The sequence below is a fragment of the Zootoca vivipara genome, chromosome 6, assembly GCF_965207765.1.
Source record: "Zootoca vivipara chromosome 6, rZooViv2.hap1.1, whole genome shotgun sequence".
NCBI classification, from domain to species: domain Eukaryota; kingdom Metazoa; phylum Chordata; class Lepidosauria; order Squamata; family Lacertidae; genus Zootoca; species Zootoca vivipara.
Window position 1 is genome coordinate 79,912,241 of NC_142589.1, and position 117,107 is coordinate 80,029,347.

Sequence of the window (117,107 nt, forward strand, 5' to 3'; positions counted from 1 at the left end):
TGAGATGGAGCTGACAGAGAATCATGTGATGGGTGGTGTGAGGCTCTTGGTCTGGAAAGTTGGGGAAAATGTAATTAACCAAATCTAATTATAACCCAGGAGGCAGCCAAATGAGGAGCAAGCCCTTCCCCTTGGCCTTATCTCGCATTGTTCAATTTGTCCCCTTGACACAGTTAGCGACTGACATGCAAAGTGATTTTTGTCAACCTGAGATCTGAATGCCAAAGCAAAAAACAACAACACCCCCAGCCCTTTTATTTTCTGAATCCTGGGCCTTTTGCTGTTTCTTGGCAATTTACAGTCACTCTTTCCTGTTTTTGTAACATATGTTTTTCGTAACAAAGGTCTTGGGGAGAAAAGGCAGAGAGGGAAACTTGACTCTTAACCTTATATATTTTTCCTCCTATGAAGCGAAAGCGCTTTTGGGTGAGCCAAATCAAGAGGGTTTCCCCGGCCCTGCTTGGAGTTTGAGGAAAGTATTGGTGTATTTTTTAAAACAACAACAACAACTAGTTGACAACATTGAAACTTTTTTTTAAAAAAAGGACTGAAATTTGAAGTCTTGCACCTTTTCTTTCTCTCTCCCCGAAACATTTTCACATTAGCTGGCAGCTCTTGCCCCCGGGTACAAAGCAAAAAGTTTCCCTTCCTGATGACGCTTTTTGAACTTTGGCACTTGCAGAATGAGTGTGCATGTGTGTGTGTTTGTGTGATCTTTTGCAGCAGCAGACTGGGGCCTTTCTCATTTAGGGGAGGGGGGGAGATTGGCGTCAGAGAGCATGGTTTCTCAAAGGATTGTTCAGAAACCTAGCTGGGATTTTGCGAATTTTTGAGAACTGCTCCTTTGACCACAGATCTCAGCTACCATAACAGAATAGGACCTGCATTGCCGGGGCTGGACTAGATGACCCCTGGGTCCCTTCCACCTCTGCACTTCTGTGAATCTATAGGTTGCTTTGTTGCAAGGCCAAAGATCTCTGGTTTCTCCTTCTTTTCGTAACGTAAAATCAAAAGATACAGACAAGCAAAAGGGGAAACATCAACAAAGTCACAAATGACAGAGGGTATATTTTCCAAATAGGCAGAGAAAAGTAAAAGCAGCAAAACAGATCCCAATATTTCGTGATTGGGGGGGGAGAGAATATTATATAGTGTATATGAGTCTGACACATCATAAATGAAATCCCACAAACCGGTGTAGAAACGTCCTGGTTCTTCCTTAGAAACACACAGTTTGTGGGTTCTTTCCTCTGCAATAGCCAGAGTCTTGCAATGAGAGATTTCAAGGTCTGCAGTGCCTTCCATTTCTGGGCCAAAGACATTCTTGCAGCGGACAGCATCCCTGGCAGAAGCTCCTTAGACGAAGTTACTGATCATCCCGAGAGGCTTGACTGGCTTAGAGTTAACACTGTTGACGTTCCTGACAGTGCCTCTGAGAATGTGCAGAGCGCATTTCTGCACCACCATGAAACCGCCACATGCGGTGGGGCAGGGTTCCTGGGTCACAATGTGGCCTCAGCGCGTCTTTCTGTGAGCAGCATCCGGGCAGAATTGTTCGCTCTGCAAAGGAGGTGTTCACTTCCTGCCGCACGAATTTCCAAAGGCAGCTCCAACCTGCCGGTGATTCACTCACGCTTCTGCTCTTTGCTGGCTCTGTGCTCAGAGGCACCGAAACCAGGCCTGGCGGGGCTGGATGCGGCCTGGAACTCCGAGATGCCAGTGGGCTGACTCACTCTGCAGGAGATGGCTCACCCGCAACTGGAGATACCTGTTTTCCCAAAAAGGTTGCTGCCTTTCTCCTGGCTCTGATGCTGCCCTTTTGTGGCTTGTTTGGGCAGGAGCTGCGGGGAATCGAGGGGGACTTTCTGCTTACGCTCATTCCCAGACTGGGCATTGCGTGGATCTGGGTCTCCCGAGACTGGCAGGTGCCAACTGAGTCCAGGAGCGCCTTTCAATTGCGCATTTAAGCGTGAAAAGGATCGCATTGTTTTGCTCTTGTTTGTTCCTGTGATGATGTTGCTTGGGGCACGAATACTACTACTATTATGATCATAGCTATTTATATCCCAACCCTTTTCCTGCACCAGGGACTCAAGGCAGCTCACACAAAATTAGAAACAACACGGTTAAAATGCAAAAAGCGAAAGACAGGTTTCATTCATTCATTTCATGAAACCTCTACGTCGCTTGATTGTAAAAACAGGCAAACCTCGAAGTGGTTTACAAAAAGAGAAAACTGTAAAATCAAGAAAAAACATACAATGCTTTAAAACGTGCAAAGAATTAAATTACAAAATAGATAAAAGGCAATCATTAAAAGGTAAGGAGACAGTAATAAAGTTAAAGCAATATAATAAACAAATCTATTTAAATATAATATAGCAAATAAAGCACCACAGCACTGTTAAAAGCCCTTTCCTCGAAAAATAGTCAGTCCTGTCAGAATAAAACTGTCCTCATGCTCTGGCAGTTATGGCTCATAATCCCTTCTTGTTCATAGATGGAAGCCACTGGCTGTCAGGGAGGCCCAAGGATGGATGTCTGAGTTCAGAGCAAGGCGAACTTTTGGAATTTACAACCATAAAACGCAGCAGCGACTGCAGCTCTTTTTAAAAAACCCAGAAGCATTTGACAGAATGAGGGCTGTCTTTTTGCAAATTCCTGTGGGTTCAGAGTTTCCTGTGCATGAAAATGAGGCTTCAAAGGCTCAAAGGGAAGAATTGAGGCAGGCTGAAGCCCTTGCGGAGGAGGAGAAACCGGGCGAAAGCTTTCATTTTCCCTCTTCTGACTCTTATGAGAATCTGGTGTTCTCTGAGCATGGGCTGGAAATAAACATCTCCTGTTCCATCTGCCCCCAACCTGAGATCTCACTCGGGGCAGCGAAAATATCGGCACGTCTGTGTCATTGGCAGGGCACGTGATTCTGGGAATGAGCTGGCCATGTGCGCTAGGGGGAGATCCATTCCCCTCCCCTGCCAGAAAGAGACTGTGATGCTGGGGGCGGGTTGGGGAATCCCTGTGGCCTCCGCTTGTATTCAGATCTAGACAGCTATGTTTTTCTAAACTGGCTGGGGCTGATGGGAGTTGTAGTCCAAAATGTCTGGAGGGCACCAGCTTGGCAAAGGCTGGAGCAGATATTCAAAATACAGTGTGCATTAGAAAGGTGGGTGGGGGGGAAATCCCTGTATTCAAGAACTAAAGTATTTACCTATTCTCAAAAGAATGGCCAAACTGGCCAGGCAATGCAATCAGTGACCATTATCAGGTGTTAAGACCCACGCCCAAATTTCTGTGATGTATGTATGCATGATGCTTTTGGGTGGTCTTTGGCTAAGGAGTTGGGCAAGTTCAAAAGTCTTCAAAGGTTCTTGCACGCCTTTGCTCTGGGTCCTCATCTCCTTGCTAGGGGAACTCGGTTGCAACAGGAAAATAAACACCTTCCTCGCATTCACTGGATCATGCCCCCACTCAGTTTTTGCTGATAACGGACTTAGGAGGACACTGAATCCCTTGATGGAGAGTTGGGCTGCAAGAGCCAACCCCAAATTTTGCTATAACAGCTGGCTTCTTGGGCTTAAGGACATAAGAGCCTGGTGGATCAAGCGCTCATGGTCCGTCTTGTCCAGCCTCCTGTCCTCACAGTGCCCAACCAGATCCCTCTATTGGAAAACCAGCAAGCGAGATCCGAGCACAAGAGGCAGAGCAGAACCATCCTGGATAGTAGCCATCAATAGTCCTCCTCCATGAATTTGCCTAATCCTCCTTTAAAGCCATTCACATTGGTGGGCATCCCTGCCTCTTGTGGGAGAGAGTTCCACAGTTTCCATAGGGAACCTTCATAAACTGCATCATCTTATAAACTTCCCTCATGTTGTCTCTTAACTCACCTTTTCTCTAAACGAATAAGTCCACTCCCCGTCGCTCTGTCACCAGTGGGGCAGGAGTTGGAACTGATGAACCTGCCAAGGCCTTATGCAGACATTGAGCTCAGTATTGCCCGCACAGGCGGGCTTTCCCAGATTTCAGACGGGGGACATTTCCTGGTCTACTTGACTGAACCTGGGGCTTCCTGCAGGAAAACAGATTATCTGCCACTGAGCTGTGGTCCTCCCCAAAGTGCCACCGGTGGATGATCTGGTTTGGGGGCCTGTGAGAGAGAAGAGGAGGGTTTGTGGGAGAGACCCACAGGGATTGATTACTTTCTCCAGCATCTGCCTTCAGGGGGACTTGGGTGGGCATGGAAATTGCAGGGTGCAAGCGGGATCTCTTTGGTTGCTGAAATGACTCGCAGGATCCTGGGATTCCCCCCTCAGGTGTGGATGTGAGCTACTGAAGCTAAAAATAGATCTTTCTGCCAGGTTGACCTGCTGCCTCCTGCTTTGAAAATGAAAGAAAGGAGTGTATAATGGGCTCTTGGCTCTCATGGTGACTCAGTGTGAGCTGTGCTTGCCTCCAGCCAGTGACTGGCTTGAGAATGTGATTCAGTTTGACAACCTGGTTTCTCTCTACCGACCCCCCCCCCTTGGAGCTCTGCCTTGGTTTGCAACAAACTCTGGCTCCTTGTGAAAATGATTAGCGTCCACCATAAGCTACAAATTGGGGGGAAGCTGTGGCGGCTTAAAGTGCTATGAGGATACTTTAAATGCCTGGTGCAGGCAGTTTCTCTGCCCCCATTTCCAACTCTTGTGTTCTGCAACTTCTAACATGTGGACTATAAGAAGGGCCTGTGCCGGATCAGGCCGAAGGGGACCCCATATAGCCCGGAAACCTGTTTCCACAGTGGCTGACTAGCTACCCGTTGTGGGAAGCCTGCAAGCAGGATCTGAGCACAGGATCTCCGTTCCAACTGGGGAGCTGGTGACTTTGGGTAGCCCTCTCCTCCATGAATGCATCCCATCCCACCCTCTTTTAAAGCACCCCAGGCTGGTGGTCCTCACTGCCTCCTGTGGGAGGGAGTTCCACATTTTAACTCTGCACTGCATGAAGAAGTCCTTTCCTTTTATCTGTCCTGAATCTTCCCCGCATTCAGCTTTACAAGGGAGGAAAACTTTTCTCCATCCGCTTTCTATTGTGCTGCCTTTCACCTGCATTTTCTTTAAAGCGTCCCAAACGCTGCCACCTTCCTTTCATAGGGGAGTTGTGACTTTCCCTTCATCTTTTCGGCTGCACTTTTCTGAACCTTTTCCAGCTCTGCAAGAGCCAGTCAACTGCAACCAACCAGCGTTCGAAACTCCCATTGTTCTAGGCGCATTTTGTGACAAGGAATTTCATTCGCTCAAGCAGTTTCTGAGCTCTGGGTGCAGTACTGAGCCTAAGATTTCAGATTAAAGCTGCCACTGCTGGAAGGAGGAAAGGAGGACCTTTTTTCTGCCTATCCCCTTCCAGCCTCTCTCTGAAGACTGGAGAAGAGACCCTCTTAAGAATATTAGGGGGGTGGGAAGGGGAAGGACTAGACCAGGCATCCCCAAACTTCGGCCCTCCAGATGTTTTGGACTACAATTCCCATCTTCCCCGACCACTGGTCCTGTTAGCTAGGGATCATGGGAGTTGTAGGCCAAAAGATCTGGAGGGCCGCAGTTTGGGGATGCCTGGACTAGACCATGTGAAAAAAGAACATAAGATTTTAGTTCATTCATTTTCAGCTTTGTATTCTTATTATAAAAAAGCACGCCTAGGCATTCCGTTGTTGCGCCAATCACCTCTGTTTATAAGGTGTCATTTGGCTCCTAGCTTTCATATCTCAGTTCCTAACACTGCAACCAACCACGCCTTGGGCCCTGTGAGCTCTCGCTACACCAGCAAAAATAAGACACCTATCCACGTGACAATGACAAAAAAAAAACTTCACTCATATACTATGTAAGGAATGAAAGTCTACTGTCTCCCTCACCTCCACCCTTCGGCCCTTTTCCCTTTCCTCCCTATTCTCCCCCCCCCACTTCTCCGTCCCCCTCACCCCCACATTGCCTCAAACTGACTGTAGGTGTCCCAAAAATGTCTTAAAATGGACTAGTTACAGTTGGTCTGCAGTAGTCAAAACAAAATAAAAAAATTCCTTCCAGTAGCACCTTAGAGACCAACTAAGTTTGCCATTGGTCTGAGCTTTCAGGTATCTGAAGAAGTATGCATGCACATGAAAGCTCATACCAATGACAAACTTAGTTGGTCTCTAAGGTGCTAATGGAATGATTTTTTTTTATTTTGTTTAAACGGACTGTAATTGACCTGCAGGAAGGATTCTACGATTTGAAAACAGAGACACTGAATGTACTTTTGTTACTTACGGATTTATTTATTTTTTTAAAAAAACATTAAAACAAAAAATACTTCTGGCAGTGCCATTCTGCTTGGGGGCAAGTTGCATCTTGGCTTGGAGTCTGGGAAAACCTGCTCTCTGCTCGGCCACCTGCCTTCTGAAGACCCTGGCTGACTCCATTTGCAAAAGCTGAGGCTGCTGAACATACTATTGAGCTGGGCTTTTGTTTAGGGAGTTTGAGTGAATATTGATATCCATGTTTGGTTTCTTTATTTTCGAACTTCTGAGGATTTATGTGGATTTCCCCCCCAACTGGATTGTGTACCTTTTGATGTTCATATTGTTTCCAACTGCTTTTGTCATGTTTGTGATGACATCACCTAGAATCCTGGAGTTGGAAGGGACTCCTAGAATCCTATGGTAGAATTAATGTAGAGTTGGAAGGGACCCCGGGACCCCAAGAGTCATCTAGCCCAACCCCCATGATGCAGGGATCTCAACTAAACCACCCATGACAGATGGCCATCCAAAAATTGTCAAAAAATTTTTTATGTTGCAAGCTGCCCTTGAGCATGGCTCTAGCTTTGGAAAGGCGGCACACAAATAAAACAACGGACGGATTGCGAGGCAAGTGGAGTGTGTGTTTGGGTGCAGCTCTGCCCCGGCTTCCCCTTTGCTCCCATCCAGGACAGGTTCCCTTGCGCAACCGCTGCCGCCTTGCGCACAGGACGCGCGCGCAACAGCTCTCTCTCTCTCTCTCTCTTCGCTTTCGCTGTCATGGAAAAATCGGCCGCAAGATTCCCCCGTTGCCAGGCAACGTGATGGGATCAGCATCATCAGCACCAAATGCCCCGCCCAGCGCGGGAGGGGAAGGGGCGGGGCGAGGAGGAGCGGAGAGCATAAAAGGGCCCCACGCGCCGCCTGAGCGCAGAGGACTATGCGGACGCTTCCTCTGGCGCACGAGCTGCGCGCACGTCTGGATGCGGCTGTGGGCCTCGCGGGGGCTATGAGAAAGCTGGACCGGAGCGCCTGCAGGGTGAGGCTTTTCCTCTGCAATATTGAGGTTCAGGTAGGGTGGGGGTTGGAAGCAAGGAGCTGGGCGCGGTGGAGCACGCTCTGCACGTGTCCAGGGGGCATGTTCATGCCCTGCGACTAGACGCCAGGACTGGGGGAGTCCTTTTTCCCGAAGCCATCGGTGACCCTTTTAAATGCGCGCGGGTTTTTCTGTTGCAAAGCGCCTTGGGATCTTCGGAGGGAGGCGGAATATCTGTTTGCAAGCGGTCTTAACCACGTTGCAGCCACGCTTAGCGGCTCAGCTGTGCTGCTGGCGAGGTCACCCGGTTCCAGCGAAGTCTTCCTCAGAGCTACGCGCAGGATTTTACCGGGGCCCGTTAAGTGCCAGGGATCTGGTTGGAGTCAGTCGTGCCGGTGCAATTGGAGGAGTCTACTCGGAGTAGGGCTCAGCGCCGTGCCTCCGGCCAGGCAGGGTGCTGGATGCAAGCCTTCAGGAAGGGGTGGAGCATCCAAGCCCCCCCCCCCATGTGAAGTGCAAGCGAAGAGTTTTGCCGCGGAGGGCGTCTAAAAAGTGTTGTGTGCCCCCCCCCCAGCCCCTCGACTTTCAGTGGTTCTCATTTGGGTCAGTCTCTCTAACCTTCCTCACCAGGTTGTTGTAAGGATAAAGTTGTTGTTAATTGGATTTGTACACCACAAGATCTCAGAGCGGCTCACAGAATAAAAACGGAGAGGGTGGGATAGCTTGTGTGCCCCTTTGAGCTCCTTGGAGAAAAGGCGGAATAAAAGTGTAAGGAGGACTTGTGAATCTGTCTGCAGAGCTTCTGCTGCCTTTGTTTTCCATCCTTTAATAGTCGATGATGTTTTGGGGTGAGCCAAAATGGGGCTGGGGGGGGACTGCGGGTGGGGCTTCTTCCTACTGGAGCATGAACCTAGCAGGCCTCTGAACCTGAAAATCGCTACTACCCTCCTGGCATGCCTCGGTTTCCCCTGTGAGAAATGCATTGCTGACATTTCGTCCACTGCAGGGGGCTGGACTAGATGTCCCTTGAGTTCCCTTCCCACTTTACAGTTGTGGGATTCTGTGGGGTGGGAGGGAGGGAGAGTACAGGCTCTACTCACACCGCTGACTGTTTACAAAAGGCAGGTGGAAAACTTGGCATCAGCCGCTCCGGGCGCTGCGCCCGCAGGCAGTGCCAACCAGCCCAACCTGTCAAGGCAGGTGGAACTGGTGAGGTTTCTGCTGTTGCCATTTCCCATGAAGATCTCTCCCGTGCTCTTTTTCCCATCCTGCCTGGGGGGCAGTTGGAAGCAGATCTTGGAAAGACAGAGAGAGAGAGAGAGAGAGAGAGAGAGAGAGAGAGAGAGAGAGGGCAAAAGGGCAGCCTGGGCGTGGAACAGGTTTAGGGGGAGTGGCGAGGGTGGCAGGCTATGGCTGCGTCACTTGCCTACCCAAGGTCACTTTGCAAGAAGGCACAAAGGCTTTGAACCCCTGGGCTGGGTATTATTAATACAATTATCATCATCATCATTATAGTATCCTGGAAGCTGGAAACTTTTCCCCAAGTCCCAGTTGCATGGGTTCTGACTGGATCCTTGGTGACAAACCAGAAAGCACTCTGTATGTGCTCAGAAGCACCCTGTCTGTATGCATCGGGATTTGAGCCCCGGCATGTACTGGAAAAGGAAGTTGCAGAGCTGGAAGAGGGTCAGCCCAAGGGCAACCAAAATGATAGAGAGAATGCAGCAACTGCCCTGTGAGGCAAGGTTGCCACATTTGGGGCTGTTTAGCTGAGAGAAAGAGCGAGTCAGAGGAGGAAAGAGAAGTGGAAAAATTATTCATGGCCCAGAGAAAGTGGACCGAGAGGAGTGTTTCTCCCTCCATCGTAACCAGGGGACTTGTGGGCATCCAGTGAATGCTGGAAGATTCAGGGCAGCTAAAAGGAAGGCGTTCCTAAGGCAGCACAGAGGTAAACTGTGTAACTCCCTCCCACAGGAGACCGTGATGGCCACCAGCCTTGTTGTTTAGTCGTTTAGTCGTGTCCGACTCTTCGTGACCCCATGGACCATAGCACGCCAGGCACTCCTGTCTTGCACTGCCTCCCGCAGTTTGGTCAAACTCATGTTCGTAGCTTCGAGAACACTGTCCAACCATCTCGTCCTCTGTCGTCCCCTTCTCCTAGTGCCCTCCATCTTTCCCAACATCAGGGTCTTTTCCAAGGATTCTTCTCTTCTCATGAGGTGGCCAAAGTATTGGAGCCTCAGCTTCACGATCTGTCCTTCCAGGGAGCACTCAGGGCTGATTTCCTTAAGAATGGATAGGTTTGATCTTCTAGCAGTCCATGGGACTCTCAAGAGTCTCCTCCAGCACCATAATTCAAAAGCATCAATTCTTCGACGATCAGCCTTCTTTATGGTCCAGCTCTCACTTCCATACATCACTACTGGGAGAACCATAGCTTTAACTATACGGACCTTTGTCGGCAAAGTGATGTCTCTGCTTTTTAAGATGCTGTCTAGGTTTGTCATTGCTTTTCTCCCAAGAAGCAGGCGTCTTTTAATTTCGTGACTGCTGTCACCATCTGCAGTGATCAAGGAGCCCAAGAAAGTAAAATCTCTCACTGCCTCCATTTCTTCCCCTTCTATTTGCCAGGAGGTGATGGGACCAGTGGCCATGATCTTGGTTTTTTTGATGTTGAGCTTCAGACCATATTTTGCGCTCTCCTCTTTCACCCTCATTAAAAGGTTCTTTAATTCCTCCTCGCTTTCTGCCATCAAGGTTGTGTCATCTGCATATCTGAGGTTGTTGATATTTCTTCCGGCAATCTTAATTCCTGCTTGGGATTCATCTAGTCCAGCCTTTCGCATGATGAATTCTGCATATAAGTTAAATAAGCAGGGAGACAATATACAACCTTGTCGTACTCCTTTCCCAATTTTGAACCAATCAGTTGTTCCATATCCGGTTCTAACTGTAGCTTCTTGTCCCACATAGAGATTTCTCACGAGACAGATGAGGTGATCAGGCACTCCCATTTCTTTAAGAACTTGCCATAGTTTGCTGTGGTCGACACAGTCAAAGGCTTTTGCATAGTCAATGAAGCAGAAGTAGACGTTTTTCTGGAACTCTCTAGCTTTCTCCATAATCCAGCGCATGTTTGCTATTTGGTCTCTGGTTCCTCTGCCCTTTCGAAATCCAGCTTGCACTTCTGGGAGTTCTCGGTCCACATGCTGCCTAAGCCTGCCTTGTAGAATTTTAAGCATAACCTTGCTAGCGTGTGAAATGAGTGCAATTGTGCGGTAGTTGGAGCATTCTTTGGCACTGCCCTTCTTTGGAATTGGGATGTAGACTGATCTTCTCCAATCCTCTGGCCATTGCTGAGTTTTCCAAACTTGCTGGCATATTGGGTGTAGCAGCCACCAGCCACCAGCCTAGATGGCTTTAAAAGGGGATTGGACAAATTCATGGATAATTATGGGACGCAGCTATCAGTTGCTACCAGCCACAATGGCTGTGTATGTCATCCACTGCCAGAGGCGGTAAATGCCTCAGATCGCCAATTGCTGGACAGCAGAAATGTTGTGCTCAGGTCCTGCTTCTCCCTGGGGCATCTGGGTGGCCACTGTGGGAACAGGAGGCTAGACTTGGATGAGCCCTTGGCCTGATCCAGCAGGCAGGCTCCTCTTAGGCTCCTGTGGAACCTCCAGGTCCAGAGGCAGTCTATCTAGATTCCTAGTTTATTTGGGGGTATTTGGCCCCTGTGGCAAGAAAGTTCTGGACTAGATGCGCCCCCGTTGGCCTCATCCAGCAGCCGGGCTCTTCTGATGTTCTTGCGCTTCCCTCTTTCTCTCTCTTGGGATTTGGGACCTTCAGATCCCCGAGGAAAACCAGCAAGCAGGATCGAAGCACAAGAACAACACTGTCCCTCTCTGCATTTTCCAGCATCTGGCCTTCAGAAGCATGGCTGCCTCCGACTGTGGAGGCAGAGCAGAGGCATCCTGGCTAGGAGCTTTCTCCAGCCGCCTTGTCCTCCATGAATTTGCCCAGTCCGAGTTCACACAGGATGGTAGAGTTGGAAGGGACCCTTGGGGGTCTCTAATCCAACCCCTTGCTTAAATACCTCTGGGAGTTTGAAGCCACCCAGGTTGGTAGCTCTCACTGCCCTCCTGAAGCAACGAGTTCCATAGCTGAACTGTATGCTCTAGGCCAGGCATCCCCAAACTGCGGCCCTCCAGATGTTTTGGCCTACAACTCCCATGATCCCTAGCTAACAGGACCATTGGTCAGGAATGATGGGAATTGTAGTCCAAAACATCTGGAGGGCCGAAGTTTGGGGATGCCTGCTCTAGGCGATTTGCACTACGGTTCCCATGGACGGGAATTGTAGTCCAAAGCATCTGGCAGGTGCCGGGTTGGAGAAGATGGCAGAAGGGCATGGATTGGTTTTGTATTTTCATTTTTTATTTTTCTGTTGTGAAACCACCCTGGTATCTTCAACAACAGCAGCAACAACAACAACAACAACAAATATAATAATAATAATAATAATAATAATAATAATAATCAGTGGTGGTGGGGACTAGTTCAGGAGTTGGAGCCAAGACCCCTGGCCCCCTCTCCCTTGGCCCCTTCTTATAAACTTGGCAGTGGCTCAGCCCTGCCAATTTCAAAGTGCGAAAAACCAAGGGTGCTTCTGAGCATATGCAGAGTGCCACTCACTACCATCCTGAGCAAGTCTTCCTTGTCTCACCTGGGCAATAAGGCTTGGCCTTTTGGCAGATGTCAAGTCATTTTTTTGCCGCCGCTGCCACCAGGCTGCTCTTTACTTTTCAGCTGTGGCAAATTGAGCAACCCCCCTTGTTGCCTCCTGCTCACAGTGGAAACTCTGTCGTGCTGCGGTTAGCGATGCGGGAGGAAGAGGGAGGTTTTTCCGCTGAGCTGAGGTGCAACTGGATAGAGTCAGAGCACAGTGGATCTCTGCTTGTGATTTGGGATGTGTGTGTGGAAGTAGGAGTGCTGTGGCCTGCCTGGGTTGGGGGCTGCGACTGAAGAAGGGGCTCCATATGCCTTCGTTTCATTTGTCAGGCTCTGCTCAAGGTTCCTTCAAGTGCAAGGCATGAGAGAGAGAGAGAGAGAGAGAGAGAGAGAGAGAGAGAGAGAGAGAGAGAGAGAGAGAGAGAGAGAACTAGGAGAGTCATAGAGTTGTTAGGACCCCTAGAGTCATCTAGTCCACCCCCTGCAAAAGCAGAATAAAGAGGCAGGGTTCCTTCAGTGGTGGCCTCCAGGCTTTGTGCAGGATGCCTATACCAGCCCCTTTTGGCTTTTTGCAGTTTCAATCAGGCCAGTGGTTCGCAGACTTCTTTGGGGGGGCACCCCACCCCCTCGGTTCCATAAACTCCTTCCATAAACCCCTTCCTGACCCTATGGAAAGCATTATTCAGAACAGCGATTTGCATGGCCTTCTTAGGAAGATAAGAATGCCATAAAATCCAAGACAAGACGGTTACAATTAATTGCGCATGTATTCAAAATTCAGTCAAAACTATTTGGTTCAATTACTTGGGTTGTTATGTATTTTGTGTTCTTTATGTCGTGAACTGCCCTGTGATCTTTGGATGTATGCAAATTTAATAAACAAAAACAAAAGCAAAACTGAGAGCCCCCAGGTAATGACTCCTCTGCAGGCTGTGGGGCTCTCCCCCCCCCCCCCGGTGAATTCCAGTTCTGCTTTTGGAAATATGGGGTCTGATTGGGTTTCACAAATAAACGGAGAACACAGGCAGGGAAGGCCGGCTGTGGGCTGCATTCCCCCCCCCCCCAAGCAGTCTGACCTGGCCTTTCTTCAGACAGCTTCCTCTGTGCCCACCACTGTCTTAGTTCTGAAGATTGTAGGCCCCTCAGGGCAGACCTCCACCTCAACTTTGTTTTGTACATTGCACACAGACGGTTGCTGGAGAAATAAATGCTGGTTTATTTGGTGGAGGTGTGGCGGCCGCATTTCTGCTTGCAGTTCAGTTCTGCTTATCTGGCTGCCCCAGCTGTCTCCATCTCAACCTGCCAGATCCACTGCTATCCCTCAAAGTGGGGGGGGGTTGGATTTGGGGATTTCTCTTTCTCTTTTTGCTTCTTATTATATATCTACAGGTGAAACTTGGAAAATTAGAATATTGTCGAAAAGTGCATTTATTTCAGTAATGCAACTTATTATTTTTTATTTTAATTTTTGCAAATGCTTTCTTTTGGAAATTCCACAGTAATAAAACAAATAGTTACAATAATACAAAAATAAACATCACTATTACATTTCATTAATTCATTAATTACATTACAGTACATTTATAATTACGGACCCAGGTGGCGCCACAGAGTCTGGGGCTTGCTGATCAGAAGGTCGGCGGTTCGAATCCCTGCAATGGGGTGAGCTCCTGTTGCTCGGTCCCAGCTCCTGCCCACCTAGCAGTTTGAAAGCCCTAACCCTAACCCTAATCTATACAGTCCATATTATTTTCACAATGCAAAAATACAGGAAGATACAGCAATAAGACAACCCCTGCTACCTGATGCAAGGAATAAAGAGCTTAATATACAGTAGCACCACAGGTCACACCCTAGTCAACCAAGGCTCTGTTCTGCAGAGTACACGCAAGTACTAGGTATGTTGTATGTTTGTTTTATTGTCTTATTGCTGTATCTTCCTGTATTTTTGCGTTGTGAAAATAATATGGACTGTATAGATTCGTGTCCATGCCGGCTATTGACCTGATTATAATGTATGATTTATAGTTGAAGAAGCATTAACCGAAACAGATGATTACCCTGGATCACTGTCTGATTTATGGTTAACTACAGATTAAAACAGTTATTTTTTGCCCAAGAACTGGTCGACGTGTTGCCTCCTTTTCTCAGCATTTTGACTTTAATTTGCAACACAGGGGTTGTTTTATTAGCAGTGGCATCTGCTTAAGCAGCACAGGGCGCAATGACAAGTGGAAAGGGTCACAGTTCTCCCCCCCCCCCCAGATTGCCCCCAAAGGGCCCTAATTCTCCTGTGTGTCCTGGGAGGCTCATGGTGCTTTTCCTCTGCTTTGCAGAACAAGCCCTGGAAGAAGCTGAGGAACATGGTGCAATGGTCGCCCTGTGTGGTCTCTTTCCGCAAGCGCTACCCCTGGGTCCAGCTGGCAGGCCATGCAGGTAACTCTGGGGTTGGAGGGGGGAGGCTGGTTTGGGTGGGAGGTCCTGTGGGGGAGCATGTGTACAATTGTGGCTGGGTCTCCAGGACAAATTCACGGAGGGAGATATTGATGGCTGCTATTGATTGGGGCAACTGGTCAGAGCCGGGTGATGGACTTGATGGGGTGAGGGCCTGATCCTGCAGGCTCTTACATCCTTACTGCTCAGATTATTCACTGGGCAAAGATTTAAGAGAGCAAGGAGAGTCGTGCTGGATCCGACCAAAGGGGAGCCATCCAGGCCAGCCTGTTTTGCTCACAGGGGCTTACCAGATGCCCACTATGGGGACCTCGCCAGCAGGATCAGAGCACAGGAGTAGATCTCCCCTCCCGGGGTTCCCAGCAACTGGTGCTCAGAAGCGCGGCTGCCTCTGGCTGTGGAGGCAGAGCTATTCTGGCTAGGAGCCATCCAAAGCCCTCTCCTCCTCCCTGAACTTGTCCAACCCTCTTTTTCAAAGCTATCCAAGTCACAGAATCGAGGGTCATCTAGTCCAGACCCCTGCAATGCAGGGAAAGGCAGCCATTCCTGCCTCTTGTGGCAGTGAGTTCCATAGCTCGCCTGCCTTTTCTCCAAACTAGAAAAGCCATTTTTCTTCTTTCTCCAGCCCCTCCATCATCTCAGTTGCCCTTTTCTGAATTCTGCACTTCTGGAGCAGAGGTGACCAGGACCGCACATTTGCATTGTGACACCAGCTTTCAATTTCTTTCCCAATGCTCTGTTGGTGGCGGCTGCAAGCATCTCCTGCCCCCTCCCCAACTCTTATTGATACCTCGTCTCTTCTCTCCCGCAGGCAACTTCAGGGCCGGGGATTTTGGCCGCATCCTGAAGAAGTACTGCCCCAGCGAGCAGCAATGCATGGAGCACCTGGTCTGTGACACGCTGCAGCCCTACGTCCCGGCTTATTATGGGGTGGTGGAGCGCGATGGAGAGACCTACATCCAGATGGAGGACCTGCTGTCTGGCTTCAACGCGCCCTCCATCATGGACTGCAAGATGGGAGTTAGGTGAGCCCTTCAAGCCACCTGGGGGGAGGGGGTACCAGGAGGTCATCCAGCCTGACCCCGATCTGGAGACGCTGCGTCAAGATGGGCGCCTGACCCTGTGCTTCTCTTCCCTCCCCGGTGCAGGACGTACCTCGAGGAGGAGCTGGAGAAGGCAAGGCAGCAGCCCTGTCCGCGCAGAGACATGTACGACAAGATGGTGGCCGTGGACCCGGCGGCTCCCACGGCGGAAGAGCATGCGCAGAGCGCCGTCCTGAAGCCCCGCTACATGCAGTGGAGGGAGACCCTCAGCTCCACCACCACGCTCGGCTTCCGCATCGAAGGCATCAAGGTGAGCGGCCGCAGGGAGGGGCACTCTTGGGGGCTACTAGCCACTGTAGGAAGGGAGAGCTGCTCTGGTGCACGGATCCTGCCCAGGGCATCTAGTTGGCCCCTTTGAGAAGAGGAGGCCGGACTAGATGTGCCACTTTTGGCCTCACCCAGCAGCCCAGGCTCTTTTTTATGGTCTTACAGAGCCTCCAGCTCTAGGAGCAGTCTATCACGATTCCTAGGTTCTTATGGGGATCTGGCCATTGTGAGGACGGGATGCAGGACTAGATGGGCCATTGGCCTCATCCAGCTGTCTCTTCTTACGCTCTTATGATTTTGATGGGGGGAGGGTCCCGTTTCTGAAGCTGCCAGGGCTATTCGTCATAATGCACCAACGTTTGCGTTTGAATCGATTCAGCCTCAAAACAAACCGACACAGCTTTGTCCTCGCAGCCTTTTAAAAATTAATTCTCCATAGCCACTGGGAAAGCACAGAGGTGGAGCCTCTAAGCCCCTTTGGCTCTGCTCATCGTTGGATCCTGCAGACGCAGCGCTGGTTTTTGAGGCTGCCTCATTTCCCGATAGTCTGAATTTGTGTGTCTTTCTCTTTCCAAGAAAGCAGACGGCACCTGCAACACCAGCTTCAAGAAGACCCGCCAGCCGGAGCAGGTGACACAGGCCTTCTGGGACTTTGTGGACGGAGACAGGAGAGTCCTGGTAAGGGTCCGGATTCTGCCCGAGGGCACTAAGCCCTTTGTAGGGAGGGGGCCCCATTTGACACTTTCCACACTTTTCCTTAACATGCTGCTTTTAAGATAACCGTGGCCCCCTGCCCACTTTTGGGAAAAGGCAGCCCATTTCCTCCTGGGTCTTCCTGGCACCTGCCCCAGTTATGGCTCCGGGAAGGCCATAGAATTTGGGAAGGGACCATCATATCTCCTTTCACGTCTTCCCTTTCTCTTTCCCCAGACCAGCTACCTGGAGCGGCTGCAGGAAGTCAGGCTGGCACTCGAACAGTCCGAGTTCTTCAAGACGCACGAGGTGGGTCTCCTTCCGTGGGACGGGGGGGGGGAACTTCTGGACCCATCTGGTGGGCTGCTTGCTGTAGGGAATTTGGGTGCTTGCCTTTGGGGCCCCTTCCTCTTATTCCTCCGCCAAGCAGGAGCTAGGGTGCTCTATCATCTCGTTTTCGCTTTCTGTTTGTATGCTGCCTTTCTAAGGTTAAAAAAAAGGTAAAGGTGGTTTGCAAGCTGAAGAAACGGCAGGATGCGCAAGGAAGATCGCACGTCAGTCTGATCCAATGCAAACAAGCCTTAATCTAAAAACAAAGGCTTAAAACAAACGACTTATATCGATAAATATTCTCCAATCCATTAGGACAGTATACAATAAAAGTAACTTTCAGGATCTTGGCACATAATTTGCTCACAACAATTGCAATAGGTAGATCACTGCCAGTTTTTTTTTTATAGTGGGAGTAGGTTGCCCTATCGCGTCCGCCAATAGGGCCAGACGGCCTGCCAGTCACCCCGGTGACTATAGTGGGAGTAGATTGCAGTCTCTTGCGAGTTGGATGTGCCTGCAATAGACCATCGCTAAGTTATAATCGATAAAAATAACAGCAAAGTTGCAATGCCAGGACACATAAGAAACCCTGTGTAAACCAAGCTTCTTTGCTTTACACATCCCCCTGCCAGCAAACCCACTTTGGAATCCCGGATCTGCGTTGACGAATATTATATTTATTTCATGAAACCTATACACCTCTTTGATTGTACCCCACAAAGAGTTTAAAAAAAGATTCAGATTCACACCAGCATTTCTCAGCGCCTGGGTAGCAGAGCTGGCCGATACCTGCTTTTCAACATTGCGATATATCACCAGCTAAACATCGTGATGTGCCCGATATCTGAAATAAGGATGGAGCTGTGTAGAGGCATTGGCTGGCTTCAGTTTTCCCCACATTGTTATTTTTGCATAGCAGACACACACATCATGATTCACAGTATATTGCCAGGTCACAAAAACTCTGAATCCGAGATCACGACTTGAACTTCACACTGGTTTTGGACAATATACATCGCCTAGCCTTACTGGGCTGAAGCAAGGATGCTTTTAGCAGGCACTGAAAGGCACGGTCATTCGTGTTCTCTTTTTCTCTCTCCCTTTCTCTCTCCCAGGTGGTGGGCAGCTCTCTTCTCTTTGTCCACGACCAGACGGGCCTGGCGCGGGTGTGGATGATCGACTTTGGCAAGACGGTGCCGCTGCCCGAGAAGCAGACTCTGACTCACCGCCTGCCCTGGCAGGAGGGCAACCGGGAGGATGGATACCTCTGGGGCCTGGACAACCTCATCGCCATCTTGGAGAGGATGCTGGGGGAGTGAGCCAGGAAGATGCAGCCGACACGTCGAGACGGGGGGCTGCCTTGTGCCCCCGGGACTCTGCCGTTTAATTTATTCAGCCAGATATGCTACTGCAACCAGGGGGATACAAGGCCTGGGGTAGAACTGGAAGAGCCCCAGGGGGCCTTTTGGAAGGGGCCGGCTGGTTTTTGCACCGCAAAGTTTATTTATTGGCGTGACGGATGTGGTGTAAACCACCACCCCCCCGCCCCGACTGCTGTCCTGCACGTGGTGGACAGTAAAGACTTCCGTGGGCCAAGACAGCTCACCAGAGGTGTTTGAACTGAGTTTGGGGGCGTGGGTTTATTGGAGTGCCTGGTTTAGGGTCAAGACTTTGAACCACAGTGCTGGTTGTGCCTGTTTCCCAGATGTCTGGAGAGACCAAGTTGGAGGCGGGGCTTGCATCTGCTCCTCCTCCCCAAAATAAGCTCCGCCCACACCTGAGCCACAGCCTGGGGGCATTGGTCAAGCGAAATACTTGTGTTTCTCTTCAGGGTTTGGGGAGTATAGAGAAAGTTGTGTCTTCCCTCTGCTTTGACCGTTAACTTTCCTGGCGTCCAGATAACTTAACTCTGCCAAGACAAACAGGAGCAGTTTGTTGCTTTTACAATCTGTTGCACCAAAGCGGTTGGGGGAGAACACCTTCCCCAATTGCTGCAGAAATGGTAGAGTTCCACTGCCCCCCAAATTGCCAGGCTGCCTATTTTTTTGGGTGCTGAATTTGGGTTAGTTTTAACAAGCAGAACCCAGAGGGTAGGATCTCCCTGGGTGTGTTTGTGTGTGTAGTTTTTTTTATAATGGTGGTTGGGAGGGGACAGTGGCTGTCCTTCGTCCCGCTAGAGAAGGGAGCCGCTCCTCTGTATTTGAATGTATGTGTTTCTGTAAATTTTTGTACGCAAAAAAGTTTTTCTTTTTTTAAGGGACATAAATAACTACAAGCAATGTGCTGTTGCGTCTTAACTTTCTTTCAAGGTTGGATAATGAGAGAGAGAATGAAATGAATCTTCAAAAGATTCTGGCTTAGCCTTTACCAAAGTGTTGATTGTTTAGGAGGGACCAGATTCCTCCCTCCCCAGCCCATGGTGAAAGAAGCCCACCTGTCCCCATGCACTTCTTAGAACCACAGAATTGGAAGGGGCCATCCAGCCCAGCCCCATTTGCTTTTGCTCCTGGCCCCCTATTTTTCATCTACACGTGCACAGATGAGAGTGCGGCTTTAGAGGCTGTGACCCACAGAGAAGAGGGCTGGAAGACTGCCCAGCAGAGACGGAGAGGCATGACAGGCAAGACCCCCACCCCAATTTGCATGAGGATCTACAAGGCTTTCCCCCAAAACCTGCACAGCGAGACAGCCTTCGTGACAGAGATCTGTTTGTGAGGGTTCAAAGGTCCCAGCAGGGAGGGACCGGCAGACGACTGTCACCCTGGAAATCCTAGCCTGCGTGCAACAAGGAAAGGGGAGCTATTTTGGGAGCAGGACACAAAGACTGCTCCATTTCCCGTTGCCACAACCAGAGACCCTCCCCAGGAAGGGGTGCGGAGCAGGAGAGGGAGATGGAAATAGCATGGGGTGGGGCAGGCTGTGCTTTGTGTCAAAGGACCCCATGGACCCTGAACACTGCTCCTTCTGGGCCCCAGAGCACCCCCAAAGCCAGCAGTCTGCTTGGAGTGTTTCACCCTCAAAAACGGGCAACCACTCTGCACCTTGGGGCAAATCCTTCCACGCAGAGATATCTCGAGGCACAAAACTACAATTCCGTTGCTGTTTTTCTTTTAATTTTCGAAAGCGCTTTCAAACAACCTCCAACTCGGAACAGGCATGCAGCCGTGGGGAGCAGGGAACCATTTGCAGAGGTGGGGAAACTGAGGCCGAGAGGGGTGACTCACCCAAGGGCTGGCCAGACACACACTCCCTAGCAGAGGCATGACTGGACCCAACATTTCCTCCCCTTCTCTCTGTTGGACGCACATTCCCTCAAAATCAGTTTTGGCAATGCAGCTAGATGTAGAATACACTCCCGGAGGGCAAATTTATCTTTCCCGTTTCCCCGATTAGCTTATTCTATTGTGTTCTTTTTTTAAAAAATGCACAAATGGTTATTATTGGCATTGGACTGGCTTGGCTTGGCTCCAAAAGGAAAGGAAATTCCAGGCTCCCCTTTTTTTTTGTCCTTGACAGCTCGCTATTCTGGGAAGGCAGCAGTGAAGAGATGGCCTCTTGCTCTTCCTGCCTGCCCCAGAAGCCTCAGCCAAGCCAGCCTCTCCTGAGGGCCCACCTGGACGGCTCGGCAGGTGAAGTGGGATTTGGTGTTCTTGGTTCTGTGGCAGAGAAGGCCAAGTCCTCCTGGGCACAAAAGAGCTGGCTGGAGTGCCTTTCTCCAAGAGAGTCTGCCACACTCCCATAAAAGCCAGACAGGACCTTTTGGTATTCCAAAAAGTGGGGGCCTGGGTCACTCTTTAACCCGAGATGCGACACCTTGGGGCGTATGCAAGGGCCTAAGTTGACCAACTTGCTGTTCTGTGTGTGGCAGCTACAAGGAGGGCAGGTGGCCCCAGGGACTCATGCAGAGATGCAACGGGCCGCCTCTTTCGTGGGTGGGGGGCTCTGGGCTCTCACAGCAGCAACCTGGTCAGCCTGGCCCACAGCCAGGGATTGAAATGGCCTCCTTGTTTTCAACTCCTCCAGAAGCCAAGGGCCTTGCCAGCTTTAGGTGACGGTCGGAGTGAGTTGCTGGGGTGTTCATGTGCTGGGGCAGGAAGCAGAAATAAACTCCGTGCTTGCAGTTGGATAGGAGTTTGGGCAGTGGGGCGTAGTGGTTTGAGTGTCAGCCCGGACCTGGGAGGCCAGTGTTCAAAAAACCTCTCGGCCATGAAGCTGGGGGCCCCTAGGGTCACTGCTTCTCTCAGCCCAGCCTACCTCACGGGTGGTTGTGAGGATAAAATGGGAAGGAAGGAAACGATGCATGCCACCTTGAATTCCTAAAAAGTAAAAAGCTGGGGTATAAATGCAATAAAAACACAGCCTGTTCCTGTTTCTTTCCCAGGCAGTTCAGCTGGCACAGGAGAGCTACCCATTGGTGGATGGGGTCTCTCACCCAAGACAAGGCCATTTCACAGAATTTAAGTTGGAAAGGGTCTCCAGGGTCATCTAGTCCAACCCCCTGCAATGAAAGAATTTGTCCCACAATTCTGTTTCCAGGCAGGCCAGGTGCCCCTGCGCCGCTCCTAAGGCATAAAGCAGGGATCCCCAAACTAACTAAGGCCCGGGGGCCGGATGCGGCCCAATCGCCTTCTAAATCCGGCCCGCGGATGGTCCGGGAATCAGCATGTTTTTAAATGAGTAGAATGTATCCTTTTATTTATAATGCATCTCTGGGTTATTTGTGGGGCCTGCCTGTTGTTTTTACATGAGTAGAATGTGTCCTTTTATTTAAAATGCATCTCTGGGTTATTTGTGGGGCATAGGAATTCATTCATATTTTTTTTTCAAAATATAGTCCGGCCCCCCACAAGGTCTGAGGGACAGTGGAGCGGGCCCCCTGCTGAAAAAGTTTGCTGACCCCTGGCATAAAGGCATGAGCCCGCCTCATGTCTGACCCCTGCAGCTGGTACTCAGGGGGGTATACTGCGCCTGCACAAAGAGGCTCCACAGCTATCGTGCCCAATGGCAGTTGCTAAAGGTCCCATCTGTATCCACAAGGTCTTCTGGCTCCTGGTCCGTTTGGTTCCGGTTGGAGCTTTGGAAAGCGGTTCCTCCTCCTGGCCAGCTCAGCGTGGCCGGAAGCACTCTGGCCCAGCCGGCCGCAGAAGCACTGCCTTCCCGCAAAGCCCCTCGCGCACCCCCCCAGCTGGCACAATGTAGACCTTTCCATCGGCTGCCCGCTTGGGGCTGAAGTCAGTCAACTGCCCGTTGCTGGCCTCCACCTGGGAATAGTGCCAGAGCTGGTAGCGGCCGCTCTTGCCCTGCTTGGAGAGCAAATAGGTCTCTGCTGCGGGAGAGTCCAGCGAGAGGGTTGAGGCCATGGCTGGGGTGGCATGGAAGAGGCCTCGGATCTCCTCGTCCTCCTGACAGGCGGCCAGCTGGACACTGCTGTCCTCCAGACCCAGCAGAGCTCCTGGGTAGAAGGAGGGAAAAGAGAGAGGTCTATGAAGGTGACCTGGGTGCAACTGTTTGGACAGCCCTGGTCCTGAACTGGCAGCCTTTGGATCGCAGGGAACCCATTGAGCTGGCACTTGGGTCTGCTTTGCACTCAAAGAACGGCCAAGGAAGGGGTGCCGAAATCCCAAGGGCGCAGAAAAGACTATTTATGTATGCGACCACAGCTGCTCAGATGCTATTGGCCCAGAGATGGAAAGTCCGTACCAAAGAAGAATGGCAGATTAAGTTGATGGTTTATGCCAAAATGGCAAAAATGACCGGAAGAATCAGAAATCAGGAAGACCAAAATTTTAATGAGGAGTGGGGGGATTTATAATTTGTCTTAAAAACCATTGTAAACAGCTAAAATCGTTAGTAGGATTGAAATAACACTTGTAGTTTAATGTTGAATTTTGGACATAATGAAGATGTAAAAGATCTGGATTATCATAAAAGATGCAGGAGGAAATGATTAACAATAGGACCCACAAAGGGGAGGAGGGAAGTCCAGGAGATTCTTTGGAAACTTGTTTTTATGTTGTATGTTGGGTAATTGACTGTAAAGCTTTAATGTGAAAAACCAAATAATTTTTTTTTTAAAAAAAAACCACCCCAAAAAGTACGGCCAAAGAACTCAAGATGGTGTACATCGTTCTCTCTGCTCCATTAATCCCCAACAATAAACTTGTGAGGTAGACCAGGCTGAGAGACTGTGACTGGCTCTCAAAGTCACACCCAGGGAGCTTCGTGGGCGGGATTTGAACCCTGGTCTCTCCCAGAGTCCTAGTCTGGCACTTCAAGCACTACTGGCTTCACCATGGTGGATTTTGCATCTATTTATGCCACAGAATGCCAGACTGTGCTTGTGTCAGAAAGTGATGCCCACCCCACCCCATGAAAAATGTAAGGAGTGCAAGAGAAAAAAGCTGGTTTTGAGCTATGAGTGCACAAGTAATTAGGTTATAATATTGTGGTTACAATCTGATAGACAGAAGACAGCACACAGCAGAAGGGGAGAAACAACAACTCCATGGAAAAAGGGGCGAGACGTCAACAACAAAAAGGAGAAAAGACGTATTTGTGTTTTGACTGTATATACGATAAAACTGTTGAAACTTAGAACTACAAAAAAAGAGGGCTGTGCTTGAAGCATTTGCTTTAAAGCTAGAGCAACATAAGGGTCCCAGGCAGGGGATGGTTTGAGAGGTTGCAGGAAAAAGTTGTTGGTGCAGATTGGGGAGTCATATGCCCTGGAATTGAGCATTGAGCAATTGAGTGCAAGCAGTGGCCTGGGAAGAGGGAGGCCCAAGGCACACAGCACCAGCCTGGGCACTGCTGCCCCCTCCTGGGCAGTGCCCTGCCTTGCCAGCAGAGCCATTTCCCTCCTCTGGAGCCTTGGAGGAGAGGGAGAAGCCAGGCACAGGCTGCCTTCCTGTGAGGAGTTACTGTGAACTGGAGAACGTACCCGAGGCAATGGCCCAGTGAGCCTTGTAGCCCCTCCGGAGGCAGGGCTCGTGGTTGGAGTCTTCGTCGTAGCTGCGCTGGATGTTAAGGTCTGGGTGAAGAGAGTCTTGTTCACCTGGGCAGAGCAGAGGAGGGCAAGCAGGGCTGCTCGGGGCACCTGTCTCGCCAGAGAAGCCTAGGCGGAAGAGGGCCTGGCAGAAGGGCAACCCCTGGGACAAGGCAGACCTAGCCTTGGACCAGCTCATCTGAGCCTAGAACAAGCTTGTTTTCTGCTGCTACACTCTAGTATCCAGATCAAGGGAAGGCATAGTCCTGCTCTCTTCTGCCTTGAACAGATCCCACCTGGAGTCCTGTGTCCAGTTCTGGGCACCAGTTTAAGGAGGTGATTGACAAGCTGGAATGAGATGATTAAGGGTCCAGAAGCCAAGCATTATGAGGAACGGTTGAAGGAGCTGGGTATGTTTAGCCCATACCTGCCAAGTTGCTGTCGAAGAAATAAGGGAGCGGGCGGAAGTAGCAGACCGGAAATAGTGCTGCCGCCATTTTGGAACTGGGCGGAGCATGCTCAAAAGTGACTTTTGATGCTGTTTTGCCCAGTTCCAAAATGGCCGCCGCGCCAGAATAAAGCGGGGAAAAACAAAAAAATCAGTTTTTTCAGCTAGGAACAGCTGGAAAAACGGGGATTTCCCGGGGAATATGGGAGACTTGGCAGCTATGGTTTAGCCTAGAAAAGAGGAGATGGAGAGGAGATATGAGAGCCATCTTCAAATACCTTAAGGGCTGTCGCATGGAAGATGGATCAAGCTTGTTTTCTCCTGCTCTGGAGGGTAGGAATTGAACCATTGGCTTCAAGTTACAAGAAAGGAGATTCCGACTAAACATCAGGAGGAACTTGACATCAGTAAGAGCTGTTTGACAGTGGAATGGACTCCCTTGGAAAGCAGTGGACTCTCCTTCCTTGGAAGTTTTTGAGCAAAGGTTGTGTGTCCATCTGTCATGGATTGCAGGGGGTTGGACTAAATGACCCCTTCAGATTTTACAATTCAGATTTTACAATTCTGCAGATAGAGAGGTTATTAAGCGGAGATCAGATGAGCCAATGTCAGGGATTCCTGTATTGTAGAGGGTTGGACTAGATGACCCTGGGGGGTCCCCTCCAACCCTACCATTCTGTGAAGAAAGCAAACATGAAACATTCTGTGAAGAAAGCTCCCCATATCCCTCCCCTTTTCCACCAGGAAGGATACGGTATCAACACAGGGAAGCCTTGGCTAAGGTGATTAAGAATCCTTCGGTAGTTTTCTCCCCCCAGGCCTCCAGAGAGCAGCTCCGCCTGGCAGGGGAACACCTCCTCAGCTAGCTTGGACATGTTGGCAGCTGGAGCAAGCAGACCAAAAGGGCAAGGGAGGAGTTGGTGGGGCTGGGGTGCTTCCAGAGCAGCATCTAGGCAGGCCCCCCCACCCCCACCCCCACCCTGCCACTCACGTCTCTGCCAGGCTCATGCAGGGGGATGAAACGGATCACAAGGCAAAATGTTTCCAGTTTGGGCAGCGGTGTCTGCCATTCCCCTTCTTGGCGACCCACCTGAGAACATTTCCCCCTGGGCTGTGTAGCCTCTCTCCAAAGCCACCTGAACAATTGTCTCCAGGGAAACAGCCTTGGGGGGAGAGAGCAGCGCCCCAGCCATCCACAAGGCCACCAGGCCACATCTGGAGGAGGAGGAGAAGAAGAAAGACCGCTGTACTAAAATCTGAGACCTACTTTTTTTAAAAGCCTTTTGCAATCTGAGAAATGTATACAAGCTGAAACTATTACTTAAGAACATATGAAGAGGCTGCTGGATCAGGCCAAGGGGGCTCCATCTAGTCCAGCAACCTCTTCTCACGTTGGTCAGCCATATGCCCCTTGTGGGAAGGAAGGCCACAAGCAGGATCTCAGCACAAGAGCAGCCCCCTCTCCTCCTGCAATTTCATAGAATCATAGAATCATAGAGTTGGAAGAGACCACAAGGGCCATCCAGTCCAACCCCCTGCCAAGCAGGAAACACCATCAAAGCATTCCTGACAGATGGCTGTCAAGCCTCTGCTTAAAGACCTCCAAAGAAGGAGACTCCACCACACTCCTTGGCAGCAAATTCCACTGCCGAACAGCTCTTACTGTCAGGAAGTTCTTCCTAATGTTTAGGTGGAATTTTCTTTCTTCCAGCAACTAGTATTCAGATTAATTGTTGCCTCCGACAGTGGAGGGCAGAGCAGAGCCAACCTGGCTAGGAACCATTGATTGCCATGAATTTGTCCAATTCTCTTTTAAAGCCATCCAAGTTGGGGGCCATCACTGCCTCCTGTGTGTTGCATGAAGAAATACTTTGTTTTATCTGACCTGAATCTTCCAACGCTCAACTTCATCAGATGTCCACAAATTTCAGTGTGATGAAAGAGGGAGAAAAACCATTTCTCTATCCACTTTCTGCATGCCTGCATTTCATAAACTTCTCTCGCGTTGCCTCCTGCTGGCCTTTTCCCTAAACTGAAAAGTTTATAGCACTTGCTTCTTGCTTTCCTAGCCCTGCCCGTGATGGTGAGAGGGGGAAGGAGCAAGGCAGTGCCTGAACACCCCACCCTCTTGACATCTGGGACCCTCAGGGTTCCTTACAACTCTACAGTTCTAAGAACTGGCTCAGTTAGCACTGCCCCCTGACTGGACCAGGCAAGGACTTGGACGCTTGCTTTCACACAAAGAAAACTGTACTTTCAGTGCAGCTATGAAATATACACAATCCTGAAACATACCATCAAAAAGCAGAGGGCTGGGACCCAGGTTCAAGCCGCTTCTCCAGTCTGAGAAGCTACAGAGCCCTCTACTTCACAGGGCTATTATGGGGATAAAACACCATTTTGTGCTCCTTGGAGGAAGGGTGAACTATTAACATAATTCAAGAATGCATGAAAAGGTATGGAGTAGCTGTGCAGCATAGTTCAAACTCCCACCTCCTCAGCAGGTTGCTACTTCACAGTTTCCTTTTGTAGTAAAGAATAAATCCCATACTCACTGGGGACCTTCTTGGATTAAGGAAGACACGGGGTGGTTGAAAAGGAGCCACTTCAAATGCATGCTGAAGCTGGAAAAGAGAGAGAGAGTCAGTCTCTTAAGAGCCACTTAGGGGCCGGCGCAACATTAGCAGCACTTTCGCCCCCTGCATAATTAACAAGGCTCTCCTCCCCAAACACTTAATAGGAGCAATCTAGGGAAGTTGCCTCTTGGGGGTGGTGGTGCTCCGTGGCTTACAGGAAATGGAAATGGCAGCAATGCGAAATTGGAGCCCTAATGAGACAAAATGGACCACATTAAAAGGCAAGCATCTTCTTTCCAAGCAGAGAGAACTTTTTGGAAGTAGAACATTTCAGTGGCACGTTGCAAATGAAACCATCACAGATGCACACCCCTAATCAAGCATTAAGAAAAATTGACTGGGGAAATGGCACAAGGTCACAAGAGCTTCTCTTTTGTCCAAGCTGCTCACACCAAATATAGATGCTGCAGGTTCAGGCTGATGGCTGCAAAGCCAATCTGCCATTTTTGAAGCCAAAAAACACAGGTAGTGGAAGAGGATACCGTGAACATGACACAGTACCAACTGCCCCTCTGAGCAATGAAGCTTGTAGGCATCATAGACATCACAACATCTCAACCAATAGTGCCAGGGTTATTAAGCCTACTGGAAATCCTTGCCAAGTGGATTCAGTATGAAGAAGCTTGACTAGATTCTACGAAATTCTACAATTCTGTGATTCTAGAAATCACACAATCCTAAGCTTTTAAGAAAGCATATGGTGCAATTTGCATTTCCGTATTTTCAATGAAACCTAGGAATGTAGACAAACTGCCTCTGGACCCAGACATTCCATAAGAACAGGCATCCCCAAACTCAGCCCTCCAGATGTTTTGGGACTTTATCATCTCTGACCACTGGTCCTGTTAGCTAGGGGTGACGGGAGTTGTAGCTGAGTTTGGGGGTGCCTGCATATGAACATAAGAGTCTGGCTGCTGGATCAGGCCAGCATCCTGTTCTCACAGTGGCCAACCAGATGACTCTTTGGGGAAGCCCCCAAGCAGGGCCTGAGCACCAGCGCAACTCTCCCCTCCTGCAGTTTCGGAAGCATTGCTGCCTGCAAGGAGCCATCTGCAGACAGCCTCTCCTCCTCCATGCATGTGTCTTATCTTACGTGAAACCACTGCCATCCAAGACGTTTTCACAAGGACTATGGCATGGGCAAGATTCTGATGATGATGATAATGATAATAGTACCCCACTCCTCTGACTGGGTGGCAGCTGCCCCCCTCCTTCCTCCGAGACAAGGAGAGAGAGAGCAGCACTCTGGGCAGCACCGCAGAGGCCTGAAAAGCGCCCCTCCTGACCCCCACTGAGAGGCAGGGATGCCCTCCCTCCCACAACCCCCCACAGGCGCTCCCCACCTGGTCCTCCGGCGCCTCAGGAGCTCCCGAACACCGTCCTGGTCCCCAGGGTCCACTTGCTCCAGCGCAGCCTTGAGGAGCTGAGCCCCACATAGCCTGGGAGGAGGCGGTGGGGGAGGAGGGGGTGGGGGAGGGGGCAAGGGTGCTGCTGCAGCCCCCTGGGGTGCTCTGGACATGCTTCTGCTTAACAGGGGCCTGAGAGGCCTTTAGCATTAGGAGGGTCCATGGATGAAACTTCCCCCAAGGAAAGAGGGGTCACAGGTCAACGCAGGTCAAAGGTCAGGCCGGTCTCTGAAGTTGAAATCTGGGCATGGGGGCAATGCGAGGGTCGCTCTCCGTGACGCCTATTCTCACCGCCGCCTCTTCCCTCGCCCGGCTTGTGTGCTATTACGTCATCAACAGGCGACAACGCCTCTCCGTCCCCCAAATGCCCGCCTTTTACTTCAACAAATCAGTGAATAAGGACTATGGGACCGGGGTGACTAGCAGGCTGTCTGGCCCTATCGGCGGACGTGGAAGGAGCGCCCAATCAGAACCTTCTGTATGGAAAGGGGCGGGGGCTGGAGCGAGACCGCCTCGTCGTTAGGGGGCGGGGAAGCCCTCAGGCAACCTCTGATTGGGTAGCGCGGCGCCCAAGAGACGAAACGCCGTTACGCGGCTTGCTGATTGGGGAGTCCGAACTGGGAGGCGTGGCTTGGTTCCGCGCGCCGGGGAGGACAAGGCGTCTTTCTTTCTCCTCGTCGGCTGCCGTCTGCGCTGGGCCTGCGTTGAATCGGTGAGGCATCGGGCGTCGGGGGGGCCATCGGGGCGGGAGGCGACGCGGAGCCGGGAATGGCGGGCCGGGCCTTCCTGGCGGCAGCGCGGTTTTTGTCCTGCCGCCCATTTTTCGATGCCGGCAGCGAGCGGAGGCGCCTCAACATCCGGGTATTTTCCCTGCTTGCTCCGCTTGCCTTAACATCCGGGGCTTTCGGCCTGTGCCTGATCCAGCAGCCAAGCTCTTCTTCGGTCAATGTGGAACCTCCAGGTCCAGCGGCAGTCCTATCTGGATTGCCAGGTTCTTTGGAGCATTTGGCCCCTGGGAGAAGAGGAGGCTGGGCTACATCATCACCACCATCATTTTATTTGTATGCTGCCTTTCCATAGTTAAAACAATGCTCAAGGCGGCTTACAATATGAAAAGATTTATATAATTACAAATATAGCAAAGTAGTCATAAAAATTTAAAAAAACCATTAAAAACTACATAACCAAACTGAACAATTTCCACATAAAAATAAAGATACAAAAAGTTAATACCGGTAATATAAGTTAATATCAGTAACAACGGCAAAAACTTACAACAAAACTTGTCCCACAATACCCCAATCCTTGCTGGGCAGCAGCCACAGGAGCAGTCCTTATGAAGGCTGTCAGGCCCCGCCCTGGGCAGCATGGCCCCCCTTGGCCTGATCCACCAATATATTCTTATGTTCTTATCTCCCTCTTTCCTGTGTATTGGAGCCAAATTTTCACTAATCCAGGCTTAGAGCCTGGATCCCTATAACTGCTGCCTCATCTGGAGTAGAAAGCTGTTTTGCCTTATTCAGGAGGGTCTGCATTAATGCTTTGTGAGAAAGTGTTCCAGCTTTTTTGGGTGGGGGCAGACTTTCCAGCAGCTGTGTCTACTTTTGCATAAGTGTCTCTATTGTTCAGAAATGTGTCCCATTTCTTCCTGTTCTGACAAGTTTCGTTTTGCCCCTCCAGAGTCTGCTGTTGATGTTGTGGTCACGATGGCTGTCCCCGAAACGCGGCCCAATCACACCATCTACATTAACAATCTCAACGAGAAAATCAAGAAAGATGGTGAGAGGCTGTTTATTCCTCCTTTGTTTCTTACCAGCTCACATCTCAGATACTGTCCCAATTTCCTTAATTTTGCGCAGAGAAGGTTGGAGTGCTTTTGGCTCCCAACGTCCCTCTGTAGCACAGGGCATATTTTGAGTGTTGTGAGTGCCCATTACAGTATGTAAATTGGCAGAGTGCGGGTTCCAGATGTTCGTTTTGGCCATTTTTAATTGCAATTCTGCTTGGACCTTATGACCACCGCAGCACCTCTGGTGCAGTTGTGCTATCTTCGAAGAATGTACAGTGGAGCCTCAGGTGACGTTGCCTCCGGTTTACGTCACCCTCGGCTTGCGACCGGCGCAAACCCGGAAGTGCAGGAATGGGTTACTTCCAGGTTTGCGCATGTGCAGATGCACTAAATCGCACATGCGCAGACGCAACACTTTGGATTGCGTCATTTTTGGATTGCAGCGGGGGCTCCGGAACAGATCCCCGCCATAAGCCGAGGTTCCACTGTAAAACAAAATAACGGAACTTATTTGCTGAATGCCCACTGCTGGTCCCATGCTGTGCAGACTTATATAAACCAAATCAGCACTTTGAACTTAGGCAGTCAGCAGCCAAAGTTGGCGCAGCTGCATCAGCCGCTTTGAATGAGCCGCACATAGAGGTAGCTGGTCTGAGGTCGCCAAGCTGCATTTGGTTGGCCTCCAAATTTGCCACAGGGCAAGTGAGGGTTGAGGCTCATATCAGACTTCCCTCAATTTATAAATGGCTGGTTCTACAATCACACCCTAGAGGTCTGGCCCCTCTGATTCTTCGAGACCAATTTCAGTCCGGCTGGCAGTTTGAGTTCCAGGCCACTCTCCGGAAACTGGGCTTCTCACCCCAAGCCCTATTGGCCATGGGCATAGACCCAAGCGAGATCCGAGGTCAGACAAAGAATTGTGGACACGGAGAGACAGCTGGACAGCATGAGGTCCCTGGATTTCAATATAGCTGAAAATGAGAAATACGTTGCTGCCCTAGCAGCGTATCTCTTTTACCTTGAATCCAGAAACTCAAGAAGAGCCTTCACGCTCGCCCGAAGCTCAGCATTGCCCTCGCCAGTGTTGTTAGGCTCCTTTGGAAAGATCCCATACGAGCAGAGACTCTGCTCCTGCCCATTGGGGGAAGTAGGCAGCCCCGAACATCTATTTTTTAGATGCCCTCTGTTCGATAAGGCACGCAGAGATACCATCGCCCCCACTCTGGAGAAGTAGAACATTTCAGTGGCACGTTGCATTTCTGTGTACCCGCCAGCAGAAGACTTTCCCCAAGGAGGCTTGCTTGGCACCGACTCTGCCCTCCTTCCAGCACCAAGGAAAGACTTTTATATTCTCCAGGGTGCTTGGACAGGTTTCCTGGGGTCAAAGTGTAACCATGTGTTCTCTCCCCCCCCCACTCTATGTCTGCTCCCCCCCCCTCTTTAGAGCTGAAGAAATCCCTCTATGCCATTTTCTCCCAGTTTGGCCAGATCCTCGACATCCTGGTCTCCCGCAGCCTGAAAATGCGGGGACAGGCCTTTGTCATCTTCAAGGAGGTCAGCAGCGCAACCAACGCCTTGCGCTCCATGCAGGGCTTCCCCTTTTACGACAAGCCCATGGTAAGTGGGGTGATGCCGCCTTCTTTGCTCCTTGGCGAAGCGGGAACGGCCCACCTAGGTTGAGACTTTAAAGGTTTTCTTGCAGCCTCCTTAGCATTTGGAGGTCCTCCTCCGTTTTGGGTTCTAGCAGGCCTGGTTACGGTGTCTGCAGCGTGCGTTTTTCTCCCTGGCAAACCAAGCGCTCCTCTTTCCACCCTCAGAGAATCCAGTATGCCAAATCTGACTCTGACATCATCGCCAAGATGAAGGGCACGTTTGTGGAGCGGGACCGCAAGCGAGAGAAACGGAAGCCCAAAGGCCAGGAGGTGCCAGCCGTCAAGAAGCAGATCCCTGGGGGAGCAGCACCGGTGGCCCCTGCCGTCCAAGGCGCTGTGCCGGTGAGTATCCGGACCCGGGTGCCCACAAGGCGCTCTCCCTCCTTCCCATCTGCTGGGCCTGGGGCGGGGCAGTAATATCTGTCTTGCATGATCTCTCTAGATCAGGGGTGCTCAAACTTCTTTCAAAGAGGGCCAGATTTGATTAATGTGTGAGGGCCGGCCAAAGTTGTTGAGCATTTTTTAGGATTGAATTGAAGTTATTGAGCTTTTTAGGATTTGACCCCAGTAAATAAACTGCCAAGGCGGACTTTGGACATGCCTGCTCTAGATGGTTCCTGTTTCAGTCTACTCGTTGGAGACCCTTTTCCCAGTTGGGCTATCCTACCACAGGGTGATGGGGCTGATAGCAGAGCTTGGGGGCATATATCCTTCAGAGAAAGCACAATTTGCAAATGTAAAGAGATTCTGGTTGCAGCTTTCTGAGTCAGACCTTGGGCCTCTGGGTTAGCCCTCCTTCCTGCTGTGATCCTACTGCTCCCTCTGTCCTTTCAGTGGGTTGAACCGAGCAGAGAGGGGGCTCCTGGGAAGTCTTTCTTTTGGCCCTAGAGCATTTGCAGTTTGTCACCCGTGTGTTTTCTCTCTCTGCCTCTGTAGGGCATGCCGCCCATGAACCAGGCCCCTCGTATGATGCACCACATTCCAGGCCAGCCGCCCTACATGCCCCCTCCGGGAATGATGCCTCCCCCCGGCATGGCACCTGGCTCCATCCCCCCGGGGGCGATGCCACCGCAACAGATGCTGCCTGGACAGATGGCTCCAGCCCAGCCAGTGAGTGGGGAAGGGGAGAGGACTGCGCAAGGCAGGGTGGGGCAGAACCACAATGCAGAACCCACTGGTTTGGGCCTGTGAAGTTGTGGGTGAGATTGGAGCAGGGTGGGGCATCGGCCAGAAAGGCCTAGCCATACCTGGGGGGGGGGCAACCTGCCTCCCCTGCACTGAGGGCTCAGGGTTTCTTGGAGTTTTCAGCATGCCTTGATCTTTCTGCCTGTTTGCAGCTGTCCGAGAATCCTCCGAATCACATCTTGTTCCTCACCAACTTGCCGGAAGAGACGAACGAATTAATGCTCTCCATGCTTTTCAATCAGTAAGTACCTGGGTGTTTCTTGCCACTAGGAGGGCCAGGTGGAAGTTTCTGATCTGTGGTGCTCTCTGGGGAAGGCAAAGCTGGGACCACCAGGGGAAGGTTTGCTCGGTAGTTGTGACAGTTGTGTTGTGGGTCGTCTTCAGTTAACCACACCAGATCTGTTAAGACAGCTTTAGTTGATTAAAGCAGCAGCTGCTGGGGAACCCACAAAAGCTCTGCTGCTGAGCCAGAATTCCTTCCTGCTCACCGTGCCCACATATACCCGCCCCCCCAAAAAAACCATTTCCCCAGGCCCCTAAGCAACACTTCCAGGTCCCATCTCTATCTCATCATTCCTTCCTCCGCCTCCATCTTTGCCCTTGGATTGGCGTCTGCCCTGGTCTTCCATTTCCATGTTGCCTCCCTTTCTCTCCACTTTGCACCCTCTGGTTCCCATGTTGGGGTTAAGCCTTCAGCTCCTCTCGCTTCCCCTCCTCCAGGTTCCCAGGCTTCAAGGAAGTGCGTCTGGTTCCCGGGCGCCACGACATTGCCTTTGTGGAGTTTGACAACGAGGTTCAGGCTGGAGCCGCCCGTGACGCTCTCCAGGGATTCAAGATCACGCAGAACAATGCCATGAAGATCTCCTTTGCTAAGAAGTGATGCCTCTGCCGTCCCTGGGCAACTCTCCTCCTGCCCTTTCTAGTTGGTGCCTGTGAAATGGTTTTTTTTGTGGGGGGGCGGCTGTTCTGTTCTGCGAGGTAAGTGGTGTGTGTGCATGAAAGCGAGAGGGAGCCCAGCAGCACGAAAGGCAGCACCCAGATCTTGTTGTTCCTGAGCCAAGAGACCCAGACAAGCTGCCCCTGGCTACTCTTGGGGACTTGGATGTGTGTGTGTGTGTGTGTGTACACAGGCGGCTGGGGATAGTAGCCGACTCCTTGCAAAAGCATTGTACCCAGGGTCTGACGGCCAGACATTGCACCTGGAGCTTTTCTGTTTTGCAATAAAACAACCACCGGTTTATTTTTCACCTTGGACTTTGGCTCTTATTAACTGGAGACTCCTGGGTCGTCTTCTTTGGAGGGGGCTGCACACCGTATTTCCACGCACAATCAGCCTTGCTAAGAGCGCACTGACTATTACTGGCCTGTCCTCCCAAATGGACCAAAGTTAGTCACAGAAACTTAGAGGAGATTCTTAACACATAATGGGCAAGTAGCTATGTGGGTGTTCTAGCAGCCTCACCTGTATCTTTGTAGGCATAAGAACTCTTCTCCAGCAGCCAAGTTGGGGCCACTGTCTTATTTATTGCAATCACATCCCACTTTTTTCCCCATGGAGCAAAGGTGGCATATACATCATTCTCCTCCCTCCACGTTCAATCCCCACAACAGCCCTGCGAAGGAGGCTAGTCCGAGAGCTGTCGTGACTGGCTCGAGGTCGTCCAGTGAGTTTCCTGGCCAAGTGAGGCATTTGAACCCTGATCTTCCAGGTCGTGGTCCCACACCCTAACCCAACACACCAGCTTCCTTTTGCTCTTGCCTCTTGCCTTGGAGGTGGCCAAGGAGCTGGCATGAGTTTCAATAGCCAGCTGTGGGCATTCTTGGGAAGGTGCGTGCACACGGAGAGAGGGGGGCTTAATATTAGGGCTCCCTCTCTACGCCAGGCCTGTGGTCCCTCAGCAAGCATGGCCTTGCCTCACTCTGCATCAAGTGCTCCTTATGCCCGGGGAGAGAGTGCATTTTGTTTGGGGGACAAGCTCAGCAGAAACTCACAGTGAGTAAGTTTACTTCTGAAGTTGGGTATATGGGGCGGGGGCGGGGGGGGGCTTGCTTGGTCAACCTGAGCAGCTATGCTTTCCATAATTTCAGTGGATAAAATAAATCGGGGGTAACTTGCTGCACCCTTCAGGACAGAGACTCCGTAGCCAACGGATCATCTGCATTGTCTTGTTAAAAGCTGTTGTGTAGTCCTCTGTCCTGGGCGGCTAAAGCCTGGCTCCCTTCCAGGCCCTGTTTTGCTCCTTTTCCTGCCCTCCCGAGAAAGGAGGGCAGCACACAAGGTAGTCTGTGTGTGGACAGGGAGCCCTTTTCTTCCAGGGCTGGCCTGTTCTGCCGTCTGCTTCCTGTTTAGACAGGCAGCAGCCCCAGATCGGATCCATCACTTGCTGCGTTTATTTGAAGCCTTACAAAGTTGTGCAGCTGGCAGAAAATTAGATTCAGAGTTCTTGGCTGGCTGTATCAGGCTTCTGAAATCCAGGAGAAGGGGAAGGCAGTGTGAAGATATGAGATACGTAGGTATTCCCGCAACACTATCCCCTTCCATCTCTGGGGGCTGGATCCTTACTCCTGAGAAACTGGAGCGTTAGTGGAAGTTTCATGACATCAGGGCAACTCAGCCAGCAGGGGAGGGTGGAGCTGGCAGGCTTCAGCCAATGATGCCGCCTGGGCAAACCTAGGCTACAAACAGTGCCCTCTTGTCCCCCGTCTGGGTGGCTGACCAGTTTCTCCATCAGATAAACCTCTGAGGCTGTGTGTCCGGCCAATCTGCAGAAATGGGGGGTCCTGCTTGGGGCATCTTCGGGGCCTCCCTTCTCCTTGGGGCCCTTTGGGGACTTGCGTGGGGTGGCCAGCAGATGGGCAAGCTCGCGGACAAGAAGCTGTGTGCCGACGCCGAATGCGACCGTGAGTCCCCTTGCCTCTTTGTTGTGGAAGATTGCGGGGGGGGGGGGAGGAAGAGGTCCCTGTCATCCAGCCAGGGGCCTCTAGGAAGCACAGCGAGATGGGGAAAAAGGGTGCCCCATGATTTGTTCCCAGCAGCCAGAAGTTTGGAACAGGAAAACCCAGGAGGGGAGAGGGTTTGGATTCTGCTTGCTGTTAATATCTTGTTGGCCACTAAAGAAGCCCCTTTTGGCCTGACCCTGCAGGTACTGAGCTGGAAAAAGGACAATCAAACCATTGGGGGCCAGAATACCATCTCTATCTGGGAGTGGACAGTGTGTTGGGCTTCTTTACAAAAGTGCATGGGGTACAGAAATAATTTTTGCTCCTCTCCCCTAATACGAAGGCTGTCTCTGCATAGCAGTTGGGGGGCAGAAATGAGGAAAGCGGTGCTGTTGCCCTCCTGCCCTCTGTGTTTCCATTTTTAAAAAAAGGTTAATTGATGCTTATTCAAAGATATATAAAAAATCATACACATTAGAATGTGTCTTTTTATAAGGCACTGAAATAAGACATTTAATCTAGGAAAAAACAGGCAGAAAGGAGAAAAAGAGAAAGCAAAAGAAGAGGAAATAATGAAGATAAAAAGACGTCTGGTTCTCTGTTCTGCAGCAAAATACAGTCTTCACTCATTAACATTCAACCATTTTATCTTCTATAAACCCAGAATTTCTTCAAATGCAGATATTACAAGTTAGTTGTCTCTTTCATGCAAAAAGTCCATAAGAGGTTTCCAGTCCTTAAGAATTGTCAAAATTTACTTTTCTCTAATGTGTCCTGCATGTTTACTACTAAGCACCAGGGAGGACTTTCTGAGGGTAAGAGCTGTTCGAAAGCAGAACGGACAACCTCGCAAGGCGGCCAACTCTCCTTCGTTGGGGCTTTTTAAGCAGAGGCCGGAGGCCGGGGATTCCTGCATTGCAGGGACTCGCTGACCCACAGGGTCCCTTCCCACAGTAGGATGGTTTTAGTGGCTTACAATAGTTCTCCACCCCATTTTATCCTCACAACAACCCTGTAGGGTAGGTTTGGCTGTGAGAAACGTAGTCGCAGGGTCACCCAGGGAGCTTGACCCTGGTGGATTCAAACTCTTAGAAATGACACCCTGCCTACTCCCCACAAGGAGTGAGGATGCTTCACTTCGCTTGGGGCAGAGAGCCTTTCCAAAGCCATGGGGGGAGAGACTTGTGACTTCCCACTTCCTCCAGTTGCAAAGGATTCCGTCGTTCGGTTTTACATTCCACTATAGGGACAACTTAAAAAAAATAGCTCCTGAGCTTTGGTTTTCCTCTTCCCTCGCAGTCCTTATTTCCTTGCATGCCATTGTGTTTTTTTGATACATTGTAGGCCTGTGGGGCAGAGACTGCCTTGTTGTGATTGTGGGTAAGCTGACTCCCTGGGAGCCTCTGTGCCTGAAGAGAGGGGTACACATGCTCCGATGTGGGCATGGCTTTGTGTGGGGAAGGAGAGGACAACCCTTCCCCAGACGCATCACATGGGTGCCATGTTCCTTTGGGATGGCAGAATCTAAGGCGGCCCCCTGTGCTTCTCTCCCCCCATCCCCATCGCAGATCCCATCTCCATCGCGGTTGCTCTCCACGACTACATTGCCCCCGACTGCCGCTTCATCCACATCCAGAGGGGCCAAGTGGTCTACGTCTTCTCCAAGCTGAAGGGCCGCGGGCGACTCTTTTGGGGAGGCAGCGTGAGTAGCTGCCAGGGGGTGCCAGTTGGCTGTCAGATCGCGGCGTAGCAGGGGGTTGGGCTAGATGGCCCCCAGGGAACCTGAAAACTGGGAAGCAGTGAGCATGTCCTGCTTTGTCCCAGCTCCTGAGTTCCCAGAGCGGATCCTGATCCTTCCCCTAGCTGTCACCTTCCTGTTCCTTCTCCATGTGATGGGACTGAGGAGAAGCTGGTTGTGTTCCTGCCTCTGAAACAGGCAATAAACAGGCAATAAATAGGGGATGATCTCAGAGAAGGCAGTTAATTTGTAAGGTAAAGGTGTGAACCGTATAGTGTGAACCTGCCTTACACGTACCACATAATACCCACTCCAAACTTTTAGTGGCCTTTGGAACTCCCTGCCTATTGATACCGGGCTGGCGCCTTCGCTGAACTTTTTTGGGCACCTGCTAATAACATCATTTTGTTTAGAAAGTGCTTGCGAGTTAAAATCTGCTATTAAACCTATAGTTATTTTTTTAATCGGTTCAGAAGCCTTAAGTTATCACTAAGGAAAATCAACAACAATAATAGATTCAGGTAGGTAGCTGTGTTGGTCTGAATAAGTGTGCATGCACACGAAAGCTTAGCTGGTCGGCGGTTCGAATCCCCGCGATGGGGTGAGCTCCCGTTGCTCGGTCCCAGCTCCTGCCAACCTAGCAGTTCGAAAGCACGTCAAAGTGCAAGTAGGTAAATAGGTACCGCTTCGGCGGGAAGGTAAACGGCGTTGCCATGTGCTGCTCTGGTTCTCCAGAAGCGGCTTTGTCATGCTGGCCACATGACCTGGAAGCTGTACGCCAGCTCCCTTGGCCAGTAAAGCCAGATGAGCACCGCAACCCCAGCGTCATCTGCGATTGGACCTAATGGTCAGGGGTCCCTTACCCTTTACCTTTAAGGTGCTACTGGACAATTTTTTTATTTATAACAACAATAATCTTATTGTTTTGTAAACCGATTTCTGGTTTAATCAAGTGCTGTATAAATTTGATGAAAGAGCAAATAATTAAATCGCATAAAGATTCCCTGGGAGAGGGAAGCTGGCACTTCCCGCAATGGCCAGCAGAGGGAGCCCCTTCTATGGGGAAAACAGACCCAGGTGTGTCCTGCTCCCCCCCTTTTCTTTTTCTTTTTTTTTGCACAGGTGCAAGGAGACTATTATGGGGAGCACCCGGCCCGCCTGGGCTACTTCCCCAGCTCCGTCGTCCAGGAGAACCAGTACCTGAAGCCAGGCAAGGTGGAAGTGAAGACTGACGTAAGTTTGGGATGACGCGGGTGGGGGTGGGGGGGAGGGGGCGTGCTGGGGAGAGCTCCCCCTTTCCCATCCCTGACCCCCTTTCCCTGCCTCCTTTCCTTGTCTGCTGGGCTATGCGATGCGAAAAGCATCGGGCGGGAGAGCAGCCCCGTACCATGTGGGGCAGGTTGGGAGAATTGCATTTTGGGGTTCCCTGGCTAGGAGGAGCAACCTTCGTTTCTTTCAGAAATGGGACTTCTACTGCCAGTGACTCAAGCAGACCGGATTCGGTGACGCCCCAGCTCTCGTTCCCGGAGACCACGCCAGCCTTGCAGGGTAGGGCGCCCGGGAGTCTCACGCCTGCTCTGCCTAGTTCTCGCTAGATGCTGCTGCTCTTCCTACGTGGGCCTTGCAGCGGGGTGGGGGCTGCATCCTGCAGCTGCCCCAGGTGTAGATAAAGAGGGGGCTTCCATTGACACAACTGACCCCTTCCGCCCTTGAAATAAAGCGCTTTCTGAGCAAAACCCGTACTGATGTTTTTGATCTTGAGAACCGAACAGCACATAAAAGCCTACTGGGTATGGCCAATAGCCCTTCTAGGCTAGCATCCGATTCTAGGATTCAAACACAGGATTCAATCAGGATTCAAACACAGGAGCAATATTCTCCCCTCCTGCAGTTTCCAGCAACTTGGGTTCAGAAGCATGGCTGCCTCCAAAGAATAGCGATCCTGTCTAGTCGCCATCCCTAGCCCTCACGTCCTGTGTGAATTTGTCCCATGCTCTTCTAAAGCCATCCAAGTTGGTGGCCCTTTGCTGCCTCCTGGGGGAGGGAGTTCCACAGGTTAACATAGCAGCAAGGGATGGCTACCAACATGGATGGCTCCTGAATCCCCGTTGCTCCCGTGTTCAGATCCTGCTTGCTGCTTTCCCTAAACGGGTGTCAGGTTGGCTGTGAGTCTCATCAGCCAGTTCTTCTGTTCTGATGCCCTTGGGAGTCCGCCGACAGTCGTTGCCCTCTGCTCATGCTCGGAAGCGCTCTTCCACCTGGAGTGCTGCATGCTCCGCGGTCACATCAGGTTGTGGGGCTGAGTCTCCGAAGTGAGCTGCGAACACAGAGTTGAGCATGGGCAGGTGCCAAGCGAGCCCATTCTGCCTCCCCAGCCAAGCCCTGGGAATGTAGGTCGACAGCTCTCTTTCCCTGCTTGGCATTTTGCCTCTCCTCCGCAGCCTGGCAGAGCTCCTGCCCCCCCAGGCTCCAGCCGCCACTGTGACCCAGTTCCTGGGCCTTGGCAGAAGGCCTGCGTCACACCTGCTGCCCCAATGCCCCCCCCCCAATGCCAGCACAACCGGGATGAGGCTGGAGCCAGTTTCTCAGGTGGTTGTGCCATGGCCCCATCCGGCTAGCATTGCCCCTGCCCCTGCAGCCTGGCTGGGATGCCCCCGCACCCCACTGCCTCTGGGGTGAGGGGGTCCAGAGGCTCCCTTCTCCTCCCTGCCCGCCCTTGCTCCAGCCCCACTCAGTTTTCCAGAGATCGCTATCAGCTCCGCAAGCTGACTCACGGGAGCAAAGTCCGTGGCGCCACGGGATTAACGGGAGCAGGAGGCTGGCGGTTGGCCTTTGAACCAGAGGGGGACCCGGGGCAGTAAGGGGGGGTCTGGTCATATGCCAGAGGGACAAAAACATTGTGGGGGGGAGGGCAGACGATGCCAAGGTCTCTGGTTTCTCTGTCCTGGCACAGGGATGCGGAGCAGAGAGCGGTGTGCATTTATTGAGTGGAGAAAAAAGCAGAAACACAAAGGAAACAATAACAAGAGAAAAGGCCGATGATAAAATAACAATAGACTTAAAATAGATTGAAACTCGTGTCAGCTTTCTAAATCTCAGGGCAGAGGCTTGTTTTTAGCAGGGGCCGGAAAAAGTGCAGTGAAAGCGTTTGCCCGGTGTCAAGAGGCAGGGAGTTCCACAATGCACAAATGTGGAAGGGGCATTGTGTGGCACCTGTGCCAGCTTTGCAGATTGGAGCAGTTGAGGGGCACACATGGAAGAAGGGGGTCTCTGAGGGAAACTGGTTTGCACGACTCAACCGAGGAGAAAAACCTTACCGGTGCTCAGGCCGACAAGACCTGCACCGTCGTCAAAGTGGCTTGCCAACGTCTCTGTTGACTATTTTAGCTTGCCAGAGCGGCAGCCATCACCTGCACCCGCAATCCCCTCGAGTAGAGGTGTCCCCCACACCTTTTGGGTGCCAGGAGCACAGACATGGATGGCGCACAATACCCATTTCACAGGAAGAAGTGGGGAGGCTCACCGAGATAAAACGCAGGCACACACACCAGCAGGCAGCAACTCCAACCAGCTCCCCCTTCCCACATGCCAATCCTGTGATTGCTGCATTGCCGGGGGGGTTGGACTAGATGATCCTGGGTGTCCCTTCCAACTCTGCAGTTCTGCGATTCTCTAACCCACTCTCATTTAAACAAAAAAGAGGAGGGTCAGGGGTTATTGGCTGTTGCAAGGGTCTGCGGTCTCCCTCATCCTCCCACTGCCCTCCTGGGGGGCAGAGCTTGGGGGGGGGGTCTTCCTAGGGAGAAGAGATGTGGGTCAGCTCAAGGAGGCTTGGGTCTCGAGTTCCATTTCCGGTAGCCGGCAGGAGGGAGTTCTCCTTTCGTTCAGAGCATTGCACTCTCTGAGTGTCCGATTTACCTAGGCAGTTCCAGGTAGGGCTGGGAGGAGCTGTGGGATGGAAACGGTGAGGACTAGGAAGCTGGAGCTGCTCCGAGCCTGTTTGCCCTGGCCTGCACACCCAGCTGCTCCCAGTTTCTCCAGCGCATGGAAAAAACACACCCTTAGCTGTGCCCATGACCTGACTGCCTTCAGAGAAGGAACCTGGAGCCAAACGCTTTCGAATGTGCCCTAGCTGGCTCCTCGCAACACCCCTGAAAGGCAGGCCCCCATCTCTCCTTCCTGCTGAGTGGGGCTGCCCCAGGTCGTAGAACAGAATCATAGGATGGCAGAGTCGGAAGGGACCCCCAAGGCTCATCTAGTCCAACCCCAAACAGATACCCTCCCACTGAGCTAGGACTGTCCAAAAACCTGGCTGAGGGAACAAGCAGCCTTTCTTATTTGGGCATATCTACTAAATTGGGAATGGCTGATACGCAGGGGTCAGCAACCTTTTTCAGCCGTGGGCCGGTCCACTGTCCCTCAGACCATGTGGTGGGCCAGACTATTGTTATAAGAATTTTGAGGTCATATCTATATATATATAATAATTGTTCATAAAACATGTACATGAATGTACAGGCACATGTCTGAAGCAGCACAGGAAGACAGGCCTTTCTGACACCATTTTGACTCTCTCTCTGACCAGGTGTTCCTCTGCAAGGAAGAAGTGGGGTGGGGGGAACCTTCTCATTGTCTCAGGAATTAAAGTGATAATCCCTGGCATCCTGATACCTGACTGCCAGACAAAAGGGTGTGATTAACTTGGCTGGGAAACAGGGAAATGTAAATATCTCTCAATTTTGTTGATTAGGTTTTGGGGGGCAGGGGGCAGGGTCCAGACTGCTCAGATTACTGCCACCAGACCTCCCCTTTCATGATGTACCTATGATGAATCTAGGGAGGGGGGTCTTGGGCTACACCCCTTCTGTGACATATGGATGATGCTTCTGGGGGGTGGGCTGAAACCAATTTCAAATTTCTTTTTAAGGGCAAGACATCTTTGTTTGGGGTTCCTTCCTTGTTCTCCTGTGTGAGAGGAAGGACCCTGTTGCAACAGCAAAAATAAAAGTGCCTTGCTTCGTACGTCCTGGTTTGGTCTCTGTTATTTGGTGGGCAGGAGACGCTTAAATTCGTCTGCTTGCCTGGATCCTTGAGCTCTCCCTGGGTCAAGATCCATTTCTCTGGGTTCATAGGAACCAGCTTAAATTTTACAACAATTTGGCGACCACTTCGGGGACCCAGTTTTGCCTTGAGCTCCGGGTTCACTGAGGAAGGGGAGCCCAGCGCGCCCTTGCCTCTTTTGCAGGGGGGTAAACCAACCTCAGGACCCGAGGCACTTGGTAGTAATTGAGAGTCCAAGCGGGACCCCCAGGACGAAGCAACGTTTAAAGGGACAAGGCTGTTTTTTTTTCAGGAACCAGTTGGAAGCTGGAGACAACGGGATTCGACTGAAAGGATCGGTCGTGAGTATTAAAAGGGGACACCTTGGGTGAGCTAAGAACCACAGCAACTAAAAATCTATTTCTCCACTTGGACTATCCTTTTCTACTCTCCTCTTTGGACCTTAGTTGCAGCAAGGCTGCCAGGCACAGTTACAAGGTAGAACTGAGGTCCAGGGCAACAGTCTTTACGTTAAACGCAGAGCTCAGAAAGACTGTCCCAGCTCCCTTCTGCCAAACTGAGCAGAAGTCTGAGCAAACTGTCGCTTTTCTACCAATCTGGGAATCTGGCTATCCCAGCTCTGTTTCCTATTCCTCTGCTCTTAATCTTCGGGTGAAGACGCCCCCCTGCCATGGCGACCTTTGTTAGGTATGACCCATGACCAGAGATTGCAAGTGCGCCCGTTCCTTTCCTACTACTCTGTATCTCTGTATTCCTCAGTTCCGACCTGACATTGCGTAGGCAAGCGTTCAGTAGGACCTGAGTCTAGTGTGTAAGAGGCAGGGAAGTTGCTGTGGAACCCTCAGGCAATTGATGACCAGTGGGAGGGTTCCAATAGGGTTTTAGCTGCACCAGGCCGCCTAGTAGTTAGTGCACGCGAACGGCAGGCAGGAACACCACTAGGACGTGGGGGTGAGTCATAGACTCGGGAAGTTAAGAGTGTCCAGGAACAGGGTCGGGGACCCGAACTGCAGTATAAAAAGGCTTAAGTAAAATGGGTGCAACCCACTCTAAGGAATTCCTTTCCCAGACTCCCAACCGAGGCAAAGCACAACTGAGGCTTGGCTCCGGTAAGGACTTTGAGGATGAAAGTCCACTCCAATTCGTTCTCTTAAATTGGCACGAAATCCCCGGGGCGGACAAGCTTGAAGGGAACCAATTGCAAAAACTTTGTAAGAAAAAAACACTGGGTCCGCTTTACTATGGACCACCCAGATGAGGGGAAATGGCTACCAGGAGGTTCCTTTAACATACAGTGAATCTCCGCTTTAAAATTAACCCTGGTGAACTCTGAATGGGAAAAGTTTTGTGAGGAATCCTGCAAAGTATGTTATGGTATAAAATTATATATGTTTGCATGTTACATGTTGTCTGTGTTGTCTGTGAAGTGTATGTGCGTCTGATCCTTGTGTCTGCTATAGTTCATTGTTCCCCTTAAAGTAAATGAGAGATATAATCCAGGTTTAGGAAATTAGGGGTTTGTGTAAAATTTGGCCATGACACCCACAGACTGCCTTTTTTAAAGCATGCATAGTTTAAAATAATATAATAATAAGGCAAGCTTGCTTAAATAATCTTATGTAAGGGCTTGATCAACCCAAAAACAATGGCAAATATTTAAAAGAGTGGAGGTAGTGTGTAAAGGTTTGTTTTAAAGAGGCTGTAGAAGGCCATTTTTTCCTCTCCAAAAGTAAAAAGAGGGGGCAGGATGAAGGAAAATAAGAGTAGTAAGTTTGAAAATGCTTGCTCAATGCTTTGAAAATATTTTGAAACTTGAAAATGTTCACTTCATGAGGTGTGCAAATGTTTGTTATTGAGAGAGGCTCTAAAAGGGAGTCTTCCTCCAAGTGACTAGAGGAATATTGACTAAAGGAAAATTGAACAGCTATTCCTATAAAGGTGAATTGTTTGTCAAAAGTAGAGCTTCCTTAGCCAGGAATTGTCTATCTGAGTCTAGTTTTAACTTCAATTGTGTTGGGCTCCTGATATCACCTCTTAAGGAAAAAAACTCATCTGCTAAAGGGTTCTATATAAAGTTGGTATTTTCATTCAAATCTTGTGAATCCTGTATCTTAGAGGGTTAGACTAAATGACCTCAGGGTCCCTTCTAACCCCCATTTTAGAGCTATGTGAAAGGCAATGTGTCTGATGTGGTGATGGGTTGAAATTCAGCCCAGCTCTGCTTTCTGGCAAGGAAAGATTATTGGTTTTCAGAGTTGGAACAAGAGTGTAATTGTTGTTTTTGTGGAGTGATTATATAAGTTTTTATCACTTTCTCTATTAAGGGTTAAAGTTTAAGCACATATGAAAGTCTTGAACATTTCCCAATCTTTCTCTAGAGAGTAAAAGTGGGGTGTATGTGCATACCTACCCCTTTCTGTACAGAAAGGGGGAGCGGGAAGGGAAAAGGGAGATTGTAACCTTGAAAATGTTTGTTTGTGAACTCACAATATTTAAGGTCTGTGTCACAAGGGAGCCATGTGCTCTGTATGTAATGTTTCACCATGTGACTATGGAATATGGTGTTCCTTCTAGGGAAATGTTATTAAAAGTAGAGGATCCATAGCCAGCAAATGTCTATCTGAGTCACTTTAACCTTGATTCAAATGGACAGAATGGTTTTAGTAAGGAAGTAAATTCCCTCTTAAACTGTTTATCCAATCTTAAGGTTTGCTAAAGGCTTCTATATAACGTTGGTACTTTTAATCTTCCCCTTCCTTATTTTTCCCTTAGTACACACATGTGCTTCCGTGATAGGGCATAGCCTGTGTTTCCTTCCCAGTCAGGCGTCTGTACTCAAATGTATGTGTATCCTAAGGGCAGTGATAGTGTTGAGATCCCCATATTTCAGAAGGGGTGGACTAGATTACTCAAGATCCCTTCCAACCCTTTCCAAACTTGCAAAAAGGAGGGAGAGAAAATGTGTTTGTAAGCACTGAAAAGTGAGTTTCTGTGTAAAATCTAACCCTATTTTAAAATCTACTCTTTCCCCTTCCCTTCCTTTATTCAGATGGTAATTTTGTCAAGAGGTGCAGCACTTTAAAAAATGGTACAATAGACTGCCGAATCATGAACTCTGTACATGCACAGAGGCTATGTCAGCTTGAAGAGGAAAATAGAGGAGAAAAATGAGGTTTTAACTAAGGGGCGAAAAGGTTATAATCTGCTCATGAAATATTATTCAAATTTCTTAATGTAAAGCTTTGAACCACTGAGGGAAAACAACCTCATGTGTGTTACTGGTCCATCAAGGTTAAGTGGTTGCCAAGTTCCAAAAATCTTAACATGCCAGATTCTTTCCACAGGTATAAATAGCAGAGTACTACTATAAGTCTGTCTCTTGAGTAGTTTATAAATTAATTAAGAGGTTCAAGGTTATGCTTTGCACATGAAACTTAAATTTAAATTTCCTTATGTAAAAATAAATAGATAAAGAACCATTGAGAACCATCAACTGTTTAGAAGCTGCCAATTCCAGTTCAACATGCAAAACTCTGTACATTTTAGGAACATTTCCTGACTGATTTTCACATGAAATAATTTTCCCTTTCCAGCAGAATACTGAGATTCAGGGTGTGGAGAAATTCTTTCAGAACCTTAATGCAAAATTATCTCCCAATGGGGGGGGGGGGGACGCCACCTAAACAAGCCCCTCCACACTTGGAAATTCATAGAAAATTGCTGTCTACCAGTTGACAGACTATGCAAACAAAAGGCTCCATTTCTTTCCTAGCAGGTACTCAGGATGGATACTTATCTCCCATTTGCATTTCACCCCGAAGCATTACCCTATGTTAATATAACCCTCCCTTTTCTAATGTAGCAATGATTGAGTGTTTTGCCAATTCTTTTCTTCCACAGCAAAAAAAAAAAAAAAAAAAGTGAGGAGTGAGGAGATACAAACAGTAATTTCATTTCTCTTTGGCGCTTCTCTTTAGCTTATAAATAATCTGCTTCCATTTATTATATCAGTTTTTCCATTATGTCTATGAAATTATTCTTTTGTGGGGCAACAATTTTTAAGAAAAATTATAGCCCCAAATGGGGAATTGTTATAAGAATTTTGAGGTCATATCTATATATATATAATAATTGTTCATAAAACATGTACATGAATGTACAGGCACATGTCTGAAGCAGCACAGGAAGACAGGCCTTTCTGACACCATTTTGACTCTCTCTCTGACCAGGTGTTCCTCTGCAAGGAAGAAGTGGGGTGGGGGGAACCTTCTCATTGTCTCAGGAATTAAAGTGATAATCCCTGGCATCCTGATACCTGACTGCCAGACAAAAGGGTGTGATTAACTTGGCTGGGAAACAGGGAAATGTAAATATCTCTCAATTTTGTTGATTAGGTTTTGGGGGGCAGGGGGCAGGGTCCAGACTGCTCAGATTACTGCCACCAGACCTCCCCTTTCATGATGTACCTATGATGAATCTAGGGAGGGGGGTCTTGGGCTACACCCCTTCTGTGACATATGGATGATGCTTCTGGGGGGTGGGCTGAAACCAATTTCAAATTTCTTTTTAAGGGCAAGACATCTTTGTTTGGGGTTCCTTCCTTGTTCTCCTGTGTGAGAGGAAGGACCCTGTTGCAACAGCAAAAATAAAAGTGCCTTGCTTCGTACGTCCTGGTTTGGTCTCTGTTATTTGGTGGGCAGGAGACGCTTAAATTCGTCTGCTTGCCTGGATCCTTGAGCTCTCCCTGGGTCAAGATCCATTTCTCTGGGTTCATAGGAACCAGCTTAAATTTTACAACACTATATTTTTTTTGGGGGGGGGGGGATGAACGAATTCCTATGCCCCACAAATAACCCAGAGATGCATTTTAAATAAAAGCACACATTCTACTCATGTAAAAACATGCTGATTCCCAGACCATCCACGGGCCGGATTGAGAAGGCGATTGGGCCACATCCGGCCCACAGGCCTTAGGTTGCCTACCCCGGCTGATAGGGTGGCAGAAAGGAGGTTCTCCCCTCCCTGCACCTCACGGTACTCCTCTGGCTGCCTGGGCCTCAGAGGTGGAAGACCCCGAATGAGCTGGTGCCAATTGCCCCCCCCCCCAACCCCTGGACAGACAGAGTTTGGCTCATCCGGGTCCAAGGTTGGCACCTGTGATAGAGGCACCTTCTCGTTCTGTGGCTGAGGAGCAGCTGGAAGAGGAGGAGGAGGTGGCTGGTACCCCTCTTTTGAGGGACCCACCCGCCCGGGCTGCCTCCCTTGACGGGGCACATGCGAGGGACCGGACGGAGGTCTTGTCTGCCTCGGCATCTGGGTCAGACCCACTTTCAGGGCCGAGGTGCCAATGTCCTCGGCTGGCCGGCTGGGTCCACCCTCCTTTCTTCTCTTGCTGCCGGCCAAACCTGTTTGGCAGGATCCGGGAGCGCAGGCGGCGCCAGGGCCAGGCGAGTGCCCCCCCCCCACGCGGAAGAAGGCGCCTGTGCTCAGAACAGGAACCTGCTGGATCAGGACAGTGCCCCCCTCCCGGTCCAGCCTCCTGTTCTCACAGGGGCCCCAAGGGGGAGCACCAATCCAAGCGCAAGAACGCATCAGGGGAAGCCCAGGGTCAAAAATTAAGCTGGGAAGGCAGAGCAGAGCCCTCCTGACTGGGAGCCCTTCAAAGGCTTCTTCTCTTCCTCCATTAATTTGCCCATTCCTCTTTCAAAGCCATCAAAGTCCCCCGGCCCCGGCCTCCTGTGGGAGGGAGTTCCACCGTTTAACTCTGCGAGGCATGAAGAAGTCCGTGCTTCAATTTATCCCGAATCTTCCAATCTTCCCAATAAGATTGTAACCCGGCTTGGCCAAGGCTGGTGTGAACTCTGGGGGAAAGGGCCACGTCCAGCCTTGCAGGGGGAGGCGTTGGCGCCAGGGGGTCGTGTACAAAGTGCTTTGGACCGGAGGACCTCCTGCCCCCCCCCAGCCTCCCGCTTCCCAATTTCCAGTAACGCCTCGGGTGTTTCCTGTTTTCGCTGGGATGCGCCGTCCCGGGCGGGGGGTGCTTTTCCCGGCTACTGTCTGATGCGCAAAGCAGGAAGATCCTCCCCCCCCCACCCCCAGAAAGAAACACATTGTCACAGGAAGGACGTGTTTTCCATTTCAGAGAGACAAAGCAGGGAATGGGAGGGGTGCGGGGGGGGGGCAGAGAGCCTGGCTTCAGCCCCCAGCCATCCGGGAAGAGCAGGCAGCATTCAAGATCTGAAGCGTCGCCCTTTACGCATGGCAGGGGGTGGGACTGGATGAGCCTTGGGGTTCCCACCCACTTTACGACCTGTGATTTCCCTTCCCTCGAGCCGCCTGAAGCTTTTCATAGAATCGAGGAGTCGGGGGAAGGGGACCCCCTACGGTCATCTAGTCCCACCCCTGTTCCATGCTGGAATTAGGCTGCGGAGGGGGCTCGCTGCCCTCCCTGTCGAGGGCGGAGGCTGCCGCGAGGTGGGGGGCGGGGGGCAGGTACAGACCCGCCCCCCGCAAAGGGCGTGGCCTCCTGGGCGGGGAGGCGTGGCCCGGACAAGGCGCTCCCCTGCCTGCCTGCGCCCGGGAGCACAGCCGGGAAGAAGCCTCCGCTGCCGCCGCCGCTTCTCCGCCCGTTCGTCCGCCTGCGCGCTTTCTGTGCGGGGAGCTGGCGATGCCTCCGCAGGGCGAGTCTCTTCCGCCGGTGCCCCCGCGTCGCCCCCGCGAGCAGCGGCGCCTGCGGGGCCTCGAGTGCGTCCTGCTGGGCGACGGCGCCGTCGGGAAAACCAGCCTGGCGCTCAGCTACAGCACCAACGGCTTCCCCGCGCGATACGTCCCCACCGCCCTCGACCGCTTCTCCGGTACGCGAGCGATGCGGGGGGGGGGGTTGGGCTGGATGACCTTCGGGGGTGCCCTTCCCGCTCTACGGGGACGAGCAAGAGCAGCGACGGCACTGCTTCTTGGGAGTTTTTTTTTATATATATCCGCGGAGAACGGGCGGCCGTCCGCCAGGGATTCTTCAGCTGCCATTGCAGGGGGTTGGGCTGGATGACCTTTGGGGACCCCTAACCAACTGTGCAGGTCTGTGATTCCATAAGGGGCGTGGCTAGTGCTATGTGCGATGCCTGCTCACAGCCAGAGGGCACCGCCAGCGTTGCAGGTCTACCTGCTCCCCATAGAGTGGCCCTGCCCGGAGCCGCATTTGCAGGAGCTCCTGCAAAGCCTTTTTCACGGGAGACCCCCGGCAAGAGCCTCTTCCTGCTTGCCTCGTTCTCCCTGGAAAGATTTGCAGGCCTAGAGTCAACCGCATCCAAGTTTTCCTTTCCTGGTTCCTACGTGGGGAAAGACAACTTTCATTTCGCCAGAGCAGCCTCAGTCTGAACGAACCCTGCCGGAGGAGATTTACAGATGACGCGGGGAATACAAATGCAAATGACGTCAGAATAATAATATTAAATAAGTATAAAAGTGGTTGGGGGTTGGCTTATAATATGATCCCTGGGGTGCCTCCCAACTAGGATGCAGTGAATAAGAAGAGGTTTTGCAACGGAGCATGGGTCGGGGATTGCTGAGCTGTGCTCCCTGCATTGCAGGAGTTGGGCTAGAATTTTATTATTATTAGAAGTATTTTATTAGAAGAATTTCATTCATAAAGAGATGGCTGGGGGAGGGGAATAAAAGTGTGAGTGGGAATGAAAAAGAAGAAGAAAATACTGTCCCCATACATTAATATGCAGGTGTGTATATTATTATCCTAATACACGAATAATTGCCAATAAACTAATATATTCTGCATAAACTCATTCCAGATAGAATTATAGTCTGCTTCTCCATCCATGTATTAAGGGGAATTGTCTCTCCCTCTTCTTCCCATTCATCAATATCAGTCTTTAGGCTAGATGACCCTGGGGGGAGTCTTCCAAGGAGTCTGTCAAGAACCACAGCTCGCCTTCTGCCATGGATCATTGAGCTGCGACCCTTGTGTTGCAGGGGGTTGGACTAGATGACCTTTGGGGTAACTTCCGCCTCCAGTGCCAGGGAGACTGAGCAGAAAGGCGCTGGGCTCTGACTTCCACCTCTGGGCGAGGGAAAACCCTGATGCCATATATCTTGATCTGGGGCAGCTGGGTCTGTCTTCCTCCCCAACCCTGACCCCCCCCTGTTTTTCTGTTTCACCCCCCAGCTGTGGTGCAAGTGGATGGAGAGCCCATCCGGCTGCAGCTGTGCGACACCGCAGGGCAGGTAAGGAGGCTGGATGGGATGGGCTAGAGACTGACCTGGACTTGGCCCTTTGACTTGGCCCTTCCTAACTGCCCCTTTGGATTTCTTGAGGTCTAGCAACTTACTTTTTTCAAATTTATTCCCAAGGGTTGCAAGCCTGCCGCTAAACCGCTTTCCCCTCCGCAAACGGCGCAGCTGGCTTCCCCTCCCTGCAACCTGTAAGGGCAAAGAAGCGCAGGTGGGCTTTGCAGGGCCATGTTTCTTTGGGGCGCCTCTCTGCGCCTCCCGAATTTGGCTTGTGGGGGAAACCGAGGAGGGTCATCTCTGGTGTCTGGGATCCTAATATACGTAGATATTGATCCATTCTGGCTGTGATGGCGATTTGTCTTTGAAATATACACGTTTCTTAAATTTTAAGGATATGACACTAAAAAATCAGCAGTGTGTACAAATCAAAGGAAAGGCTCTTATTTTTGCTGCTGTGTTTCAAACTAAACAGTACAGGAGACACTCCCTGCCACTCCCAGTTAACCCAGGAGCTGGCCCAGGGGTCTGACAGAATCATAGAATTGCTGAGTTGGAAGGGACCTCCAAGGCTCATCCAGTCCAGCCAGCAGCAAGGCAGGAATCCCAGGTGACCATCCGACTTCCGTTTAAAAACCTCCAATGAATCACAAACCTGAGGAGCTGGAAATGACCACAAGGGTCATCTAGTCTGACCCCCTGCAACTCAGGGGGTTCGCTCCCCCCTTCCAGGTTTGCCTTATCAGGCTCCAGCTGTGGCACCTCAAATCTTCTCGCTTCCTGCCTTGTAACACTTGGGGTGTGCATCATTCTTGGGAATCCCTTGGCTGCCCTTCCTCCATTACAGGGAGTTGGCCTACCCTGTTTCCCCTATTTTAAGACATAGCCATAAAGTAACGTAGTCATAAAATAAGCCATAGCAGGATTTTTAAGCATTCAAGGAATATAAGCCATACCCCGAAAATAAGACATAGTGATATGGGCCAGCAGCAATGCCGGCCGCAGCAGCAGCAGGAGGAGGAAAAAAATAAGACATCCCCTGAAAATAAGCCATAGTGTGTTTATTTGAGGAAAAATAAATATAAGACGGTGTCTTATTTTCGGAGAAACACGGTAGATGACCACCAGGGAGCCCAGTCCCAGTCCCATGCTTAGAATCACAGGGCCATCGTTTTCTGATTCATCAGAGCATTTTAAACAGAGGTTGCATGGCCGCCTGCCATGGATTCTCGAGCAGCGATTCCTGCCGCGTTTCGGGGGGTTGGCCTAGATGACCCCCGGGGGGACCCTCCCAGCTCTGCGGTTCCCCAGTTCTGCCTGCCTTCCTTTGGTGCCCACCAGCTTGCAGGGCACCCCTCTCTCCCTCCTCACGGCCACCCCTCTGTGCCCCCCCCCCAGGATGAGTTTGACAGCCTGCGGCGCCTCTGCTACCCGAAGGCGGACGTGGCCCTGCTCTGCTTTAGTGTGGTGGCTCCCACCTCCTTCCAGAACGTCTCCGAGAAGTGGCTCCCCGAGGTGCGCCGCCACCTCCCTGCCACGCCTGTCCTGCTGGTGGGCACCCAGTCAGATCTGCGGCAAGACGTCAAGGTCCTCATCGCCCTGTCCCGGCGCCGGGAGAAGCCTGTGTCCCCCTCGGCCGCCCGCACCCTCTCTGCCAAGGCCGGCTTGCTGGGCTACGTGGAGTGCTCAGCCCTCACCCAGCACAATCTAAAGGAGGTCTTTGACACGGCCATCACTGCAGGGCTGCGCCGCGCCCGCGGCCCCCCGCCCAAGCCGCAGCGACGCAGCACCGCCAGCCGCATCCGGACCCTCTCCAAGGCCTGGTGGAGGAAGCACGCCTGTCTGTCGTAGCGCCGGGTGCGAGTCCTGAATGGCCTGACCCCCCCCCCCAATGGGTTTGCCTGCAGACTGGACCAACCGAGGAGCGTTGGCTTTCAAGAGGGGCCAGGCCGGGCCGGTCTTCCTCGCAGGGACATCGGGCAGAATCTTGGCAGGGCCAAACGGATCTCCAAATGGATCCCAAAGATGTTTCCTTGTCTCCCGGCCCCAAGAGGGACGTGGCTGGGCTTTCGTTTAAGGACACTCTGCAGGCACGGCTGGAGAGAGCAGGTGCTTCTGAACAGCTGCATTTGGGTCCTAGTTGATGCCCTTTGGGGCATGTGGTTGGCAGCTGTGAGAACAGGAGGCTGGACCGTTGACCTGATCTTCTCATACTCTTGTGGAACCTCCAGCTCCAGAGGCAGTCTATCCGGTTTCTTAAGTTCTGTGGGGGTATCTGGCTACCGTGAGAACAGGACTTGATGGGCCACTGACCTGATGCAGCAGACAAGCTTCTTAAAACATTTTCATGGGACCTCCAGCTCCAGAGGCAGTCTATCCGGATTCTTCGGTTTTATGGGGTATTTGGCCCCTGTGAGAATAGGAGGCTGGAGTAGATGGGCCCCCTTTGGGCCTGATCCAGCAGCCGGGCTCTTCTGATGTTCTTGCGCTACCCCCCCCGGGATTTGGGACCTTCAGCTGCCAGCCCCACTGAGAAGGGCCATATATTTGTAGACCCAAATATCTCTGGGGGGATGGGACCAGGTTGGGGACGGATGCTTTGGGGAGGCTGTGGCTGGAAGCTCTGCCTCCCCATCCCCCAGAATAAAACTTCTGCACATGGTTTAGCTGAGAGCGAGATGGAGTGGGGGGTTTACTTGCAGAAGTGTGAGATGGGGTGACATTTTTTTTTAACAACTTGAATCTGAAATTTTTTGTAGAGTTGGAAGAGACCCTGGTCCAACCCCCTGCAGTGCAGCAAGCACAGCAAACTTTGGTTCTTGGTTTTAGAAGGAGAATACTTGGGGTGGGGGAAAGTTTATGTAAAGGAAAAATTGTGGAGTGATTTTTACGCCATTTGTGCCTTTCTCCTGAGACAAAACCCAGGCCTTGAAACTGCAATGTGTGTGTGTGTGTATTTGGTCTGACCCAGACAGCATGGTCAGACTAGGACCAGGGTTCGAATCCCCACTCAGCCACAAAGCTCCCTGGGTGTGACCTTGGGGGGGGGGTCAGCCACCACCTGTCTCAGCCTGACCTACCTCACAGGGTTGTTGTTGCAGGGATTAAATGAGGATTGGGAGAAGCAAGTATCCTTGGATAGAGGGGGACAGAGAATTAATAATAAACCCCAAGCTGCGCCCCCCCCCCCAAATGCTGTGAGACAACCTGACGTCTCTTTCTGAGGCCTGTTGCTCCCCCCCCCCCCCGGAGGCAGGTGGAAATGTGCTCCTTCAGGGGGTGGGGAATTCCCCCACCTTCCCAGTTTCTCTTTCCAGGGCCTCGTTCCCTTTGCCTTGCAGGGAACCTGCAAAACTTTCCCTCCTTCCCCTTCATTTCTCTTTCCATGGAAAAAAAAAGTCCTGGGAGTTGGAAGCTGCTTTCTTTCTTTTCCGTTTCCTGTTTCTCCTGCCTCCCCCCACCTGTGTCCTTCCTGAAAAGCAGCTTTTTTTTGCTAGCTGGAATTCTACAGTCCTCTGGCTGCAAAGGGGAGAGGGGAAGCCTGCTTTGTTGTTCTCAGTGCAATCTCCAACCCCCCCCCCAAAAAAAACCCACCCCACACACTTACAGGAATTTGGAAAATTACAAAAGGTGACGGGTTTTCAATTTTGCTACAATGCAGAGATGAAATGTGCACCCCCCCAAAAAAAATCTCTAGGTTGCATTTGCACAGGAAGATTTCTGACTTTTTGGGGGGGCAGGGTGGGGAAAAACCCCTTTGAAGTATTTTCTCTCGATTAAAAATAAGCTGTTTTCTTTCCTCTCCTGTGTGAATGCCTGCCTTGGGTCTGGTTCCCCCATAGGGTTCAGAGGCGGATGGGAGGAAAGGGACTTGGGGCTTCACCTCCCCATTAAAAAAACTAGGAGGCAGCCCCTATACTTGAGAGTTGCTGGTGGTGTCTTAAGAGTGTCTGGGAGAGAGCAGGGTTCAAATCCGCTGTGAATCTCGCTGGGTGTGACTTTGGTGCCTGTCGCTGCCTCTCAGCCTACCTTGCAGGAGTGTAGTGGGGATTCGGGGGGGGGGAGGGAACCACCTGCTCCACTTTTGAAGCCTCTTGGAGAAAAAGTTGGGGTAGAAATGCAATAAATGAACAATGAGTAAAAATGTATTTTTGTTCCTTTGGAGCAGAGGAGGGGATTCTCCCTCATTCAGCTAGAGGCAGCGTGACTTGGCCAGAGTTGGCTGAGACCCCATGGGCCATCTAGTCTGACCCCCTTCAATGTCTATATGTGATTAAAAGATGGATTTTGTGTGTATATCCTGGAACATATTTCTGTCTTTGTGATTCCCCAATAGCCCCCACTTCCTCCCCCCCGCCCAATGTTTTGTCACGGTTCCCTTTTCGATATGACCCCCTTCCGGACAGAGCACCTCCTTTGGCCCCTCTTTCCAAATCACAGAGGCAATGGTTCTAACCCAGAGGTTGCCAACGTTGTGCCCACTGATGTGGCTGGACCACAAGTCCCAGCATCCTTCACCACTGGGGCTGATGGGAGTTGGAGTCCCAAGAACCTCCAGAGAGGGGGCCCTACTGTCCCTGCCACCTCGGCTGCCCTCTGCTCCAGCTAATTCGGTGAGTAGGAAAAATGTACTCTGCACGTGCTCAGGGGCACCTGAGCTTTAAAGTATCTGCATGTCCCTGGGCTGCACTTTGGCCTTCGTGGCAAGTCTGGGCCTGTTCATATTAACAGGAAGGCAGCGGACATCTCAGCCTCTCCCGCGCCCTATTCTCTGCTGGGGCTGCTCAGAGGAGAAGCGGCTTTTCCTGCCCCTGGAGGCAGAATCCTTGGCTGGGAGACTCTGCCCAAGGCCGGACGATTGGGGGAAGCAGCTGGAAAAGGGATAAGAAGGGAACAGAAACCCAGGAGGCTGGCAGGCCTGCCTGCCTTTCTCCTCCCTCCTGGCTTAGGCGCCTTCTTTTGATGGAATCGTAGTTGGAAGGGGCACCCAGGGGTCACCCAGCCCAACCCCCTGCAATTTTGGAATCTCAGCTGAAGAATCCCTGACTGATGGCCATCCAACCTCTGCTTAAAATCTTCCAACGAAGGAGATTGCACCACCTTCCTCCCTTCCCTCCCTCCCTCCCTCCTTTCCTTCTTTTCTCCCTTCCTCTCTTTCTTTCCCTCTCCACCTCCTGCTTCGCTCCTGCCTGCCTCCCTTGCCGCCTCCTGGGGTTTTTCCGGAGCCTAGGCTCCAGGCCCACAATTTGGCAGCTGCCCCTCCCTGCTCCGTGGGGCAGAGGGAGGCTGAGAGCCAGCAGGCTTCCTCCTTTTTGGTGAGGGGAGCCAGAGCTTCTTGGGTGCCCGCCTGCCTCTTGCCCGCCAACCCTGGCACCTTCCCTCCCCCTCCTCCCCTGCTGCAACCTGCCCAGCTGCTGCCATCTTATCGGGGCATCAAAGGCGGCCTGCTGGCACACAGCCCTGCCTGCCAGCGGGCGCCAAGTCAGGCCCAGGAGTCCTTGGGACTTTGCCCTGCGGGGTGTGCCTAGCCGTTTCGCGTGATGGGGTGAAAGGGGCAGGCCTCTCCCCCCCTGAGCATGTGCAAAGTGCGTCTCTTGATGACAAGGCAGGGTGAGCTGCAGGCGGGCCCGGATCTCCTTCCTCTCCCCGTTATTAAGGAGGGCATCCTTGGCATTAAGAGATCAGAGTTGTCAGATAGTAGAGTCGGGAGGGTCCCCCAAAGGCTATCTAGTCCAGCCCCCCCAATGCAGCGGCGCTCAGCGATGCCAGGCTTCACTTTGCCATCTTTCGTTCCGTGGGTTATAAACCGCTTTGAGAGTCGGGACAGTATAACGAAGCATAGAAATAAAAAGCGAAGGAACAAGAGTGCCTCTGAGCGCGTGTGGAGTGCACTTGCCTCACCACTCAACCACAGCCAGTTGGAGGCAATCAGACACCTGTCCTGTGGGTGCTACAACCTGGCCAGAGACTGCAAAGAGAGGGGGGCCAGTCCAGGCGCTGATCAGCCATGTTGGGGGGGGCGCAACCAGCCTGGCCTTCTGGCTCCCGGGTCCCCTGGAGCTCCCCCTCTTCCTCAGCCCCCCATCCTCCGGGATGGGGGAGCTCTTGGCTTGACGCTTCCTGCCTGCCAGGCGGGGGTTAGACTAGAAGATGCCCCTTGAGGGGCCCTTCCAATTCCTGGGTTCTGGAGCGGCTGCAGATGCAGGACTCCTGGGTCCTCTCCTTGCCCTCATGCTCCGGAGCTGGCAGGTTCCTTGCCTGGCCCCACCCTGCTGCAGGATCCAACTTGATATTGGGGGGGGGCAGGAGGAGGAGGAGGAAGGGCCCATCTGCACCCTCCCTGCCCATCAGCACCCGCAGGGGATGGCTGCCGGCTTGGCAAGGACAGGCTGTTCCTGCCGGAGCTGGCGCACAGCTTGGCCGCCCCCGCCCCCCCACCTGTGGGCCTTGCAGGGAGGGCGTGTAGGGGCTTGCATGGCGGGGCGGGGGGGGGGGAGAGATGGAGGAAAGGGGAGAAGTTTGGGATGGGGGAGCAGGATGCCTGGGTCCCTTCCTACCAGGGAGCAAGAGCTGGTGAGTTGGGGGTGTCTGTTGGGTTGTCTTTCAAGTGGGCACGGAAAAGGGTTTGCCAAGTTTTGCCAGCAGCAGGTCCCTGGGGTGCCCTGGACGCTCCTTGGGCTCGTCGAAACCTAAGATCCTAGAGCCACAGACTTGCAGGCTTGGAAGGGACCCCCAGGGGGCATCTAGACCAAGCCCGCCCACAATGCAGAAATGCACCCAGGACAGATGGGAGAGGTTGGCCCCATGGGCGAGGGGCTGTGAAAAGGGCACATTCCACGCTGGGGATCCTCGGAAAGGAATTGGAAATGAAATGGATGCCGCTGTACAAATCTCCGCCGCGACCGCACTTGCAGTCCTGTGTCTGGTTCTGGGTGCCTCGTCTCAAAAAGGAGATCGAAGAGCTGGAAAAGGTTCCAGAAAAGCATATCCCCAATGATCGAGGGAGGGAGGGAGGGAGGGAGTCACTGTGGCAGTATTTGGGATTTTGTAGTTTGGAGAAGAGGTAAAAGGCGAGGTTTCTCAGAATATACTTGGGGGGGGGAGGGCATGGAGAACAGTTTTCCTTCTTCTCTTGTAACCCAAGAACTCGTGGGCACCCAGTGAAGATTCAGGACATATAAAAGTCTTCCTTTGCGCAGCACAGCGTTAATAAGTGGAACTCCCTCCCACAGGAGGCAGGGATGGGCACCAACTTGGATGTCTTTAGAAGAGGACTGGACAAATTCACAGGGGAGGAGGCAGGACCAGGTGGGCCCTTAGCCTAACCTAGCAAGCAGGCTCTTCAGATGCTCCTTATGCCAAAGGGCCATCAGCACCAGACCAGCTCCAAGCATGAATGGGGCACCAGAGCTCCAGGCTGCCCTGTCCTCCAGCTCAAAGGGCCTCAGAGGAGCCAGCCATCCCAGTCTCCCTTTGGGTCCTCTCCTTACCAGGTCGGGTGAGAGGGATTAGCTGTTCCTCCTCCTGGTGCCAGGCTTTGGCTGGGTCAACCCCGCTTCCTTGTGATCAAGTTGGCAAGAGCAGCCGAGTGAGTTCTTTGTCCGCCGGTCAAGGGAGGAGCCTCTGCCCGTTTGGGAAGAGGCTCTGGATCGAGGCTGATGACTCGTTTGCGCTCCAGGGTGTGATCCAGCTGGGAGACAGGTTGGAGCCCCCAGAGATGGGCAGGACCCTACGGGAGACAGAGGGAAGGGCGTGCCCTTTTTCAGGCTGGCTTCTCCGTGCTGCCCCAGGCTGGCACATGGTAGATCAGCGCTGTGGCACAGGGCCTGGCATGCTTCCCTCTGGCCAGCTGTGGATGTGCTGTGGGTTAGACGTCACCGGGGGGGGGGCAGGATGAGTGCCGGGCCTGACCAAGGGAGAAGAGAGCAGGACTAGGACTTCCCTTGATCTGGACACTCGACTTCTGTGGATGCAGCCGAGAAAAGCCTTCGCTTGTTTTGCTGCTGCATCACACTTTTTGCCAACCAGGACAGCAAAGCAGGGGTCCTGACTGTCTTGTTAGGCTCATGAGCACACGGGTTTCACCCATCGATCCCCAAAGGATCTGGGTGGAATTCAGACCTGTCACCTGCTAAAACTTTCCCCTTTTTATTTGTACAGTCCTTGCCCCCCCCCCCAGCCGCATGAGCCAGGAGGCTGCGGCTTTGTGGGCATCTGGGAAAGGCCACGAAGGTGCCATTGCAACCAGGGTGCCCTGTTGGCTACTGCTGCAGGAAAAGAAGCTGAAATAATCATGAAGGCAGGCCCTCTGATGATCTGGAGAACTCTGTCTCTGAGTCCCAGGTGTGTGTGGATTACCTGGAAAGATGAAAGGGGAACGCACTCTGCAGCAGCTCAGAGGCACTCTCGGTATGTTCTGGACAGGGCTTAATTTCCTCAAGACAGAGCTGGGAACTGAGGCAGTTAGCAAGCCTGGTTCTGCTCTTTGAGGCTCTCAATTCCAGGCCCAGGCAAACGGGTTGCGTTTGCATGGTGCTGATGGACCTCTGTCCATGCTCAGGGGTCCTTTCTTCTTTTTTACATTCTGTATTTCACCACACTCCTGTTGGGCACTGAAAACATTTTCCTGGTTCTTGTAGGCCAGTTCTGGGCCCCATAACCTAGAGCCACGGAATCGGGAGGGAGCCCAAGGGCCTTGCAACGCAGGGATTTGCGGAGCTGGGAGAGAAGTTGGGAAAGAGCCTTTCTGGGAATCCCCAAGCAAATGTGGCAAGAGGAGAAGGAAGTGGGAAAGGGTGCAGCAGGCCCCAGAAGGACCTCCACGCTCTGCAAGCTCAGATAAGTTCCTGCCCTGGTGTTACAAAAAGAGAAAAACACTCTGTCTTTGGCTCCAGGCCTCTTAGGCTTTCGCAACAGGGGATGGAGCAACCTTCTCCGGTGGCTGTTTCTTCCTGGGACCTCCAGGCAGGTTCCTGACCCAATTTATTACGCAAAGGTAACTCAAGGCTACCACCTCCCGCTGGAAGTGGGCACTGCAAGCTGGGGAGTTCCCCCCCCCCCAATAGAATCACCAAACTGGAAGGGATTCTATGGGTCATCTAGCCCAGCCCCCTGCAATACACCTGCTACCGGTGGCACGTTCCTTGCGGAAAAAGTACCCCTTGACTTGGAAGCGCACAGAGGTTGGGATGTGTTGAATCCAATCCGGAGGAAAGCCACTTTGTGTACGCTTAGAGGCAGCTTCCTTCTCCAGATTCCGGGAGGATAAGGCCATCGGAACTTATTCACACTGTTGGAATTTATCTTAATGCTGCCGACGTTTTCAAATGTACACAATCCCCCCCATATATTCAATAAACGTTTTCCAATCTTCTTTAAACATACGTTCTTCTTGTTTTCCACATTTTAAACTTTGTCCGTCGTCATAACTGTTCCGCCCGCTTTTATAACACCTTGCAAAATGAAAGGAATAACGAAATAAAATTCCTTCCAGTAGTTGGTCTCAAAGATGCTATTAGAAGGATTTTTTAAATTTTGTTTCGACTACGGCAGACCAACACGGCTACCTGTAACCAAAATGAAACGGTAATAATAAAAGCCGAAAACAGAAGGAGCCCGCGACATTCATTCATTCATTCATCATCTATCCGCCAAGGGCTGCACTTCGGTCGCCGAGGCGTCAGGGGGCGCTTTCGCTCCAGCCGCGCGCGGGAAAGGGAGAGGAGGGGCGGGGCTCGGACGGGGCGCGCTTGCGCCGTCGACGCCCGCGGTTCGGGCGCGGCGGCGTGACGCCATAAAGCTCCGCGGGAGGAGAAAGACACCATAAGAGCGCGACAACCCGGAAGCGCCTGGGCGCCGCCATATTGCGCGAAGCGCTTTCCAGGCTCCGGGCAGGAAGGAGAGGAAGGAGGAGGAGGAGGAGGAGGAAGAGGAAGAAGAAGAAGGAGGAGAGGAGGGGCCGCCTCCCCCTCAGCTCCCCGCCGGCCCAGCCATGTCCGAGACCTACGGTAAAGAGGCGAGGGAGAGAGGAAAGAGGGTTGGGGGGGTCTTTCCTGAATAGGTGAGGGTGTTCAAAGGAGGGGGCTTGAGGGAGCAGCCGGACCAGGGTGGACCTGGGAGGGGGAGAAGTTGGGGGGGGGAGTAAGGCGGATGTTGTCCCTATTGTCATTTCCCCTAAATAAGTTTATTTAAATAATCACTTAGATGGTTTTTTAAAGGGTGTGTGTGTGGAGAAGCCCCCACTCGTGTGCTACTCCAAAAGGGCTTTTTATGGAGGGGAGGGCGCCGCTTGCCCCTTGGGCGTGTTTTTAATGGGGGTGGTGGTTTTGGGTTCAGCAGGGGCGGAGGGTGGTTTTTTTTGGGTGTGTGTGTGTGTGTTTGACCTCCCTTCTGCGGAAGGGAGCTATTTCTGTGAGGCAGGCAAGGCCAAGGGGCGGGGTGGGGGGCTCCTTCTGAGCTTAGGGATAAGGTGATGGGTGTGTGGAGAGGGTCACTGGTTTAGTTTTGTCTCTTTCCAATGTGTTTTGTGTTCCCGTTCTGCATTCCTGTGCTGAGAACCTCCCGGTGGTTAAAGGGAGGCAATCTTACCTAATAAATAATAGTAATCATAATTACCGTAGCAGCTGCTGGGGTCTCTATAAGGACAGAGAGGGGGGGGTCCATGAGGGGAATATTGGTTTTTTTAAAAATAAAATAAAGTGAATGTTACACATTTTGCATTTTCATAGTCTAAACTGCTCTGTGAGCTTTGGGTGGAGGGCGGTATATGAATTCAATAAATAAAAATATTTGGGGTGGTGGTGGGCTTATCTTGGGCATGTTGGGGGTTAAAGCAGGCTGTTGGCAATGCCGAGCTTTAGTCTTCTGGGGGAGGCTATTCAGGGGGGCAGGAGAAACAAGGACAGCCGTGCATGGCCCAAGTGCCTGCCAGATGTTGTGGGTGCCAACAACTGTTGTGGCCTTAGCTGACGGGAGTTATAGGGCAAAGCATCAAGGAGGGCGCCAGGTTGAGGTAGGCGATGAAGGGCCATAGCTCAGTGGTACAGAGCAGCTGCTTTGCATGCAGAAGGTCCTGGGTTCAATTCCTGGGAGCATCTCCAGGCAGGGCTGAGAGGGACTCATTGCCTGAAATGCTGGAGAGCCACTGGTGCCAGTCAGTGTAGACCAGGCATTCCCAAACTGCGGCCCTCCAGATGTTTTGGCCTACAACTCCCATGATCCCTAGCTAACAGGACCAGTGGTCAGGGCAGATGGGAATTGTAGTCTGTTAGGGCAAAATTCTGGGTGCGAGAATGCTCAGCTACCAAGCTCATCAGGCAAGGGCCTGTGCTCCAAAAACATCTGGAGGGCCAAAGTTTGGGGATGTCTGGTGTAAACACTACTGAGCTACATGGATCAATGAGTCTGACTTGGTACAAGGCAATTTCCTGTGTTTTCCTAAGGCTGGCTTAGAGATGCTTGTGTCTGAGTCCCTTGTCAACCTGGCAGGGTAACTTTGCAGTTTTAATACCTGCCAGCCCAAAGTGATTCCCTTTGCACCTCCCTCCCACCCTCTTCCAAGAAGGTCGCCCAGTGACTTGCCCAGGCACTCAGAAGAGGGGCTGGGTCCATAGCTGTCAACTTTCGGATTTGAAAACAAGGGATCAGCAGCCTCACCTGTCCTGGGGACAGTCTATGGTATATCTAACAATCCAGGATAGCAGTGGGAAACTGTGCTGGAATAAGGGAATTTCCAGCAAAAAAAGGGAGGGTTGACAGCTGTGGCTGGGTCACAGCCAAGAAACAAACCTGAGCAAGACTCCTTTTACGTGGAAGAAGGAGCAAGCTTGCTCTCTGCTGCTTGGCAGGGTAGGATCTGAACCAATGGATTTGAGTTACAGTACAAGAAGGAAGATTGCAACTCAACATTAGGAAGAACTTCCTGAGAGTGGGAGCCGTTCAATGGAGGAATGGACACCCTTGGGAGGTGGTGGAGTTGCCTTCCTTGGAGATTTTTAAGCAGAGGTTCGACTTGTATTGCAGGGGGTTGGACTAGATGACCTTTAGGTGCTTCTTCTGACTCTACGATTCCCTTTCCTGCACCTTTAAAAAAGTGAATGGTTTTTTTTTTTTTGCATTGCAGCTCAGCAGAATTGCTGCCTGTCTTTGTTTTCCTGTTCTCAGAACATGACTCTGTTGTGAACAGAACTCCAAGTGACTCCGGCTCGGCGGGTTGGAGCACATTCATCTCTCCTTGCCCTCCCTGCGCTCCTAAATTGAGGGAAGTGGGAAGAGGTGGCTGAGGGTGCAATTATGCCCTTTTCCTATTTGAAATCCTTCACCTCCCCAGTAATGACCCTCATTATGTTCCATTAAGGAGGCTTAGGTGCCTTTTCTTCCATGGTGTTTTCGCCCACAGAAGTCGCACATCCTAGGGGAAAAAACCATGTTGAGAAAAGAAGCAGCGGCGACCCACATTACAGCCCTATTTATGATACCCTTATTACCTGCATGGCAAGTTAGCAAGATCCAGCAGCAGCATAAACGCCCCATGACAGACAACAGGGTTAGCTGCCCACCTGGCTCTTCAAAGTATATTGAAGGGAGTGGGAATGCTTTTTTTCCCTCCCCAAAAGTGGTCAGTGCATGGCTGAAACTGGGAATGCTGCAGGAATGTATGGCCTGGCCAAGAACTGGGGATTATGTGTCGTTTAAACACTAACTCATGACAGTTTCTGATCTGATTAATTCAGTGTCTGATGGCAGGAGAGTGGAACAGTCTCCCTCGGAAGGTGGCGGTGGTGGATTCTCCTTCCTTGGAAGTTTCTAAATGGCCATCTGTCAGGGATTCTTTAGCTGCGATTCCTGCATTGCAGGGGGTTGGACTAGATGGTCCTCGAGGCCCTTCAACTCTACAGCTCTGCAATTCTAGGGATCCTTCTGTTTAGAGTCAAGAGATCGATTGGTTATCTGGTTAACTTTTTATTTGGGAACAGGTCCCCCTACACCCCTGAAAATGTGGTCTGTTTTGCCTTTGGAGTGGCAATTTTAAGGAGAAAAGTTTGTGGGAATTATAAGTTAAATTCTTCAAGGGAGCAGACTCTTATCTGACCAAATGTGTGCTTTTAATAATTATTTTATCTGTGTAACATATTTTATTCTGTTTTATGTGTTTTGTGATGGCTTTGGCTACACAGATTTATAATAGCTGTAATTCATAACTGTCAGTGAGGCTTGCAAACCCTTCCTTGGGAAGCCAGTGCTAAAAATACCTTTTAGTGTTGTAACCCTTAAGCGAACAAATAAAACACAGTTGAGGGCATGGTTAGGGCAGCAAGCGCTGTACAAAACAGTCCTTTTAAATGTGTGGGAGGGCCTTCCTGAGAGTGGGAGCCGTTCAATGGAGGTTCTATTGACAGGCACAGCTATGAAAATGCTGTTTGCTGTGTTTGCCTTTTCAGACCTGAGCCCCCTTGCTTGGCGTCTGGGTGGGAAACAGTGGGTGTGGCATCTATAAGTGTACACGAATCTTCATAATTGCTGCCTCTGCATGATGTGGGGCAGGGTGTTCGAATTGCGCAGGTGCTGGAACGACAAATAACTTAATTGCTGCTTGTGAAAGCTGCCCCAGAGTGCTGCTTCTGAATCCTTCAGGGACTGGTGCGCGAATGGAAATACGATGTAGTTGATGGGAGCTTGAGAAACTGGGCCTGTCTTGACGTGAAACGTGGAGCAAGAATTCTGAGCCCCTTCAGATTGCAGAGCTGTAGCTGTGTCAGTTCTCTCACAACAAAAACAGGGCAAGTGTTCTTCAGTGCTACCAAGTTTGCCCTGCTTTCTTCAGCAAGAACGCCCCAAGTTCCAGCTGCTGGGGATCACGAGTGCAAGAGGACTGTGGTGCCCACGGTGCAAGAAAGTGGCTGGATGCAGAGGAGGCATATAAAGACATTGGCTGAGGATCATTGAAAGGAAAAACGTAATCCACTCTCTGCAAAGCAGAGAGAAGTGTTGAGTTCTGCTACTCTCTCTCAGGCATGCCTGTCAGATGGAGCTGAATGTCCTTTGTGGCCCAGCTGGAGAGGACAACGTTTCCCTCTATTATGGCTGCTGCTTCACCTCCAAGCAACACCAGCTCCCAAAATATTTTCCTAGTAAACAGAAGAGGAAGGCAAAAGGGGAGAGTGAATCTTGGGCCGGGGCTAGCAGCTCTTATCTTAAGCAGCGATGGTGTTGATTTTCCCTGGGAGTGTGTGAAGTCAAGTGGTTGCAAAGTGAGACAAAATAGACTCCTGACCTCACAAATGGGGCCTGTGAATTCCTGACTGCTTCTGTAGGGCTACCATGCGATGCTGCAGTTGTCTGTGTATCACTGGACATGGGATGCCTCTGCTATTGTGTGCGAGAAGGAGGGTTGGTGTCCTCCCATTTTGTCTGCCAACTACCTTGGTCTTCATTGCTAGTACTAAACCACTAATCTCCTAAGCCTCCTGGCCAGGTCTCTCCCAACCTACATACATTTTTGAGTCTGTTATTGCCAGGCACTCTCACTCTCTCTTGTTCTCCTTCCAGATTTCCTCTTCAAATTCCTGGTGATCGGAAGTGCCGGAACAGGGAAGTCTTGCCTCCTCCACCAGTTCATAGAGAACAAATGTAAGTTTATTTTGTGTGTTTTCGTCTTTGCGTTCCACCTTTCTAGGTGTGTGCCAGTTTCAAAGAAGTTGGAAGCAAAAAGCCGGTATAACAAAAACAACTTTAAAAACCAAATTAAAATGACAGAAACAAGAAAGCTATCTCTGTAGATCGGGTTAAAAATGCACACTGGAATAACACTTGAGAACATAAAAAGAACCTGCTGGATCAGGCCAATGGCTCATCTTGTCCAGCCTCCTCTTCTCACAGGGGCCAACCATATGCCTCTTTTGGGAACCAGCTAGCAGGATCCGAGCACAAGAGCAGCCCTCTCCCCTCCTGTGGTTTCTAGCAACTGGTAATGAGATTTTTTAAGGATATGATAGAAAGTGCCTGAATAACAGGAGATGGTGGCTGTAAATCTTCTCAGAAAAATGCCACTCTATTTTTTTTATTATTGCCCTGCATTTTATGCAAGGCAGATTGATGGAAAGGGTGTGTCTTCTCCCTCCGCCACGCAGAGAGATGAAAAACGTCCTGTTGACAAGGCTGTTTGTAGCTGCCGAGCACTTAAGGCTGGCTAAAAGATGTGAACAGAGTGAGTCAGAGATGGAAGGTAAAGATCCCCGCCATTTCCTTCCTGTGTTGCAAAAGGCTGCAGAGAAGCAACCTAGAGGCCTCTCTTTCCTCCCATCGCCAGCCTTGTGCCCTGTACCTGAATCTGTCATCTCTCTTTTTCTTCACGCTGACTGTATGAGCCGCCTTTTCTGCTGCCCCCTCTGCCCCGAATCTGTTCAGCCGAAAGAGGAGAGGCAGGCACTGTCCTCTCCAGGGTTTGGGGACAGGTAACATCTGAATTGTAGTGTTTTACGTGACATGCTAGACGTTTTATGAAGTTCTTAGGTCTTCCCGTGGCTGCGCCTTTCTGCCTTCCTGCCCGTTCCTCATTTCCACCCCCCCCCTCTGCACTTTTACAGTCAAGCAGGATTCCAACCACACAATAGGGGTGGAATTTGGATCAAAGGTTGTGAACGTTGGTGGCAAAACAGTCAAGCTCCAGATCTGGGACACGGCTGGGCAAGAGCGCTTTAGGTAAGGAGCAGAATTCTCCGTGGGATTCAGAGGGGTCTCCATCCTCATTTTGCAGCTTGGCAAGCTGTCGGGAGGTGGTGGCAGACTCCATGTCCAGATCTCTGGGAATTTATTTGAAATACTCACCCAAGTGCACAGCGCAGGATTTTCAGTCCCATTGCTCATGATCATCAATCTGCCAAAGACCAGTGGTATTGCTCTCTTTGCCACACCGCTAATGATAATAGTAATAATTTTATTATTTATATGCCACCCATTGGACTAGGTTGCTCCAGCCACTCTGGGCAGCTTCCAACAAAATATTAAAACACAAAAAATGTCTGGCCGTTGGGTTTTGGACCTGCTGAAGTTTTGTGGTCTTCAAGGGCAGCCCCATGTAGAGTGCACTGCAGTGATCCAGCCTGGAAGTTGCTGGAGCATGGAGTCCAGGGGTCAAGAGCCACCTTTGTCAAAAGGGGCTGCAGCTGGCGAACCAGCTTGCCAGGCTTCAATGTTCCTTCCAGTTCTGCTGCATCCCTGAGTGCAGGATACAAAGCCCACCCGCTTTGCATAGATTCTCAAGGCCTGTATGGATGAGCCTGTATGGATGAGTCAGGGGTGGGCAGGGGGAGCCCCTGTGTCTTGAGAGGGGGCTTCTGTGGGCTTCTATCAGCACAGCCCTGTGCATTTTTGCTCAGAAGCAAGCGCCTCTCCCACCCGACTCTGGAAGTCCCTACAGCATCACTGGCTAAAAAGCGCGTGTCTGCACCCTGCCACCTTTCAGCCCCATCTGAGACCTTCAACTTCTTTCTCTCTAGGTCGGTAACGAGAAGTTATTACCGGGGTGCAGCCGGGGCACTCCTGGTCTACGACATCACCAGGTATGTCTCTGCAATGGCCTTCCTTTCTGACTATTCCCCCTCCCACCCCCCGGCAGCCATTCAGGGAGTTTCACAGCCAAGTGGGGATTCGAACCCTGCTCTCTCCTAGGTCCTAGTCCTCATTTAATCCCCAGAGCAACCCTGTGCGTTGGTAGGAGACGCTGAGAGCGGCAGTGGCTGGCCCACGATCACCCCCCTGGTAAGCTCTGCCAGGCCCTAGAGTCCAACGCACTAACCACTTGGCTTTTTCCTTCTGCCTGCCTGATGGGTGCACTTCTCTCTCCCCCCCCCCGCCCAATTTTGGTCCTGTATTGCAGCAGAGAGACGTACAATGCCTTGACCAACTGGTTGACGGACGCCCGGACTCTGGCCAGCCCCAACATAGTCATTATTCTCTGCGGCAACAAGAAGGACCTGGATGCCGACCGGGAAGTCACGTTTCTGGAAGCATCTCGTTTTGCTCAGGAGAACGGTAACATGGGGGGTGGGGCGGGGGGGCTGGTGGGGTGCTGGGGAGGGGCAAACAGACCCTCTAGAGGATTCGACAGATCCGTGGGAGATCCAGGCTGTCGATGGCCCTGCTCTGACCTCCACGGTCAGAGGCAGCCATGCTTCTGAATACCAGTTGCTGGAAACCGCAGGAGGTGAGAGGGCTTGTGTTCAAATCCTGATGGTGGGCTTCCCATTGGAGCATCTCCCATTAGTGCGAGACCAGGATGCTGGACTAGAAGAGCCCGTGGCCTGACACAGCAGCCAGGCTCTTCTTGGGTTCTTATGGAACCTCCAGGTCCAGAGGCAGTCTATCTGGATTCTTTACGGATATTTGGCCACTGTGAGAACAGGATGCCAGACCAAGACGAGCCATTGGCCCGATCCAGCGGACTCTTCTCTTGCTCTTAGCTCGCAGGTGGTTCCTTCCCTTCCCCCCCTTCCCCTTCCCCTCCTCACCTCCAGTTGGCCGTTGCAGCTGCTTGTTCAGGGTGTACCTTGCTGAGGTGCTGCTGCTGCTGCGCTTCCTTCCTGTGCCGCCTTTGTGGTGGCACTGCCAAGGACAGAGGTTGGGGCAGCCCGGCTGAGCTGTGCCTGGCAGGGGGGCTGCTGAAGTGCTGCCACAGGGTGGCTTTGGGGCTGCCCCTCTCTTGGCTTGCAGAAGGCAGCTCAGCCACTGGATTCCTGCGCCCTCTCAGCTTGTTAATGGACCATATTTATATACGTTGTCTGTTTGTGGCTTCAGTTTCAGTTGTTGTACATCAGGGGTGTCAAACTCAAATTCATCGTGGGCCGCATCAGCAGTTTGGTCACCCTCAAAGGGCCGGTTGTATCTGTAGGACTATGTGTCCACTCTTTATTATCATAAATTATTGTCACTGCATTCAATTATTACTGTTTTTTGTAATAATGTAAGTAATAACTAGCTCTGAAAGCAGAAACATAGTCAGAATAATGGCAAGTAGATATTCAAATGTACAATTATTGTACAATTTATTGAAAAATGATTTTTGGTAACTGCACTGGGTGGTGGAGGCTCACTAGGGTTTCATGCAGGACCTTTGCAGAGCTACTAGTACCTGGAGATGCTGGGGTCCTTCTGCATGCAGGACAGATGTTCGGCCAGTGAGCCACCACCCTTCACCAAAGGGACCAGCTGAGGTTGACTCACTGGAGCTGCTCTCCTGGTTCCAGGGTTTAAGGGCCAGAAGTATAAAGCAGCATCCTATGTTTCTGAGGAGAGGGAGAGGGAGGGGAGGGGAGGGAGGAAGGGAGGGAGGGAGGAAGGAAGGAAGAAAAGAGGGAGTGGGAGGGAGAGAGGAAGGAAGGAAAGAGGGGAGAGAAAGAAGAGTAGGAAATAAGGAAGGGAATAAAGAAGGAAAGAAAAAGAAAGAGGGAGAGAAGACGGAAAGGGAGAAAGAAGGAAGTAGAGGGAAAGAAAGAATAAGAATGAGGGAGAGGAAGAAAGATGGGAAGGACGGAAGGAAGGAAGGAAGGAAAGAGGGAGCAGGAGGGAGAGAGGAAGGAAAGAGGTGAGAGAAAGAAGAGTAGGAAAGAAGGAATAAAGAAGGAGAGAAAAAGAAAGAGAGAAGACAGAGATAAAGAAGGAAGGAAGGAGAGGGAAAGAAAGAATAAGAACGAGAGAGAGGAAGAAAGAAAGGGAAGGGGGGGGTCGCCGCCTTGATTCAGCACCAGAAACGAGCGCGAAAGGACCCAGGGGCAAAAAGCATTTCCCGTGCAGCATGAGGCAGCGGGTGTCCGTTTTAGGAGAAGTGTGTAAAGCCTCAGAGTTGCACGTTCGTGAGGCTGAGCCGCTGCTGAGCTCACGTTCATGAGGCTGAGCCACGGCAGGAGGAGGAGGAGGTGAGGAAGAGGAGGCGGCGGAGGCTTGCCGGGTCGGTGCTCAGCAGCGCCGTGCGGAGAGTCCCGAGCCTCTGGGACGCAGCAGTGCTCTGTAGCACTTTGAATCCTCCTCCTCCTCCACGCGGCGCTGCTGGGTGCTTTGTCTGTGCTTCAGTAGCAGCAGCAGCCGTTTCCAGGCACCGAGCCGTGGCAGGAGGAGGAGGATTCAAAGTGCTACAGAGCACTGCTGCGTCCTACAGGCTCGGGACTCTCTGTGCAGCGCTGCCGGGCGCTGACCCGGCAAAGCTGCCTCCTCCTTCTCCTGCTGTGGCTCGGGGCGCTCCACGCAGCGCTGCTCCGGCCGCCTTTCTACCCCCCCCCCCGGCCCCAGCTGTTTGTTGGTGCTGCGCTTCAGCAGCAAGGTCCCGCTGCTGGGTCCCGCTGGCTGGGGCGCTCGGCGGGCCACATGACGAGGTCTGGCGGGCCGGATTTGGCCCCCGGGCCTTGTGTTTGACACCCGTGTTGTACATTGTTCTCTCTTTTTGGACTATTAACACTAGATTTAGAACGTGAAATAGTGTGGTAGCTTTTTGTGTGCCGCCTACGTGCTGCTTATTTTATACCGGTCTGTTAGGAGAATTGGCAGCATAAGGCTCATTTTTTTAAAGCTTTTGTAAATGAGTAACGGCATTTTGTGACTCCTTCTGCAGTTGCTAACTCTTGAGACGAGGAGGCAGAGGGTGAGGGAAGACCAGAGACCGGGAGACAGACCTGGAGTTTTTAATTCAGTTTTTTTTTTTAAAGCCCCTTTCTTTTTGCTCTCATTCTCCCTGGGAAATGCCCCCCCCCCTCCCGGATTTGGGAGGAGGAGGAGGGGATGCCTCCTCACACCCTCTTTTGCTTCATCTTCCAAGGCTGGGCAAAATTCATCACCTTTATCCCGTGTCTGTTTCTCTTTAACCTGGCAGAGTTAATGTTTCTCGAGACCAGCGCCTTGACCGGGGAGAATGTAGAGGAAGCTTTCTTGAAATGTGCACGGACTATACTGAACAAAATTGAATCAGGTACCTCGGGGGTTTCTTTTCCCCACCCGACTCCAAGCGAAAATGAACGTTGGGCGAAAATGGCTGTGGCTTCCAAGGGGTTCATTTTTTTCCTCTCCCTTCGGTTATTTTAAAAATTATTATTAGCATATATTTTATTTACAACATAACAAAGTACGATAGCAAATGTCACATAAAAAGTGTTACGGAAAATTCCTGGGTGAGAGACTACTCAACAGCCCAGCTCATTGGGGTGCAAGTCCCCTGCAGGTCTTATGCGGTCAGTAAAAGAAGGAAGTTCCAGCCAAGTAATTTGGAGGAAAACAGCGGTCAGTAGATCATGATCTTTACTGTTGCCCCCTTCCTATAATACCTTTCCAGAAGCATCACTGATACATCATCAACATGTCACAAGGAGGGAGGGTGATATTGAGTTTACCCAAGTTCATCAACTTGCTCCGCTTATCAGATTGTTAACAGAGAAATCTGAGGGCTCCCTTGGACAAAAAACAAGGACACCAGGCAGGAATACCAGAGCAAAACAGCAGCCAGTAGGCTTGGTCTTTATTGAAGACTGTCGCGACAGGACTCCCACCTGCCACCAGGTGAAACAAGATGGAAGCCCCCGTACAAAAGAGAACACAAACTTTTATTAGCTGCTAATCCCCATGTTAAAGGTAAAGGTAAAGGGACCCCTGACCATTAGGTCCAGTCGTGACCGACTCTGGGGTTGCGCGCTCATCTCGCATTATTGGCCGAGGGAGCCGGCGTATAGCTTCCAGGTCATGTGGCCAGCATGACAAAGCCGCTTCTGGCAAACCAGAGCAGCACATGGAAATGCTGTTTACCTTCCCGCTGTAGCGGTTCCTATTTATCTACTTGCAATTTGACGTGCTTTCGAACTGCTAGGTTGGCAGGAGCTGGGACCAAGCAACGGGAGCTCACCCCATCACAGGGATTCGAACCGGCAACCTTCTGATCAGCAAGCCCTAGGCTCAGTGGTTTAACCCACAGCGCCACCTGGGTCCCTCCCCATGTTACACCCCCCCAACTACATCACTAATACATCATGGTTACATCATGAAAGGGGAGGTCTGGTGGCAGTAATCTGAGCATCCTGGACCCTGCCCCATGCCTCCCCTTGCTCTCCACCAAACATCCATCAGGTGTAACGAAAGAGAAATTTACATTTCCCTGTTTCCCAGCCAAGTTAATCACACCCTTTTGTCTTCATCTGGGTTTGTTATTTCTGGAATAGCTACCTGTCTGGCACTCAGGTATCAGGATGCCAGGGATTATCACTCAGGCAGAGGGGCTGCTGAGTAGCTGAGCTCACATGTCTATATGAATTTCTGAAGTTTCCCCAGTGAGCCAGTACATAGATACCTTTACCAGTGAATTGTTACATTTGGCATTGTGCAGCAGAGGCCCTTTGAATAGATAGGAAGAAACTGTGATGAAGTGTTTTGTGGGGACAAATCACAAAAGTGATTGTGCTGATTTTGGTAGTGGGCTGCATGTGCATGATATCTGCTGGAGGGGCAACCCCCCCCAAAAAAACCTATACATAAATTCCTGCAACAGTCTGAGGCACCTTAAGTACCTGCCACCCAAAGAACAATAAAACTATCTATGCATACCCAGGTGGCGCTGTGGTTAAACCACTGAGCCTAGGGCTTGCTGATCAGAAGGTCGGCGGTTCGAATCCCTGTGACGGGGTGAGCTCCCGTTGCTTGGTCCCAGCTCCTGCCAACCTAGCAGTTTGAAAGCACGTCAAAATGCAAGTAGATAAATAGGAACCGCTACAGCGGGAAGGTAAACGGCGTTTCCATGTGCTGCTCTGGTTTGCCAGAAGCGGCTTTGTCATGCTGGCCACATGACCTGGAAGCTGTACGCCGGCTCCCTCGGCCAATAGTGCGAGATGAGTGCGCAACCCCAGAGTCGGTCACGACTGGACCTAATGGTCAGGGGTCCTTTTACCTTTACCTTTATGCATATCCTTGCCCTCCAGCCTTCCCTAGGATGGGTTTGGGAACACCCAGCTTCAGCAAACCCATATGGTGCCTGTCATTGTCCTGGCCGTAGTTAGAGGCTGTGGTGGGGACTTAGGGTTTTGAGGAAGTCGTTTAACTGCTCCCGCTTTCCTGGCTTTAACAGAAAGGCATATCTATCTAGAGCTAAACATATAGGAACAGAATTCCCCTACCAAAATTGAACAAAATAAATTAATATTGCAAGGTTCCAAGTAACACAAATTCTTCAGTGCATTGTGAAAAGGCTCCATTTCTTAATTAAGAAATCATCTTTTTTTCCCTGCCCCTCTCTGCTTCTCACCATCTGTGTGAGCTTCACAGTGCATGCTGTGTCCCAGATTTTAGTTCCCCTGTTCTCTCATGGCTGGTGTTGTCATATCCCGCCCAATTCTGTCAAATAATAATTCTGACAGACGTTGTGTTGGTTCCCTGTCCTCTTCATGCACAATTCCTTTAATATACTGAAATAGGAAAATTCAAGGATCCATGTAGAGCATAGCCAGTTATTGCTTCCATTTCCACTGCTACATCTTCCCAGAATTTCCTGGTTTTGGGGACACATCCAGAATGTATGTCGTATCTCAGAATTTGCCACTTTACACCTCCGGCAAGGCTTTACTGTTCCATATATCCAGTTAAGACATTTAGGCACCATGTTAGGCTCCAATGGAAAAGAAACTTGTAGAAACTTTGTTTTAGGGTTGCACTAGCTGTTTGTTTGCAGAGCTTCATTCCAAATTCACTTCTAACTGTCTGACGGCATGTCCAAAATCCCTTTCCCTGCTACATTGGTACTAATTTCTTGCAAGATCTGCCATAGATGCAAAAGAATTTCACGGGGGTTCACCTTGGATGGAACATCAAGGGCGGCGTTAGAGCACCACTGTAGCTTGTATTCATAAGGCCTTTGGGGCAGGGGGCCCGATGGAGGCTTCTGGGCTGCCTTTCAGGGTCCCCACAGGCACATAGTTGGGGATTCCTTCGAGAGGAGGGGCAGGCAGACCGCTTGGTCGCTCTTGACAGGTCTCCTGCAGCTGCAGGGAGTGTTGGGTGCCAGAAGGCACAGAGAAGGTGGCGTCTCTCTGCCTGAGCTGCTGAGTGTGCAGGGATCCCTCCCGACACAGGCATGGAAGGCGCTTCCTTGAGGCACGTAGAGCCGAGAACCAGCGATGCCGGAGGAGGAGTTTTATCAGGACCGAACTCTGTCAGATTGGAAGCAAAGCAGCTCCGCTGCAGGGCTTTCAGGCTGCTTAGAATCTCAGAATGGGAGGGTTGGAAGGGACCCCAGGGGTCATCTAGTCCAGCCCCCTGGATTGCAGGAATCGCTGCTTTACCAATGCAGACTTTTGGGGGGGTTTTTTTGAGCTTCAGATAGGAGTGGCCCTGCAGAGCCAGGGTTTGGATTCCGTTTGCCAGCCATGGCACAGACGGGGCGTGCCTGGCTTTCCTTTGTCCCGTCTCTGCCAGGCAACCAAGGCCTTTGGTGTTAGGAGAGAAGCCCGTCCTTTGGCTTCCTGCCTGTTCCGGAAGTGCAAAAAAGCATTGTCTGTGGGGGGCTGGGGCTGGGGAGAAGCGCTTGGGAATCAGAAATGGTCTGGGTGCGGAAGGGCAGTCACTACAACCTTCCCCCGAATTGCCCTGGTGACTACTTTTTTCTCCCCCCCCCCGCCTCCCCACACTCTGCCAGGTGAACTTGACCCGGAGAGGATGGGCTCAGGCATCCAGTACGGGGACGCCTCCCTGCGACAGCTGCGGCAACCGCGAGGGACCCAAACACAGACCCGGCAGCAATGCAACTGTTAGAACCGGCGCCAGAGCATGCCTGGAAACTGCCTTGCAAGGTAAGCTGGGCGGGAGGGGGAAGGAGGGGGGCGTGGTGGAGGAAGCCCCACCACAGATGCTCCTGTCCAGGGTGGGTGTAGAGTGCTCTGGCTATGTCTCAAGGGAGCTGAGCGCAAGGGTGGTGGAAGTGGGCCTGGGCCCTTAAGGTTGGGGTAGGATATGGGGAGTCCCTCCCTCCGATGTCCCTGCTTCTCTGCAATTGCACGTGACATGGGGAAAGTGGAGACAGAAAAGCCGTTCTCCCCGCCACTCGCGGACATCGGATGAAGGTGAATGCTGGAAGATTCAGGATGGATAAATCTCACTCCCACAGGAGGAAATGAAGGTCAGCTACCTCAATGGCTTGAAAAGAGGAGGAGGCAAGTTCCTGGAGGAGGAGAGGGCTATCAATGGCCAGGATGGCTCTGCTCTGCCTCCATAGTTGGAGGTAGCAAGGCTTCTGAATGCCAGTAACTGGAAACTGCAAGAAAAGGGAGAGGGCGCTTGTGCTTGGATCCTGCTTGCGGGATTCCCATTGGGGGGAATCTGGTTAGCCTCTGTGAGAACTGGATGCCGGACTAGAAGGGCCACTGGCATGATCCTGCATTCTGGCTCTTATTTGGTCCTTATGGAACCTCCAGGCCCAGAGGCAGTCTATCGCCATTCCTGGGCTCTTAGGGGTATTTGGCCGCAGTGAGAGCCGGACGCGAGACTATGTGGTGCCCTTTTGGCCTGACTCGGCGGGGCTCTTCTCGTGTCCCTGTGTTACTGAGGCCCCTGTTACCGGCAGAGAGGAAACTGAGGCAGGCGACTTAGCAGCCAGGCCCTGGAGTGAAACATGGGAGGAGCAGATGCCTTCCTGGCAGCTGCTGTTCCCTGAGCTGCTGCTTCTTCCCTCCCCTCCTTTCTTGTCTCTCAGTGCTGGGACTCTGCCTGCTTTGGACCCAGGGCCGTACAAAGCACTGCCGCCACCGCCTCCTCCTCCTCTGCTCCCCAGGACGACCTGCCCTGTTGGCCTCCTCGCTCTCCCAAGCCTTCGCCCTCCATCTCTGCGCTGCTGCTGCCTCCGTCCTCCTCGCCTTCCTCCCCAACAAGAAGCTTTTGCAGGAGCGGGAGGACACTCTAGCGCCGGTCGGTTGCTTCTCCCTGGCACCGGCCGAAAACCCCCCACTCCTCCTGGCCTCCTCCGTGACTCTTGGTGGCTTTGAGGTCAGTGGGCTCTGTGCTGATGGCGGCGGCAGGAGGAGGAAGGAGATCCACAAAAGGGGTGTTGGTGTCACTATGGAGATATTTAACTTGCCTCCCCCCTCCTCCCTTCAAGTGAATCTTAACCCCCCCCCCCTTTTGAGGAGAATTCAGCCTGGTTGGAGGTGTTTTGATGGGGCAGAGCGAGGGCTGCCCCCCTCTGTGATTCCTTCATAGGAATATTCTGCCTGGGGAGCCAAACCAGACAGACCCTCTTCCTGAGCAGCCTCTATGGGGCTCCCCTTCCGAGGGTGGGACCCAGCTTGAATTTGCACGTCCGTGGGTGTGTATTCCTCTCACTGCTTTGTGCCCGTTGGAGGGGGCACCTTCTGTTTCTCCCAAAGCCATGGATTCCTTTGCAGGCTCTCCCCTTGCCCGCTCTCCTCCCTCTGGGGCCTTGACTGCACAACTCCCATGTCCCCATCACTTTGCGTGTGAGAAATGTCCTTCCTTGGGTGTGTGTGTGTGTGTGTTTTGCACAAGTGTTGCGCTCTCCTCCGGATGCCCCTCCGTCGGTCTGAGCAAAGAGTCCACATCTGCAGAGAATGAGCCATAGCTTATGTGTTCAGGAACACCCCCCCCCCGGTTGCAGGGGGAGGCCAGCCGTGTGTGTGTGTGTGCCCCCTCCCCTTGCTGCTCTTACGACCCTCCCTTTGGATTGTCGCCTGTGAGTGTTGCAAGAGGCTCCCGTGCTTCAAAACCTGTGACCAGGCACCGCTGTGAAATGCTTGTGAGATTTTCTGGCCCGGGAGCTTAGACCACAGCCCCTTTCCTCTCCAGGAGCCCTCCCCCCTTTGAGTTATTTGGGTCGGCCCTCCAGTAGAGCCCCCTTCCTGCAGCTTCAGAAATAAACCCACTTTCCAAGCTCTCGTCCTCAAAACCCAGCAGAACTCTTGCCCTCCCCATCCAGGTGTCAGGTGGGATTGGCTCTGCAAAGGTGCTTTGGGGTGGGTGGGTGTCTGTTGTCTTTTGCAAGAAGGTCTAGGAGCCAGGTATTTCCGCCCCCCCCCCAATCTCTCTCCTTTGTAGTGTCTTGTGATAGCCCACTTCACTGGGGATCCCTTCTCGGAAGACCTTTTCTTATGCTGACCTGGGACTTCCCATCCCTCCTCTGCTCCAGAGTGTCTTTCTCTGGATGTCTCTTAACATCCTCTGGCATTCTGAGTGTCATGGCAGCCTCCAGGCACCAGCGCAGCCAGCTTTCAACTAAACCAAGCCAAACCCAGCATGATAACAGGGGAGCCGGGTCTGGGGCCTGTGCACAGGCCTTGCCTCTGAGCATGGCTGGAGTTCTGTCCCCCCTCCCTCTGCCTTGCCTTGCTTTACAGATACCTGACATGGGTGGGGGAGCCATTCTTTCTGCTGGGTTATCAGAGGCGCTTTGAGAGATACCCCCCTTTCTACATCCCCTCCATCAGCTGAGCAACTCCTTCAAAGAAAAAAGAAATGTCCCAAGAGGGGAGTAGGCGGGCAGGGGGAAGGGCGTTCCAGTGAGAGAGAACTAGTTAGAATTTTCTTTTGCCTTTTTTAAATACCCGCCCCCAAAAGGTATAATGCTTATCTCTGTTATTTATTACTTCTGTTTCCGGGTGGAAGCCCCTGTTGCCTCCTGGGGGTCCTGTCCTCTTTCTGCCCCCATCCCCAAATGCTTCCACACGAACAAATCTCCCTCTCTCTCGCTCTCTCTCTCCGATTCCAGGTAGCCCTCCCTCACGATTTGCCCCGAGGTGGGCAGGGAAGGGGGCACTGGGAGGGGAGGGGCTCCTTCTATCAATCAACGGTTATGAAAAAGAGTTTATGGCCCAGATGTGCTGGTTGATTTCTCTCTCTCCAGTTGCAAACATTCCCTCCAGTTTAAGGCTGTGAAACTTGATTTCTCCTACATAAAATGTTCTTTCGTTTTGTTTTCTTTTTCCAAAATTGGAGACTGGTGGTGCCTTTCTTTCTTTCATGAATGCATGTGTTTGTGTGCGCATTTCCTAGCCAAGTGGCAAAAGAGCCAGACAGAGTTAAGGAGCCGTCCCATTTGCAAAGAATTTCCACGATGTACAAAGTAAAAGCAGGAAACATGGGTGGCCAGGAAAAACCAAAGAACCCAACCAGATGGGTAGGGCATAAATAACAACATTACTATTATTACAGTGGAACCTCGGTTTACGAACGCAATCCGTTCCACGGAGGCGTTTGTAAACGGAGGCATTCGCTCCCCGAAGGTACGCTTTTGCGCGTGCGCGAAGTGCCGATAGAGCACTTCTGCACACCCGGCGCTGTGGAACCCGGATGTAAACACTTCCGGGTGCGTGGCGTTCGTAAACGGAGGCGTTCATAAACAGAGGTAGTTGTAAACCGAGGTTCCACTGTACTGCAAATTGCACCTAGCCAAGGCTGCATCTTAGGAGACAATGTTGTCTTTCTGGGAGGGATGAAGGTCCCAGTTACATCCTTCCAACCCTTTCCAGGCTCACAAGCTCCCCACCCCAGAGCATCATGATATTTGCACAGCGGTTTTCCTGCCACGGCTCTACATGCCGTCTTCGGTTTCCCATCCCATTCCGACGGGGAAGCTCTTTGCATCGGCTGGTGGCGAAAGGCCAATGGAGCCAGCTATCGAGTTGATACAGCCCAAAGTTAAAGCTTTGCGGAGTAAGAGAGCCTCTTCAATTTGGGAATGCTCTCCTGCCGCCCTCCCAAAACCTCCAGGAAGGAGTGCACAAGACTTTCCCTGACTTAAATGACATGGTTTTCTCTAAGCCTCAGCAGTTCCTGGAAATTTGTTGTTTTTTTTGGGGGGGGGGGAGAAGAGAATGAAGTGGTTTCCACCACTGAGAGGAGCATCCCGCCCCCCCGCCCCCATAGCAACCATGCCTCCTCAGTCCAGTCTCATTAGACACCAGTCTCCCATTGCATTCCTTCTGATCGGAGAGGAAATGTGAGAGGTTTAGTTATATATGAAGAACCGCTCTTCAGAATGTATGTAGATTGTAATTGCATCTCTGTACGTGATATTATAAAGCTTGGCAATTTGGAAATCGTCAGAATCGTAGAACTAGCAGAGTTGGGAGGGACCCCTGAGGGTCATCCAGTCCAACCTCTGGTAATGCAGCAGTCACAGCAAAAGGATCCCTGAGAGATGGCCACCCAACCTCTGCTTAGAAACCTCCCACGAAGGTCTGTCCGTCACCTTCCGATGGAGTCTGTTCATCTGTGCCATGGATGGGGATCCTGTGACTCCCATGTGTTGCCAACTGGCAGCCCCATTGAATTCCAGTGTTCCGGGCTGCATGTTCTTGCAACCCCACTGCCATTGGCCTAGTTTCTGACAGGTTATGTGTGTGTGTTTGTGCATTAGACACTGGGATCTTGGTGGTGGGGGTGGGAATGTGGGCAATAAACCAACCATATTCACAGTGTTTTTTTCCAAATTCAGGGATGATGTGGGGGAAGACTGTGCTGCTGCCCCCCCCCCCCCGGGATGTTGCTGATGCCGTTCAGCTCAGCCAGAGATCTGGGAGGGTGTGTGTGTGCAGTCCAGCAACATCCCTAGGGCAGCTTCCATTGCCCACCCTGCGCTCTTGGTCTGGCTTCAGCTGTGAGAGGGATGGACTGAATTGGGGGGGCATGCAGGTGGGTAACCAAGGTGATGCCCCCTCAATGTTCATCAGCCCCAAGATCCAGCCTCATGGGAGTTGCAGTCTGCCACAAACGAACTCTTCCTTGCTTCATCCTAACCCAGGGATGAGACGTCTCACGATGCCATTTTACAAATCTCTGCTGCGGCCGCTTTTGGAAGACTGTGTCCAGTTCTGGTCGCCTTGTCTCAGAAAGGATATTACAAAGTGGAAAATGCTCAGAAAAGCGCGGCCAAAACCCACCAAGGGGATGGAGGGACTCCTCTTTGAACCCCAGCTGCTGGAAAGCGGGGGAGGGGGGAAGCGTTGCTCTCGCACTCAGATCCTGCTTGTGGGGTTCCCTTTGGGGCAACTGATTGGCTGCTGTGAGAACTGGAGGCTGGACTCGATGGGCCCTGGGCCTGATCCAGCAGGTTCTGCTTACATTCCCATGGGAGAGGGCAAAGCTGGCAGAGAGAGGTTGCCCCTCCTCCTGTGCCCTCGGCTGCCCTTCTGCTTGCAGGCCATAGGCTCATCCTGCAGGCCCTTCCTGGCCAATGGGATGGGTTAATTCCCCCTCTGCACCCATTGGCTTTCCAGGCAACCTTTGCTCAGCTCGGTGGGGGGGGGGGTTGAGAGACAGAGAAACCGAAAAGAATGAGCGCTAACTTAGAGAGGCACACAGAGCCACTGGCTTCATCTTGGCTCAGTGGTGAGGAATAACAGGAGTCGCAGCCCAGCTGCACTCTGCTTAGGCCCCTGTCAGATGCTGCCTATTCCTTCCCTTACTGCATTTATATCCCACCTGCAGGGGCGTGGCTTCCCTCCTCCCCATTTAATCTCCAACAGCCTTGTGAGGCAGGTTTGTCTGAGGCAGGCAGTGACTGGCCCACGGCTGAGTGAGGATTAGAACCCAGGTCTCTCCCAGGTCCTAGCCCCACACAGTGCCCTCCTGTGCTACACTGGCCTTCCTATTCAGACAGTAAGATCTAGAAACTTGCTTAAAAAAAGTAATAAAAATTTAAAATCTGCAGTTGCCAAGATTCTGCAGGGCGCGGGGGGGGGCAAGGCTGCTTGAACCCCCAGCAACAGCCCGCCTCTTCTCCCCCTCATTCCCACCGCAATGACAGGACAGCAGACCCCCGGCATTGCAGCGGGTTGCGCTAGATGACCCGGTGGGGTCCCTTCCAACGCCGAGATCCTAAGGCCGGGCGCTGCTGCCCTGCTCCGAAAAGGCGTAAAGATAAGAAAAGCGGCGCGGAGCCCGGCAGAAGGAACCCCAGGTTGTCCCCAGGTTGTCCCAGGTATTGGCGAACTACAACTTCCATCCTGCTGGCCATTCCCGGGAGTTGTAGTCCGAGAGCCCCCATGCCCTTCTCCGATAGGCGCTCCTTTTTGGCCTGCCTCGCAGGGCCCGGCGGTGGCGGGTCCCCGCGCGCGCCGCGCTCTGCACATGTTCAGAGAGGCGCCACTGCGCCTCCCCGGCCAAGCCTTTCGTCGGCTGCCGAGGCTCCTCCTCCCCGCGCAGCCGGGCTCGGGCTCGTCGGGCCGGCGAACAAAAGCGGGAGGCGGCGGCGGAGGAGGAGCGACGGAAGGAGGAGGAGGAGGAGGAGAGGAAGAAGAAGAGGCCTCGCGGCGGCCGGGGCCGCATTGAGGACTAGCCACTTGCGGGGCGACACCAGATCCCTCCCGGCGAGCCAAGGTACGAGAGACGGAATGGGGGACTCCCGGGTCACCAGGTGGCACAGGCTGGACCCCCTAAATCCCTGGAACCCTCTTCCTGGGGGGGATTATCGCAATGGCTCTCCTGATCCCACTCCCGCAGTCCTGAACCCCTTCTCCTAGGGAGCCCTCTCGCAATGGGCGCCCCTCTTTCAAACCCTTGTCTCCCTCCCCCCCAACCGAGTCCCCCCAAAACAATCGCGCCGGTTTTCCGGCCAACTTGGGAAACTCCCGAGAAGGAGCCGGGGTCACCTTTTCCTTGCGCGTGCGGGGTGTGTGTGTGCTTTTTGAGTGGCCCTGAGGCTGCTGTGTCTTGGGGTGGGGTCCAGTCCCTCTTTCCTTCTTTTTATTTTATCTCTGCCATTCCCACCCCACCCCTTTCCCCAAGGAGCGGGGGGGGGGCGGCGGGCGCCGTCCTGGTTCTCCCCTTCCTCCTTTAACGCCCCCCCTGCAAGGTGGGTTAGGCTCAGAGTCAGCGGCTTGCCCTCCATTTGAACTTCGTGGCCAAGTCCGGGAGGGGTGGGATTTGAACCCTTGTCCCCCAGCTTTTATCTCCACTGCAACCCTGCAAGGTAGGTCTGGCTGTGAAAGGCAGCAAACTGACCGGTGAGCCAAATGGGATGATTTGAACCCGGTGCCAAGAGCAGCCTGGGTAGGGAGGGGGGTGTTGGCCTTGTGCAGATCTTTGCCTTGACCTTGCCTGCCTTTCTCCCCCCCCCCAGTTAGGCAAGGGGGCTGAGCACCCCCCAACGGCAACATGGCACCCCCAACAGCTTCTCCTTCTTCTCCGTGACCTGCCTTCCTGCCCCCACCCACCCCGCTGAATCCGCCCCGGCTGCAAGATGGCGCCGGCTCCAGCCTGCTCCCGGGACATGCCATGGAGGAGTCGCGTCCCCCAGACACTGCACTAGGGTTCCCCCCTTGTCAGAAGATGGGTCGGGGCAGCCAGGGCAGAGAGGCCTGCCCCCTGGAGGGCGAAGGGGCTGCCGTCGGGGGCCTCCTCCTGCTGGCACTCAACGGGCACCCGAAACGCCGCAGGGCAGAGCACGGCAGCGACAACAACAACCCTGCGGGCGAAGGGGCGGCCAAGCGGCACCGAGAAGCCCCCCTAGATCCCCGAGCGCTCCCCTCGGGGCGTCTGGCATTGGACTACGTGGTGCCCTGCATGAACTTCTACGGGATCTGCGTCAAGGACTCGTTCCTCGGGGAGGTTCTGGGCGCCCGGATTCTGGCGGAGGTGGAGGGGCTCCACCACAGTGGCAAGTTCCGCGACGGGCAGCTGGTCAGCCAGAGGGCAGTGCCCCCCTGCAGCATCCGGGGCGACCAGATCGCCTGGGTGGAGGGCTGGGAGCCTGGGTGCCATGCCATCGGAGATCTCATGGCACATGTTGACCGGCTAATGCTGCAGTGCGCCGGCAAGCTGGGCACCTACGACATCCGCGGACGGACCAAGGTAAGTTCCGGGGGCTCTGTGGAATTGTGGCATTGGGAGGGGTCCACCAGGGCTCATCTAGTCCAACCCCTGCAATGCTGGACTCCCGGCTCTCTCTCTGCATGTGCAGAGCGCATTTATCTCTCTGCGTAATGTAGGTTCCTACGAAATGCTCTGCTTTCTTGTCCCTGCGCTGGCCTAGGGCACATCCTGCTTCTGGTGGGTGGGTGTCCGCATTGGCCTTTTGGAACTCTGCACGGGAGCAGAGGACTCTTTTTCCGCTTCACCCAGGTGCGAGGCGGAAGCGTGGGAGGTGTTTGGGTCGTGTTGCTCCCGTACTTCTGAATGCACAGTGGGTGCAGATGTTTAGGTTGGGAAAGCCATCGTATTGCTCCGGAATTGTGCATTTGGAATCCGTGTAATGAGCACACGGATAGTTGTGGGGTCTCTGTGTCCCCTTGCCTGGTGTCGGAGAAGGTGGATTTTGGATTCACTGTGCAATGCAGAGCAGGGAGAGAGTGTCTCTGAGGACATCTAGGGTGTATTTCTGAGAAACAGCAGCCAACTCACCCTCCTGTGTGCCTGGAACTCGGGGAGGAGCTGAGCTGCTTGTTATCTGTGTTTGTGTACTCTGTGGGGCAGGAAAGGGGGCAAGGCAGTCTTGTGATGCTACACCTATCATTTCCGCAAAGAACTTTGCCCAGCTCTCTCTCCTGTCGCAAACAACGCCATTGTTCTGACCTTCTCCCAGCCTGCCTTTCCCTAAATCGTAGAATCATTGAGTCGAAAGGCACCCCCAGCGGTCATCTAGCCCAACCCCCTGCAAGGCAGGAACCCCAGCTGAAGGATCCCTGACAGGGGGCCGTTCAAACTCTGCTTGCAAACCTCCAAGGAAGGAGAGTCCGCCACCTTCCCAGGGAGTCCATTCTCCACTGCCAAACAGCCCTTCTTACTGTCAGAAAGTTCTTCTGGGTATTGAATCGGAATCTGCTTTCTTGCAAGTTGAATCCATGGGTTCAGGTCCTGCCTTCCGGAGCAATCTAGGGCCTGGCTTGGTTGCTCTATTGAAAGGGAAGGGGCTCTGTGTATGCTCAGAGGGCCCCTCACTTGTTATTTTTATTCTTATTTTATTTATTAAATTATACCACCCTTTCATCTGAAGATCATAGGGCAGTTGATAACACAAACAAACAAACAAATAAACACACCCTCCCCGCGCCACGCGACACATTTAAAAGGCCATGGATAGTTTAACAGTCCAAGGCCTGGTTAAATGGGAATGTTTTTGCCTGGTGCCTGAAGATGTGCAGTGAAGTCCCCCAGCGAACCTCCCTGGGGAGAGCCTTCCACAAACAGGGAGCCACCCCAGGAAAGGCCCTGCTCTTGTGTTGCCAGACCTCTCCTTCAGACGGGCATCGGATGATAATCGGAGGATCTTGGTGGGTTCATATGGGGGGAGGCAGATCTTGAGATATTGCGGTTTCTAGGCAAAACCGGCACTTTGGAGGGGGCCCAGAAACTGATTGGCAGCCGGTGCAGTCGGACCAAGATGGGGGCAAGAAGCTCCATCCGTCTTGGCCCAGTGAGCAGCCTGGCCACCCAATTTATGCTCCAGCTGGAGTTTCTGAGCCGTCCTTGGAGGAAGCCCCATGCAGAAAACCATAAAGGCCGACAGCCGTTTCCCTGCTGGGACCCTCTGCCTCAAACGGGTGCTGGGGCTGAGCTGCGAAGATTGCTTGGCTCAAAGCCATCCCGGAGAGCTGCAGGTGCCAGGAACCACCCAGACTGACCCTGCGGTTTTTTTGGGCAACCCTGGGTGCCCCCTTTTGTCAAGGTCCCCGTCTGACCCCGTCTGCTTCCCTCCCAGTGGGCAAAATTGCTGATGGAAGCCGATTTGCCGGACCAGTGCAGAGCTCTTCCCCTCTTGCCCTCAGTTTTTGCTTTTTCCTGCAACGCTGGCAGGATTTTTTTTATTTTTTTGGGGTAGGGGTGGGTTGCAGGGGGCTGGGACGGGGGACGCAGCATTTGCCCCTGGAGGCAGCCCTGACTCTTTGCTCCCTGTTTCCCAGTAGGGAGAGGGATCTGTGAATTCTAGGAAAGGCCTGGAGCTGCCTCCATCTCTTTCCTGGAATCCAGAGAGAAAACTGCAGGCCTCCAGCTGTTACTGAGCTGTGATGCCTGCCATTCTCCTTGCCTCCTGGGAATTGGAATCTGATCGCATCTGGGGGGGGGGTGTTGCGGGGGGCCGCATGATATTTTTTGGGGGGGGCGGAGGTGGGGTAGAGCTAGTGTTAGAAACTCTGATTTTTAAGCGAATCGGAATGTCTGGGCGCCATTTTTTTTTTGCAATGGAATTTATTGTGATTTTTTTAATTATCCATTTCATTCTATACCGCTTCATATTTTAAAGGAGAAAACAAACCACCTCAAAGTGGCTTACAACACATTAAAACATCAATGAAAACAATCCAGGATAAACCAAATTCAAGCTTCAAGGAAAATATTTCAGATCCTTCTCTTAAGTGACATTTGCCTTTCTCCATATTTATCCACCTACTTAATTTCTAGAGCTGCCCCATAGCAGAAGTGCCTTAGGAAGCCATTGTGGTGTAGTGGTTCGAGTGTCGGACCTGGGAGATTGGGGTTCGAATCCCCACTCTGCCATGAAGCTCACTGGGTGACCTTGGAGTCAGTTGCAGCCTCTTAACCTCCCTCGCAGGGTCGTTGTAGGGATTAACTGAGGAGGGGGGTGAACTGTGTGCCAACCTGGCATCCAGATATCTCCACGGGGTCACAGTTGGTCCTGTGCTCTGGGTGCCCTGAAGCGTGCCTGTGCTCTGGGAGCTGCACCACTGTGGGGCTGGCTTGAGGGAGGCATGTTCCTGTCCTCTGCCCCTGGGGGGGCTTGTGGGGTGGGGGTGAGAGTGCCTGGGAGGTGACCCAAGAGCCACCTTCAGGCACTTCAAAAGGGCTGCTGCAGGGAAGATGGAGAAAGCTCGTTTCCGGCTGCTGTGGAGGGCAGGACTTGAACCAGTGGATGCCGGCTAGATTCCTGCATTGCAGGGGGTTGGACTAGATGGCCCTTGGGGTCCCTTCCTTGTGGCAACCGAGAGGCAAGCATATTAACTGAGGTGGAGCCCTCAGTGCTGTCCTCTCGAACAATCCCTTAATGGTGATGCCGCAATAAAATCCACAGGCGCCTCTGTTTTTACTGCAGAAGCTGCGATGCTGAGGCCTCCCCTCCTGCCCCCCCCCCAGCTTCCATGGGGCTCAGCTGTGTTGGCCCCCTTCTCACTCTTTGGGAAGTGCACCAGGGCGTGATCTGATCCGATTATATATTTTTATTTTGCTTTCCAGCAAACCCTGAGCTCCCAATGTTTCACAATAGCATTTCAAAAAGCCACAGAGATCAAACGCTCTGCAGATTCGTCGCAGCAATTAATGCCGTTCGGTAAAGTCGCAGCCACTCCGAGTGTTGCCAGGATACTTCCTCCAGAACAGTGGAAAATGGTCCATCGGCTGCTTATCGCATCCTTTGTCCCCCCCGCCCAACCCCACTCTGGTGGGTGCAAGAAATGGGGCTGCTTCTTGGCTTGGCTCAGGGGTGTGGGGGTCCCCCTCCACGTCCTGGCGCGACCCCTGCAGGCGCCTAGCAAAGAGGAGGTACAGCAGCCCCTCCTCCCGCCGCCTCTTGGAGTGCGAAGGGGCTCATTATCTCGAGGCATCTAAGGGCAGAGCTGTGCCTTGTCCTCAGCTGAACCCGCCGGCAGCCTTCCACGCTTCGGTCCGAGAGCGGATCCTGCGTCACGGGGACTGCATGTCCTTGGTGCTCCCAGGAACGCGAGGGAACAGGACGCACCAGCCTTTTGCCATGGGGGGGGGGAGATTACAGCCTCTCTCGCCTCCTTCTCTGCCCCCCACCTTCTGCTGTAGCCTTTCTTGCAGGGTTGGGAAGTGGTGGGATTTTGCTTGCAACCCTTTCAGAATCCTCACTTTATTTTTGTTTGTTTGTTGCGGGGCAGAGATCTGTTGGAACAGGTTTGGCCCCCTGCCCAGCGTCTCCCTCCTGGCCAGGCAGCAAAATGCGACCCTTTCTTGTCTCTCCCCCCCTCTCCAAAATCTTAGGTGTCGGCCCTTTAATAGTAATAATACTGCCCATTCATAGCCCACCCACCCCCAGTCTTCACTGCATTCTTCATTTCTCAAGCTTCCTCCCCTCCAGAATTTCCTCTCCAGGGCTTTGACTTTTGAAGTAGTTTTGCTGTCCCACCGCTTTCCGTTTTAGCAGTGGAGGGGGCCCCCTGGGCATATGCAGAATTCTTTTTGCTCAGGGTCGAGGAACCCTAAAAAGGTGTCACACGCTTTGGATTTGCATGAGCGGCGTTTGTGGGAGCGCATCCCGTCTTTTTCTCGCAGGGACGAGGGGCTTGCAGTGTGGGGAAGAAGCACCCCAAGGAAGCTGTGGGGGGAGGGAGCATGCTCTTGGGGTCAGGAGCCCCCTGGCGGCCTTGGGGACCCCTCCTCAAACTGTTCTCAGGATGGAGGCTTGGCTTCTGCTGTGCTCAAAGGCAGGGGAATTTTGTTCTCACTTTTCATAAATTATACTGAATTGTTTTTAATGTTGTGTTTTGATTCAGTAACCTACCCGGGGGCCCTTATGAGGAAGGGCGTGTTATTAATATATTATCAATTATCACTTTTAACTATAATTACCCTTGCTATCTATTTTAATTATTTCCAGTTATTTTTATTACCAGTTGTTAATCATTGTTAATTATTTTTAAAGTTATATATATAGTAATAATAATAATAAACTGAATCTGAAAAGGCAGAGATGTGATATATCCCAGGTTCTCAAGTCTAGGCTGGGGGGCTGTGCTCCCCTGCAATTTTTTTGGGGGGCTCCTGGATTCCCCCCTGTCCCTGGGGGCTCGAGTGGCCACAGTGTTGGGGGGTGCACTTTTATCTCCATCTACAGCCCCTTTTGGACAGAGCCGACTTGACCACTGCAACTCCACACTCTGGCAATTTCCAGGCTGGATTACTGCAATGTGCTCCGCATGGGGCTGCCCTTGAAGACCCCTGGGAAACTTCGGTCTGTCCCAAGCACGGCAGCCAGATTCCTGTCTAGGATTCTCTTTAGATCTCATATGAGCCCCTATTTAAAGCAGCTGCTCTGGTTGCTGGGTCCTTTCTGGGCCTAATTCGAGGTGTTTAAACACCTGCTCATGGGTGTTTAAAGCCCTGGGTGACTCGGGGCCCCAAAACCTGAATGTCTTGCCTCCTTTGCCGCAGACCCTCTTGGGTGCTGAGATGGGCAGAGAGGAGGGCACCTTGCTGGTTCTTCTGCCCCCCTTGGCTTGGGGACCCCCACCCCACAGAGATGTGCCTGGCACCGTCCTTGCTCTGCTTTCATCTCATGCTGGAGACTCACCTCGAGGTGCATGTTTCTATGGACCCACCTTATTTTTACAGGGGAAAGTTGTCCTAAACTGCTTTTAATAATGCACTTTAATTCTTGCATGTTAAGACGTTAGGGAGAAGGGCAGGCAAGGAATAGATGGACAAAGCAGTCGGCAAATTCCTGCCCTCCTGGGGGTTGGGCTAGATGATCTCTGGGTTCCCTTCCAACTCAACCATTCTAGGATTCCATGAAAGGATTTGGTCTTCCTGCCCAAGTGGCTTCTGGACCCCAATTTGGGTTGTTTTAACAATCGGGCACCCCCCCCCCCCGATTCCTTGCGCCTGCCTGCCTGCCTGCCTCTCCCCCTTCCTTCCCTGCTTGCCCCCTGATGCACGGTGCCTCCTTGGAAAAGCTACAGACTGGCCTCCTCCATTGTTGCCCACCCGGCCCCAGAGCGGGGTGCTGGGGGTGGGTGCTCCAGCGTGGGTGCTTTGCAAATTAAGCTCCCCATCTGCCCCATGCAGACCGCTTTCCAAAAGGGAGAAATATGGGCCTTTGCTGCCTGGTCGCCTGGAGGCGACTCTCCCCTCTCCATAGGCGAGCCGGGGGGAGGAGCTCCTGGCAGGGGGGAGGGTGGAGCTGGGAAGAGGAGGTCCTGGAGCTGTGTCTGGTCCGACCCCTGGCAATGACCCCTCCCTCCTCTCCCTTCCCCCTTCCCTCCAGGCCATGGTGGCATGTTACCCCGGCAACGGCAGGGGGTACCTGCGCCATGTGGACAACCCTCACGGAGACGGGCGCTGCGTCACTTGCATCTATTACCTAAACCGGCACTGGGACAGTAAGGTACGTGGGGGGGGGAGGGGGCACCCCTGCACCTGCCACCCCCCCTCTGTGCACCCCCCAGTCTCATGCATGGCACACATTTCCTCTTCCCCAATGCCCTACCCTCCGTTCTCTGCCCCCTTCAGCAGGCGAAACCCCTGTGCTCAGGTGGCCGACCCTGCGGAGTAGGACGCCTGGGTCCCCCAGGGGTCCTGCTCTCGGCCTGCGGAAGAAGAAGAGCTGCAGGTGAAGAGTGCAGGACTCAGTCCTGGGGGCACGAGAAGCACCGATAGAAAGCGTGTGTATCTGAGCATATGCAGAGTGCCTGCCCAGGGTCGGCGGACTGCAGGGACTGGGCTTCGAGGTGCGACTATCTGGTGCGCATGAAAAGTCCCAGCCAAAGTCTTTTGGTTGTTGGGGTCTTTCCGCCAGGACCCCTGGGTTCCTTCCGTTGCGGAGGCTCAGCGGAGGGCTTATGAAAGGAGAAGGTCTCTGCCGAGAGCGGGCCTGATCCGTGAAGCTTCTGGTTAAGAAGCTAAGAGCCTGCGGGATCAGGCCAGTGGCCCATCTGGTCCAACCTCCTCTCCTCACAGTGGCCAAAAGAACCCATAGAACCTAGGAATTGTGATAGCCTTCTCCTGCAGCTGGAGGTTCCATAAGAGCAAAAGAAGGGCCTGGCTGCATCAGGCCAAAGGGGTCCCATTTAGTCCGGCATTCTGTCCTCACAGTGGCCAACCAGATGCCCATTATGCAAAACCAGCAAGCAGGATCCGAGCACAAGAGCAACTCTTCCTTTCTGGGGTGTCCAGACACTGGGCTTCAGAGGCACAGAGGCTGAGCAGAGCCTTTGCGGCCAGTAGCCACCGAGAGCCTTATTGATTTCCATGAATTTGTCTGATATTTTGAAGCTGTGGCCCTCGCCGCCTCCAGTGGCAGAGAGTTCCACAGTTCAACCATGTGGCACACAAAGAAGGATTTCCTTTCATCTGTCCTGAATATTCCGACTTGGCATTATGAGAGGAGGAGAGAAGCGTCTGTCACGTCACATCTTAACTCTGCTTTTGCCAAACGCTGCAACCGTTTGCCATAGGGCAGTTCCCTGGCTCTGTTCTGGTGTTGCAAGGCAGACGCTAACCGTCAAGCTACCTAGTCCAACACTGTGAACTCACCCTCCCCCCCAACTTGGCCAACCAGATACTCCTAGGGAAAACCCTGCAGGCAATCGCCCTCCACCCCAAATGGGTGGGCATTCATGTGGTAGACTGCTTTTCAGCCTGGAGGTTCCATTTTCGCCATCCTGGATAACAGTCCTGGAGATGTCTCTTCCTCCGAGGGACCTTCCCCATCCGTTTCTTCCTGGGTTTGGAGAGTGGAGGGGTATGTGTGTGGGGGGGGGAGAGAGAGACTGTCTGCCCCCCACCTCACACCTCAAACAGAAACAGAGCGGAGGGGCCAACACTCCCCAGAGACATTAGAGGGCTTAGACAGGGGTGGGGTGGGGGGAGGGAGGGGCTCGATAGCTCATGAGTCAGGACAGGGTGGGGACAGTCACAGGGATGAACCGGGGTGGGGGTGGGCGTAGGAGGGGGCAGGATAAGTCATGTGTCCGGACAGAGTGGGGGGAATCACAGGAAAGAACCACAGCAACGCGTGGCCGGGCCAGCTAGTTGAGAATAAAAACGCCCAAATCCCAAGGCCGTTTTGCAAATCTGTGGTGCAATGGGATTGAGGGTCCAGTGTCCCGTTTTGGTCGCCTTGTTTCAAAATGGATATTGCAGAGTTGGGGGGTAAAAAAGGGCAAATCGTTCCAGTGGGTGCGGTGAATCCCTTATGAGGAAAGGTTGCAACATTCGGGACTTGTCAGGCTATAGGAAAGGCGACCGAGAGGCAGGGATGTTTTAGCTGAGATTCCTGCATTGCAGGGGGTTGGACTAGAAGACCCTTGGGGTCCCTTCCAACCTGACAAGTTTTTGGTTCCGCACCCCCCCCCACCCCCCCAAATAACATTAGAACTTATTGATTGATTGAATTTATATACCTGAAGGTCTCAGGGCAAGTTCACAGAAAAGAACTTATGGGCAAGATTCAGGACGGATAAGTCTTTCTTCACGCAGCATGGAGTTAAACTGCGGAACTCCCTTCCACAAGAGGGAGCCTCGGCCACCAACTTGGATGTCTTTCAGAGAGGATTGCACCAATTCCCAGAGGAGGAGGAGGAGAGAGGGCTTTGGGTGGCTCCCAGCTGGGATAGTTGTGCTCAGTCCTCCACAGCTGGAGACAGGGAACCCCAGGAAGGGATAAGGCTCTTGTGTTCGAATCCTGCTTGCAGGTTTCCCCAGGCATCTGTTCAGCTGCTGTGAGAACAGGATGCTGGACTAGATGGGACTCCTCTGGCCTGATCCTTTCCTCCAGACTTTTCTTCTATTCCTACTTCTATTCCTACTTCTGGTGCCGGGGGGAGGGGGGACGGGATGGGTGCCCACACCTAACCTCAATCTCCAGGCAGCCCTGTTTAGGGAAGCTTTTGATAATTGATGGATTACTGTATTTTAATATTTTGTTGGAAGCTGCCCAGAGTGGCTGGGGAAACCCGGCCAGATTTTTTTTTGGGGGGTATAAATAATAAATTATTATTATTATTCCAAATCCAAGGTGCTCCCACCTGCACTCCAGAGCAAACTGGGCTCCAGTCCTTGGCTAGAGCATCGCCCCAACTTCCTGCCCCCAGCTCCCCTCCTTGAGCTGTCGCGCTTGCCCTTCCTTGTCCCAGATGCACCCATAGGATCCCCCTCTTTGAGCTCCCTGAATGCCCAGCTAGGAAGTCCTCTTGCAGAGGAGCAGAGGGGCCCCCATTATTCTCACGTCCACACCCAAGGGTGCCTGGGAGGGGCAGCAGGAGGAGAATGAATGACTTGGGGGGGTCAGTTTCCCACTGCCCAAAGGACTCTGCCCGAGGTCCGTCTGCGAAGGGACCCTTTGACGTCTCCCCGTCTGTGCCAGGTTCACGGCGGGATCTTGCAGATCTACCCCGAGGGACGCTCGTTGGTGGCCAACATCGAGCCCGTCTTTGATCGGCTGCTCATCTTCTGGTCTGACCGGCGCAACCCGCACGAAGTGAAGCCAGCCTACGCCACGAGGTAACGGGGAGGGGTGGGTGCAAGGGTGGGGTGGGGGTGGGGGTTGCGACTCCTGGTCCGGCCGGCTGGGGGGGGTGTAAGAGTTTGTCGGAAGCCAGAGCTGAGGCCTATGCAGTAGTGCCCCTGAGGATGCGCAGAGTGACTTTAAAAAATAATTACCAAAAATGATAACAAAGGAGGGGGGAAGAAGAGTAAAAAAACTTAAGATATCAAGCATCACAGACTGGAGGGAGAAAAGTACAAAAATAAATTGATAATAATAATAATAATAATAATAATAATAATAATAATAATGCAACAATAATTTATTTATACCCTGCCCATCTGGCTGGGTTTCCCCGGCCACTCTGGGCGGCTTCCAACAAAATATTAAAAATACAATAAAACACTTTGCAAATAATAAAAATTTATAAAAATAAATGTATTCTCCACTTTTGAGTGCCATCAGGGTTGAGAATAAAGCTACATCGTCCTAAATGAGCCAGACATTCGCATTTAGGGAAGCTTTAAATGTTTGATGTTTCATTATGTTTCTGTATATGTATATGTTGGAAGCCGCCCACAGTGGGCAACCCAGTCAGAAGGGCGGGGGTACAACTAAAATAATAATAATTGTAATAATAATTATAATTATAATTCATTACATTATCTGTGATTCCTGAATGACGGGGGTTGGACTAGATGGCCCCTGAGGGGCCCCTTCCATATTCAGATTCTATGTATCAGTGGCTCTGAGCAACCATATGCTTCAATCTTGCCATATAAAAAAACCCAGCGGTCATTTGAGCGCTGTCATTAGATGCTTTTAGTTTGTGAGATATATTTTCTGTCTCCGCGGAGGACTTGCAACAGGTGAAATGCCCTGTATATAAATTTAATAAATAATAATAATTATTTTTTGGGGGGGGAGGAGGAAGTCCTTCCTCCTCTAACTCCCATTCAGGATGGAACCCCCTCCTTTCCTCCCGCCCATCGCTTCCTTGTATATATTATTCCTGTTATTTAATAATAATAATAATAATAATAATAATAATAATAATAATAATGGTATTCCTAGTTTGCTCTTCATTGAGTAATTGGGGCTTGGGCAAGGCTCTGAGGCAGGTCTCACTGAGGAGCAGCAGCAGCAGCCTCCAGGCTTAGCTGTGCAAAAGGTGAGCAACGGAGTGCGTGCAGAGTGCCTTTGGGGAGCAGCTGCAATCCTCCCCAACACTCGATCTAGGAATTGGGGGGGCAGGTTCCTTTTCCAGCCTGAGAAGATCTCTCCCTTCCGCTTCTAGGAAACGAAGGCGGCCTTGCAGAAGGGAGAGGTGTCCCTGTGCGCAGAAATCTCTGTGTGTTTGGCTCTGGCTTTCCCAGTTGCCTTTTAGTGCCTGGGATGGGGAAATGGGGCTGCCGCCAGTTCTTCCCATTGGGACTGGGGGCAGTTGTCCTGCACAAGCCCCATCGAGCCGAGCATGAGCCATGCGAGAGCTCCGCTCCTCGGCACCGCACAGGATCCTTTTAAAATTGTCGCCGCTCCGCTTTCCCCCTAGGTATGCCATCACCATCTGGTATTTTGACGCCAAGGAGCGGGCAGAAGCCAAAGGGAGGCACCAGCTGGGTACGTGGACGGGCAACTAGGTGCTGGGGCTCACCGGGAAGTGGGGTGGGGTCAGCCGGGGCATGGAGGGCAGGCCCACAGACCGACTGCTAGTGTTTGGGGCTCCGTTAGCGCTGGTGCGGGAAAAGGACTTCTGAGCATGTGCAGAGTTCCTCTCCTCTGCACAGCCTCCTGGAGCCGGGTGAGGGTGGCGGGGCCTCTGCGTGCCCCCCCCAAAGTCCCTTTTGCAGAAAAGCTGGCCGCTTGGAGGTGACCTTTGTTCTTGTTTTCCTAAAGCTCAGAAGAAGGGGGCAGATCCCTCTCCCGGCGGGGTGCAGGAAAACGGGCCGACCTGATGGACGGCCGGGCGTTGCCGCCGTGGGATCCTGACCGCCAAAGACCCTACGCTCTCTTTGGCCATTTCAAGCTGCCTGCCTTTGCTGCTGCCTGTGTCTGCTGCCGCTGCCCCCCCAACCCTGGCCGGCTGCAGCTGGAAGGTCTTTGACCACAGCCCAGGAGGAGAGGAAGACGATGATGATGAAGAAGAAGAAGAAAAAGAAAAAAGGGGCTGTCGAGAGGCAGCTGGACCTTGAGAAGAAAGGGTGTGTGTTTGTTTGTGTGTGTGTGAATGGGCCCGGCATCTGTAGGTGCAGCCCCCCCCCCGGGAGACGGTGGCCGTTGTGTTTCCTTTTTGCCGTGTCGGAAGGGACCCCTAGGTGCCGGGAAACCTCTGCCCAGCAGGACCCTCCCGGTCTACCCCTGCCTGTCCCCAGTTCCACCGCTTGGTCCTGCTCATTTTAATCCATCTGCGAAATGAGAGAGAGAAGGAGAAAGAGAGAGAGAGAGAGAGAGGGAGGGAGCAAGAAACGAGGGAGTGCGGAAGAGCAGAAAAAGAGAGGGGTGGCGAGAGAACGGATGAGACGGAATAAACATCAGCTCATGGAAACGACCTCTGGCTTGTCTGTTTGTTGGGAATAGGGTGGGAGCAGAAGAGGGAGCCAGGGCTCCTGGACCCCCCTCTTCTGCTCTGGGAAAGGGGGGGGGCATTTGAGCGGCTCACTTGTCACACTGGTGGATCGAAAGCAGGCTCCCCCAACCTCGGCCCTCAATATGTTTTTGGCCTACAACTCCCATCATCCCTACGGTAGCTAGCAGGACCCAGTGGCCAGGGATGATGGGAATTGTAGTCTGAGGAAGCCTGATCTAGAACAGCGTTTCTCAACCGCTGTCGCGAGACGCTGGCTGGTGTGCCGCGACGTGCGGCGACGAGAAGGGCGATTTGCATTGTCATGTGCCTGGCGGCTGCCAATAAACAATGCTGACACGCCGGAAAGCAATATTTCTCCTCCTCTTTCCCAAAGCTCAGTGCAAACGAGCCTGGCGGCCGCCAATACACAACACTGACCCGCTGGACGGCTTGTGAAGCCTTATTACAGGAGATTGCAACCAACACAGCAATTGGCAAGTGTTTCTTACAGTCATAATTATAGTCAATATAGGGCGGCACAGAGTTAAATTTTTTAACTTTTTTAATGGTGGTGTGCCTCATGATTTTTTTCACGGAACAAGTGTGCCGTGGCCCAAAAAAGGTTGAGAAACACTGATCTAGAAGAGTTGTCCCCATCTCATCCTCTGAAGTCCCTGTGCCCCCATTTCTCGGTGGAACGTGGATTTAATTATCTGCATTTGTGTCCAACATATTTCTCCTACATATTTCTCCTTTCTCCTGCTTTAATTCCCGCAACAAGAAGCCTGTGAGTTCTAGGGTAAGGAGAGAGAGAGAGAGGGAGAAATAAACTTCTAAGGGATCCCCAGGGATCATCTAGTCCAACCCCCTGCAATCCATGACAGATGGACAGGCACTGAACCTTTGCTCAAAAACCTCCAAGGAAGGAGAGTCCACCGCCTTCTGAGAGAATCTGTTCCACTGTCAAACAGCTCAAAAAGTTCCTCCTGATGTTTAGTCAGAATTTCCTTTCTCCTAACTTTTGTTTTGTTTGGAAGCCATTGGTTTGGGTTCGAGTCATGCCCTCCAGAGCAGGAGAAAAAATGTTTGCTCTATGTTCCGTGTGACAGCCCTTGAGATATTGGAAGATGGCTCTCCTATCTCCTCTCAGTTTCCTCTTTTCCAGGCTAAACATACCCTGCTCCTTCAACCGTTCCTCATCAGGCTCGGTTTCCAGACCCTTGACCATCTTGGTTGCCCTCCTCTGCATTCCAGCTTGTCAACATCCTTCAAGCTGGGCAAAGACTCCAGGTGGGATCTGACCAAGGCAGGCATCCCCAAACTGCTGCCTTCCAGATGTTTTGGCCTACAACTCCCATGATCCCTAGCTAACAGGACCAGTGGTTGGGGAAGATGGGAATTGTAGTCCAAAACATCTGGAGGGCCGAAGTTTGGGGGTGCCTGGACCAAAGCAATAAAGCATTTCCAAAATTGCCGCTGCACATTTAAACCGGCACGTGCAAGTTTGCTGCGCTAAATGGCCCTAAATGAGTGCTGACCCCGATGCTCCCAGGACAGTATAAATCCCTGGACTTTGGTTTAGGAAAAGGGTCTGCAGAGGTTCAGGCAGGAAAAGGGACGCAGGGTGGTCCCCTTGAACTGACTTGGGAAGGTGTGAGGAACGAGTACGAGAGATGGCTAAGCATGTCGAGGGATCCTGGGCTGTAGAAAGGAGAGAAAAACCTAATTTCGGCAAGCCCCAGAGCTGCATTTTAATGATGGCCCAGAACAACTTGGCAAACATCGAAACACTGAAGAGTTCTCCTGACCATGTAGAGAGAGCGCTTCCCTCGGCAGGGAGCAATCGCTCAGCTGGGCTTCGGGAAAGCGACTTTGAGGGTGGCGAGCATCACTTTAAAAAAGGAACCAGTGAGTGGGGCAGGGTGGCCAGAGGGAGAGAGGCTGTGGGGGCTGGATTATTTGGTACCGCAAAGAGCTGCCTCAAGAAGGGGACCTGCTGGGATCTCACTGGCAACGGGAGGCATCCAACTGATTTGGGGCCTAAAGCACACCAAACCAGGTATATCAGGACAGAGAAAAGGGACTGTGGAACTCCCTGCCACAGGAGGCTGGGATGGCCACCAACTTGGGTGGCTTAAAAAAAGGATTTGGCAGATTCATGGAGGAGGAGGAGGAGGCTATTGAGGGCTCCATTCACACCTTCACAATTTGTGTGGCTCACTCAGATTAAACAATAAAGAAACCTTTTGAGTAGTTTAAAAAGATACCCCTAATGGGAAAGAAGCAGGTTTTTTATTAAATGTTTTTGTGTTTGTGTGTGCCTGCAATTAATTGCATCAGCGCTAGGTGGCAGCAAATCCTTGGGTTGATGACTCTTCCAACAAGCGCCCAAACACTGTTTCAGACGGCAGAATCCCCGCAATGTCCCAGAAATTGCAGACGTAAGGCAACGCTAAGCTGGATCCAAGTCCCTGGATCCAAGTTCATTCATGCGGCCGAATTCATGAAACTCAAAAACCCCCAACTGGATTTTGGATAGATGTGCGATTTGTTGTTACTGCTTTGAAATTTATTTCTCAGCAGGTCGTGTGAACAGCTAGTCCGAACAATGTTTTTAATAGGGCGGGGGGGGGCACTGGGGATGAGTTTACAGAACTGGGGTGCGGGTGGCCCCAAAATATTTGGGAACGGACTGCTTTAAAGCATCTGAGCGGCACCTGTGGAAACCTCGAAAGGTTGAGGATGGAGAGCTGAGAAAGGCAGACCAAATGGGGAGCAAGTTATGTAAAGCAAGAGGAATTATGCATGCATGTTAATAATATGTACAAGGTGCAGAATAGGGATGCGTGACGACCCAGCTGTTTGTCTGGGGGAGGGCAGTGAAGCCCCATGCCTGGTTGTGGGTCCAGCGCCAGGGCTGAGCACCTCTTTCTGGTCCTGTGCCCGGAGAAGGAAGCTATCCTCCAGCTAGCGAGGGAGGAGCCTGAACTCGAAGGGGCGGGGCACATTGCCCAGGCCTGTGCATTGGGGCGACAGGTCGATCTCCGCAGGGGGGACCATGGGGTGGAGGCTGAAGTGCTGGAGGATAGTGGTGAGGAAGAGGAAGATCTCCATCCGGGCCAGGCCGGCCCCCAGGCAAATGCGCTTCCCTGCAGGCGAGGAGCAAAGAACAGGGTTTAGAATCTGCACCCCCGATTCCCAGAAGGAAGCGCGGAAAGGGGTCAAGGGTGGGCTGGAGAGTGTGAAGAATCCCAGACTCCAGGAATTGCAGAGTTGGGACCACAAGGGTCATCTAGCACAACCCTCTCAAGGCACGAATCCTTTGCCCAACATGGGGCTCGAACCCACGACCCTGAGATTAGGAGTCTCATCTACTGACAGAGCTAATCCAGAATGTGGCAGTTAAGACTGGTGACTGGGAGCGGCCGCCGAGAGCACATAAGACCGGTCCTGAAAGACTTACATTGGCTCCCTGTACGTTTCCGGCCACAATTCAAAGTGTTGGTGCTGACCTTGAAAGCCCTAAATGGCCTCAGTCCTGTATACCTGAAGGAGCGTCTCCACCCCCATTGTTCAGCCCGGACACTTGAGGTCCAGCTCAAAGAGCCTTCTGGTGGTTCCCTCACTGCGAAAAGTGAAGCTACAGGGAACCAGGCAGAGGGTCTTCTTGGTAGTGGCTCCCGCCCCTTGGAACACCCTGCCATCATATGTCAAAGAAATAAGTATCTATCTGACGTTTAGAAGAAGACATCTGAAGGCAGCCCTGTTTAGGGGAGGTTTAATGACTGAAGTTGAATGTATTTTTAATCTCTTGTTGGAAGTCACCCAGAGTGGCTGGGAAAACCCAGCCAGATGGGTGGGAAAATTAATAATAATAATAATAATAATAATAATAATAATCTATTGGCCTTCCCCAATCTCTATAAAATTATGCTTAGTGTTGAGAAAGTGGATCGATAAACATCTCCCTCTCTCGTAATACTCTGGCAATGCGGTTCAGTGTTGGAAGGTTCAGGTCAGATCAAAGCAAGTCCTTCATGCAGCACATTGTTGAACTATGGAACTCCCTGCCACAAGAGACCCGGGTGGCCACCGACCCAGATGGCTTGAAAAGAGGATTGGGCAAATTCATGAAGGAGGAGAGGGCTCTCGATGACTACCAGCCAAGTTGGTTATGCCCAACTTTCCTGGTCAGAGGCAACGATGCTTCTGAATCCCAGGTCTGGTTTCGCCTCACCTGAGCATAAGGCAGCTATTACCCACCGATTGCCACATGCTTGGAGGCATATCAGACTTTCAGCAAGCCAGTTAGGAGGAGATGGTCTCTCGCCACATCTCCAAACACGACATCGATTGTCATTCATTCACTTGGAAGGTTTAAGACCAAGCAGTGTGCAAGCAAAATTATGGGTAAACCATAGTGAAAATCCACCTCCCTCAGAGACACTAGCAGCTGCATGTTGCGCTATAGTTTTTTTTTCAAAATCTTTCATCGCTCTTGTGCAAACTTTGTTCAGCTAAGGACCACTGTTGTGCAAGGCTTCAATAACACACACACATATATTTAAATCCATACTGCTCATTAGGAAACGCAGCGGCTTTTCTTGTGCACTTCCTGCGGCACCAGTGGAAGGAAAAGGCATTGGAGGAATGAACATAAAAGAGCATAAGAAGTGCTTGCTGGATCAGGCTAATGGCCTATCGAGTCCCAACCAAACGCCGCTGGGAAACCTCCAGGCAGGACCGGCAACTTGTGCTCAGAAGCATTTCCTTCCACATCAACTTTACGGATGCTGTGTTTATGTAACACGATCACAGCAGACCAACTGACTGCTCTATTTCTCGAGCATCGTGACACCTCCCTTGTCTTACAGTTGATTAAGGAAGCAAAGGTATCGATCCAAACTACACCTTGTTTTAATTTTTGCAACCCACCCCGGGACCTTTCTGGGTACCGAACCTCCTCCGAACCACCCCGCTCCGCTTCCCTACCTGGGGCGAAAGGCATGAAGGCGTTGCTACTTTTGAAGGCGCCGTTTTCATCCAGGAAGTTGGCTGGGTTGAAGGCTGTGGGGTCCTTGAACTGGGTTGGGTCATAGTGCACTGAGCTCAGGAGAGGAATCACGTTGGTGCCCTGTGGTGAGGTTTGGCAGGGAGAGAGAACGGGAGTTGTTAGGATTGTGGGAGGAAAAGGGAAAGAGAGAGGAGTCATGGGAAATGCTGAGAGCCGCTGGAGAGACAGCAGTCTTGACATTTTGGAGATGGAAGGGGCTTCCAGACAGTCAGGTCACGGGCAATTTTCTGTTTTACTGACCAAGTTTCCCTCATAAAGGGAAGAGATCCAAATTAAATGGGTGGTGAGAAAGTAAGAACAAAAGGAGCGCCTGCTGGATCAGGCCAGGGCCCCACCTAGCCCAGCATCCTCTTTTCACAGCGGCCAAATACCGTGTTTCCCCTTTTTTAATACGTAGTCAGAAAGTAAGCCATGGCAGGGTTTTTAACCATTTGAGAGCTATAAGACATACCCCGAAAATAAGCCATACTTCCGCACCAGCTAGCAGGACCCAGCATGCCGGCCGCGACAGGAGGAGGAAGCCTGCCGGGTCGGGTCAGTGCCCGGAAGCGGCGGTGGCTGCTTTAGTGCCAATAAAGCGTGCAGCAGTGCCGCACGGAGCACCAGCCAGCAGGACCCAGCTCCTGCAATGCCGGCCGCGGCAGGAGGAGGAAGCCTGCGGGGTCGGGTGGGTGCCCAGAAGCGGTGGCGGCTGCAGCGCTGACAAAGCGTGAAGCAGCGCCGCACGAAGCACCAAGGGCACGAGCGGCAGGAGGAAAGAGAGAGAGGCTCGTTACTTGCGGCACTTTAAGAGAAGCAGCCAGAACCGATCTCCACATTCCGAGCCTCCCTTTTGCGCGTGCGGGCATGTTAAAGCCCCGATCAGTTCACTCCCCACTTCTTCCTCGCCATCCCTCCCTTTCACGCGTTGCCTTGACCCCGCAGCCCCCCTCCCTGGCCATCTTCCCCTAAGTGCAGCGCTGCTTCGTGAGCGCTGCAGCCGCACGCTCTCTGTGTGTGTGCGCGTCTCTTTCTTTCTCTCCCTGTGCGTCCGTCTCTCTCTGTGTGTGCGTGTGTGCGCGCGTCTCTCTCTCTCTCCCCCGTGCGTCTCTCTCTCTCTCTGTGTGTTTGTGTGCATCTCTTTCTTTCTCTCCCCGTGCATCCGTCTCTGTGTGTGTGTGTGTGCGCGCGCGTCTCTTTCTCTCTCTCCCCCGTGCGTCTCTCTGTGTGTGTGTTTGTGCGCGTCTCTTTCTTTCTCTCCCTGTGCGTCCGTCTCTCTCTGTGTGTGCGTGTGTGCGCGCGTCTCTCTCTCTCTCCCCCGTGCGTCTCTCTCTCTCTGTGTGTGTTTGTGTGCATCTCTTTCTTTCTCTCCCCGTGCATCCGTCTCTGTGTGTGTGTGTGTGCGCGCGCGTCTCTTTCTCTCTCTCCCCCGTGCGTCTCTCTGTGTGTGTGTTTGTGCGCGTCTCTTTCTTTCTCTCCCTGTGCGTCCGTCTCTCTCTGTGTGTGCGTGTGTGCGCGCGTCTCTCTCTCTCTCCCCCGTGCGTCTCTCTCTCTGTGTGTGTGTTTGTGTGCATCTCTTTCTTTCTCTCCCCGTGCATCCGTCTCTGTGTGTGTGTGTGTGCGCGCGCGTCTCTTTCTCTCTCTCCCCCGTGCGTCTCTCTGTGTGTGTGTTTGTGCGCGTCTCTTTCTTTCTCTCCCTGTGCGTCCGTCTCTCTCTGTGTGTGCGTGTGTGCGCGCGTCTCTCTCTCTCTCCCCCGTGCGTCTCTCTCTCTGTGTGTGTGTTTGTGTGCATCTCTTTCTTTCTCTCCCCGTGCATCCGTCTCTGTGTGTGTGTGTGTGCGCGCGCGTCTCTTTCTCTCTCTCCCCCGTGCGTCTCTCTGTGTGTGTGTTTGTGCGCGTCTCTTTCTTTCTCTCCCTGTGCGTCCGTCTCTCTCTGTGTGTGCGTGTGTGCGCGCGTCTCTCTCTCTCTCCCCCGTGCGTCTCTCTCTCTGTGTGTGTGTTTGTGTGCATCTCTTTCTTTCTCTCCCCGTGCATCCGTCTCTGTGTGTGTGTGTGTGCGCGCGCGTCTCTTTCTCTCTCTCCCCCGTGCGTCTCTCTGTGTGTGTGTTTGTGCGCGTCTCTTTCTTTCTCTCCCTGTGCGTCCGTCTCTCTCTGTGTGTGCGTGTGTGCGCGCGTCTCTCTCTCTCTCCCCCGTGCGTCTCTCTCTCTGTGTGTGTGTTTGTGTGCATCTCTTTCTTTCTCTCCCCGTGCATCCGTCTCTGTGTGTGTGTGTGTGCGCGCGCGTCTCTTTCTCTCTCTCCCCCGTGCGTCTCTCTGTGTGTGTGTTTGTGCGCGTCTCTTTCTTTCTCTCCCCGTGCGTCCGTCTCTCTCTGTGTGTGCGTGTGTGCGCGCGTCTCTCTCTCTCCCCCGTGCGTCTCTCTCTCTCTGTGTGTGTTTGTGTGCATCTCTTTCTTTCTCTCCCCGTGCATCCGTCTCTCTGTGTGTGTGTGTGCGCGCGTGTCTCTTTCTCTCTCTCCCCCGTGCGTCTCTCTGTGTGTGTGTTTGTGCGCGTCTCTTTCTTTCTCTCCTCGTGCGTCCGTCTCTCTCTCTGTGTGTGTGCGCGCGTCTCTTTCTCTCTCTCCCCCGTGCGTCTCTGTGTGTGTGTGTGTGTGTGTGCGCGCGCGTCTCTTTCTTTCTCTCCCTGTGCGTGTCTCTCTCTCAGTGTGTGTGTGTGTGTGTGTTTGCGCACGCGCGTCTCCCCCCCCCCACAGAGAAAAGGTTCCGCTTCGGCTCGTCATTCAGCCGTGCGCGCGCGCCAGGGGCATGGGCCCAAGCCTCGTCCCCCTCGCGCTTCCCTCACAAGCATCTCGGAGCGGGGCGGGTCACGGCCTCCCTCCTCATTCCTCGGCCGGCGTGAGAGAGCCCGGGGAGCAGAAGGATCCCAGGTTTAACCCCCAGGTACCCCCAAGTTTGAAATCCTGGAGAGCTGCTGCCAGCCTGGTTGACAGTAAAACCTGGATAGCACAGTAGGCTAGAGTGTGGTGTTTATAATGTGCGCGGAAGAGAGCACCGAGTGTCCTGAGCCAGTGGGACCCAGTTGTACCAGCACTTAAAAAAAAAGACACCCCCTGAAAATAAGCCACCGTGTGTTTTTTTGAGGAAAAAAAGTTATAAGACGGTGTCTTAAAAAAGGGGAAACACGGTACCTCCAAGAACTTAGGAATGCAGATAGACTGCCTCTACAGCTGGAGGTCCTATAAGAGCATAAGAAGAGCCTGTCTGCTGGATCAGGCCAAAGGGGGCCCATGTAATCCAGCATCCTTTTCTCACAGTGGCCGACCAGATTCCTGTGGGAAACCCACAAGCAGGATTCGAACACAAGAGCAACTCTCCCCTCTGGTGGTTTCCAGCAATTCAGAAGCATTGCTGCCTCCCGACTGTGGAGGGCAGAGCCGAGCCCTTGACCTGCTCTGAGTCAGAGTCTGCATGTTGGGCATCTGGCACCCTTCAGATGTTGCTGAAATCCACAGGCTGGGAGCCCCCACAGCCAGCATGGCCAATGGTCACAGCATCACAGAACTGGAGAGCTGGAAGGGGCCCCAAGGGTCCTCTAGTCCAACCCTGTGTGATGCAGCTGGGGTGGGAGGGGGAAGTTTGACATCCAGCAACCTTCACCCAGTGAAGGAAACTGGGTGGGGGTTCTTCTTCTGGCCTTGGGCACCTCGGGCAGCAGGAAGCCCCTGAAGGGGGTGTCGCGGGTGACGGCGCGAGGGAGCCCCATGGGCAGGATGGTGATGTAGCGCTGGATCTCGTAGAGGACGGCCTCCGTGTAGGGCATGTGCTTGCGGTCAGCCAGGCAGGGGGGGCGGTCCGGCCCGATCACGTGGTCAATCTCCTGGTGGACTCGAGCTGCAGGGAGATGGAGGAGGAAGAGGAGGAGGTGATGGTTCTCGAACCCAGTCCCTGAACTCACAGAATCATAGAGTTGGAAGGGACCCCCAGGGGTCATCCAGTCCAATCCCCTGCGATGCAGGAAACTCCACGAAAGCATTCCTGGCAAGCGGCCATCTGACCTCTGCTTAAAAACCGCAAAGGAAGGAGAGTTTTTATATGTTGTATATCACTGTTATCATTATCATTTTTGTTTATATTCATTCAGCCAGGACACTGAGATCCGGCGCCGAGGGCCTTCTGGCGGTTCCCTCACTGCAAGAAGCAAAGCTACAGGGAACCAGGCAGAGGGCCTTCTTGGTAGGGACGCCCTCCCATCAGAGGTCAGAGAGATAAACTACCTGACATTTAGAAAATACCTAAAGGCAGCCCTGTTTAGGGAAGTTTTTATCTGCGATATTTTAATGTATTTATTGTGTGTTGGAAGCCACCCAGAGTGGCGGGGGGGGGGACCCGGCTAGATGGGTGGGGTATAAATTAATAAATTAATAATAATAATAATAATAATAATAATAATAATAATTTATTATTTATATTCCACTTTCCTCCCTGACTGGGTCTCAAGGCAGCTCATGCAAATTAAAATGAAACAGATGGAATTCAAAAAGCTAAGAATGTTGCCATTTTAAAGCCACTGAACTCTGATAGAAGCAAAGAAACTCCACCACACTCCTTGGTAGCAAATTCCACTGCCAAACAGCTCTTACTGTCAGGAAGTTCTTCCTAATGTTTAGGTGGAATCTTCTTTCTTGAAGTTTGAATCCATTGCTCCGTGTCCGCTTCTCTGGAGCAGCAGAAAACAATCTTTCTCCCTCCTCCATATGACATCCTTTCATATATTTGAGCATGGCAATCATATCACCCCTTAACCTTCTCTTCTCCAGGCTAAACATACCCAGCTCCCTAAGCCGTTCCTCATATAAGGCATCGTTTCCAGGCCTTTGACCATTTTCGTTGCCCTCTTCTGGACACGTTCCAGCTTGTCAGTATCCTCCTTGAACTGTGGTGCCCAGAACTGGACACAGTACTCCAGGTAAGGTCTGACCAGAGCAGGAGGAGGGGACCTTGTCCCCCACCCCTCCCCGGAGATGCTGCCAGGGACTGCACCTGCCGGGACCTTCTGCATGCCAAGCAAGTGCCCTGTATGCCCAGCCGCCTGCCGCCTGCCTTTTGCCGGCTTTCCTTTTGAAGCATTGTAGTGTTGGGGGGGTACCCAAACGGCCATCCGGTCCAACCCCCCCCCCTGCAATGTGGGGATTGCAGCTCCCTGCCCCTCACCTGCCACTTCGGGGTACTTCATGAGGATGAGGAAGCTGTAGCGCAGTGTGGTGCTGGTGGTTTCGGTGCCCCCGAAAAACAGGTTGTGGGTGGTCATCACCAGTGTCTCTGTGTGGAAGTAGCTCAGAGGGTCTTGCTTCTCCTGAAAGAGACCAGAGGGGAGGCGGCATGCGCAAGGATGGATTGTAGATTGTGTTCTCCTGCGGGGGAAAGCTTGGCAGAGGGCCTTCTCGGTAGTGGCACCCACCCTGTGGAATGCCCTCCCACTAGAGGTCAAAGAGAACAATTACCAGACCTTTAGAAGGCATCTCAAGGCAGCCCTGTTTAGGGAAGCTTTTAATGTTTGATGGATTTCTGTATTTTAGAATTTCTGTTTTTTTTGGAAGCCGCCCAGAGTGGCTGGGGGAACCCGGCCAGATGGGCGGGGTATAAATAATAAATTATTATTATTATTATTATTATTGGCTCCCCCCTCCCTTTTGATATCGCAGGGAGCTGGGCTATATGAGCCCTGGGGGTGCCCTCCAGTTCTGCAGTTCTCTGATTCTATATGCCCACTTGACCGCTTTGATTGGCATGACTACGGGTGCCATGTAACCCCCATTCCGCATCTGCAAGAAATCGGCCTTTTAGTGTGGCAGCACCTAGAATCATAGAATCATAGAGTTGGAAGATACCACAAGGGCCATCCAGTCCAACCCCCTGCCGAGCAGGAAACACCATCAAAGCATTCTTGACATATGCCTGTCAAGCCTCTGCTTAAAGACCTCCAAAGAAGGAGACTCCACCACACTCCTTGGTAGCAAATTCCACTGCCGAACAGCTCTTACTTTCAGGAAGTTCTTCCTAATGTTTAGGTGGAATCCTCTTTCTTGTAGTTTGAATCCATTGCTCCGTGTCCGCTTCTCTGGAGCAGCAGAAAACAACCTTTCACCCTCCTCTATATGACATCCTTTTATATATTTGAACATGGCTATCATATCACCCCTTAACCTTCTCTTCTCCAGGCTAAACATACCCAGCTCCCTAAGCCGTTCCTCATAAGGCATCGTTTCCAGGCCTTTGACCATTTTGGTTGCCCTCTTCTGGACACGTTCCAGCTTGTCAGTATCCTTCTTGAACTGTGGTGCCCAGAACTGGACACAGTACTCCAGGTGAGGTCTGACCAGAGCAGAATACAGTGGTACTATTACTTCCCTTGATCTAGACGCTATACTTCTATTGATGCAGCCCAGAATTGCATTGGCTTTTTTAGCTGCTGCATCACACTGTTGACTCATGTCAAGTTTGTGGTCTACCAGGACTCCTAGATCCTTTTCACATGTACTGCTCTCAAGCCAGGTGTCTCCCATCCTGAACTTTGGAACTCCCTGCCAATTGACACCAGCCAGGCACCGCCTTTGCACTTGTTTAGGCAAGCCTTACCCAGATGTTTAGAAATCCGATCCATTGCTAGTTTAACTTTTACAATGTCTTAAACAATTGATTTTTTAAAAAAACTACGGTAATAATTCTATTGTTTCTTCTTCTTTTCTTTTTTTTGTAAACCACTTGGAGGTTTGCTTGGTTCCTTTTTCCTAATACAGTGTGCCTGAATTTTACGAATCAAATAAATGAATAGTAGACAAGGCGCTGATCTGATAGCCTGCTGGCAGCCTCAGGGCAGGGTTTCTACCCCAAACGAATTGAGCAGCAGGGGTGATGGCTGGTGGGTGGGTGTCCTGGGGGGGCAGATGGACCCCCCTTCTTGGAGGTACCTGCTCCATGCGGATGAGGAAGCAGTCGATGAAGTCCTGCGGGGCGCCGGGGTCCAGATCCTTTTGGTGGCATCGAATGCGCTCTGTGATAAACTGACGCAGTTTCTCAAAGTTGCGGAAGATTTTGTGATGGGGCCCTGGCAGGACATCCATGAGGCTGGGGAAGATGTTGTAGAGCTGGGGAAATGGGGAGAAGGAGAGGTAATAATAATAATAATAACGATGATGATGATGATGATAATACTAATAATAATATAATTATTTATGCCCTGCCTCTCAATTTTATGATTCTATGATCCTACTTTTATTTGATGTGACATTTGTTATCCTACTGTGTCATGTTATAAATAAATATAGGTAAATAATAATAACCCCAATGGGAGCTGCCTCATTCTCAAAGAGGCAATATATTGGAACCTTGGAAGTGACAGTCATTTTCACCCAACATCAATTTTCCTTTAGAGTCAGGTGGGGAAAAAACACCCTGAGGGACCTGATTTGTTCAGTATGATGGCTTTTAACCAGAGGCCCTCTGTCGGGGATATTCCCTAGCTGTGATTCCTATATTGCAGAAGGTTGGACTAGATGAACAACAAGAAGAAGAAGAGTTTGAATTTGATACCCCGCTTTATAACTACCCTAAGGAGTCTCAAAGCGGCTAACATTCTCCTTTCCCTTCCTCCCCCACAACAAACACTCTGTGAGGTGAGTGGGGCTGAGAGACTTCAGAGAAGTGTGACCAGCCCAAGGTCACCCAGCAGCTGCATGTGGAGGAGCGGAGACACGAACCCGGTTCCCCAGATTACGAGTCCACCGCTCTTAACCACTACAGCACACTGGCTCTCAGCAAGTTGACTCTTGTTGTCCCTTCCAGCTCTACGATTCTGTGAGTTACAGCCCCAAAGGGGTGGAGAGCAGCAAGTCGGTCTCCTCCGATGCTTGGACCCACCCTCTTCCCAGGCCCCACCTCACCTCCCCCCAGATGGAGCTCATGATCTTGAAGTTCTCGTTGAAGTGGTCCAGGAGGGTGAGGAAGTCGGTGTCTTGGTATTCGTAGCGCTGGCCAAACACCACAGCACAGATGACGTTGGAGACGGCCCGGCAAATGGGGTTGATGGGGTCGAAGGGAGCCCCTGCACGGAGAGAGGAAGAGGATGAGGAGTCCTTGAGGGGGGGCCAGAGGGGCTCCTTCCTTGGAGGACCTCAAAGCGAGCAGGCAAGGAGACCCTTGGCCACAGCTCCACCCTCCCTCTCGAGAGCACCCCTGGGGCCATGGGGTGTGACCAATCCTGCGACCAGCCCTGCCCTTGGAGCGGGTCTCTCTGCATCTAAAAGAGGCTCAGCCCTGCCGGCACCCTTCCCGCATCTCTTGCCAGGTGAGCTGCCGACAGAACGGAGCCTGCACCTCAAATCACTGCTCTGAAAAATGGGGAAAGTCATAGAGAGAGCCTAAGAACACCAGAAGAGCCTGGGGGCTGGATCAAGCCAGAGGGGGCCCATCTAGGCCAGCATCCCATTCTCACATAGAACCTAGGAATCAAGATAGACTGCCTCTGGCGCTGGAGGTTCCATAAGAACAAAAGAAGAGCTTGCCGCATCAGGCCAAAGGGAGCCCATCTAGTCTGGCATCCTTATCTCCAACCATGGAGGCAGAGCAAAGCCATCTCCTCTTCCGAAATCCTCTCTCGCCTCCCTCTCCTGCCCACCAGGCGAGGACTCACCACCAGTTTTCTGGAACTCCTGGACCAGGAACTGGGCCTCCTCCTGGATCCGGCTTTCAATGCTGCTCGTTCCCATTCCAAAGTTCTTCAGGGTGTGCAGAGCGAAGCGGCGGAGGACCTTCCACTTCTCCCCGTTGGAGAAGGCGATGCCTGCAGGAATCATGGGGAGCTGTGGGTTGAGTGGGGCACAGAGGGGGGTCTGGGTGGTTGGTCTCCCTGCCCAAAGCTGATTTCCTCCCTTTCGCTCCAAGGGGACATCCGAAGACCTTCCTGAGGGGCTGCCCATCTGGAAGTCAAGGTGAGGAGTGGCTTGGGAGGCCATGACAGCCAGGGGTGGCTAATTGATGCCTCCTGCCCACGTTACAACTCCCCTCCTCTCCCTTTACCCTTGGCTGTGCGGGTTGCCGGGAGATGTAGTTCAGCAACCTCTGGAACAGTAGAACCGTAGAGTTGTAAGGGATTCCAAGCTTCATCTAGGACAAACCTCTGTAATGTAGGAATCTCAGCTGAAGCATCCATGGCAGATGGCCATCCAACTTCTGCTTAAAAAGCTCCAAGGAAGGAGAGTCCACAATCGCCAAAGGGAGAATGTTCTACTATTGAACAGCTCTTACTGTCAGAAAGTTTACCCATATGTCTAGTCGGAATCTTCTTTCCTGCAGCTTGAAGCCATTGGTTTGAGTCCTAACTTCCAGAGCAGGAGAAAACAAGCTTGCTCCGTCCTCTATGGGACAGCCCTTGAGATATCTGAAGACAGCTCTCATATCTCCTCTCAGTCTCCTCTTTTCTAGGCTAAACATACCTAGCTCCTTCAACCGTTCCTCATAAGGCTTGGTTTCCAGGCCCTTGATCATCTTGATCACCCTCCTCTGCTCACCTTCCAGTTTGCAAACACCCTTCTTAAATTGTGGTGCCCAGGACTGGACACAGCACTCCACGTGTGGTCTGACCAAGGCAGAAGAGAGAAATACTATCACTTCCCTTGATCTGGACACTAGACTTCTGTTGATGCAGCCTAGAACAGCATCAGCTTTTTTTGTTGCTGCATCACACGGTGGACTCATGTTCAGCTTGTGGTCCACCAAGACTCCGAGATCCTTTCCACAAGCCAGGTGTCCCCCAGTCATTGATGAACACCCTGGAGCTGACCCCTCTTTCATGTCCTTCTGGTAAGAGTTGTTTGAGAGCCAGAAAGAGGTTGCCTGCGGGGTGGCGGTGGCGGCAGAGGTCCAGGGCTGTCCCTCCCTGGGGATATTTCAGCAGAGGGTGGAGAGAGATATTTTGGAGATGCTGGGATGGCCAGATCCTATCTTGCAGATCCTGCACTGAGCTTGGTCCTAGACAACCCTTTTAACTCTACCCCATTGCTGTCTTTAAATCTACCCCTCTGGCCGCTGGCACTGAAGTGACCTCCTTAGCTAGCTGACCTTTGGGGTGGGGGCCGTCTTCTTACCATTGCCCCTGGTGAAGCGATAGAAGACTGGGAAGTCCCCACGGCCACTGAAGTCATCCGCCTGGTCCACCAAGGCCTCCTTGACCGCCTGGTATCCACAGAGGACCACGCAAGGCAGTGACCCCAAGTGGACGGTATAGATGGGGCCATAGCTCTCGCTGAGCTGCGAAAGGGAAGAACAGGACACGGGATTTGAATCACAGAATCATAGGAACGTTAAGAGCCTGGCTCCTGGATTAGGCCAATGGCCCACCTGGTCCAGCATCCTGTTCTCACAGTGCCCAACCAGATGCCCATTACGCAAGCAGGATTTCAGCAGCAGACCCCCTCTCCCCTCCTGTAGTTTTCAGCAACTGGGGTTCAGAAGCATCGCTGCCTGAAAATGATTTACAGATGGTATTTAACTCTGAGTAGACTTGCTAAAATGTTTAAGGCTGAATCAGATAAATCCTAGAGATGCGATGAGGCTGAGGGTACGTTCTGTCTCATGTGGCAGACTTGTAAAATGGTAAAAGAATATTGGGAAATAATTTATAACGAATTGAAAAAAATGTTTAAAAACACTTTTCTAAAAAGACCAGAGTCTTTTTTTTGTTGGGGATAATTCAGATGGAAATTCCCAGGTGTCAAAGAAGAAGAAGAAGAAGAAGAAGAAGAAGAAGAAGAAGAAGAAGAAGAAGAGGCTACTTATGTATGCTACTACTGCGGCCCGTGTTTTGTTAGCCCCAAAATGGAAAACGGGTGAGGAGAAGAATGGGAACTTAAACTGATGGAAGGCACGCAGCAGGCAGACTTAACTTATAGAATAAGAGAACAAGGAGAATATACGTTTAAAGAAGAGTGAAAAATGTTTTGTTGTTGTTTAGTCGTTTAGTCGTGTCCGACTCTTCGTGACCCCATGGACCATAGCACGCCAGGCACTCCTGTCTTGCACTGCCTCCCGCAGTTTGGTCAAACTCATGTTCATAGCTTCGAGAACACTGTCCAACCATCTTGTCCTCTGTCGTCCCCTTCTCCTAGTGCCCTCAATCTTTCCCAACATCAGGGTCTTTTCCAGGGAGTCTTCTCTTCTCATGAGGTGGCCAAAGTATTGGAGCCTCAGCTTCACGATCTGTCCTTCCAGGGAGCACTCAGGGCTGATTTCCTTAAGGATGGATAGGTTTGATCTTCTTGCAGTCCATGGGACTCTCAAGAGTCTCCTCCAGCACCATAATTCAAAAGCATCAATTCTTCGGCGATCAGCCTTCTTTATGGTCCAGCTCTCACTTCCAGTAGTGATGTATGGAAAAATGTTTAATGGGTGAAAATTGTGTACATTTGCAAATGTTGGCAGCATTAAGATAAATTCAACAGTGTAAATAAGTTTTGACGCATATAAAAAATGAGATATTGAATGGCTTAGTTTATGTAAAATATGCAGGGATCTATGGCATGCAAATTGAACCATGGAAGGAGAAGAGGGGAAGTCATTGATATTTTAAGGTGGTTGAAATGAATAGTCTAAAATGTAAAATAGAAAAACTTAATGAAAATTATATATCTATATAAAGAAACATCACTGCTCCTAATTGTAGAGCTGGAAGGGACCCCCGCCCCTCGCAACTCCAACTCTGCAATTCTATGATTCTATGATGGTGTGCCAATGTGATACTTGATCGCAATGGGAAGGACACTGAAGGCTCACCTGGGATTAATCTTTAACGAAAGGCCCATATCACATTTCTTGGCCCAGAAACTTCTGTTGCTCAACCCTAATTGCTCAAGGTAATACTTCTTCTCGGATTATATGGATTCACCCATCTCTTTCAGATTTCACTCTGTTTTGGCAAGACTAGAAACTCCCTGGGGCTGCTTTGTACGTACCTCTGTTCACACAGCCAGGCACTGCATCCCCATTGCTCTGACTGTGAAGTCCGACTGGGCAAACTGCACAGACCGGAATCATCAACTAAGTCAGCTGTTTAGCCAGGCTTTAAGTCATGAAAAGGAAGATTCCCCAGCTGATTATGCCTCCCAAAACCTCTTTTATCTAATCCCAGATGCTGACTCACTTTCCAAATGATGAGGGAAAAGGTGGGTGGGAGACAGTGACTCCCCTTCCCCATTCTAGACAAATGATGTCGGCTTGTCGGCTTCTGGCAATGGTAGCCAAGATGGGCCACCTCTGCCTCCCCCTGGTATTTTGAGCCATGGCTTGGCTGTAGTTACTGAATCAAAGAATCATAGCATTGTAGAGTTGGAAGGGACCCCAAGGGTCATCTAGCCCAACCCCCTGCAATGCAGGAATATCAGCTAAAGCACCCCTGACAGGGGCCCCTCCAACCTATACTAAAGACCCTCCAAGGAAGTCCACCCCCTTCCAAGGGAGTCCGTTCCCCGGTCGAACAGCTCTCACTGTCATAAAGTTCTTCCTGGTGTTTAGTCGGAATCTCCTTTCTTGTAACTCGAAGTCATGGGTTTGAGTCCTACCCTCCAGAGCAGGAGAAAACAAGCTTGCTCCACCTTCCACGGGACAGCCCTTCAGATATTTGAAGGTGGCCCTCTCCTATCTCCTCTCACCCAGTCTGAGCAGTGGCCTGGCTGTGATTACGGAAAGCAGAAGGCAATCCTCCCAGGTTGAGTGTTCATGACTTCGCAGCTGCTGGCTCCGAATAAAATGCATGCCTCGAATTGTACTCTGGCTGTTTTGCAGAGTCAGAGTGACCCCCTGCAAGAGGCCCTGGGCTCTTTGGGGGAAGCTCTCATGGCTAAACCGGTTTCAAAGGTGTTTGGGGTCCCCAGGTCTGCCGTGAATGATGACAGGTCTGGAGTTTCGCTCAAGCACGAAACTCAACCATTTAAGTTACCCCTGGAAATAAAGAGGGGGGGGGGGAAGAGGTTGTCTCTTACCTTCTCCAGAGATCGGTGCATTTCTTTGGGGTCTAACTGGAAGAGGTTGCCTACGAAAGGCAGCGGGGCTGGGCCAGGGGGCATCTTCCCACTTTTCCTGCTCCCCCTTTTTCCATTCAGATACAAAAGCAAGCAGGAAAGGCAGAGCAGCAGCAAGGCTGGGGTGAGAGCCCCGCTGAGGTCCATGGCAGCAGAGAGAGGATGTGAACTGGACTTTGCCCTGTACACTAAATATATGGGTGTGTATATATTCCCCCCCCCTGTATTTTACTCCTGACGTTTATGACTGTTTACGGTCCTGCAGGGGCCTGGAGCCGTCTCTCCCCTGCAGGGCTGTAGGGAAGGTCTGGCAGGGATCCACATGGCCCGTCCGGCTTTCCAGCCCCCCAACAGGACGTTGTAAATCAGCCAAGCCGGTGGGGAAAGGCACCCAACTCCACCTTCAGCTCTCGCTCTCGACTTGGGAAATATTTGTTCACATTACCAGCTTCTACAACCCTGGAGGGCTGCCAAAGCAGGATATTTGTGCCATGCACACTTTGCAGAATCGCAGGCGTTTGGAGGGGGGGTGGGGTGGCAGGAGAGAAGGTTGAGTTATGGCTCATGGCGTCCTGATAGACTTCTGGTTTTCATTTCACTTGACTTTCCACACCCCACTTTCCCCATTTTAGCCCCACTTCACAGGCCCCACCCGGACCCTGGAAACCTTAAGAACACCAGGAGAACCTGGCTGCTGTGCTGGTTCAGGCCAAAGTGTTAAGTCCAGCATCCGGTTCTGAAATATACTCGGAGTCGAGAGTGAATTTCATGCTCTTTATTCAGCTCTTAGTCATCAGGGAGAAGAGAAGAATGCCCCTTTCCCAAAACCATCTGCTTATATACATTATTTACACAATGGGCTTTGCGTGATTGGCTACTTCAGGGCTACACCTGTGGGCCAATCAGTTTGTGGATTGACTTCTGCCAGCAGCCTGATTGGCTGTTCCTGCAGGCCAATCAGGTTGCGGATTCACTTCTGCCAGCCACCTGATTGGCTGCTCCTGCAGGCCAATCAGGTTGCGGATTTACTTCCACCTGGAGTTGGATTGGGTGGCTCCTGCGGACCAATCAGACTGCTGATTCTGGATCCTATTGTTCTATGATTCAGCTCAGTACATAACAGGTTCCTACAGTGGCCAAATGCCACCCCCCCACAAGGACTGAAAAACCTAGATAGACTGCCTCTGGACCTGGAGGTTCCATGAGAATGTAAGAAAATTCTGACTGCTAGATCAGGCCAATGGCCCATCCGGTCCAGCAACCTGTTCTCAAATGTGGGAACTCAGGGAGCAGAATACAAGTGCAAGAGCCTTCTCCCCTCCTGTGGTTTCCAGCAACTGGGATCCAAACTTTAGATTGACTTCTGGGGCTTAAATTAAGCCCTAAGGATGTGATGGCCACCAATCTAGATGGCTTTAAAAGAGGACTGGGGAAATTCAAGGAGGAGGAGAGGGATGTCAGTGGAGAATGCCTGTGCTCTGCCTCTGATAATAATCAGAGTCAGCAATGTTTCAGAATCACAGTTGCTGGAAACCACAGGAAGGGAGAGACAATCCTGTATCGCCTTGAGATTTTAATGGGAGGCAGCATCCAAAACACATTATGCAAATGTAGAGAGGTTAAAAAGTTTTGGGCAATGATATATACAGTTTGAGTATTTTCAGTTTAAGTACTCCACGGACCCATCTGGAACGGATTAATCCACTTTCCATTACCGATACTTTCAATGAGAAAGTTGGCTTCAGGTTATGTACACTTCAGGTTAAGTACGCTTCAGGTTAAGTACAGACTTCCGGAACCAATTGTGTTTGTAAACCAAGGTACCACTGTATATTGATTGATAATTTGTTTTGCTAAATTTGTTTTACAAAAATTATAAATACTGTGTATATATATTATGCAAGAACATGGTGTTGCAAAGGAAGTTATTAGTCTCAATTTGCCTAACGCTTTCTGAGTTACACACATTCCTCTGAAGTGATTGTTTGCAGAGGTTGCGGCACACAATTAAACTGTGGAACTCCCTTCCACAGGAGGCAATGGCGGCCACCAACTTGCGTGGCATTAAAAGAGGATTGGAGAAATTAATGGAGGAAGAGAGGGCTGTCAGTGGCTCCTAGCCAGGATGGCTCTGCTCTGCTTCCGCAGTCAGAAGCAGCAAAGCTTCAGAATCCCAGTTGCTGGAAACCCCAGGAGGGGAGAGGGCTCTTGTGCTCAGATCCTGCTTGTGGGCTCCCCTATCGGGCGTCTGCTAAAGAAGGCTGGGCTAGAGGGGCCATTGGCCTGATCCATCAGTCTCTTCTTATGTTCTCGTTTGTTGGCTTTTAATCTTTGCAGCCGCAATATGCTTTCCACTGATGATTAAGGATTTATTTTCTTTGAAGTTTTGCATCTGTTGAATATTACATTGATCCAACTTGTCCGCCCTTTCCCGACAGAGGGATTTCAGGGCTGGTGGGGCACCTGAGCTTTGCAAACGTGAAATTGTGGTGATGCACAACATACACACCCCTCTTTGGACATGTCCCAAATCCAGGGCTTACACGGAACGGGGCTCAGGTTACCTGTCTTGGCCTCCACCAAAAGACGGGGAGATTATCTCCAAGGTGAGCAAACAGGCAGCAAGGCAAGGCCTCCATTGTCCATGGCAGAACACACCCTCGCCCTTTATGCAGCTACCAGGAAGCTGCCCTGATGCCCCCAGCCAGGAATGCCCCCTCTGCCCTTTCCCTGCTAGCCCCAGGTGAGAAGAAGCACGTAGCCAAGGGACGGGGGCAACACCTGGGACTTAGCCCCTCCTCCACCCTCAAAAGCCCAAGGGCTCACCTCTTGCATTTTGAGCAGGAAGCTATCGATGAAGTCGTGAGGGCAGTTAGGGTCAAAGGGCGCCTGGTGCGTCTTGACAATCTCCAGAATGAAGAGGTGCAACTTCTCAAAACTGGCAAAAGGTTGGTTGTGAGATCCAGGCAGGTAGCGCAAGATGTGGGGGAAAGTGTTGTACAACTAGGGAGGGAGGGGAAGAAGAAAGATGGAAGGCCCTGACCCTGCAAGTACTCGCTTGTGTGAGAGGGCAGGTATTTCAGGGAGAGTCTCCCTTCCACAATCCAGTTTAAAAACAAAATCCCCATGCATTTCAAAATGGAAAAGCAGAGGTGTTTTTGAGAAATAAATGAATGAATCGAGAAACGCCGTTCCAACAGAAGAGACCCGCTTCCGCTTTGCTGAGAAAATACACAATGGAGGACTTTACCAAGCTCCAGGGAAAGGAAGGAAAGATGGAAAGTAGGAAAGAAGGAAGTCCTGGATTTGTGGGGGGAATACTGCAGTCGAAAGCTCAATAACATTGCCAAAATAAGACCAGCAACCCTTCTGTCAGGATTTTCACTTTTTGAAATATGGCAGCCCTAAATATTCCAATATTATTGACCCAAACACTGCAAGATCTGCTAACACCCAGCAGGTCCTTCCTTCTCACTTTTTTTCAGCGAAGAAGAAAGTGCTTGTTACGGACAGTGGCAAAACAAAGGTCTCTTGGCAGACACTCGAGAGACTTGTTTGTGCCGACGATGTTGGTGAAGAGAAGAAGCCTTGGGACAAATGTGGCTCTCCTAGTTTCTTTTGACGGCCTCTGCAGAGCCATGAACTGGGCTCCAAAGCTGCTTTCTGGGTCTCCTCCTGCCTTTTGGTGATCCCCAGTTATTCTAATTATTCTACTTTATTACATTCAAATCCCACCTCTTCCAAGAAGCTCTGTAGGGTCAAGAGACAGTGACTGGCCCAAGATCGCTGAAGTTCATGGTATGGGAAGTGGGGAGATGAACCCTGGTCTCCCAGCCCTCTAACCATTATGCCATTGAGTGATTTGCCCTCAGCTTTGTTCGATTGTTAGAAATGGGCATTCCTGTCTATTTTCTTCCCTCTCCATTTCTTGCTTTCTGTTGTTGTTGCACAAGTTATTTGGCTGGATTGCTGCACTGCAAAGTTCAGAGGAGAGCAACTTTCCAACAAGGGCTCTGTGTTCACGGGGTCATTTTGGAAAGTGTGAATTCGGTCCTTGTGAGCTGCGTTGAATCCCCCCCCCCGGTCCCAGCACATGTCACCAGCTCTCTGACGCCTGGCGTTTGAAGGACTCCTGGGGCCAAAGAGCAGGGGCTTGCCAGAGCACTGAGCCCCAGCACCTCTCTGCTCTCTTCCTAGATGCATCTTATGTCCCTTAATTTAAATAACCAAAACAAAACTCCCAAATTTAAAACTACACACGTTGAATAGCAGTTTAAAACAATGTAAAACATTTAAAACAGTAAAAGTAGCAACGGCGCCCCCTCTCCAA

General features: G+C 51.8%; 8 protein-coding genes across 17 annotated transcripts; 6 read left to right on the top strand and 2 right to left on the bottom strand.

The window, feature by feature from the left end:
- Positions 1-7,171: 7,171 nt before the first annotated feature.
- ITPKC (inositol-trisphosphate 3-kinase C) lies at positions 7,172-19,150 on the top strand. The gene is made up of 7 exons (XM_035120299.3): positions 7,172-7,292; positions 14,360-14,459; positions 15,289-15,502; positions 15,626-15,830; positions 16,424-16,525; positions 16,778-16,849; positions 17,989-19,150. Exons 1-7 carry the CDS (start codon positions 7,194-7,196, stop codon positions 18,190-18,192), a joined length of 996 nt encoding a protein of 331 aa, XP_034976190.3. The 5' UTR covers positions 7,172-7,193; the 3' UTR covers positions 18,193-19,150.
- Positions 19,151-19,969: 819 nt separating this feature from the next.
- Positions 19,970-28,685, bottom strand: ACTMAP (actin maturation protease). Its single transcript, XM_035121021.3, has 6 exons — positions 28,286-28,685; positions 26,862-26,930; positions 25,397-25,521; positions 25,060-25,189; positions 23,814-23,884; positions 19,970-22,325 (listed from the first exon to the last, which is right to left on the bottom strand). The coding sequence occupies exons 1-6, from the start codon at positions 28,459-28,461 to the stop codon at positions 21,979-21,981; spliced, it is 918 nt and encodes a 305-aa protein (XP_034976912.2). The 5' UTR covers positions 28,462-28,685; the 3' UTR covers positions 19,970-21,978.
- A 306-nt stretch (positions 28,686-28,991) lies between these two features.
- Positions 28,992-34,221, top strand: SNRPA (small nuclear ribonucleoprotein polypeptide A). Its single transcript, XM_035117347.3, has 7 exons — positions 28,992-29,060; positions 30,029-30,127; positions 31,582-31,754; positions 31,955-32,131; positions 32,726-32,899; positions 33,127-33,215; positions 33,695-34,221. Exons 2-7 carry the CDS (start codon positions 30,055-30,057, stop codon positions 33,852-33,854), a joined length of 846 nt encoding a protein of 281 aa, XP_034973238.1. The 5' UTR covers positions 28,992-29,060; positions 30,029-30,054; the 3' UTR covers positions 33,855-34,221.
- A 1,174-nt stretch (positions 34,222-35,395) lies between these two features.
- On the top strand, positions 35,396-39,388 carry MIA (MIA SH3 domain containing). Of its 2 annotated transcripts, XM_088672810.1 has the most exons (5): positions 35,396-35,484; positions 35,707-35,875; positions 37,483-37,616; positions 38,775-38,885; positions 39,112-39,388. In XM_088672810.1, the coding sequence occupies exons 2-5, from the start codon at positions 35,746-35,748 to the stop codon at positions 39,133-39,135; spliced, it is 399 nt and encodes a 132-aa protein (XP_088528936.1). In that variant the 5' UTR covers positions 35,396-35,484; positions 35,707-35,745; the 3' UTR covers positions 39,136-39,388. The 2 variants fall into 2 exon arrangements, with proteins under 2 accessions (XP_088528936.1, XP_034973236.1); XM_035117345.3 differs by lacking the exon at positions 35,396-35,484 and having other exon boundaries at positions 35,610-35,875.
- A 9,460-nt stretch (positions 39,389-48,848) lies between these two features.
- LOC118086086 (rho-related GTP-binding protein RhoU) lies at positions 48,849-55,247 on the top strand. The gene is made up of 3 exons (XM_035117344.3): positions 48,849-49,567; positions 50,890-50,948; positions 52,350-55,247. The coding sequence occupies exons 1-3, from the start codon at positions 49,123-49,125 to the stop codon at positions 52,800-52,802; spliced, it is 957 nt and encodes a 318-aa protein (XP_034973235.2). The 5' UTR covers positions 48,849-49,122; the 3' UTR covers positions 52,803-55,247.
- Positions 55,248-60,796: 5,549 nt separating this feature from the next.
- RAB4B (RAB4B, member RAS oncogene family) lies at positions 60,797-77,903 on the top strand. Its single transcript, XM_060275512.2, has 8 exons — positions 60,797-60,958; positions 65,499-65,579; positions 66,536-66,650; positions 67,448-67,510; positions 67,828-67,982; positions 70,810-70,905; positions 74,605-74,758; positions 75,658-77,903. The coding sequence occupies exons 1-7, from the start codon at positions 60,943-60,945 to the stop codon at positions 74,718-74,720; spliced, it is 642 nt and encodes a 213-aa protein (XP_060131495.1). The 5' UTR covers positions 60,797-60,942; the 3' UTR covers positions 74,721-74,758; positions 75,658-77,903.
- Positions 77,904-81,174: 3,271 nt separating this feature from the next.
- EGLN2 (egl-9 family hypoxia inducible factor 2) lies at positions 81,175-94,639 on the top strand. 9 transcript variants are annotated; one of them, XR_015950721.1, is made up of 7 exons: positions 81,175-81,293; positions 82,036-82,766; positions 88,873-88,992; positions 91,972-92,108; positions 93,166-93,262; positions 93,644-93,711; positions 93,988-94,056. XR_015950721.1 is itself a non-coding variant. In XM_035117340.3 (6 exons), exons 2-6 carry the CDS (start codon positions 82,191-82,193, stop codon positions 94,044-94,046), a joined length of 960 nt encoding a protein of 319 aa, XP_034973231.3. In that variant the 5' UTR covers positions 81,175-81,885; positions 82,036-82,190; the 3' UTR covers positions 94,047-94,639. The 9 variants fall into 9 exon arrangements, 8 of the variants coding, with proteins under 8 accessions (XP_034973231.3, XP_088528932.1, XP_088528933.1 ...); XM_035117340.3 differs by lacking the exon at positions 93,166-93,262 and having other exon boundaries at positions 81,175-81,885; positions 93,988-94,639; XM_088672806.1 differs by lacking the exon at positions 93,166-93,262 and having other exon boundaries at positions 93,988-94,639.
- A 2,291-nt stretch (positions 94,640-96,930) lies between these two features.
- Positions 96,931-113,572, bottom strand: LOC118087882 (cytochrome P450 2F5-like). The gene is made up of 9 exons (XM_060275508.2): positions 112,739-113,572; positions 109,850-110,012; positions 108,397-108,546; positions 107,648-107,808; positions 106,676-106,852; positions 104,919-105,060; positions 103,411-103,598; positions 99,650-99,791; positions 96,931-97,806 (listed from the first exon to the last, which is right to left on the bottom strand). Exons 1-9 carry the CDS (start codon positions 112,922-112,924, stop codon positions 97,625-97,627), a joined length of 1,491 nt encoding a protein of 496 aa, XP_060131491.2. The 5' UTR covers positions 112,925-113,572; the 3' UTR covers positions 96,931-97,624.
- Between the last annotated feature and the right edge of the window lie 3,535 nt (positions 113,573-117,107).

Bases quoted from the DNA above. Each gene is read 5' to 3' on its own strand.
- LOC118086086 (XM_035117344.3), top strand. From the start codon at position 49,123: ATGCTGGAATTAGGCTGCGGAGGGGGCTCGCTGCCCTCCCTGTCGAGG. The intron at 49,568-50,889 runs GTACGCGAGCGA...TTCACCCCCCAG, and splicing joins CGCCCTCGACCGCTTCTCCG to CTGTGGTGCAAGTGGATGGA. The intron at 50,949-52,349 runs GTAAGGAGGCTG...CCCCCCCCCCAG, and splicing joins TGTGCGACACCGCAGGGCAG to GATGAGTTTGACAGCCTGCG.
- SNRPA (XM_035117347.3), top strand. From the start codon at position 30,055: ATGGCTGTCCCCGAAACGCGGCCCAATCACACCATCTACATTAACAAT. The intron at 32,132-32,725 runs GTGAGTATCCGG...CTGCCTCTGTAG, and splicing joins CCGTCCAAGGCGCTGTGCCG to GGCATGCCGCCCATGAACCA. The intron at 32,900-33,126 runs GTGAGTGGGGAA...GCCTGTTTGCAG, and splicing joins AGATGGCTCCAGCCCAGCCA to CTGTCCGAGAATCCTCCGAA.
- RAB4B (XM_060275512.2), top strand. The intron at 65,580-66,535 runs GTAAGTTTATTT...GCACTTTTACAG, and splicing joins CCAGTTCATAGAGAACAAAT to TCAAGCAGGATTCCAACCAC. The intron at 70,906-74,604 runs GTACCTCGGGGG...ACACTCTGCCAG, and splicing joins ACTGAACAAAATTGAATCAG to GTGAACTTGACCCGGAGAGG.
- EGLN2 (XM_088672805.1), top strand. From the start codon at position 82,191: ATGGAGGAGTCGCGTCCCCCAGACACTGCACTAGGGTTCCCCCCTTGT. The intron at 82,767-88,872 runs GTAAGTTCCGGG...CCTTCCCTCCAG, and splicing joins ACATCCGCGGACGGACCAAG to GCCATGGTGGCATGTTACCC. The intron at 88,993-91,971 runs GTACGTGGGGGG...CGTCTGTGCCAG, and splicing joins ACCGGCACTGGGACAGTAAG to GTTCACGGCGGGATCTTGCA.
- ITPKC (XM_035120299.3), top strand. From the start codon at position 7,194: ATGCGGACGCTTCCTCTGGCGCACGAGCTGCGCGCACGTCTGGATGCG. The intron at 14,460-15,288 runs GTAACTCTGGGG...TCTCTCCCGCAG, and splicing joins CCAGCTGGCAGGCCATGCAG to GCAACTTCAGGGCCGGGGAT. The intron at 15,831-16,423 runs GTGAGCGGCCGC...TCTCTTTCCAAG, and splicing joins TCCGCATCGAAGGCATCAAG to AAAGCAGACGGCACCTGCAA.
- LOC118087882 (XM_060275508.2), bottom strand. From the start codon at position 112,924: ATGGACCTCAGCGGGGCTCTCACCCCAGCCTTGCTGCTGCTCTGCCTT. The intron at 105,061-106,675 runs GTACCTCCAAGA...GGTCTCTTTCAG, and splicing joins TCCTCATCCGCATGGAGCAG to GAGAAGCAAGACCCTCTGAG. The intron at 97,807-99,649 runs GTAGGGAAGCGG...CCTCGCCTGCAG, and splicing joins CTTCATGCCTTTCGCCCCAG to GGAAGCGCATTTGCCTGGGG.
- MIA (XM_088672810.1), top strand. From the start codon at position 35,746: ATGGGGGGTCCTGCTTGGGGCATCTTCGGGGCCTCCCTTCTCCTTGGG. The intron at 35,876-37,482 runs GTGAGTCCCCTT...TCCCCATCGCAG, and splicing joins TGCCGACGCCGAATGCGACC to ATCCCATCTCCATCGCGGTT. The intron at 38,886-39,111 runs GTAAGTTTGGGA...CGTTTCTTTCAG, and splicing joins AGGTGGAAGTGAAGACTGAC to AAATGGGACTTCTACTGCCA.
- ACTMAP (XM_035121021.3), bottom strand. From the start codon at position 28,461: ATGTCCAGAGCACCCCAGGGGGCTGCAGCAGCACCCTTGCCCCCTCCC. The intron at 23,885-25,059 runs GTATCCTTCCTG...CATCCAGCGCAG, and splicing joins GGCTTCCCTGTGTTGATACC to CTACGACGAAGACTCCAACC. The intron at 22,326-23,813 runs GTACGTTCTCCA...CCTTCTACCCAG, and splicing joins TCACTGGGCCATTGCCTCGG to GAGCTCTGCTGGGTCTGGAG.